The 144179-nt window shown below is 39.8% G+C and overlaps 5 protein-coding genes and 1 pseudogene across 5 annotated transcripts; 3 read left to right on the top strand and 3 right to left on the bottom strand.

Annotated features, from left to right (window-relative positions):
- Positions 1-18904: 18904 nt before the first annotated feature.
- On the top strand, positions 18905-21064 carry DEFB115 (defensin beta 115). Its single transcript, XM_047770339.1, has 2 exons — positions 18905-18998; positions 20751-21064. Exons 1-2 carry the CDS (start codon positions 18905-18907, stop codon positions 20978-20980), a joined length of 324 nt encoding a protein of 107 aa, XP_047626295.1. The 3' UTR covers positions 20981-21064.
- Positions 21065-33612: 12548 nt separating this feature from the next.
- On the bottom strand, positions 33613-43877 carry LOC125122083 (beta-defensin 29-like). The gene is made up of 2 exons (XM_047770338.1): positions 43820-43877; positions 33613-33839 (listed from the first exon to the last, which is right to left on the bottom strand). The coding sequence occupies exons 1-2, from the start codon at positions 43875-43877 to the stop codon at positions 33613-33615; spliced, it is 285 nt and encodes a 94-aa protein (XP_047626294.1).
- Positions 43878-61914: 18037 nt separating this feature from the next.
- Positions 61915-67451, bottom strand: LOC125122082 (beta-defensin 116-like). Its single transcript, XM_047770336.1, has 2 exons — positions 67367-67451; positions 61915-62321 (listed from the first exon to the last, which is right to left on the bottom strand). Exons 1-2 carry the CDS (start codon positions 67422-67424, stop codon positions 62116-62118), a joined length of 264 nt encoding a protein of 87 aa, XP_047626292.1. The 5' UTR covers positions 67425-67451; the 3' UTR covers positions 61915-62115.
- Positions 67452-78089: 10638 nt separating this feature from the next.
- On the top strand, positions 78090-79242 carry LOC125121868 (E3 ubiquitin-protein ligase RNF14-like; annotated as a pseudogene).
- A 23545-nt stretch (positions 79243-102787) lies between these two features.
- Positions 102788-109157, top strand: LOC125121867 (beta-defensin 118-like). Its single transcript, XM_047770182.1, has 2 exons — positions 102788-102845; positions 108928-109157. Exons 1-2 carry the CDS (start codon positions 102788-102790, stop codon positions 109155-109157), a joined length of 288 nt encoding a protein of 95 aa, XP_047626138.1.
- Positions 109158-132847: 23690 nt separating this feature from the next.
- Positions 132848-143166, bottom strand: LOC125122081 (beta-defensin 119-like). The gene is made up of 2 exons (XM_047770335.1): positions 143014-143166; positions 132848-133102 (listed from the first exon to the last, which is right to left on the bottom strand). The coding sequence occupies exons 1-2, from the start codon at positions 143069-143071 to the stop codon at positions 132909-132911; spliced, it is 252 nt and encodes an 83-aa protein (XP_047626291.1). The 5' UTR covers positions 143072-143166; the 3' UTR covers positions 132848-132908.
- Positions 143167-144179: the final 1013 nt, after the last annotated feature.

Here is a 144179-nt window from a genome sequence, read left to right as displayed (position 1 = left end):
AAGTAGACTATCCTATTGCCTGCAAACTGGGGATGGTTTTCTTTCTTCCTTCCCAATCTGCATATCTTCTATTTCCTCCTCTTATCTTATTGCACTGGGTACAATGCTCAGAATACTTTAAATAAGAGTGGTGGGAGTAAATATCTTTGCATTTTGTGGTAAGGTATTCATCCCTTTGCCACTAAGTATTCTGTAGAAGCTTTTTTGTTTTTTTTATGAAGGTGAGATGGTTTTCGCCCATTCTCAGTTTTCTGAGAGTTTTTGTCATGAACGCACAGGTAACTTGTTCATATGCCATTTATATATCGATCCCCATGATCATGTGATTTTTTTTTTCTCCTTTCCTCTGTTTATTTCATGGCCAATATTGCTGATTTTCAAATGTTTAAGTGCCTTTCATCCTACACCAGAACCCACGTGGTTATGGTCTTCATTCCTTTCATAAACTGCCAAATTCAATCTGCTGATAGATTTTCTACTGGAAATTTTAGTTAACATAATTGTAGATTCACATGTAGTTGTAAGAAGGAACTTAGAGCTGTCTTGTAGTTCCCCTCCCCCACCACCATGGGAACATCTTGCAAACTTACCAGAAAATATCAACAACCAGGACATTGATATTGATACATGCTACAAATCTCATCCTAACTCCCCAGTTTTACTAATAACTATGTGTGTGTGCTTGTATGTGTTGTGATAGCATTTTGTGTGTGTGTGTGTGTGTGTGTGTGTGTAGTACCATGTGATTTTACCAGATGTGTAGTTCTGCACATCCACCAGCACACTCCAGATATAGTACAGGTGTGTCACCACAAGGATCCCTTCTTTAATATGACTGTTGGAGTTGTCAAAACTCAGTTGAGCATGTCTGTATGGTCCATTTCTAGGTTCTCCAATTTGTATCATTGAAATGTCTTTGTCCTTCACAAATACCACCCTGCCTTTACCACTATGCCTAAGCGTGATATTGGCTAGATAGATACCTCCCACTGTCTTCTTCTCTGTCAAGATGGTTTTAGTTGCTTTAGGGTTGATGCCTTGGTATGTTAGTTTTCTAAGTAAATTTCTTTATGTCTACAGAAATCCTGTCCAGAATTGGATTCGAATTTCATTAAACCTATAGATCAGCATTTTAGGTCTGCCAATCCATGAACACTGTATGACTTGATTTAGATCGTCTTTGATTTCTTCCACCAGAACTTTTCCAATTTTCAGCACACGGATCCTAAGCATGCACTGCAAAGTGATTCTCTAAGGATTTCAGTTCCTCTGGGAATGATCGTAACCAGTCATCGTCCCTTCAAAATGCCAGTTTCCACACGTTCATTGCTAACATATGAAAGTGTGATGCAGTTTTGTGCCTTCGCCTTTTACTCTGTAACCCACCCGAGATCACCCGTGAGTTCTGCTGGGACTGGTTGATGAAAGGTCATTTAACAGTCAAGAAGAAAACAGAGAGTTTTACTCAAGCCACACTGAGGATCACGCCCCGGGAGACAGACTCTCAGAAGCTCTGAGAGCTGCTCTGCCTGTTGGAAGTCCAAGGCACAGTCGTGTGCATTTGGGAGACAAAGGCTCATCCGTCAAAACGACGGATTGACGTCTTGCATAAAGTTCCCCAGAGATACACAGTCCAGGTAAAGGCCAACAAAGCGAGCAGTGAGCCCTTGTGACTCCTTACAGCGCTGGGAAAGAATGCTAATCTCAGAAGTTGCATTCCTGGCATCAGAAGAAAGAGAAGAAACTGATCTTGATGGCTGGGCAGGCATTCCCATCTCTGAGGAGGTCTGGTTAATGTATGATGCAGACACACTTTGCAACTGACTGGGGAGGGAGGTGGCCCTAATGGACACACACAGAGAATTCTGTGTTTAAATTTCCTTGTCCTGCTTTCCAGTATACGTTTTATTTCCTCAGGCGGGCTTCTTTTGGAGGGGGTGGTTTTTCGCATAGATAGTAACCATGGCATCGGCAAACACAGACAGCTCTTTCTTCCTTTTCACTCCGTATGCCTTTCATTTCTTGCTTTCTTGCAACCACCACAGCTTCCAATGGTGTTAAGGCGAAAGCATTCAGTCTTTGACCATCACGTGTGATGGATTTGTTTGGTAGATGCCCTTAATCAAACGGAGGTAATTCCCTTGTATTTCCTGACTTGCTGAGGATTTGCATCAGGAACTGATGATGGATCTTGCAAACTGCCTTTTCTGCAACAGCTGTTGTGCTCACACTATTTTAATGATTTCCCTGTGGATATGGTGGGTTACAGTGACCACCTTTGGCCTATGAAGCCAGTCTTGCCTACTTGAAATAAATTTCCCATGGTCCTGGCATATAATTAGTTATATACACTGCTGGGTTCTATTTGCTAATATTTTGATGCGACATTTGCACATAAGTTCATGAGAGCTATAGTTTTCCTTTCTCATGATGTCTTTCGCTGGCTTTAGGCTTAGGCAGTGCTGACATCATGAAGTGAGTCAGAAAGTGCTCCCTCCTCTTCTACTTTCTGGAGGAAATTGTGTGATGTTGGCAATAAACCTTTTGAATTATGTGGTAGAATTCTCCAGTGAAATCCATCTGAGCCTGCAGATTTCTTTCTGGAGATTTTAAATTACGAATTTGATTTCTTTCATGGTCATAGAACTATTCAGCTTGTCTGCTGCATCTAGGTTGAGTTTAGGTAGATTTTGGTTCTCGAAGAACTGGTCTATTTCTTGCAGGTTGTAAAATTTGAGTGAAGATTTTCTTGGAGTATTCCCTCGTTTTCTTTCTTTCTTTTCTTTTTCTTTTTCTTTCTTTCTTTCTTTTTTTTTTTTTTTGTCCTTTTAGGGCCACACCCATGGTATATGGAGGTTCCCAGGTAGCGGCTGAATTGGAGCTACAGCTGCTGGCCTACATCAATGCCAGGTCTGAGCCACATCTATGACCTACACCACAGCTCACAGCAATGCCAGATCCTTAACCCAATGAGTGTGGCCAGGGATTGAACCTGTGTCCTCATGGATGCTAGTCAGATTAATTTCCACTGAGCCACAATAGGAACTCCGCTTGTTTTCTTTCGTAATGGCTCTAGGATCTTAATGCCCTCCACTGTTTCATCCCTGGTGCTGTTGATTTGGAAAGTCTTTCTTTTTATCAATTTTGAAATTAGGTTTAGCAATTTTATAGGGTTTTTTTTCTTTAAGAGACGTCTTTATGGTTTTTTCCTGCTCTAATCTTTATTCTTCCCTTTCTTCTGCTTGCTTCGGGTTTATTTTGCTCTTTGTTTTTTTTTCTAGTTTGGGGTAGGATCTTATATGATTGAAATGCAGCTCACATATTCATTATAACATCAGACACCAAGCAATATCTTTTCCAGTTTTCACACATTCCTGCATATGGTCTTGCCCCATGGTTATAAGAGAGATGCATTGCTTCTAGTAGTATGACCATGTTTCATGCAGAAGGAAGTGGCAGGGGAAAAGCTAATGGGTGTCTGTGACTTGAATCTTTGCCTCCTTCCTTTAAGGCATCTGACCAGATACTCCACCAAAAATATTGTTTAATATCAGTGGCCATAATTGCACCACATTCCACCACTGTGTATTTGCAAAATTTGGTAAAGTTGTTTATATGGATATATTGTTGTACATAAACTATCATTCAGATGCAGCATGATATAATAAAGACCAAATAAATGGATATGGCCAGAGCACACTCATCCCTCAGCAGATCTCAAGTAGGACACTGAGTTCTATAAGAGAGGTGGCACACCCTGCAGGGCCAGATTAATGATCCCTTTCTTCAAACATCAAGATGTAATTGAACTGACAGCTTGTAGGCATAACCCGAGTATTGTGTACTATCAGATAGTGTCGGGGAGGAACTGGGCATTCAAGCCATCATCCATGAAAGGAGCAGGCTAGAGATGTTGTAGATAAAAGAGCTCTGTTGACAGGTGACCAGTGCCAGTACTGTTGACCTAAGTTAGTGGAGAAAAGTTCCATAATTGAAGGTGTCCACTAAGAGTTTAATAGGAAAAAGCAAACCAAAAGTAGATAAATAAAATTGACTTCCAATTCCACCAAGGTGGAATATCCCATTCCTCCCAGGTCCTTCCTCTTTCATCCCAAAACTCTGGGCTTAATACAACAACCAGGCATCACAAGACTCAAAGGGGGAAGAATACAGATTGTCAATATTCATCAGGTCTTGAAAACCTACACCGGGTTGAGTTTCCTGGGTTTCCATAATGCCCCACAAGTACCTCACGTGGGTGCTACAAATATTCCAACCTAAAACAGAAAAAGGTGTGCCCTTTTGTGCATGTTGTTCCTTGGAACTTTAACAAAAGAGCCAATACTTAAATCATCAGAGTCAAGAAGGAGTAGAGTGAGAGGGAGTTGGGTTGAAAAAGTGGTTGGAGAAATACTTCCGAGTGTGGCAAAAGATATAAACCTGCAGATTCAGAAAGATGAGTAAACCTCAAATGGGTTAAACACAGAGAAATCCATGCTAAGATCCATCCCAGTTAAACTTCTGAAACCTGAAGACGACAACAACAAAAAATGTTTAAAGCAGGAGTAAAGTATTTAAAGAAAAGAGCAGTCCACTGCAAATTCTGCATCTGGTAAAAATATCCTGCAGGAATGAAGGGAAAGGAAAGACATTTTCACACAAAGGAAAACAAGGAAAATTTGTTGCTGGCAAATCTGCCTTTACAGGAAGCTCTCTAATTAGAAAGGTAATGATAAAGAGGTAGGTGTCTACCTTCAGAAAGGAAAGAAAACATCAGTATGGGTAAAATTAAGGTAACTATAATATGCTGGTCTTCTCATGCATTTATCTAATGATATTTGATGCTTGAAGCAAAAAATCATTACACCATCAACTGTGGTGTTCAGTGTGTGCAGAGGAAATATTTTAAACAATTGTATTTTAAAGGTAGAGAGGTCATAAAGACCTACATGGAAGCAGAATTCCTGCAGTTCACTTGAAGTGGCAAAATGTCTTTGTCAGTAGTTGATGTTAAGTTACGTATCTTGAAATTTCTAGGATGACTATACGAAGTGATGTTCTAAGTGCACTGTAAAATAAATCAAGATCGAATTCTTTAAAAAGCTCAATAAACCAGCAAATAGGCCAGAAAAGAAAAACAGGAATATAATAAAGGGAAAAAAGAAAACAAATAATAACATGGCAGACTCGAGGCTTTGCGATGCCAGCATTACCCTAATACTAAAACTACATAGTAAATAAACAATAATTACCCTAAACATATTGACCCGAATTCACCAATTTTAAGAAAGATATTGGCAGAATGGATAAATTATTTAAAAGAGGTACAAGAATATACTGCCTACAAAAAAATTCATTTAAAATGCCATGACATAGGTAGATTGAAAGTAAAAAGATAAAAGAAGTTTTCATGTTGACATTAATTTTTTAAAAACAGCATGAGTACAGGAGTTCCAGTTGTGGCGCAGTGGTTAGTGAATCCAACTAGGAACCATGAAGTTGCGGGTTCGATCCCTGGCCTTGCTCAGTGGGTTAAGGATCCGGCATTGCCGTGAGCTGTGGTGTGGGTCAAAGACGTGGCTCAGATACCACATTGCTGTAGCTCTGGCATAGGCCAGTGGCTACAGCTCCAACTAGACCCCTAGCCTGGGAACCTCCATATGCTGAGGGAAGAGGCCCTAAAAAAGGCAAAAAGGAGTTCCCGTCGTGGCGCAGTGGTTAACGAATCCGACTGGGAACCATGAGGTTGCAGGTTCGGTCCCTGCCCTTGCTCAGTGGGTTAAGGATCCGGTGTTGCCGTGAGCTGTGGTGTAGGTTGCAGATGAGGCTTGGATCCCATGTTGCTGTGGCTCTGGCGTAGGCTGGTGGCTACAGCTCCGATTCAACCCCTAGCCTGGGAACCTCCATATGCCGCGGGAGCTGCCCAAGAAATAGCAACAACAACAACAACAACAAAAAAAAAGAGACAAAAGACAAAAAAAGGCAAAAAGATAAATAAATAAATAAATATAGCATGAGTTGCTATATTAATATCAGATAAAGAAATTTCAGAGCAAAGAAAATAACTAGAGGTCAAGAGAGGCAGTCTGTAAGGATAAAAAATCCATCTAATGAAGGCATAATAATCCCAAAGGAGCAGTCCTCAAAACATATGAAATAAATATAGAGCTGGAAGTACAGACAGATACACAATTATAGTTAGGGACTTCAACCTCCTACTCTCAGCAAGTGATAGAGGTTCCATATACCAAATCAGCAAGAGTATAGAAGAATGGAACAATACCATAAATCCCAAATCTCCAAACTCTTGGAGAATCAGACAACACAGTTCTAAATATTCCATGGAAAAGGGGGGAATTCTGAAAGAAAATAAAATATGTTAGAATTGAATGAAAGATAAAACAATCAATCAAAATATGAGGCTGCATTTCAATCATATAAGATCCTACCCCAAACTAGAAAAAAAAAACAAAGAGCAAAATAAACCCGAAGCAAGCAGAAGAAAGGGAAGAATAAAGATTAGAGCAGGAAAAAACCATAAAGACATCTCTTAAAGAAAAAAAACCCTATAAAATTGCTAAACCTAATTTCAAAATTGATAAAAAGAAAGACTTTCCAAATCAACAGCACCAGGGATGAAACAGTGGAGGGCATTAAGATCCTAGAGCCATTACGAAAGAAAACAAGCGGAGTTCCTATTGTGGCTCAGTGGAAATTAATCTGACTAGCATCCATGAGGACACAGGTTCAATCCCTGGCCACACTCATTGGGTTAAGGATCTGGCATTGCTGTGAGCTGTGGTGTAGGTCATAGATGTGGCTCAGACCTGGCATTGATGTAGGCCAGCAGCTGTAGCTCCAATTCAGCCGCTACCTGGGAACCTCCATATACCATGGGTGTGGCCCTAAAAGGACAAAAAAAAAAAAAAGAAAGAAAGAAAGAAAGAAAAAGAAAAAGAAAAGAAAGAAAGAAAACGAGGGAATACTCCAAGAAAATCTTCACTCAAATTTTACAACCTGCAAGAAATAGACCAGTTCTTCGAGAACCAAAATCTACCTAAACTCAACCTAGATGCAGCAGACAAGCTGAATAGTTCTATGACCATGAAAGAAATCAAATTCGTAATTTAAAATCTCCAGAAAGAAATCTGCAGGCTCAGATGGATTTCACTGGAGAATTCTACCACATAATTCAAAAGGTTTATTGCCAACATCACACAATTTCCTCCAGAAAGTAGAAGAGGAGGGAGCACTTTCTGACTCACTTCATGATGTCAGCACTGCCTAAGCCTAAAGCCAGCGAAAGACATCATGAGAAAGGAAAACTATAGCTCTCATGAACTTATGTGCAAATGTCGCATCAAAATATTAGCAAATAGAACCCAGCAGTGTATATAACTAATTATATGCCAGGACCATGGGAAATTTATTTCAAGTAGGCAAGACTGGCTTCATAGGCCAAAGGTGGTCACTGTAACCCACCATATCCACAGGGAAATCATTAAAATAGTGTGAGCACAACAGCTGTTGCAGAAAAGGCAGTTTGCAAGATCCATCATCAGTTCCTGATGCAAATCCTCAGCAAGTCAGGAAATACAAGGGAATTACCTCCGTTTGATTAAGGGCATCTACCAAACAAATCCATCACACGTGATGGTCAAAGACTGAATGCTTTCGCCTTAACACCATTGGAAGCTGTGGTGGTTGCAAGAAAGCAAGAAATGAAAGGCATACGGAGTGAAAAGGAAGAAAGAGCTGTCTGTGTTTGCCGATGCCATGGTTACTATCTATGCGAAAAACCACCCCCTCCAAAAGAAGCCCGCCTGAGGAAATAAAACGTATACTGGAAAGCAGGACAAGGAAATTTAAACACAGAATTCTCTGTGTGTGTCCATTAGGGCCACCTCCCTCCCCGGTCAGTTGCAAAGTGTGTCTGCATCATACATTAACCAGACCTCCTCAGAGATGGGAATGCCTGCCCAGCCATCAAGATCAGTTTCTTCCCTTTCTTCTGATGCCAGGAATGCAACTTCTGAGATTAGCATTCTTTCCCAGCGCTGTAAGGAGTCACAAGGGCTCACTGCTCGCTTTGTTGGCCTTTACCTGGACTGTGTATCTCTGGGGAACTTCATGCAAGACGTCAATCCGTCGTTTTGACGGATGAGCCTTTGTCTCCCAAATGCACACGACTGTGCCTTGGACTTCCAACAGGCAGAGCAGCTCTCAGAGCTTCTGAGAGTCTGTCTCCCGGGGCGTAATCCTCAGTGTGGCTTGAGTAAAACTCTCTGTTTTCTTCTTGACTGTTAAATGACCTTTCATCAACCAGTCCCAGCAGAACTCACGGGTGATCTCGGGTGGGTTACAGAGTGAAAGGCGAAGGCACAAAACTGCATCGCACTTTCATATGTTAGCAATGAACGTGTGGAAACTGGCATTTTGAAGGGACGATGACTGGTTACGATCACTCCCAGAGGAACTGAAATCCTTAGAGAATCACTTCGCAGTGCATGCTTAGGATCCGTGTGCTGAAAATTGGAAAAGTTCTGGTGGAAGAAATCAAAGACGATCTAAATATGCAGTGAGTCAGGGAGTTCCCGTTGTGATGCATCACAAACAAATCCGACTAGTATCCATGAGGATTCGGGTTCAATCCCTGGCCTCATGCAGTGGGCCAGGGATCTGGTGTTGTGGTGAGCTGTGGTGTAGGTCTCTTACGTGGCTCGGATCCTGTGTTGCTGTGGCTGTGGTTGTAGGTCGGCAGCTATAGCTCAGATTCGACCCCTAGCCTGGGAACTCTCATATGCTGTGGGTGTGGCCCTAACTGGCAAAATAAATAAATAAATAATTAATTAAAGTGTTTAATATAGTTCCCTGTGCTATGCAGTAGGACTTTGTTTATTTTGTATATAGTAGTGTGAATTTTCTAATCTCAAACCCCTGATTTATCCTTCTTCTACTCCCCTTTCTCCTTGGTAACCGTAAGTTTGTTTTCTGTCTGTGAGTCTGTTTCTATTTTATATATAAGTTCCTTTGCATCATATTTTAGGTTCCACATATAAGTGATACCATATGCTATTTGTCTTTCTCTTCCTAACTTCCTTCACTTAGAATGATAATCTCTCAGTCCAGCCATGTTGCTGCAAATGGCATTGCTTCATTCTTTTTTTATGGCTGACTAGTATTTCATTGTATGTATACCACAACTTCTTTATCCATTCATTTGTGGATGGACATTTATGTTGCATCCAAGTATTGCCTATTGTAAACATTGCTGCTATGAACATTGGGGTGCATATATCTTTTCAAATGAGAGTTTTTCCCATATATATGGCTAGTCATGGGATTGTTGGATCATATGTTACCTTTATTTTTAGTTTCTTAAAGAACTTACATACTGGCTCCGTAGTGGCTGCACCAGTTCACATTCCCACAGCATAGGAGGGTTCCCTTTTCAACACACCCTCTCCAGCATTTATTGTTCATGGACTTTTTAATGATGACCATGAGCTAATATTTCATTGTGGTTTTGACTTAACTATCAACGTTGAGCATCTTTTCATGTGCGTGTTGGCGATCTGTATGTCATCTTTGCAGAAATGTCTTTTTAGGTCTTCCATCATTTTTGATTGCGTTGTTTGGCATTTTGTTATTGAGTTGTATGAGCTGTTTGTATATTTTGGAAATGAAGCCTTTGCCAGTTGCATTGTTTGCAAAAATTTCTCCTTTTCTGTAGATTTTTTTTTTGCCGAGCAAAAGCTTTTTAAGTTTGATTAGGTTCCATTTGTTTACTTTTGCTTTTAGTTCTTTTGCTTTGGGAGATTTACCTAAGAAAGCATTGCTATGATTTATGTCAGAGAATGTTTTGCCTATAAAACACTGTGGAAAGAAATCGTAGAAACAAGTAAATGGAAAGATATCCTGTGTTCATGGGTAGAGTATAATATTATTAAATCCTGTACAGAAATTATGGAAAACAGTATGGAGGGTCCTCAAAAAATTAAAAATAGAACTATCATATGATCCAGAAATGCCTTTTCTGGTTATATCTGAATGTAATCATATCACCATCCTGAAGGGATATTTTCAATCCCATGTTCATTTCAGTATTTATCACAATAGTCAAGACATAGAAACAATGTAATGTCTATCAGCAGATAATGGAAAGAAAAGAGAGATGTGTGTGTGTGTGTGTGTGGATGATGGAATATTAATCAGCATTTTAAAAAGAGGGAAATCTGTCATTTGTGAAAACATACATGAACCTGAAAAACATGATGTTAAGCCAGATGAAGGAAGAAAAACATTGCATGATTTCATTTATCTGTGGAATCTCAAGAGTAAACTCATAGATGCAGAGAGTGGCTAGTGGTTACAAGGACTTGTGGAGGGGGAGATGGGAAGATATTGGCCCATGGGTACAAAGTTTCAGATATACACGACAAATAAATGATGAAAATCTATGGTACATGATGCGACTATAGTTAACAATACTGTATTGTATACTTCAAATTTTCTAAGAGTAGATCTTGTTGTCACCATAAAAAAGAAAAAAAATGACTGTGTGAGGCAATGCATAAAAAACATGAAAAGGATTAAAAGAAAAACCACAGACTGAGAGATATTATTTGCAAGTAAATATCCAACAAAGAACTCATAGAGTTTACAAATTACCTCCAAATTCAACAATTAAAAACCAAAAATCCACTTGGAAAATAGGGAAATGAACAGACATTTCACTGAAGATGACACATGGATGGCGAATTAAGGACATGAAAAGATGTTCAGTATCACTAGCAATTGAGGAAATGCAATTTAAGATCAGGATGAGGTAGTATTCCATACTACATATCTCTTAGAACAACTAGAATTAAAAACCAGGACAATATCACATGCTGATAAGAAACTGAATCTCTCACACATTGCTGGTGAGACTGTTAAATGGTGCAGGCACTCTGAAAAACACTTAGCAGTTTTTTCAAAAGCTAAATTTATACAGATCATAGAATCCAGCGATCAAACCCCTAGGTGTTTATTCAGAAAAATGAAAACCCATGTTTACAAAATCCTGTATGCAAATGTTGTTAGCAACTTTATTTGTAATAACCCAAATCTGGAAATAACTAAAATGTTCTAAATATGTTAGTGGTTAAATAAACTACAGTAATCCATACCATGGAATTCTATGCAGCAATAAAAATTAGAGAAATGGAGAACAAACCTAGTTGCCAGGGGTTAGGGATGCTGAGGAAGTAGGGGGTTGAGTGTGATTATCACAGAGCAGCACAAAGAACATGTTTGTGGTGATTGGATAGTTCTGTATATTGATTTGCTTACACTAACAATACCTGTGGAAAAATGATATTGAAATGTACATACATATTACACCAATGTCAATTTTCTTACTTTGATATTGTGCTATAGTTGTTCAAAATGTAACATTTGGAGAAACTGGGTAAAAGGTACACAGGATTTCTTTACTATCTTTGCAGCTTCCTGTTAATCTATAAATATTCCAAAATAAAAAGTCAGTAAAGTAAACAAATACAGATATAGTTACAGCCAGAAGATTTATGTGTTTGGTAAGACAGTATTCTTTTGCATAAGGAGTAATGGATTTGGAGTCAGGTGGGTTTTAAAGTCCCATACGTGATGCCATGACTTCCCAGCTGTGTGGCCTTCAGAAAGTCGACTGACCTCTCTGAGCTTCAGTTTTCTATTACAAAGAATCATCTTTATCAGTTTTGTAGCCCAAATTTTAGCCATTTATACATCATCTTACAATGTCTTGCCTTATCTATAGACTGTAGTATTTTCACTTAATATTTTTTTTTCCTAATGGATTTTTTTAAATTTTATTTTCCCACTGTACAGCAAGGGGGTCAGGTTATCCTTACATGTATACATTACAATTACATTTTTCCCCCAGCCTTTCTTCTGTTGCAACATGAGTATCTAGACAAAGTTCTCAATGCTATTCAGCAGGATCTCCTTGTAAATCTATTCTAAGTTGTGTCTAATAAGCCCAAGCTCCCGATCCCTCCCACTCCCTCCCCCTCCCGCTCCCATCAGGCAGCCACAAGTCTCTTCTCCAAGTCCATGAGTTTCTTTTCTGAGGAGATGTTCATTTGTGCTGGATATTAGATTCCAGTTATGAGTGATATCATATGGTATTTGTCTTTGTCTTTCTGGCTCATTTCACTCAGTATGAGAGTCTCTAGTTCCATCCATGTTGCTGCAAATGGCATCATGTCATTCTTTTTGATGGCTGAATAGTATTCCATTGTGTATATATACCACCTCTTCCGAATCCAATCCTCTGTCGATGGACATTTGGGTTGTTTCCATGTCTTGGCTATTGTGAATAGCACTGCAATGAACACACGGGTGCACGTGTCTCTTTTAAGTAGAGTTTTGTCCGGATAGATGCCCAAGAGTGGGATTGCGGGGTCATATGGAAGTTCTATGTATAGATTTCTAAGGTATCTCCAGACTGTTCTCCATAGTGGCTGTACCAGTTTCCATTCCCACCAACAGTGCAGGAGGGTTCCCTTTTCTCCACAGCCCCTCCAGCACTTGTTATTTGTGGATTTATTAATGATGGCCATTCTGACTGGTGTGAGGTGATATCTCATGGTAGTTTTGATTTGCATTTCTCTTATAATCAGCGATGTTGAGCATTTTTTCATGTGTTTGTTGGCCATCTGTATATCTTCTTTGGAGAAATGTCTATTCAGGTCTCTTGCCCATTTTTCCATTGATTGATTGGCTTTTTTGCTGTTGGGTTGTATAAGTTGTTTATATATTCTAGAGATTAAGCCCTTGTCGGTTGCATCATTTGAAACTGTTTTCTCCCATTCTGTAAGTTGTCTTTTTGTTTTCTTTTGGGTTTCCTTTGCTGTGCAAAAGCTTTTCAGTTTGATGAGGTCCCATGGGTTTATTTTTGCTCTAATTTCGATTGCTTTGGGAGACTGACCTGAGAAAATATTCATGATGTTGATGTCAGAGAGTGTTTTGCCTATGTTTTCTTCTAGGAGTTTGATGGTGTCCTGTCGTATATTTAAGTCTTTCAGCCATTTGGGGTGTATTTTTGGGCATGGTGTGAGGGTGTGTTCTAGTTTCATTGCTTTGCATGCAGCTGTCCAGGTTTCCCAGCAATGCTTGCTGAATAGACTTTCTTTTTCCCATTTGATGTTCTTGCCTCCCTTGTCAAAGATTAATTGACCATAGGTGTCAGGGTTTATTTCCGGGTTCTCTATTCTGTTCCATTGGTCTGTCTGTCTGTTTTGATCCCAGTACCACACTGTTTTGATGACTGTGGCTTTGTAGTATTTCTTGAAGTCTGGGAGAGTGATGCCTCCTGCTTGGTTTTTGTTTCTCAGGATTGCTTTGGCGATTCTGGGTCTTTGGTTGTTCCATATAAATGTTTGGATTGCTTGTTCTAGTTCTGTGAAAAATATCATGGGGAATTTGATAGGGATTGCATTGAATCTGTAGATCGCTTTGGGTAGTATGGCCATTTTTACAATATTGATTTTTCCAATCCAGGAACATGGAATATCTTTCCATTTCTTTACTTCTTCTTTGATTTCTTTGATTAAAGTTGTATAGTTCTTGGCATATAGGTCCTTTACCTCCTTGGTCAGGTGTATTCCGAGGTATTTGATTTTGTGAGGTGCAATTTTAAAAGGTATCGTATTTTTGTATTCCTTTTCTAATATTTCATTGCTGGTATACAGAAATGCAACTGACTTCTGAATGTTAATCTTATATCCTGCTACTTTGCTGAATTTATTAATCAGTTCAAGTAGTTTTGGGGTTGAGTCCTTAGGGTTTTCTGTGTATAGTATTATGTCATCTGCATACAGTGACAGTTTGATTTCTTCTCTTCCTATATGGATGCCTTTTATTTCTTTGGTTTGTCTAATTGCTGTGGCTAGGACTTCCAAAACTATGTTGAAGAGCAGTGGTGAGAGTGGGCATCCCTGTCTTGTTCGAGATTTGAGTGAGAAGGCTTTCAGTTTTTCCCCATTGAGTATTATATTTGCTGTGGGTTTATCATAAATGGCTTTGATTATATTCAGGAATGTTCCCTCTATACTCACTTTGGCGAGGGTCTTGATCATGAATGGATGTTGGACTTTGTCAAATGCTTTTTCTGCGTCTACACTTAATATTTTAACAGAAACCATCAGACCATTTTCTTAAATCTTCTTGTCATCACATTTTTAAGTGACATTATCTGTAAAATCACCAGATCAAGATCTAGTGATTTTTTTTTCTCAAATGAGCACTCCAAACGTTACAAAAAACATATACTTCCAGTGACATGGGCAGGACACATTCCAGAAAACACTTTTTTCACCCAAATACTTTACTAACAGACGGAGAAAGTGATGTCTTTATAGACAAAGAGACAAAAAGTAACTTTCAGATTGGAATGCTCTCTTAGAATGTAAGTCACAAGTCCCTAGCACTTATGAAATAAATAACAAAGTCCTTAAGAGAGCCCTGTAAGATCTGACATACTACAGCTGTGCCTGCCTCTGTGATTTTAGTTTCTTTTCATTTCGTTTGCTCACTCCCTCTACTCCAGGCACATTTGACTTTTTGCATTTTCCAGGACATCTAGCACTTTCCTCCCTAAGAGCCTTTGCTCTTGCTGTTCTCTCTGCCTGGAAGATTCTAGATTTCCTTGTGGCTTACTTCCTCAGTACATGTAGTTTTCTATTAGATGTCCCTTCCCTGGAGAGTCTTTCCTTAAATAACTTGTTTTATATGTGTACACACACACATACACACACACACACACACACACACACACACCCCATATGTCATGTTATTCTCTCTCCCTTTTTTTTTTTTTTGGTCTTTTTAGGCCCGCACCCATGGCATGTGGAGGTTCCCAGGCTAGGAACTGAATCAGAGATGTAACCATGAGCCTATGCCACAGCCCACAGCAACTCAGGATCCAAGCCACATCTGTGACCTACACCACAGCTCACGACAACGACCTACACCACAGCTCATGGCAACGCTGGATCCTTAACCCAATGAGTGAAGCCAGGGATGGAACCCGTGTCCTTATGGATACTAGTCAGACTCATTTCCACTAAGCCACCACGGGAACTCCCTGTTTTATTCTTCTTTACAATGCTTGTCACCACCTAGCATTATAGTTTATCCCTCTTCCTATCAGAGTGGTAGAATGTCACTTTCTTCCCTTAGACCCAGTCCCTAGAACTGTGCCTAGTAAACAGACCCATATTCAGCCAATTCAGGAGTCCTCCCTGCTGAATCTGAGAGATGTTGCCATGTAGACTCAGTTTGCAGCATTTGGACACTGGGAGTCACCATGTCTCCCATTCTGTCCAACTGCTTCCAGATGGTTTCAATCATGAGATGTTGCCGGAGGCCAGCTCCGGCGGCCAGGGAGTGTACACTTTTTCCCGACTGGAGATGGATGGCATCAGCTTTTGCATCGGAGACAGCCTCTTTGTCCCTTCTTTCAGGGTGCTGGACTGCTCAAACTTTATTGGCAACAGTGGTTGATTATATAGACAGTTTTTCACTACAGATTATACCACAGTGTTAAAAGTACATTGGTTAACTATTACATGGTATAGCAGCTATGCCTCCTGCTTTAAGATCTCTATCTTAACTAAACTTAGTGAGTACTTTGAAGAGGCCATAGACACAAGATTTGGCATTCACCAACCTTGTTTGTAGACTGGTGCTTATCTTCAGAGCGTTATGGCAGGGAGATAGCGTAAGTAAATATAAACCAACTTAACTAAACTAGCTATCACTTAAAAGCTTTTAAAATCAAAACTCACAGCAAGGTTTTTTGGATAATATATGTCTAACTTTTACGAACCTCATTAAGATCCTAACTCTAAAGTTTACTATATAACTAGTTAATAGGTAAATACTATGTTTTAACTAAGTTGGATTTAAATAGGGAAAAGTCCTTCAGGATGAAATTCTTATTATATTATTGTTGTAACTTTGTTAAATCACAAATCACCACAGGAAAATAAGAATGGAAAATAAGAATAATAAGAAAATAATCAAGAAAGACTAAGGAAAACTGAATAACAAATAAAACAGCGGGAAAGACTAAGTCACCCGAGAAACAATCCATGTTCTCCAGTGCAAACATGGAAATTGCTTTCCCAGGAAAGCCCCAATTCTTCCCCATCAACATCAACGTGAGAGCTGTGTACCTGAGGCCTGCCCTCGGCTTGTACCATTCAGGCAGGCTTTCATCCTGATCAGAGGCCCGCCTTCGGCTTGAAACCTTCAGGTGAGCTCCCTTCCTTGGTTAGGAACCTGCCTTCAGGGTTTTTTTTTTTGCCATCAGGCAAGGTCCTTGTTTTGAGTCCCTGCATTTTCTCGGCTCCCCGCCATCAGGGGTCTTTCCAGTGAGCTTAAAACCACTTACCTGCAATTTCCAGCCAAGACTTCCAGTTCGGCCCTCTAGGCCTGCATGGAACATGGCTTTTCAGAAGAAAACAATGGTAACTCTCTGCAGCCCATTAGCTTTCGGTTTAAACAGGGATTTTCTTCCATCGTTACTCAGCCATCCATCCTCTGGCAGGATAGAAAGAACATGTGTGGTGAGAACAGGTAAACCAGAGCTAAAGTCACGCCTCACTCTAAGCACTGTGTAACCCTGAGCAAATCACATCCACCTGTCAGGAATCCTGTGAGGATCCTATGGAGCCAGGTATATAAAGTTCTTGTCATAGTCACTGACAGACAATGAGAGTTCGGTGGATGGCTTTATGCTCGCTGCTTTCCTGGAGAACAAGACAGCAAGGGCAAAATAGCCTCCTGAACCCCATCAAGCTGTACCTAAGACCTGGAGACTACATGGGGAGGAGTATAATAGGAGAACACTGGACCCATGATAAAGGGGTAAATAACCATAAGACAGAGCAAGAATCCAAAAAAGAAAATCCAGTGGACCCACAGACAGACTTCTTGATGGAGCCAAGGCAGGGTCCCCTTCTCTACCTGCTTTGTTGGTTTATTCTTTTTTCCTTTTTTTTTTTGTCTTTTTGCCTTTTCTAGGGCCGTGCCCGTGGCACATGGAGATTCCCAGGCTAGGGGTTTAATTGGAGCTGTGGCTGCCAGCCTACACCACAGCAATACAGGATCTGAGCTGCATCTGCAACCTACACCATAGCTCAGAGCAACACCAGATCCTCAATCCACTGAGCAAGGCCAGAGATCGAACCCGCAACCCCACGGTTCCTAGTCGGATTCGTTAACCACTGAGCCATGACGGGAACTCCTGTTGGTCTATCCTTCAGAGCCAGAGTCCAAGAAAGGCCCAGAAGCAGCTAATATCAAGGATTTGGGGAGGAAATGAGGAGAAAACGCAGAGTTAAAAAGAGCTGGACTGTGAGTTGGGTTATGAGGGCTCTCAGGATTTTCTTTCTTGCCTAGAGTGTGATCCTAGGTAATTTTCTTCTATTTTGTGGGCCTGTATTTTATTAGCTGAGAAAAACCAAATCTAAGGTCTATCAGGACATAAGCAAATGCCGTACGTGTGTTTATTCATTCATTCTTTCCAACAAATGTTCACTGCAACAGACTGGACACACAGAAATCACAGCCAGTCCCTACTTTTAGGGGTCTGACTTTCTGTTAAAAGTTGCCCCTGACCGTGTCAGTCCCATAAAGGAGATGAACTAGAAAAATGCTTAGTTCCAACTTATCCTGATGAACATTAAGACAGAAAAAAAGGAAGCAGAGAGGCTATAAGAATGTAAGGGAGGTGTGGCTGCAAAAAAAAAAAAAGAGAACTCTGCCTTAATGAGCTAATTATTTTTCTAAGGCTCCTGCCATTCCCAATTAAATAACACCTACTAATGTTGCTGTCCTTCAGTGGTGAAACCGTTTGTATAAAAGTTGGATTTTAGCATGGTATCATAAATTAAATTCTTGACCAGCTTTCTTTTTTTTTTTTTGTCTTTTTTGTTGTTGTTGTTGTTATTTCTTGGGCCGCTCCCGCGGCATATGGAGGTTCCCAGGCTAGGGGTCCAATTGGAGATGTAGCCACCGGCCCACGCCAGAGCCACAGCAACGCGGGATCCGAGCCGCGTCTGCAACCTACACCACAGCTCACGGCAACGCCGGATCGTTAACCCACTGAGCAAGGGCAGGGACCGAACCCGCAACCCCATGGTTCCTAGTCGGATTCGTTAACCACTGCGCCACAACGGGAACTCCGAGCTTTCTTATTGAAGACAACCTGATGTTTATTTCTTGGTTCAGTGGACTCATGGCTTCATCTAACAAAAATGTGGACTGGTATAATGAGTGACATAATGAAATTCTTGAATGTTTTATTCTTACCTTGAAAAACTCTAAGGAGAATAACTATTTGAATGCTTGACTATTTGAAATGCCTTTCAAAAATATGTATATTATGAGCATCTCTTTAAAACAGCAGCGGAGTAAGGTGCTAAAAAATTTATGGTGAGGTATAGGAATAGATGGATAAACTTTAAGATATCCTGTAGCCTATACATTGTAGAGGCAGGGAACAAGTGATTGGGACCTCCATCAGGAATAAAGGTCATTAAAAAAAAAAAAAAAAAGAATGGAAGGGAGGGGGCTAAACTACCCAAGGAGAGAAGTAGAAAGGCCTTCCTGGACAGTGCGTCTCTTCTCCATCATACTTTTGTAGGACCTATATGTCCTTTGCTAATGCCTTCCACCTTCCCAGATGATATCTAGAGAAGGACACCAGATGATCGATTTACACTTCTGACCTATAAGCTGATGTCCTGGGTGGTGGAACATTCTGCCCTTCTTTGATTTATTATCCATGACTCAGCCCTACCCAAGTTAATAAAACACAGGGTGAAAACCTACCTTCCTTAACACAATCAGTATGCTGCTGGATCACTCCCCACCCCTCTTGGGATACATCAAACTCTTGTTCCTGGCCTTAGCTGTCCTTGTGGTCCTCGCTCAGGCTTCCCCAGGTAACCAGACCATGGGGAGGAGGGCAAAGGGAGTAAGAATGGGGTCCAACTCATAGAATCATCGGAAAACTAAACACGTGTGGGAGTGAGGACAGCTCACGGGGAGGCTCAGCTCTTGTGAGAAGCCTTATAATGAATATGCCAGGGTTTCTTGTATGAAGCCCCTTCCTTACGCAAAAGCAGCTCTCAAATCCTTAGTTTCCTTAATATCATTGCCCCAAATGTCAAAAGGGTCTCATCTGTCACTTCTAGTCGATACCATTTCTCTACCACCTCTTGTAGTAACCAGTTCCTTTACTTTGCCTCTCCATTGTTGTTCGGCTTTGAATGTTCCTTTAAATCAATTGAGGAGGCATCTTGCTCTTGTCTTAGTATATATAGCGAAAATTTTGTAGGTTGATTTTAGATACCTAGAGGTTGTAAATAGGCTCAGGTGTGGAGCTGGGGCTAGGACAGAAGATATTGGATTCCAGATTGAACGTGACCAAAGTACTTTAACAACACAACAGGCTTCATAGTCAAGTGTTAAGTCATTTTATTTATTTATTTATTTATTTATTTATTTATTTATTTATTTATTTCGGTCTTTTTACCATTTCTTGGGCTGCTCCCGTGGCATATGGAGGTTCCCAGGCTAGGGGTTGAATCGGAGCTGTAGCCACCGGCCTACGCCAGAGCCACAGCAACATGGGATCCAAGCCTCATCTGCAACCTAAGCCACAGCTCATGGCAACGCTGGATCCTTAACCCACTGAGCAAGGCCAGGGATCGAACCTGCAACCTCATGATTCCTCGTCAGATTCGTTAACCACTGAGCCACGATGGGAACTCCAGTCAAGTGTTAAGTAATTTTCTAACAAAAATGTTTTCAACTTGGACTTCCCAGGGATTCTAAAAGTTTATGGCTTTTAATTCCATGATTTCCCCTTGGGCCACTGCTGATCTCTCTTGGATCAGCTTTTCAAACTGAAAGTATTTGTCAATCACTCAGTTGTTCTAAAAGCAAATGAAGGTAATTGTGGGCTAATCTTGAGTTGGTTTCAGCCTGCCTTAAACTCTGGTGAGGGCAACTGGAGCAGAAGAAGGAGTGCAGTCACCTTGACTCTGTTTTTCTCCTGTCCAAATGTCCTAGTGAGAAAGAAAGAATAGAGAATTATCTCCCAGAAGGGGATCTGGGGGTGGGAGGAGACAAGTAGAAGTCATCTGTAATTTAAACCAAGACACTATGATCTCTCCACTGAGGAAGCTGGGTCTATATTTTGTGTTCTATTGACCTATGTAGGGTTAAGAATATCTGCCTGCTGATAATCCATATAAATTAATCATCCAGTGTTCAAAGTCCTGCTCTATACACCATCTGGGGCAAGCACTAGAACAGTGCCTGGCACATAATCGGTGCTCAGCAAAACAGTGTTGAATGAATGATGAATGGAGAAGGAAAAAACCAGATAGTTGAAGGCATAGTCCCATTCCTTGGCAAGCATCTAGATCTGGGGACAAGGAGGAACCAGGAAGTGTCGATGGGACTGAGAAAAATGACGGAGATGAAAATAAATGGAGGCAGGACAATAACTACTCGTGTCGAGACCAGCAGTAAGAATTCGCTATGCACAACTTTACTTAATATACCCCAAAATGCCATTACATTTCAATAGTTCATCGGAACCATTTTACCATAATTACCAACATCTCTAGTTTAACGGTCTTTACTTTTTCACACATTTGTTTATTCATGTCTTTTTATTTTGATAGATGGATGGGCCAGAACGTGCGGTTATGGAACTGGGAGATGCAGGAAACATTGCAAAGAAAATGAGAAGAAGAAAGGAAAATGTGTGGCCAGAATGATTTGCTGCATCTCTGCAGTAAAGCATAAATCACTAGAATTCGCCAAGAAAGAAGAGACAGCATATAGGTTTGTGGCAAGTACAGCTAAGACTTGTGACAAGGGAATTTTGGCAGTTACCACAATGAGTCAGTGAGATAGCTGTGCAGGTCACCTGCATGGTCTCTGGGGCCTTAGTATCTAAGGATACCCAGGATACCTGGGTCCTCATTTGATCCATTAAAAAAATATACACTTATTCTGGCTATCATTCTTGTCTCTCTAGTTCTTTGTAGCCTAACATTCCTAGATTATCCCAGGATATAACTAGGATATCAGTTCTCATGGCGAAACAATTTTATGAAGTCTGAATCCTGAATTCCTAAGCCTCTAACTGGGTGCTTCTGGATCTCTAAAGATGGAAAATGTCCAAGCTAGTGGAAATTCCACCTCGGTCACACATTATTATCTAATGTTTCATCCTTGACTCTGGATGTAAGTCAGTGTTACCCCCCAAGTCATTTTTTGCTTCTTGAGCTCAAGCTTTAACTCAAGCAAGTCTCTGCCTCGACTGTCCCACTCTTGGAATTTATCCTTTATTCCAAACACTTAATCATACTTGGCTGTTGAAAGATTGGCATGCCCTCTGCCTAGGAGGCAATCATTCCTGCCCCAACCAAAGGGGAAAATAGTACAACAAACAAACTCAATAACAAAACAAAAACAAACAAAAAAAAGCCTTCAATTTTACCAAGAACTTACTGTGTCCCATGCCTCATTCTAAGCACTTGACATACATAACCCCATTTTGCCCCAACAATAGTTCCATGAGATAGGAAATAGTATTATGTCCTTTGGCCAGAAGAGGATACGAAGTCACAGAGAGTTTAAGCGACTTGCCCCAAACAGCACATATCTAGTTCAATGCCTGAGCTTAGACATTATGCTTCCTTAAGGTGGATCATGATTGTTGCAGGAAGAAAAGCATTCTTTTGCTCTTCCCATCCAGAACCTACTTTCTTTTCTTTTCTTTTTTTTTTTTTGTCTTTTTGTCTTTTTGTTGTTGTTGTTGTTGCTATTTCTTGGGCCGCTCCCACGGCATATGGAGGTTCCCAGGCTAGGGGTTGAATCGGAGATGTAGCCACCGGCCCACGCCAGAGCCACAGCAACTTGGGATCCGAGCCGCGTCTGCAACCTACACCACAGCTCATGGCAACGCCGGATCGTTAACCCACTGAGCAAGGGCAGGGACCGAGCCCGCAACCTCATGGTTCCTAGTCGGATTCGTTAACCACTGCGCCACGACGGGAACTCCCAGAACCTACTTTCTTAACGTGGAAAGTGTGGTGAATAGGAAAGCTTTGTAAAGCCTCTGTGTGGTTAAAGCCTGTAACAATGGCAGCCCTGAATGGTATATGGGGGCACAAATAGAAATTATCACCAGTTGCAGTTAAGGAGGAAGTCGTTCCTATTTAAGAGATGATCTTAGTTCAGAGGCCAACACCTGGTCTAAAAGTTGAAAAATTATCCTTAGCCTCTGTTGACATAATTATCTGGAGAACACAGTCTGAAGCAAAGTACATCATTACATAATGGGAGCTTCTAACCCTTTAACCCATTTCTCAGATACTTTCAATTCTATTCTTTCATTTTCCCATTGTAATAGTAGGAGGTAACTTTCATATCCCAAAACTTACAGGATGTCCTCGGGATATCTGGGGAGTGGCTTAGAGATTGGATCTCAGGTTACCTAGGCACAGGGATGCTAATCAACACTTCCATCCCAACCCAGATCACAACAATGGCTCAAGATAATACTAGAAGCTACCTGTTCTTGAACTAAAGTTTTTTGTTTTTTCCCTTTTTTAAGGCATATGGAAGTTCCCAGGTTAGGGGTTGAATTGGAGCTGTTGCTGCTGTCCTGTACCCCAGCCACAGCAATGCCAGATCCAAGCTGCCTCTGCGACCTATATCATAGCTCACAGCAACGCTGGATCCTTAACCCACTGAGCGAGGCCAGGGATTGAACCCACATCCTCATGGATACTAGTCGGGTTTGTAACTGCTGAGCCACTACGGGAACTCTGAACTAAATTTTTAATGTATTTTTAGTAAGAGAAATTACACCCACAAATAGACCCAGAAGTCTTAGAGAGTCACATAAACATGACTCCAGGTTCACAATCCCAAAGAAGTGAAAAGAGTCCTGGGTAAATAGAGATGTGCTAATAGGATGTGACTAAGTCAACTTACTACTCAGTTTGTCCATCCACAAAAGAAGTTGGGAAGAGGAACTGTCTAGGTTATAAACTCTATATGCTTTTCAACTCAAAGTCATCTTCACTCTTTAAATTATGGTGAAAATCAGAGTTCCAGTTTCGGCTCAGTGGGCTAAGAACATGACATAGTGTCCATGAGGATGAGGGTGCGATCCCTGGCCTTGCTCAGTAGGTTAAGTGTCTGGTGCTGCCATAAGCCATGGAGTAGGGTCACAGATGTGGCCTGATCCAGTGTTGCTGTGGCTGTGGTGTAGGCCAGCAGCTGCAGCTCTGATTCAGCCCCTAGCCCAGGAACTTCCATATGCTGCAGCTGTGACCATAAGAAGAAAAATAAATGAAGTAAAATAAAACAAATTATGGTGAAAATCCATTCTCTACCTATTACTTTAGAAGATGCTATTTTGGTGGGAAAAGACGTGGTGAATGAAAAGATACTGAGCAATAAAGAATTTCTCTCACATTAAGCACTCAAGCCATAATCTTAAAATACACCTTCTTCCTCACTGCTCCCCCGACCTACCTCCACTTACCATGTCAGCCACAAAGACCTTCCGTCTGCCTCCAACACCTATTCCCCACCTCTGCCTCTGCTATTCTAATTCAGACATCATCTTCCCTTGCCCATCGTTATGGGCTGAACTCTGTCCCCTTGAAATTCCCAAGTTACAGAATTCCCATTGTGGCACAGCAGAAACGAATTCCACTAGTATCCATGAGGATGCAAGTTTGATTCCTGGCTTTGCTCAGTGGGTTAGGGATCCTGTGTTGCTGTGGCTGTGGTGTAGGCCAGCAGCTGCAGCTCTAATTAGACCCCTAGCCTGGGAACTTCCATATGCCGTGATGCAGCCCTAAAAAGCAAAGCAAAACAAAACAAAACAAAACAAAACAAAACATCATATATTGAAGTCCTAATGCCCAGTACCTCAGCATGCAACTGCATTTGGAGATAGGATTAGGAGGCAATTAAAAAAGGTAATTGAGTTAAAATGAGGTCATTAGCGTGAGTGCTAATCCATTATTATGGCATTTTTATAAGGCGATTAGGAAACAGACACATTGCAGAGGAAAACTATGAGAAGATGCAGAGAGAAGATGGATGTCTACAAATCAAGGAGAGAGTTCTTAGAAGAAATCAACCCACCAACACCTTGATCTTGGACTTTCAGCTTCTGGAATTGTGAGAAAATAAATTTCTTTTGTTTAAACCACCCAGACTGTGGATCTTTGTTATGGCAGCCCTAGCAGCTTAATGCACACATCCTGTAACATTTCCATCTTATTGATTGTTTTCTCTCCTATTATGCTTTTGACTCACTCCAATTTTTCCATGTAGTTGCCAGGGCATAGTTTCTAAAACCCGAATCTGACATTTTTGTTTTTCTTTCCAAACCCTTCAAAAGCTGTATAGCGATTACAAGAATCAATTCTAAACTCCCTTTAGGACAATCCTCTACTCATCTTGGTAGTCCCCTTTCAATTCCCACTATGGGAGTTCCCGTCGTGGCGCAGTGGTTAACGAATCCGGCTAGGAATCATGAGGTTGTGGGTTCGATCCCTGCCCTTGCTCAGTGGGTTGGGGATCCGGCGTTGCAGTGAGCTGTGGCGTAGGCTGGCAGCTACAGCTCTGATTAGCCCCCTAGCCTGGGAACCTCCATATGCCGCGGGAGCAGCCCAAGAAATGGCAAAAAGACAAAAAAAAAAATCCCAGTATGGACCTCACAAGCCATTTGTGTTCTTAGGAATTAATCTGTTTCTTGCCCTTCTTATAGGCTTCCCTTTTGCTGAGAAGGTTATTCTTGCAAACTAGACTCATGCTTCTTTGTAAACAACACTTAAACAGTTCTTCTACCTTCCCAAAGATATATATTTATTCCTTTTTTCTCCAGAAGGCATTTTTTATTTACTTACTTTTTTAACAGATAAAAATTGTATATATTTAAGATGCAAACTGTTGCATTTGGAATGGATAAGCAATGAGATCCTGCTATATAGCACTGGGAACTTTAGTCACTTGTGATGGAGGATAATGTGAGAAAAAGGATGTATATATGTATGTGACTGGGTCACTTTGTTGTACAGTAGAAAATTGACAGAACACTGGAGACCAACTCTAATGGAAAAAATAAAAATCATTAAAAATCTTTAAAGAATTGCATATATTTAAGATAACATTGTGATGATTCAGTGCATGTATACATAATTAATTAGCACACCCATCATGCCATATAGTTTTCTTTTAAAACAATTTGAACTATAGTTGATTTTTTAAAAAATTTCTATTAAAGAAGATTTACAATGTTCTGTCAAATTCTGTGGTACAGCAAAGTGACACAGTTATACATATTACATGCATTTTTTTCTCATATTATTTTCCATCATTTCTATCACAAGTGATTAAACATGGTTCCCTGCGCTGTACAGCAGACCTCATTTCTTATCCATTTTAAATATAATTTGCATCTACCAACTTCAAACTCCCAGTCTATCCTACTCCTCCCCCTCCCCCTTGGCAACCACAAGTCCATTCTCCATGTCTGTGAGTCTGTTTCTGTTCTGCAGGTAGGTTCATTTGTACCATATTTTAGATTCCACTTATAAGTGATATCATATGGTATTTGTCTCTCTTTCTAACTTACTTGATTTAGTATGAGAATCTCTAGTTACATTCATGTTGCTGCAAATGGCATTGTTTTGTTCTTTTTTATGGCTGAGTAGTATTCCATTGTGTACATGTACCACATCTTCTTAATCTGTTCATCTGTTTTTGGACATTTAGGCTGCTTCCATGTCTTGGCTGTTGTGAATAGTTCTGCAATAAACCTAGGGGTGTATGTATATTTTTGAATTATAGATTTGTCCAGATATATGCCCAGGAGTGGGATTGCTGGGTCATATGATAGTTCTATTTTTAGTTTTGTGAGGAACCTTCATATTATTTTCCTTAGTGGTTGTACCAATTTACATTCCCACCAACAGTGTAGAAGGGTTCCCTTTTTTTCCTACACCCTCTCTATCATTTGCTATTTGTAGAATTATTAATGATTGCCTTTCAGACTTGTGTGAGGTGGTACCTCATGTAGTTTTGTTTTGCATTTCTCTAATAATGAGTGATGTTGAGCATTGTTTCATGTGCCTGTTGGCCATCTGCATGTCTTCTTTGGAGAAATGTCTATTTAGGTCTTCTGCCCATTTTTCAATGAGGTTATTTGGGGGTTTTTTTTGTTGTTGAGTTGTATGAGTTTTTTTGTATATTTTGGAGATTAAGCTGTTGTCAGTTGTATCATTTGCAACTATTTTTTCTCATTCTGTAGGTTGTCTTTTCATTTTAAAATTTTTATGGTTGCCTTTACTATGCAAAAGCTTGTCAGTTTGATTAGGTTCCATTGGTTTATACTTGTTTTTATTTCTATTACCTTGGGAGGCTGACCTAAGTAAACATTTGTACAGTTGATTTCAGAGATTGTTTTACCAATGTTCTCTTCTAGGAGTTTTATGGTGTCATGTCTTATATTTAAGTCCTTAAGCCATTTTGAATTCATTTTTGTGCATGGTATGAGAGTGTGTTCTGGTTTCATTGATTTACATGCAGCTGTCCAGTTTTCCCAGCATCAATTGCTGAAGAGACTGTCTTTTCCCCGTTTTATATTTTTGCCTCATTTGTTGAAGAGTGTCTGGGTTTATTCTGGGTTCTGCATTCTGTTCCATTGGTCTGTACATCTGTTTTTGTACAAGTACCACACCATCTTGAGTACTGTAAATTTGTAATATTGTCTGAAGTCTGGGAGAGTTTGGTTGTTTTTTTCCTCAGGATTGCTCTGGCAATTCTGGGTCTTTTATGGTCCCATATAAATTTTTGTTTAGTTTAGTGAAAAATGTCATGGGTAATTTGATAGGGATTGCATTACAATCTGTAGATTGCTTTGGGTAGTATGATCATTTTAACAGCATTAATTCTTACGATCCAGGAGCTTGGAATATATTTCCGCTTCTTTGAATCCTCTTTAATTTCCTTGTTTAATGTTTTATAGTTCTTGGCATATAAGTCTTTCATCTCTTTGGCCTGGTTTATTCCTAGGTATTTAATTTTGGGGGGTGCAATTTTAAAAGATGTTATATGTTTATATTCCTTTTCTAATATTTCATTGTTAGTATACAGAAATGCAACCAATTTCTGAATGTTAATCTTGTATCCTGCTACTTTGCTGAATTTGTTGATCAGTTTGAGTAGTTTTTGTGTGGAGTCCTTAGGGTTTTCTACATATAGTATCCTGTCATCTGTATAGAGTGAAAATTTTACCTCTTTCAATTTGGAAACATTTTTTTTCTTTTATTTGATTGCTGGGGCCAGGACATCCAATACAATGTTGAATAAAAGTGGTGAGAGTGGGCATACTTGTCTTGTTCCAGATTTTAGTGGGAAGGCTTTCAGCTTTTCTCCATTGAGTATTATATTGGCTGTGGGTTTGTCATAAATGGCTTTGATTATGTTAGGATATGTTCCCTCTATACCCACTTTGGTAAGAGTTTTTATCATGAATGCATGTTGGATTTTGTCAAATGCTTTTTCTGCATCTGTCGAGATGATCATGTGGATTTTTACTTCTCTTTTGTTAATGTGGTGTATGAGTATGACATTGATTGATTTGCATATGTTGAACCATCCTTGTGAACTTGGGATGAATCACTCTTGGTCACAGTATGTGATCTTTTTTATACATTGTTGGATTCAGTTGGCTAAAATTTTGTTGAGAATTTCTGCGTCTATATTCATCAAAGATATGGGCCTATAATTTTCTTTTTTTTGGTAGTATTTTTGTCTGGTTTTAGTATTAGGATGATGGTGGCTTCACAGAATGTCTTTGGGAGTATTTCTTCTTCTTCAATATTCTGCAAAAGCTTAAGAAGGATGGGTAAAAATTCTTCTTTGTATGTTCTGTAGAATTTGCCTGTGAAGCCATCTGATCTTGGACTTTTGTTTGTGTAGAGTGTTTTTTATTACATGTTAATTTCATTTCTAGCGATCAGTCTATTCAAATTATTTATTTCTTCTTGATTCAGTTTTGGCAGACATGTCTCTAGAAAGTTGTCCGTTTCTTCTAGGTTGTCAAGTTTTTTGGCATATAATTGTTCATAGTATTCTCTTATGGTTTTTTGCATTTCTGACGTGTCCATTGATATCTCTCCATTTTCATCTCATTTTTTAAATTTCGGTTCTCTTTATCTTCTTCTCGGTGTGTCTGGCCAGAGGTTTGTCAGTTTTGCTTACCTTTTCAAAGAACCAGCTCTTGGTTTTATTGATTTTTTTCCTGTTGTTTTTTGAGTCGCTATTTTATTGATTTCTTCTCTGATCTTTATGATTTCTTTCTTTCAGCTGGCTTTAGGTTTTGTTTGTTTTTCTTTTTCTAATTCCTTCAGGTGGTAGTTTAAGTTGTTGAATTGATATTTTTCTTCTTTTTGAGGAAGGTCCTTATGGCTATGAACTTCCCTCCAAGAACTGCTTTTGCAGCATCCCATAGATTTTGAATGGTGTTTTCATTGTCATATATCTCAAGATACTTTTGAATTTCCCTTTTGATTTTCTCATTGACCCACTGGTCTTTTAGTAGCATGCTGTTTAGTTTCCATGTAGTCAGTTTTTTCTCATTTGTTTCCTGTGGTTGATTTCTAGTTTTATGCCATTGTGGTCAGAGGAGATGCTTGAAATGATTTTTATACATTTGAATTTGTTGAGGTTAGTTTTGTGCCCCAGTATATGGTCAATCCTTGAAAACGTTTCATGTGAACTTGAAAAGAATGTATATTATGGTTTTTTTTTTAATGTAATGTCCTGGAAATATCAATTAAGTCTAACAGTTCTATTGTGTCTTTTAGGATCTCTGTTGCCTTATTGATTTTCTGTCTAGAGCATATGCCCATTTATGTGAATGGGGTTTTAAAATCTCCTACTCATTGTATTCCCATCATTTGCTCCTTTTATGCCTGTTAGTATTTGTTGTATGTATTTGGGTGCTCCTATATTAGGGGCATATATATTGACAACTATAATATCCTCTTCTTGAATTGATCCTTTTATCATTAAATAGTGTACTTTGTCTTTCTTTACGGCCTTTGTTTTAAGGTCTATTTTGTGATATGAGTATTGCAACTCCCACTTTCCTGTCATTTCCATTCACATGAAATATCTTTTTCCATCCCCTCACTTTCAATTTATATTTGTCCTTTGCTCTAGGATGAGTCTCCTGTAGGCAGCATATTGTAGGCTCTTTTTAACCCCTCCAGTCTGCCAGTCTATGTCTTTTGATTGGAGCATTCAGTCCATTGACATTTAAGGTAATTATTTATAAATACATATTTATTGCCATTTTAAATCTTGTTTTCCAGTTGATTCTATGTTTTTCCTTTGTTCCTCCCTTTTTTTGGTCGGATGCTTTCCTTTTATTTTTTGCTTTTGTCCTCTTCTTTTTTTGTGAATGTGTTATTTGGTTTTGATTTGTGGTTGCCCTGTTTTTCAAGTGTGTTAACCCTTTCCTATATCTGCTTGCTTTAGCCTGATAGTCATATAGGCCCAAACGCATTCTAAAAAAAGAGTCTAGATTTTCTTACTCTCTTTCCACACATTTTATGATTTTGATGTCCTTTTTTACATCTTCATGTTTATCCTTTCACTGTTTCTTGTGTTTATCATCACTTTTACCAACAGTTTTTTTTCCTTTTAGATCTGTATACTGGTTTATTTAAATGATTACTTTCCAATTGTGATTTTCTCCATCCTATATCTTCTTACTTCTTTCACATTCATAGGAGATCATTCAGTATTTCTTTTAGAATGGGTTTAATATAGCTGTATTCTTTTAGTTTTTGTTTGTTGGGGAATTTCTTTATTTCTTCTTCTGTTTTAAATGATAAACTTGCTAATTTAGAACTTTGAATATATCTTGCCACTCTCTTCTGGCCTATAGCTCTTCTGTAGAGAAATTAGCTTCTAGAGTTATTGGGGTTCAAACCCCTTATAATTAACTCTTTGCTTTTCTCTTGCTGCCTTTAGAACCGTCTCTTTATCTTTAACTTTTGCCATTTTTACCATATTATATCTTGGTGTGGGTCTTTTTGGTTTCAACTTGTTTGAGACCCTCTGTGCTTCCTGTGTCTTGATATCTTTTTCCTTCAGATTTGGTAAATTTTCAGCTGTAATTTTTCAAGTATATATTCAACCTCCTTTTATTTTTCTTCTCCTTCTGGAATTCCTATTATGCATAGATTGGCCTGCTATATATTATCCCACAGATCTCTTATATTGCTTTCATGTTTTTTTCATTTGGTTTTCTGTGTGCTGTTCTGATTGGGTGATTTCCATAATTCTATCTTCCAAGTCACTTATTCTTTCCTTTGCATGATTCATTCTTCTCTTCAATGCCTTTAACTCAGCTTGAATCTCTGCAAATAAATTTTCTAATTTTTCTTGGCTCTTATAGTTTCTACTTCCTTTCTAAAATAATCTGCATTACTGTTCATATCCACTCTTAATTCCTTCAGTATTTTCATTACCTCCTTTTTGAACTTGGCATCTGTTAGACTGCAGAGGTCTATTTCATTTTTTTTGCCTTCAAGGAAATTCTCCTGTTCTTTTAATTGGGAGTGGTTCCTGAGCGTCCTTGTTTTGCTTATATTTTTCTTATTCTGTGAGTTTAGAGAAAACGACTATCTTGTCTTGAAGGAGGGCTATTTATATGGGAGAGCACCTATAGGTAGCTTGTGAAGGCTTACCGTGTGTGTGTGTGTGTGTGTGTGTGTGTATAACTTTTTTTTTGGCATGAGGGTTACTTTTGGTTTGGATGCTTGCTGTCTCTTTCCTCAGTGTGTACAGACTGTTATCCCCTTGATAGGGGGTGTTCCAGTGTACTGCCTGCATGTGCTTCCAGAGAGATGGGGCAATGGGCAGGGCCTGTAGCCAGTGCTAGGTCCTTGGCAGTGGTGGTGTCCCTCAGGGATGTGGAGGCTGCACCCAGAGACTTTGGCAGCAACAACAGCAAGGTGTGGGTGTCCCCACGGAAGTGAGGGCAAAGTGTGGTGCTCAGTTGCAAGGCCCTCCTCAGGGGTAACCCATATTCTTAGGACCTTCAGTGGTAGAAGGCTGTGCTCACCTCAGGAGTCCAAAATGGCTGTAGCACTTTGCACCCACTGACCATAGCCGTGCATGCAGAGAAAGATATTCCTGTAGTGATCCTAGCCCTCGTCCTCTGATAGTCCCCCCAAAATGGTATTTTGCTTCTCCTGCAGGCCTGGACCTCCTCCTTTGCTGACCTGGTTGTGGTACTCCTCTCCCCAGCCCATGGTGCACTGCCTCCTAGCCCCTCAGATTGTCTCCACACAGCTAACCCTAGTCCTTTCCTTGGAACTGACCTCCAAAGGCTGAGTCTCAGAGCCCAGCCTCCACCAGAGTGTCTCAGGCCATGGCGTCCTGGGTGGTAGAACTGTGGAACCGATGATCTGTGCTGCTCTCTCTCTGCTTTGCCCTCCTCAATCCTGCTGAGCTTTTCTCCAAGGCGTTGAGGCTCCCTCTTTGTCCCAGCTGATCTCCCTATCAGTTAGGTGGCCTCCCAGAGTGTGGACTCCTTTCACAGCTCCCTCTCAGGAGAGCTGGTCCCATCCTGGCTCCTTTTTTTTTTTTTCCTCTTTTCTCTCTCTCTTTTGCCTTTTGTTCTACTCACTTATGTGGAAGGTTTCTTGCTCTTTGGGAAAGTCTGAGTGGTTCCGCTAGTGTTCAGTAGATGTTCTATGCGAATTGTTCTACATGTAAATTTTTTTTTATAATGAGATTGTGGGGAAGGTGAGTGCCACATCTTACTCCTCCACCGTCTTGATTCTGTACCCTCAATGCAGTGATTATAAATCTGTTCAAATACCTAAATAAACCATGTTTAAAAATCATTAAAATAAAATATGATGATGATACCTTGTCAAACTAGTTTATCTATTGAGAGGTTTCAGGATCATGAGTGCAGCAGTAGTTTGAGACTCAGTGCATAAGGACTTTTCAAGCCTATGCTTGTATTGTTTTTGTTAATACCCCATTGGCCCAAGTAACTCATCTAGCCAAGACCACAATCAAGGAGGTACCTCTAAATGAGAGGATATGCAAAATCTTATCACAAGGGCATGGCTTCTGGGAGGGGAAGAATTTGTAGCCTTCTTACAATCTTGGTTAGGGACAGAGAGTTTTGTTTATAGATCATCTTCATCTTAATAAATATACTATTTTTATTATTCACTCATTTTGAGGCCTTAATTTCTGAGTGAAAAATAAATATTTGATACATTAATACATTGAAATTTCAAAGTTTGTTACCTCTGCTTAACTGAAAAGATGTAGGATAAAGCCTTCCTCTCTTGGATAGATGTGTGACTAAATTGTGTACTAAGAAGTTTCAGAAAAAAGCCATGCCCTGAAATAATAGGGCCATACCAACTGGAAGTCAGCATGATGTGAATAGCTTTGCAGAGAATTCTGGGCATAACCCTAACTCTCTTCTTTAAATAATCATTTTAATTGAAGTATAACATGTCTATAAAACAGTGCACAAATCATAAGTATATAGTCTGATGAATTATCACAAAATTAGCAAGCCCATGTAACAAATGCCCAGGTCAAGAAATAGAACTACCAGCATTACTGAAGTTTATTTCATTTTCCTTTGCAGAGGTTATCACTATCCTGATTTCTAATGTGATATAACTATTTTTATTCATTTTAAACTCTATGTAAAAGGGAATCATGGTTTTCCTTATTCATCATTGTGTAATTGAGATTGACCCCTGTTATTGTGTTGAGAAATTGTCTATTAATTGTCATTTTAATGTAGTATATTTATTCTATTGTTGATGTGCTTTAGAGCTAAGATGATGCTTCTATGAACATTTTGCATATGCCTTTTGGTGAACATATGAACTCATTACTGTTATGCAATGCTTAAAATGGGTATGGCAAAGCATATGAAATATATATGTTCAATTTTTCATTTATATACCTATCGACGATATATGGGTATTCTGGTTCCTCCACATACTTAACAACATATGGAATTATTATGTGTTCAGCCTTTTGGTATATGCTAAGTAACATCTCACTAATGCTTTACTTGACTTTTACATGATAGCTAATAAGTTTTGACACCTTGCCATATGTTTAGTGCCCATTTAGAGACCCAAATTTGTGACATGCCTGCTCATTTCTTTTTCACACACTGTGGTCAGCAAGCAAGATATAATATCAAGATGTAATATAATATCCCTTCCTCTGTCCCTCTAAACCTACTGAACTATCCCAACGTTTTATTTGCTTTTTTTTTTTGACTGGAGCCTTTTACCAAATTCTATGGCTCTCACTCAATTTACCTCCTCTAATCATGAATCTTCATAGAGCAAAAGACAGACAGAGAAGGTTGGAATGAAATTTTATAGTGAAAAAAACTTGACAGGAAGATTTTAATAAGGGAGGAAAGGCTGACAATCTTCAGTAACTAGGTTGACTTGTGGTGCCCGAAAATGGCCAGTTAATCTTTTCTTCTACTACATTAGGAATAATGGTGGAATACGATTTCATGCAGCACTTTTTGCCATTTACACAGTAGTGTAATTCAACTTCCTCTGTTCTGCATTTCTTTCTGCATGATCCTTGGTCTTTCTCACATATATTTCCAAAATCTGTCTTCTGTTTCCCAAGTAAGTTCTTCATGCTTCCTGAGAAAGATATGACTATGGTTAGTATCTACAGTTCTGATAACAGAAGACTTAAAATGTTAAGTGCATGGGAGCTGTAAAAAAATCTTCTAGATTCAAACCGAGGCTCTGACATTTACTAGATCTTGGTCATTGGTCTTTGGAGAACTAACTTAAGCTCTTGGTCTCTCCATTGCTCTCATCTCTACAATGGTGATAATAACAGACTATTTCTTAAGGTTGTTGTGGCTATTAACTATGTTAAGGTTTGTAAAAATGCTTACAATAGTGACTGGTACTTACTAAGAAGTAATGAAACATTAGCCTTTGTTGTGGTTCCTATTATTATTATTATTATTATTAGATAAAGGTATTTTCCTGAGAGCTTAAGACTGCAAGTTTTGCTCATGTGAGCACTGTTGAGCAAGCTCCCATTTACCTGAACAAATATCTGCTCCTAATGCTCAACTCCTTGGGGATAGCCAGGGTCTACTTCAAGGCAGGACACTCACATATTGGTTCACATGTTTATCAGTGCCTCTCTGCTTTAAAACAACAAATGTACTACAAATAAAGCCTTTTGTGTGTTGAAATATTTGCATTATATCAACGGGCACATTGGCATATGTACATTTGTGCAACTCAATTTATTCACCAATCCACAATCACACACAAACCAAACCTGGACATAACAGCTTACTATGTACACCCATTGGTGTGCATTCACAACCATATATCAATGCACGTGCTGAATACAAGACCTTTGTCTGAAAATACTCTAGTGATACATTTCCTTACATATTCTATAAGCATTAATTATCAGAAATATTTGACTTTCTTGAAAGAAAAAGAGGACTTCAGAAAGAAAACAATGACTATTACTAAACAGTTAACACTACTTTTTTCCTTTTTTCCTTTTTTTTTTTTTTTTGCATTTTTAGGGCTGCACTTGTGGCATATGAAAGTTTCCAGGCTAGGGGTAGAATTGGATCTACAGCTGCTGGCCTACACCACAGCCACAGCAATGCAGGATCTGAGCCGCGTCTGCTGACTACACCACAGCTCACGGCAATGCTGGATCCCCAACGCACAGTGAGGCCAGAGATTGAACCTGCATCCTCATGGATACTCGTCAGATTTGTTTCCACTGCTCCACAACAGAAACTCCAGTTAACACAACTTTTGCTAAGAATTTCAGTGTTACTTCAATGAAAACTTAAAAACAACCTGTCATGGAGTTCCCGTCGTGGCTCAGTGGTTAATGAATCTGACTAGGAATCATAAGGTTTCAGGTTCGATCCCTGGCCTCACTCAGTGGGTTAACAATCTGGCATTGCTGTGAGCTGTGGTGTAGGTTGTAGATGCAGCTCAGATCCCGCATTGCTGTGGCTCTAGCGTAGGCCGGTGGCTACAGCTCCGATTAGACCCCTAGCCAGGGAACCTCCATATGCCACGGGAGTGGTCCAAGAAATGGCAAAAAAAGACCAAAAAAAACCACAAAAAAAACCTGTCATTATCTCCATTTTCCATTTTTCAAATAAGAAAACTGAAGCACAAAAAGACCACATTCCTGCCAAGGTCACTAAATTGGTAAGGGAGAGAGCCAAAAGTTAATTTCTGGTCTCAATGATTCAAAACTCTGGAGGAACATCAACAAGATGGTAGACTAGGAAATTTCAAGTTTCCACCTCACCTCCCAACAGAAACACCAAAGAAAAAACTTGTGGACCAAAATAGCTTTGTGGGAACTCTGGAAACAAGAAGCTGCATCAACCCAGTAAACACCTAAACCACGGAAAAGCCATATGCAGAACAGGATAGGAACATTTGTGGCATTTTTACTTATTCTTTCTCCACCCACTCCTTGGTGCTGCCTGGCATGATTAGAAGGAAGCTACCTAATTCTCATATCCTCCCTCAGGATGGAAGATAAAAAGTGGAACTTGCTTACAATATTTTGGCTCATGTGTGGGCTGGCTGAAGGACTAGTTTCTACCTTGCTTGACTGAGCATTGATGGAAAGGATGACATAGTTCAGATATCAGGTTGGAGGCTGTGGAAAGTAGTAATGTGCCCTGCAGCTTGGAAAGTTCCAGACGACTATAGTTCCATTGGAGCCTCATGATGATAGATTATGAAGAGAGGAATACAATAGAAAACTAAGGAATACAATAAAAAACAACTGAGAGTAAGGGAAATTAAAGCATTTAAAACTAGCTATATATATATAGGAAAACTGAGAAGGGGGAAGCAAGTCCCACAGGCTTTGGGAAAACACATCCTCAGAAAATGCCAGAGAGGACCTTAAGCTTTTTATTTTTAAAACCTTTTATATAATAATTTTTATTTATTTTTGTTATAGCTGGTTTACAGTGTTCTATCAATTTTCTGCTATACAGGATGGTGACCCAGTTACACATACATTCTTTTTTCTCACATTATCATTCTCCATCATAAAGGACTAAACATTGTTCCCAGTGCTACACAGCAGGATCTCATTGCCTATCTATCCCAAAGGCAGTAGTCTGCATCTATTAATTCCAAGCTCCCAATCCGTCCCACTCCCTCCCCCACCCCCTTGGCAACCACAAGTCTATTCTCCAAGTCCATGATTTTCTTTCCTGTAGAAAGGTTCATTTGTGCTATATATTAGATTCTAGATATATGATATCATACAGTATTTGTCTTTCTCTTTCTGACTTACTCTGCTCAATATGAGAGTCTCTAGTTCCATCTATGTTGCTGCAAATGACATTATTTTGTTCTTTTTTACTGGCTGAGTAGTATTCCATTATATATATATATATATATATATATATATATATACATACCACATCTTCCTAATCTAATCATCTGTCTATGGACATTTGGGTTGTTTCCATGTCTTGGCTATTATGAATAGTGCTGCAATGAACATGTGGGTGCATGTGTGTTTTTCAAGGAAGGTTTTGTCTGGATATATGCCCAAGAGTGGGATTGCGGGGTCATATGGTAGCTCTATGTATAGTTTTCTAAGGTACCTCCATACTGTTCTCCATAGTGGTTGTACTAGCTTACATTCCCACCAACAGTGCAGGAGGGTTCCCTTTTCGCCACACCCTGTCTAGCCTTTGTTATTTGTGGACTTATTAATGAAGTCTATTTTGACTGGTGTGAGGTGGTACCTCGTGGTAGTTTTGACTTGCATTTCTCTAATAATCAGGGATGTTGAGCATTTTTTCATGTGCTTACTGGCCATATGTATATCTTCTTTGGAGAAATGTCTATTCAGGTCTTTGCCCATTTTTCAATTGGGTTGTTGGCTTTTTTGCTGTTGAGTTGTATAAGTTGTTTGTATATTTTAGAGCTTAAGCTCATTTCGGTTGCATCATTTTAAACTATTTTCTCCCATTCTGTAAGTTGTCTTTTTGTTTTATTTTTGGTTTTCTTTGCTGTGCAAAATCTTGTCACTTTGATTAGGTCCCATTGGTTTATTTTTGCTTTTATTTCTGTTGCTTTGGGAGGAACTTGAGCTTTCACAATGGAATGATTAGTGAAGGTCTACCCCTAAATAGAGACCATATGTAAAGACTGGATGAGATACCTTTTTTTAAAAAAAAACCACACAATTTTCAATAAAATATCTCAAGGAATGTTAGGAATGGGAAACATGGCCTATTACAAGAAACAAAATAAATCTCCAGAAGCTTAACTCTAAAGAAGTACAGATCTCAGATTTACTTTATGGACTGAAAACAGCTATCTCAAATATGCTCAATGAGCTAACAGAGAACAAAGACAACTGATAAAATCAGGAAAATGAGATATGAACAAAATGAAAATATCAACAGAGATAAAAATTATTAAAAAGAATTAAAGAAAATCTGGACCTGAAAAATAATAACTAAAGTGAAAGTCAATAGAGAGGTCTAATGGCATACTCAAACAGGTAGATAGAAGAATCAGTGAACCTGAAGATGTGCATTTGAAATTATCAAGTTTGAGAAGCAAAAAGAAAAAAATGAAGAAAAATGAACAGGACCTAATGGACTTATGGACAATGTCAAGAACTAATAAATGTATATTGAGAGCTCTAGGAGAAGAGAGAAAGGGACAGAGAGTTTACTTGAAGAAATGATGGCTATAAATTTCCCAAATTTGAGTGAAGACATCAGTATGCAAATACAAGAAGCAAAAAGAAAATCCAAGTAGGATAAACTCAAAGAGATCCACTGAAACAGACTATAATTAAACTATAAAAGTCAGAAACAAAGAGAGAATCTTGACATAAACAAGAGAAATGCAAATTGCCATGTTCAGGGGTTCCTTGGTAAGAAAATTCTCAGATTTTCAAAGACTTTACAGGCCAAAAAGTGGTGATTTTTTTTCTTTTTTGGTCTTTTTGCCTTTTCTAGGGCCGCTTCCGCAGCTTATGGAGATTCCCAGGCTAGGGGTCTAATTGTAGCCATAGCCACCAGCCTACACCAGAGCCACAGCAACACCAGATCTGAACCGCGTCTGCCACCTACATCACAGCTCACGGCAACGCCAGATCCTTAACCCACTGAGCAAGGCCAGGGATCGAACCCTCAACCTCATGGTTCCTAGTCAGATTCATTAACCACTGCGCCACGATGGGAACTCCAAAAAGGGATGATATTTTAAAGGGATAAAAGAAAAAACTACCAAGGAGACTGTATCTGGCAAAAACATTCTCCAAAAGTGAGGGAGAAATTAAGAATGCATGTATAAACAAAAGCAGAGGGAGTTCATTACCACTAGACTTGCCCAATGAAAATGCTAAAGGGGGTCCTTTAAGATGAAAAGAAAGGATGCCAGAAAGTAATTTGAAAACCTGAAAAAGACAAAATTCTATGGTAAAGGTAAACATAGCAATGAATATAAAAACACGTATTATTATAATGTTGGTTTGTAACTCCAATTTTAAGCCTTTTATGGGATATAATTTTGGTTTGTAACTCCAATTTTAAGCCTTTTATGGGATGTATAAAAATAATAATAAATTTTTATATATATAGATGTGATTTGCTACATCAATAACATATCGTTGGGGGGCACCTATAAAGGAAAACAATTTTTGTATGCAATTGAAGCTAGTATCAGTTTAAAATAGACTGTTGTAAATTTAGAATGTTTAATGTAATCTCTACGGAAAATTCTATAAAATATACACAAAAAGAAATGATAAAAAAAATCAAACATGTCACAACTGAAAAAAAGAAAGAAAAACTGAGCCCAAGGGTTCCTGTTGTGGTGCTGTGGGTTAGTGATCTGGATTATCTCAGGGGAGGCACCAGTTTGATCCTAGGCCTGGGAACTTCCACATGCTGTGGGTGCGGTCAAAAACAAACAAACAAAACTAAGTACAAAAGAAGGCACAAAGGGGAAATGAGGGTTTTTAAAAAGCTATAAGATATATAGAAAACAAAAGAGTTACCAAAGTTAGTTGTCCCTAACAGTAATTACTTTAAATGTAAATGAATTAAAAGCCCCAATTAAGATATAAATGGGCAGAACAGATAAAGAAAACAAGATCCACCTATATGCTATCTATAAGAGACTTACTTTAAATCTTAGAACACACATATGTTGAAAGTGAAAAGATGGAAAAATATATTCTATATGAACAATAACCAAAAGAGAGCAAATATGACTATTCTAATACCAGACAGAATAGACTTTGTCAAAAACTGTAACGAGACAAAAAAAGGACATTATATAAGGAGAAAAATGTCAATTCATGTACAATATATAACAAGTATAAACATATGTGCAACAGTCGAGAGAGCTCTTAAATAAAGTAAACATTTACAGAATTGAGGGGAAGAATAGATAGCCCCACAATGATAGGAGATTTCACCATCCCTTTATCAATAATGGATGGAAAAATCAAGCTGGTGGCCAAGAAACAAATAGAGGATCTGAAGAACACTGTAGGTCAATTCAACCTAACAGAGATACAGAGAACACTCCACTCAACAACACAGTATACACAGGTTTTTTTTCCCCTAGATGAGCATGGAAAATTCTCCAGGATAGACGATATGTTAGGTGACAACTCAAATCTCAATAAATTTAAAAATATTTATATCAAATGGAACGTCTTTTATGATCAAATATATTTAATGAAACTATGGCTGAAAATTTCCCAAGCCTGAGAAAGAAAGATATCCAAGTATAGGAAATACAGAGGGTCCCAAACGAGATAACCCCAAAGAGACACACACCAGGACCTGTTATAATTTAAATGGCTAAAGTTAAAGATAAAGAGAGAATTATAAATACTGTGACTGAACCATAAAAAAAGAAAGAAAATTTGAACACACCAATGAGTAAGATGATTCAATTACTAATCAAAAATCTCCCGTCAAAGAAAAAGCTCAGGACCATATTGTGACAATATGGATAATTCTTTGAGGGTATTTTGCTAAGGGAAATTCAGACAGGGAATGATAAATACTGTATGTTCTCTTTTTTAAGTGGAATCTGAAAAGCTTAACTCAAAAAAAAAAAAAAAAAAAGCAAAGAGTAGAATTGAAATGATGGTTTCCAGAGATTAGAGTCAGGAGAGAAATGAGGGGATGTTTGTCAAAGGGTACAAAATTCCAACTCTGAGATGAATAAGTTCTGGGGATCTAAGGTAGAGCATTGTGACTATAATTAACAACGCTGAATTCTATAATTAAAATAGGTTGATAAAGTAAATCTTAAATGCTGTCATCACATGCCAAAAAAGGTAATTATGTGAAGGGAAGGAGGTGTTGACTAACCTTAATGTGGCAATCACTTTGCAATATATGCATGTATCAAATCATCACATGTATATCTTAAATTTACATGTTATGTGTCAATAATATCCCAATAAAGCTATGGAAAATAATAAATATAAAAACCTTTTTAAAAAATGAGATTAAGAGACAGAAAATGAAAGAACAATGAGAAGTGAATGGTTTTTGTGTGCTGGTGTCTATACAAACTGCTATAGAAATCCAGAGAAGAGGGGAGTTCCCGTCGTGGCGCAGTGGTTAACGAATCCGACTAGGAACCATGAGGTTGCAGGTTTGGTCCCTGCCCTTGCTCAGTGGGTTAAGGATCCGGCGTTGCCGTGAGCTGTGGTGTAGGTCACAGATGCGGTTCGGATCCTGCGTTGCTGTGGCTCTGGCATAGGCCGGTGGCTATGGCTCCCATTCGACCCCTAGCCTGGGAAACCTCCACATGCCGCAGGGGCGGCCTAAGAAATAGCAAAAAGACAAAAAAAAAAAAAAAAAAGAAATCCAGAAAAGAAAGTTGTTGCTACATTAGCCAGTATGCTGGTCAAATAGAGGAAGATTTTTAAATTGCACCTTTCAGCCATGCTTTAGCATCATGGTACCCCTGTGTTATCCATCTCGACCTTTGCCCTCATCATGTGACACACTATCTCTTCTGGCACCATCCTACTTACAGGAAGAGGAGAAACCTGCAGGGTGCTTCCCAAAAGTGATACTCACACTCTTCTGGCTAGTGACCTGGAGTATTTTCTTTTCTCCAAAACACTTTGGATGGAAGTTATGAGACCCTACCCCCCATCTGTAGTCACCAGAGGAATTGGTAGGAACATACATATCAAAAAAAAGTATCAGGAAGGATTCATTTTCTTCATTACTCATATGTAGAGCAGCCCAGAATCATGGGATTCTGCCTACAGTGGTAGCCAAAGAATACCCCCAAAAGTTTTGTTGAAAGACTTTGCTCTCCTCATTCCAGACCAGCTTCTCTGATTTCATGTTAACCTGAATCACTGTGCATTTTTGATACACAAATAAAGTTAATGTCATCTTTAAATTTTTTCCCGCTTCTGACTAGGAGACAGAGATTTGCTTTCAAATCCCAGCATGGCCTCTAACAATGATTTTAAGACTAAACTCTTTAAAACTAGTCTTTCCATCTTAGAAAAAGGGTTAGAGGAGTTTGACAGATATCAAGTGTGTATAGAAAGAGAAGCTGTAGAAGCATGACTACGCTAAAACAGTCTGGGGAATTTTTTAAAATTCTCATTCTAAATCATCTTCTCCAGAGATCCAGCAGGTCTGAGTAAGGTCCATAGGAAGGACACTGTGAAAGAATTCCCCCACCAATTATAACAAACCACAACTTGATGTGAAATTCTCAACTCTTCCTAATCCTGACCTTCTTACACTCACATTTAGATATTTCCTACGCCATGTCCCCTGGAGATGTATTTTAATACCTTTATTTTAAGATTAACTTAACAAATCATAAGTCAAGTAACAACTACATCAGAAAAAAAAAAATCCTGCAACATGCTCGTTGTAGGAGCTCCATCCAGAGCCTAAACATATCCAATATGTGATACACTCATATTCTGCACATGGGACACCCCCAAAATTATCCTCTATAAACTTTAAAAATCTTGATCACTAGTCTAAATTTCTTATTTTAATTTGTTTAGTCATAAGTCAATTCATATATTAATTCATTCACTATTCATTTACTAAGGAAGTAAATAAATCATTTAGCTTAACATGAGAGATAACAGAAATTTATTAGACAGTTTTGGCTTTCAAGTATATCAAGTAGGCTTTGATTTTCTTATTGGAGTAGATTGTTAAAAATAATTCCTGTGAAAGTAGTATTCCAGGTGGACATATTAAATAAAAATTAAGGAAATAGAATTCAGTATAATTCTTAAAGAAAAAAGTTCTGCTCTTTTTTTATTTGTAAACCCACTCTCAGTGACCATTACTTTTCCACTGTTTTACTGACCATGGAAAAAAATTACACCTCAATGGAAAAGGTAAAATAGGTTAAGATATAAGGGGGTAGGTAGGAGGATGGAGAATAAAAAGAACATGGTCATAAAGAGGAAGAAATATTGGAGCAGGAGAGTTAAAAGGAAGGGAAAGAAGAGAAAAGACAACATAGTAATTGAACTCAGGCCCAAGAAAAAATTAACAAATTTTGCTGTCTATAAAGACAGCTAAAGCTTCTTCTGTGTGTTTGTTGTCTTTTGTTATATTCTGGGGTGTGTTGGGGTTTAACTTGACATGCCAAAATTTGGAGGGATCTGGAAATGTTACATTCTCCTTGTTTTATTTATTTACACTGTCCTCTCCTACATCTAAAGCTATTTATAGTCAATTAGGGTCATATTTAAGGAAGCTTTTGAAGATGGGAAAAGAACATTGAATACATTTGATCTAGAGCTGATTGGTTTTCTTTTTAATAACAACCCTGCTGTGGTCAACTCAGAGGTCTTATTAAAATCCAACCAGCCCATACCCAGACTAACCCAAACTCTATCCATATCAAGCTCACATTCACCCTCCTTAAAACAAACACCTGAAAAAAACTAACTCCAAATCCAAGGTCTACCTCTATCCTATGCTCATCTAAAGCCCAAATTCAAGACAAACACAACATTAGTCAAGCCAACACCAATATCCAGCTTCAACTCAACAGCCAGCCAACATAGAAAACCCATCTACTTTCAGCTTTGCCATCTTCACTGAAAAGTCCACTAAACCAAAAATATAATTTCTAACCCAACCTATCTCAAACCACCAACTTAGCCTAATTCCATAAATACAATCCCTCACTTCCAATTAATCAATATTTTTCTACCATCACTCCAAACAAAAGCTCTTATCCTCTCTACAATGCAATTCATTTACCAATCTCCAAAGAAAACACCTTGATTGATCTTACAAATTCTCATCTTGAACTTAATTCCTCACACCTAACACATGTCTCAAGCTTTCATCTCAATGATATTGCTATCTTAATATACTCTGTGTCCAATTCTCCTCACCATTACTCCACCCAGGAGCACAAAACCCTTAAATAAATCATACCACTACAAAACCCTTAAATAAAACATACCACTAAGACTCTGGCATGATATGAACCTGGGGTTAACACCCTAAGCTGCCTGACCCAAAGTTACCAAAATTACAAAACCATATGCAGGACCTGAGAACCATTGAGAGAGCCTGAGTTACCTGAAGTCTTATGAACCAGGATCAGAAGAATGACAATGGTCATTAAATAAGGCTTCATAACTGAAAGGTCTTGAGAGAATATAGATCACACACAGAGGAGAGAATAGAGATTTTTGCAGCAGGAGAGTGTCCTGCTTTATTAATTTCAAAAGTAGGTCAAGGTTGTGGGAAGTAAACTAAAAAGGATGGGACATACTTGAAATCAGTGAGGCAGAAAGATAACACATATTGCATATTTTATCTGGACACTCTGTGTGAGAGCAGGAGCTTTGCCAACACTCATGATGAAGTGGGCCTTCCTTCCTGTTAAGAGGCAAAGTAAAACTAGAGCTGTGTAAGACAGTTCAATCAATCAGTCAACTAAACAATAAAATGAGGGAATAATTATAAGAATTAAATAAACTCTAATATATACTTCTTTTTACTCATGTCAGGTGTATATCATATTAATCAGTAGAACTTACTGATTATCCATCACTATACTAGCCATCTTTTAAGATAAAAGAAAAGAAAAAAGATAGGGGGAATTGAAAGAGGGAGGATGGCAAAGGGAGAAAAATATTGAAAGTAAAAAGCAAAAGTCAGGGAGTGATATCAGAAAGATGGCAAACTAAGAGATCCAAGTACTCACCCCTCAACAAAATACATTTAATAAGTGTCCACTGATGAAAATAGTGCTGAGGGAGCTCTAGGGTACAATAAAGAAGCTACAGGATTGATCTCATGTTTGTGCCAATACCACAATGTTTTGATTGTTGTAGCTTTGTAGTATAGTCTTAAGTCTGGTAGGGTTATATTTCCTGCTTTGTTCTTTTTCCTCAGAATTGCTTTGGCAATTATGGGTCTTTTATGGTTCCATATAAATTTTTGGATTACTTGTTCTAGCTCTGTGAAAAATATCATAAGTAATTTAATAGGGATCACATTAAATCTGTAGATTGCTTTGGGTAGTATGACCATTTTAACAATATTAATTCTTCCAATCCAGGAGCATGAGATAACTTTCCATTTCTTTGAATCATCTTCAGTTTCCTTCATGAATATTTTATAGTTCTCAGTATATGTCTTTCATCACCTTGGTCAGGTTTATTCCTAAGTATTTTTTATGTGATTTTTTAAAGGGATTTTTTTTAATATTCCCTTTCTGATATTTCATTGTTAGTGTAATGAAATGCAACTGATTTCTCTATGTTAGTCTTATATCCTGCTACCTTGCTTAATTTGTTTATCAGTTCTATTAGTTTTTGTCTGGAGCCTTTAGGGTTTTCAGTTTATTGTATCATATCATCTGCACATAGTGACCAATTTTACCTCTTCTCTTCTGATTTGGATAGCCTTTACTTATTTTTCTTGTCAGATTACTGTGGCTAGGGCTTCCAACACTATATCGAATAGAAGTGGTAAGAGTGGGCATTCTTGTCTTATTCCAGATATTGTAGGGAAGTCTTTCAGCTTTTCGCCATGGAGCATTATATTGGCTGTAGCATCAATCCACCTATGTAATAATACATATAAATAAACAGAATTAGGCAAAATGAGGAGACAGATGAATACATACAAAACAAAGGAATAGGACAACCCCCAGAAGAACTAAGTGAAGATAAACAATCTTCCTGATAAAGCAATTCTCCTGATAAAGAGTTCAAAGTAATGATCATAAAGATGCTCAGTGAACTTGGGAAAATGGATGAACATAGAAGTTTAACAAAGAATTAGAAAATATAATCAAAATAAAAAAGAGCTGAATAGTACAATGATTGTCATAAAAAATACACTAGAAGGAATCAACAGTATATTAGATGATACAAAGGAATGGACCTGTGAATTGGAAGACAGAGTAGTGGAAAACACCCAATTATAACAGAAAAAAAAAGGAGACTGACTGGTGATCAAGATGGTGGAATAGAAGGACATGAAGCTCACCTCCTCCTATAAATACAGTCAGAATATATCTACACATGGAACAATTCTCACAGAACACCCATGGTTTATATCAACTGGACACCCCATTCATATCAATGGACATATCTTCCAGAGAGAAAATCAGTTAAGGACTAGAGATCCTAAATGACACAGAAGAACAGTTAGACTTATTTGATATTTTCAGTATATTACTTCCAAATAACAATACAAATTATTTTCAAGCATGCATGGGACATTCTCTAGGATGTACTACATGCTAGAACATGAACAAGGCATCAACAAAATTTAGAAGATAGAAATTATTTCAAGCATCTTTTCTGACCAGAACAGCATGAAACTAGAAATTAACCACAGAAAGAGACATGAGAAAAAACCAATTACATGGAGACTAAACAATGTGCTACTGAAAAAAACCAATGGGTCAACAGTGAAAACAGTGAAATCAAAGATGAAATTTTAAAATACCTCAAGACAATGAAATAACAACCATAAAAAATCTATAGGATACAGCAAAAGCAGTCCTAAGAGGAAAGTATATAGTGATACAGATCTTCAAAAACAAGAAAAATATCAAATAAACAACCTATCTGCCACCTAAAAGAATTAGAAAAAGAAGAACAAACAAAATCTAAAGTCAGTAAAGGAAGAAAATTATAGAGATTAGAGTGGAAGTAAGTAAAGGAGATTAAAAACAATAGAAAGTCAATAAAACCAAGAGATGATTTTGTGAAAGGATAAACAAAATCCACAAACCTCTGGACAGGCTCACCAAGAAGAAAAGAGAGAGGACCTAAATAAACCAAATAAGAAACGAGAGACAAGAAATAACAACCAATACCATAGAAATACAAAAACAAACAAACAAAAAGCAAACAAAAACAAAAACAAAAACCAAAGGAGATTACTATAAACAATGAAGAAATGGACAAGTTTCTAGAAACTTAGAGCCCACCAAAACTGAATCAAGAACAGATATATAACTCAAACAGACTGATCACTAGAAATGAAATAGAATCTGTAATTTAAAAAAAAATCCCTGCAAACAAAATCCAGGACTAAAAGTCTTCACTGGGGGAATTCTACCCAGCATGCAAAGAATTTATACCTATCCTCAAACTCTTCCAAAATACTGAAGAGAACATCTTTCCTTCCTTCCTTCCTTCCTTCCTTTCACTTTTTAGGGCTACACCCTTAGCATGTGGAGGTTCCCAGGCTAGGGGTCTAATCGGAGCTATAGCTGCAGGCCTGTGCCACAGCCACAGCAACACCAGATCCAAGCCACATCTGTGACCTACACCACAGCTCACAGCAATGCTGGATCCTTAACCTACTGAGCAAGGCCAGGGATCAAACCCACAAACTCATGGTTCCTAGTCAGATTTGTTTCTGCTGTGCTGCAATGGCAACTCCTCAAAGTCATTCTATTAAGCCACCATCACCCTGATGCCAAAACCAAAGATACCGCCAAAAAAGAAAATTACAGGACAGTATCTTTGAAGACTATAGATGCAAAAATCCTCAACAAAATATTAGCAAACTGAATCCAACAATATATAAAAAGAGTCATACACCATGATCAGGTTGGGTTCATCCCAGGGTCACAAGGATGGCTCAACATACACAAACCAATCAATGCGATACACCACATCAATAAAAGAAAAGACTGAAACCACATAACCATCTCAATAAATGGATAAAATGCTTTTGACAAAATTCAATTTCCATTCATCTTAAAAACCCTTGGGAGTTCCTGTCATGGCTAAGCCATTAATGGACCACCGAGTATCCATGAGAACATGGGTTCAATCCCAGGCCTTGCTCAGTGGGTTAAGGATCTGGCATTTCTGTGAGCTGTGGTGTAGGTTGCAGAGGCAGCTTGGATCTGGCATTGCTGTGGTTGTGGTATAGGCTGGCAGCTATAGCTCCAACTCGACCCCTAGCCTGGGAACCTCCATATGCAGCAGATACGGCCCTAAAAAGATGAAAGGAAGAAAGAGAGAAAGAAAGAAAGAAAGAAAGAAAGAAAGAAAGAAAGAAAGAAAGAAAGAAAGAGAGAGAGAGAGAGAGAAAGAAAAGAAGAGAGAGAAAAGAAAGAAAGAAAAAGAAAAGAAAGAAAGAAGGAAAGATAGAAAGAAAGAAGAGAGAAGGAAAGAGAAAGAAAGAAAGAGAGAAGGAGAGAAAGAAAGAAAGAAGAAAGAGAAAGAAAAGGAAGGAAGTAAGTGGAAATTGATAGCAACAAACAAATAGTTGGGTTCTTCAAAACTCCACTTACCATAATGTATAGAAAGTTCAGACAGAAAATCAATAAGTTAATAGCTGAATTAAACAATACTCTAGACCAACTGGATCTAACAGACATATATAGATCTTTCTATCCAACAGCAGAAGAGTAGATATTCTTCTCAAGTGCACAGAGTACAGTCACCAGAACAGACTTCATATTATGTCACAAAAGAAGTCTTAACTAATTTAAGAATATCAGAATAACTTCAAATGTCTTTTCCAAAACAATGGAATAAAATGAGAAATCGAAAGAGCAAGAATACTGCATCAAAAATTCACTAATAACTGGAAACTTAACTACACACTCTTAAACAAACATTGCATAAAATAAGAAATCAAAGAGGAATTTTTAAAGTATTTTGAGACAAAGAAAAACAAAATACAACATATCAAAATTATAGCATTATAGCATTTAGCAAAGCAGTACTAAAGAAAGAAGTTTATAGCAATCAACTTTTTTTTGGTCTTTTTAGGGCTGTACCAGTGGCATATGGAAGTTCCCATATGCATATGCCATGATGGGAACTCCTATAGTAATAAACTTCTAAAAAATAAGAAAGACCTCATGTAAACTGCCTAACAATATAACTCAAAAAACTAGAAGAAAAAAAAAAAAAACTAAACCCAAACTCAATGGAAGGAAGGAAATAATAAAAATTAGAAGTGAAGTACCTCAAATCAGAAAAGAAAAAAATATAAACACAAATAATACACAAACTAAGATTTATAAAACTAAATCAACAAACTCTTAGCTAGATTAACTTAAAAATAGATAAAATTCAAATCAAACCAGAAATGAAGAAAGAAACACTGTATCACGTGTCTCAAAATAAAAAGAATTATAAGGGGATTATTATAAAAATTATATACCAACAAATCAGATAACTCAGCAGAAATGGATAAAATATAAGAAATATACAACCTACTGAAGAAGAAATAGAAAGACTTAACCAACAAAAAATAAGGAGATTGAATCAGTAATTCAAAACCTCCCAATAATGAAAGTCCTGATTCTAGACGGCTCCATGGTAAATTCTACCAAACAGTCAAAGAAAATTAAATGCCAATCCTACTTAAATACTTTCAAAATAGAGAAAGAGGGAATACTTCTGAACTCATTTTATGAGGCCAGAATACACTGATACCAAAACCAGATAAGGATGCTACAAGAAAAGAATACTATAGGCTAATATCCCTAGGTGCATATATGCAAAATCCTTAATAAAATTTGAGGAAACTAAATTTGACAACACATTAAAAAGATCATATAACATGACAAAGTGGAATTTATCTCAGGGATGTTAGAATCATTCAACATACACAAATAAATATATTTAGGATATATAGTACATTAAAAAAAATAGAAGGAAAAAACACATGATCATCTCAAATACATAGAAAAGGCATGTGACGAAGTTCGATCCATGAATTAAACTCTCAAAAAATTGGTATATGAGAAACTTGCCTCAATACACAAAAAGTAATATATATGAAAAGCATACACCTAACACTATATAAAATGGTAAAAAAAAAACCTGAAAACTTTTACTCTAAAATCAAGAACACAAGGGAAACACAAAAGACCTTGAGTAGCCAAAATAATCTTGAAAAAGAACAGAGCTAGAGAAATCATGCCCCCTGACTTCAGATTATACTACAAAGCTGTAGTGATCAAAACAGTATGGTACTGGCACAAAAATAGACACATAGATAAATGGAACAGGATAGTGAGCCCAGTAATAAACCTATACACTTATGGTCAATTAATCTATGACAAAAGAGGCAAGAACACAGATTAGAGAAAAGAAAATCTCTTCAAAAGGCTGCACAGTGAAACTTGGACAACTATATGTAAAAGAATGATATTAGTACATTCTCTAACATCATATACAAAAATAAACTCAAGATGAATTAAAGACCTAAATGTAGCTTCAGAAACCATAAAAGTCCTATAATAAAACATAGGCAGAATAGCCATTGACATAAATTGTAGCAATATTTTTTTGGATTTGTCTCCTAAAGCAAACGAAAAATAAATAAATAAATACATAAATAGGACCTAATTAAATTTAAAAGCTTTTGCACAGCAAAGGAAATCACTGACAAAACAGAATACGACCTACTGAATGGGAGAAAACAATTTCAAATAAAATGGCCAAAAGTGGGTTTACATCCAAACTATAAGAATACAGTAACTGAACTGAAAAATACACTAGAGGTGTTCAACAGCAGACTAAATGAAGAAAAGAGAGGATCGGTGAACTCGGGGCAGAGGAACTCATCCAATCACAGCAGCGAAAAAAAAAAATTTTTTTTAAATGAACGTAACTTAAGGGACTTATGGAACAACATCAAGTGAAATAACATTTAGATTATAGTGGACCAAGAGGGTAGGAACCATGAAGTTGTGTGTTGGATCCCTGGCCTCGCTCAGTGGGTGAAGGATCTGGTGAGCTGTGGTGTGTAGGCTGCAGACGCAGACCGAGTTGCTGTGGCTCTGGTGTAGGCCGGCGGCTACTGCTCCTATCGGACCCCTAGCCTGGGAACTTCCATATGCCACAGATGAGGCCCTAATGAGACAAACACACACACACACACACACATAAAAAAATTTCCCAAGTGTTGAAATGTGCAAGAAAATATGTGTCTGAGATACAAAGAAATAGGTATATACAAGGCTTGGGCCTAGATGTCTTAACATATAATCGTATTTATTGCCTACGGCTGTCAAGTTTACACATCCTTCTTTACACTTATTATTACATTATTACATTTACCGTTATGATTATATCATCGACAACTTTGAATCAATCTGGTTTTCCTTTTATTTTCAAGGCATTAGGAACGGAAAACTAGCTGGAACAGATATGAAGGCTGCAGGAAATATTGAAAGTTTATGAACCTGACTAGTATCCATGAGGACACAAGTTCGATCCCTGGCCCTGCTTGGTGGGTTAAGGATCCAGCATTGTTGTGCACTGTATTGTAGGTCACAGATGAGGCTCGGATTCCTCGTTGCTGTGGCTGTGGCATAGCCGGCAGCTAAGCTCCGATTGGATACCTGGTCTGGAAACTTCCATATGCCTCAGGTGAGGCCCTAAAGAGACCAAAAAAAAAAAAAAAAAAGAAAAGAAAAGAAACTAAATGAAAATCCTCTAACACATTAATTAGAACGTGCTGATAAATGGAAATGGAACACCAGTAAGCTAGAATGGACCAGGTTATGGCAGAAGAATTTCTCTGTCCTAACTGGGATGCTTAGAATCTCCTCCACTGGCCATTTAAAGTACATGGATTAGGATGGTTAATACTAACAAAAAACAGTTGCTACAACAAAAAACATTCCCCCCCCCAAATCTCACTGGTTCAAGAAAACAGAAGTTTGTTTCTTGCTCACATCACACTCCATTGTTGGTCATCTGACTCTCTTGGAAGACTTAGGCTGGTGTTTCAGTGGTGACTCAGGTATCTTCATCCTTCCCACTTGTGGCTATACAATCTTTAAGTCCTTTCTTCCAGTTGCAGGATATGGCGGGATGGGGAAAGCTGATGACTCACCAGAGCTTTTTAGGAGCAAGGCCTTAAAGTGGAGTATATTATTTTTTTAATCCATATTCCATTGGCAGAATTATTTATATGACCCCTAGCGAACAATGAAGGAGGCTGGATTGTATAGTCTTCAGGAAGAAGAAACGGAATTCAAGATTACCTAGTCTCTCTCTGCCATCATCTAGCAAATTGACATTTCACTCCTCTTTCCCTGCATCGAACACTGCCCCTCCCCAGGGGGGACAATCCAGTCTTCTTCAGTCACTACATCCAGCTGAAAAATCCAGGATCCTTAGGTAATCAATCAGTCTTCACAATTTCTTCTTGGTCCACTTCCTCACAATCACTTCCTTAGTCCAATGACCTACAGACCAAAATACAAGTTCTTTGCTCCTTCCCCTGATATACACACTCAATTTAAAATCATAAAGTAGATACAAAACAATGGCAACAAAGACTCCAATTTAAGGAACAGAAGAAGACACAGCAGTCACTGTGTCCAAGGCAATCCGAATTCTGAATGCAAATCGTTCAGGCCTGGGAAAGGCCACCACGATGAATATGGAGAAGTTTTTCTTACGAGGCACAATTCTCTGGGGGTGAAATCTTCCTGGTATTGTTCTCTATGGCCCCTGGTTCCACACTTTAGAAGGTTTTCCCTTGTCCATTGTTTTTCCTGGCCAAATCTGAAGTGAGGGATTTAGGCTCCCTTTGAAGTGGCATAGTTTTTTGTTTTTGTTTTTGTTTTGCCATTTCTTGGGCCGCTCCCGCAGCATATGGAGATTCCTCGGCTAGGGGTCTAATCGGAGCTGCAGTCGCCGGCCTACACCAGAGCCACAGCAACACAGGATCCGAGCTGTGTCTGCGACTTACACCATAGCTCATGGCAACGCCGGATCCTTAACCCACTGAGGAGGACCAGGGATTGAACCCACAACCTCATGGTTCCTAGTCAGATTCATTAACCACTGTGCCACGATGGGAACTCCTGAAGTGGCATAGTCTTTAAAGCCTGCCTCCTGCTAAAAGATGAGGACTGTTAGTTGTTCTAATTTTCAGAAAGTCAAGGAAATTTCAGTAAAGTTTTGTAGTTTCTTGGCAATGCAATTCTAACCAAAGATATGAGAAAAGAAATGCCATAAGTCACTTCCAAGCTTGACCATTAATGGCCCTACCATTATTGAGCTTGGCAAACTTTTGAAACTTAATTTACAATATTGTATTAGTTTCAAGTGTACAGCAAAGTGTTTCAGTTATATATATATATGTATGTGTTCAGTTACACACATTCTTTTTCGTATTCTTTTCCATTATATGTTATTATAAGATACTGAATATAGGCGTTCCTGCCATGGCTCAGTGGTTAACGAATCTGACTAGGAACCATGAGGTTGCAGGTTCGATCCCTGGCCTCGCTCAGTGGGTTAAGGATCTGGCGTTGCCTCAAGCTGTGGTGTAGTAGCAGACTCGGCTTGGATCCTGCATTGCTGTGGCTCTAGTGTAGGCTGGTAGCTGCAGCTCTGATTAGACCCCTAGCCTGGGAACCTCCATATGCTGTGGGAGCAGCCCCAGAAAAGGCAAAAAGACAGAAAAAAAAAAAAGATACTGAATATAGTTCCTTATGCTGTACAGTAGGTCCTATTGTTTACCTGTTTTATATATTGTAGTGTGTATATGGTAATCCCAAACTCCCAATTTATGTCTCCTCTCCCACTATCCCCTTTGGTAATCACAAATTTGTTTTCTACATCTGTTAGTCAATTTCTGCTTTATAAATAAGTTCATTTGTATCATTTTTTTAGATTCCATATGTAAGTGATATAATATTTGTCTTTCTCTGACTTACTTCATAAGTAAAGTAAATATGATAATCCCTAGTTCCATCTATGTTGCTTCAAATGGCATTATTTTATTTTTTATAGCTGAGTAATGTTCCATTGTGTATATATATACCACATCTTCTTCATCCATACCTCTGTTGATGGGCATTTAGGTTGCTTCCATGTCTTGGCTGTGGTAAATAATGCTACTATGAACATTTGGATGCATGTATCTTTTTTTTTTTTTTTTGTCTTTTTAGGGTTGCACTTGGGGCATATGGAATATTCCCAGGCTAGGGGTCAAATCAGAGCTGTAGCCTCTGGCCTTCACCACAGCCATAGCAATGCCAGATCCAAGCCATGTCTGTGACCTACACCACTGCTCACGGTAATGCTGGACTCTTAACCCCCACTGAGCAAGGCCAGGGGTCGAACCTGTATCCTCATGGATCCTAGTCAGGTTCGTTTCCGTTGAGCCACGATGGGAACTCCTGGATGCATATATCTTTTTGAATTAGAGTTTTCTCTGGATATATACCCAGAAGTAGAATTGCAGGATCAAACTTAGAAGTTAAGTCTTGAGTTGGGCTTCCCCTGGGAGTCATTAAAAGATAGTGTGAAATAGGAGTTCCCATCGTGGCGCAGTGGTTAACGAATCTGACTAGGAACCATGAGGTTGCGGGTTCGGTCCCTGCCCTTGCTCAGTGGGTTAACGATCCGGCGTTGCCGTGAGCTGTGATGTAGGTTGCAGACGCGGCTTGGATCCCGCGTTGCTGTGGCTCTGGCGTAGGCCGGTGGCTACAGCTCCGATTTGACCCCTAGCCTGGGAACCTCCATATGCTGCGGGAGCGGCCCAAGAAATGGCAAAAAAAAAAAAAAAAAAAAAAAGACAAAAAAAAAGAATAGTGTGAAATAGTCCATGATTATAAATATAGACATAATTTTGTAAAGATATTACTGCTTCCCAAATTGGTCTACATATGTGATGTAATGTCAATCAAAATCCCAACACATTTTTATAAAATTTGGGGAAAAAAGACTAACAAACTACATAGAAGCTAACAGGTCAAAATATTGCCAAAGAAGCTTCTGAAGAAAAATAATCAAGATGGTGACTTAACCTAACATATATTAGAGCTATTTATATGACTACAGTTGTCAAGACAGAAATATGGATGCAGAGATAAACATAACAACCAGGGGTACAAAATAGGGAGCCCAGGAACAGATATATAATATGTAGATAAATTTTGATATACGATTGACATAGGTGGGAAACTGGTAAAGAGAGACTCGTCAATGAGTGAAGCTGTAAAATTTGGTCATGCTTAGGAAAATGCAGTTATAGTCCTGCCTCTCATAAAAAATAAGAAAAACATGCCCCTGTTAAAAAAATTGAGTATAAAAAGTAAATTTTAGAAACTTTGTAGGTGATGAAAGCAAGGCTGAAACTTGTTAATTTCTTTCATTTATCTGCAAATAGTTACTGAATACCAACTGTATTCCAGACTCTCTGGGAATAGCCAGAGCTACAAGGATAAATAACACAAATTTAAGTATTCAGAAAATACTGGTTAATATTTTTTTAATTTGCTGTGGCTTTTCTTTTTAAAAACCCAGAAAATGGAGTTCCCATTGTGGGTCAGTGGTAATGAACCTGACTAGTACCCATGAGGATGTGGATTCAATCCCTGGCCTTGCTCAGTGGGTTAAGGATCCAGCATTACCATGAGCTGTAAAGATAAAAACCTGATACACATAAATATAAAATGAACAAGCGTAAATGATTTTATCTAGTAAGATGTTAAGACTGGTTTAGAGGAAGAGTAATGAATACAATCAATCAAAAGAATTCTGAAATAAATTTGCAAGTAGACAGAGACTTGTTTTATATTCTGAAGAGCAATGAAGTATAACATTCAGTATTAATTTTCCCACCAAACAGAAATCGAGTGCATCCAATTGCATTTTATCTCTTTACATTATTATGTACGGAAATAGTTGGCATGACTCAAAAAATTTTTTCAGGGAGTTCCTGTCATGGCTCAGTGGTTAACGAATCCGACTAGGAACAATGAGGTTGCAGGTTCGATCCCTGGCCTTGCTCAGTGGGTTAACAATCTGGTGTTGCTGTGAGCTGTGGTGTAGGTCGCAGACATAGCTGGGATCCCACATTGCTGTGGCTCTGGTGTAGGCCGGTGGCTACAGCTCCGATTAGACCCCTAGCCTGGGAACCTCCCTATGCCGCAGGAGCGGCCCAAAAAATGGCAAAAAAACAAAACAACAAAAAAATTTTTTTTTCAATATCAATTTTTTACAAATTAACCTTTATCCACACAAATTTTTGGAATAGCCTAGTCATTGGAAAAATTGTTCAAAGGTACAGACTCTAAATAGAATTATAATTCCGAAGGGATTTACAAAATCCTCTGGCTTGCCATTGAAAGGACACCCAGTAATCTCTTTCACTTATTTCCAAACTTTGGATATTTTTTCTTAAAATTTTTTTGATATATTTCAAATGATGCAACCGACAAGTGCTTAATCTCTAGAATATATAAACAACTTATACAACCCAACAGCAAAAAAGCCAATCAATCAATGGAAAAATGGGCAAAAGACCTGAATAGACATTTCTCTAAAGAAGATATACAGATGGCCAACAAACACATGAAAAAATGCTCAACATCGCTGATTATAAGAGAAATGCAAATCAAAACTACCATGAGATATCACCTCACACCAGTCAGAATGGCCATCATTAATAAATCCACAAATAACAAGTGCTGGAGGGGCTGTGGAGAAAAGGGAACCCTCCTGCACTGTTGGTGGGAATGGAAACTGGTACAGCCACTATGGAGAACAGTCTGGAGATACCTTAGAAATCTATACATAGAACTTCCATATGACCCCGCAATCCCACTCTTGGGCATCTATCTGGACAAAACTCTACTTAAAAGAGACACGCGCACCCGCGTGTTCATTGCAGCGCTATTCACAATAGCCAGGACATGGAAACAACCCAAATGTCCATCGACAGAGGATTGGATTCGAAAGAGGTGGTATATATACACAATGGAATACTATTCAGCCATCAAAAAGAATGACATAATGCCATTTGCAGCAACATGGATGGAACTAGAGACTCTCATACTGAGTGAAATGAGCCAGAAAGACAAAGACAAATACCATATGATATCACTTATAACTGGAATCTAATATCCAGCACAAATGAACATCTCCTCAGAAAAGAAAATCATGGACTTGGAGAAGAGACTTGTGGCTGCCTGATGGGAGGGGGAGGGAGTGGGAGGGATCGGGAGCTTGGGCTTATCAGACACAACTTAGAATAGATTTACAAGGAGATCCTGCTGAATAGCATTGAGAACTTTGTCTAGATACTCATGTTACAACAGAAGAAAGGCTGGGGGAAAAATGTAATTGTAATGTGTACATGTAAGGATAACCTGACCCCCTTGCTGTACAGTGGGAAAAAAATAAAATAAAATAAAAAGCAGCAGAGTTGAAAAAAAAAAAGAAATGAAAAAAAATTTTTTGATATAATTTCTAAATATAATTTTATTTTCCTTTATAAATTATCATTTTAAAATTTACAATGCATGTGTAATGCTCTGAAATGCTTTTGTTTGGGGGTGATGTTTTGTTTTGTTTCATCTTTGAAGGGAATAAATCATTTTATCTATAAATTAGTGATTACCTTGCATGTCAGCATCCAGGCTTATTACCTGTATTTAATGTTGGCATCTACTCAATGTCTCCTTCTAGATTCAATTTTGTTATTTAAAATACAATCAATTTGGTATTTGTACACCTTATGTACAAAGGTCTATGCCTTTGTAATCTTAAATATACTCTGAGAAGAGAGTTCTCTCTCACTCACCTTTTTTTTTTTTTCGGGCTGCACTCGGAGCCTATGGAGGTTCCCAGGCTATGGATGGAATCAGAGCTACAGCTGCAGGCCTACTCCACAGCCACAGCAACGCTGGATCCGAGCCTTGTCTACTATACACCTACAGCTCAGAGCAATGCGGGACCCTTAACCCGCTGAGCAAGGCCAGGGATTGAACCCCTGTCTTCATGGATGCCAGTCAGATTCGTTTCCGCTGAGCCACAACAGGAACTCCCAAGAGTTCGTTCATTTGATCTATTAGGTTTTGAACAGCAGGAAAGTCAATTTCCCTAAAATTGGGTGAAGCTGATGAAAAGTCTTTGGTGTGTTTGATCTAAGCGGAATAAGATCTATTTACTGCTATTTCTGGGGTGTATTCTTTTAAGCACTAAGAAATTATAGTAGTAATGCTTTGAGGATTTAATCTTATAGTGAGGCAATTTCATAGGGTTTCTGAAATCCTTCTGTAGAAAACCTGGAAGCATATGGAGTCTCTGGTAATGGGCTGTTTTTTAATCCAACAATACAAATGCGTTATTTTGGAGGGGGGAGGTTGATCGGTGGGTATCTGAAAAGGCTTTTTTCCCCGCTATAGGTTTCATTAATGATGTTTTTCAACCTCTCATAGACGTATCTGTAAAGGAGGGAATTTTGGTTTCTTTTTGCAAGCCTCTTCTTCCCACAAATATCATGACTACTTTCTGCCAAAAATGGGAGGTTTTCAGAGTTTTCTCTTAGATATTTTGAAACATCTTGCCTTCAGAATAAAGCAGGAAAATAACACTGGTTTTGGAGTTCCCGTTGTGGCGCAATGGAAACAAATCTGACTAGGAACCATGAGGTTGTAGGTTCGATCCCTGGCCTTGCTCAGTGGTTGAGGATGTGGCGTTGCTGTGAGTTGTGGTGTAGGTTACAGACACGGCTTGGATCCCGGGTTGCTGTGGCTCTGGTGTAGGCCGGCAGCTACAGCTGCAATTGGACTCCTAGCCTGAGAACCTCCATATATGGTGGGTGAGGCCCTAAAAAACAAACAAAAAAATACAACCCCCATACACTGGTTTGGAGGCACTCTCTAATCACTAATTTCAAAGAAAACTAGGCAGTACTATAGCAGTTTAAAATAAGCTAAATAGGAGTTCCTGTCATGGTGCAGCAGAAAAGAATCCAACTAGGAACCATGAGCTTGCATGTTCGATCCCTGGCCTCGGTCAGTGGGTTAAGGATCCGGCATTGCCATGAGCTGTGGTCCACGCTCAGATCTGGCATTCCTGTGGCTGTGGTGTAGGCCGGCAGCTGTAGCTCCAATTAGACCCCTAACCTGGAACCTCCATATGCTGCAGGTGCGGCCCCAAAAAGCAAAAATAAAATAAAATAAAATAAGCTAAACAGAGATGGAACTTTCTTCTTGACCATTTGACTAAGAGCCACACAGAATGGAGCCTACCCTGAAAAACAATAGACACGATTTTTCTCAGGTATAGACAATAAGGGTTAACAGACAGGCAAAAAAATATTGTCGAACTCAGTTTGTAGTTCCTACCTGAAATACAAAGCATTTCTGAGCTCAGGTGTGGAACCGTGGACTCTCCAGACCACAGAAGGGAGATACGGAGGAGGATCTGAAAGTAAAACTGTATGGGAATTCAGTCCACAGTCTGAACTCCACCTCCACTTTCCTTAGGATCTTACAAACTATGCCAAATGGTTACACAAGAACAAGCAGATTCAAAAATTTCAAATGAGTGCTTGCCATTTATTAGAAAAGCTTTTCAGGAAGGAAGGAGGAATATGCCCATCAGCCAGAGGCTGAAAAATCACTTCATGCCCATTGCTTAACACATCAAAATTACAGGCTTTCACCTATCACTTAATATAGCTAAAATCCATGCTGATGAGCAGAGGAGAAAGTGAACTTTGAGAAGGAAAAATGATAGAAACTGATGCTATGCTGGAGAGAATGAGGTGGACATTATAAAAATGGCAAACTTCAAAGACATCATTTGATGGGAGTCCTGATAGTAACCAAAATAAAGATGGATAAATACACATTTGAAAACAGAGGAAAATACATTACTTTTGAGAAGACAAAGGGAAAGATGACATTGAAGATCCCTAAATAAGTCCAAATGTATAGTTGAGGGAAATAAACATTAAGGATTTATTAGTTAGCTGTGATTTGCCACATTAAAAATAGTGAACACTTCACATTTGATTATGCAAATACAAATTTCATCATTAACGTGAGACCAGTTTGAGAATTGGAATGAAAAATGCATTTTACAAAAAAAAAAAAAAGTGGGAGTTCCCGTCGTGGCGCAGTGGTTAATGAATCCGACTAGGAACCATGCATGAGGTTGCGGGTTCGGTCCCTGCCCTTGCTCAGTGGGTTAAGGATCCGGCGTTGCCGTGAGCTGTGGTGTAGGTTGCAGACTCGGCTCGGATCCCGCGTTGCTGTGGCTCTGGCGTAGGCCGGTGGCTACAGCTCCGATTCAACCCCTAGCCTGGGAACCTCCATATGCCGCGGGAGCGGCCCAAGAAATAGCAACAACAACAACAACAACAAAGACAAAAGACAAAAAAAAAAAATGCATTTTAATGGTCTGGACATGGTGACTTGAGGTGAATTGGGGGAGGATCAAGAATGACACTCAAGCTTCTGAACCCGAGCAACAGGAGGAATTGTTGACGCCAATTACTGGAAAGGAAACGCCAGGCGAACAGATTTGGAATTCAGTTTAGGACATTGTGAGTCTGAGATGACTGAGAAATCCAAGAGGACGAAACAAATGAGTAATTTAACATGTAAGTAAGTCTAGGCTTCAAGGATGTGGTCTGGGTTGAACGTATCCGTCCAGAACTTGTCCGAGATCCCACAGCTTTCAAGCAGTGATGGGGAGCAGGACACGTCCTTCTGACTTTGTATTCTAAGACATGTAGAAACCCGGGAAATGGGAATCTCTGCTTTACACCTAGAATTCCACAATAATTTCCCCTCTGCAAATACTGTAGAAAATATGGTATTTCGACTATAATGATGAATACAAGATCAACACTGCTTCCAAATACTAAAATTTGTGTCTATTCACGCTACTTATGCCAGAAACTTTCTGCATCCCTTCTTGAAACCAGGTCCTGTCAAGCCTCCATCCCCTGTCTAACAAACATATCTGAATGTCAGTGAATTTCAAAGGTGTAGACATTATTGAATTTTTCTGTCAGACTTCTAAGTCCCATAAAAATTAAAATACACCTGTATAAATCGGTCATTTTGTGAGTGCATGGACTTTGATTCATTGGGTTGGGCTGGGATTGTAATTTGTCTAATAATGACAAATGCAGATAAAGTGTTTATGGTGAAAAAGGAGAAACTGAGGAGGATGGCAAAGAAATATGCAAGACGGCAGAAGAAGAAACTCAACAGCAACAGCAAAAGGTTAAGAAAGAACACCCAGAGACCAGAAGCCAAGGCAGACAATAATTTCAAGGAATGATTAAGAGTAATGAGTGAAAGGGTAGCTAGAGGCAAATAGAACTTTTTAAATGCTAGAGTTTTTCAGTAAGGAAGGCATTGGTGAACAAAACCAGTGCCATTTCAGTGGCAGGATAAGCACCAAAGCCAGGTTTCTCTTAGTTGAGGTAAAATTAGGCGTCTAGAACTTAGAGAAATTAGTTGAGAAGACGAATTCTGGAAGTTTTGGTTTCAAAAAAGGAAAGAGATGAGACAGCCATGGAAGTATACATAACCCAATGAAAATTCCATAGCATGTCAAATATTAGTTGTGACGAAGTTTGGAGTGGGAAAACAATATTCCTCAGTTCTCAAGAATGAAAGGCTCTTAAAGGTCACCAAATAAAACGTTTGTTCCAAATCCCTCTCTGATACTATAACCACATCGTCTCTACCCCATGGCCAGAATTTTCCTCCAGCCTCTAAACTGGAAAATTGCCCAGGGACAAGCCTGCTTATTCCACCTTCCAACAGCTCTACCACTAAGACTTAGAAAAATTTGTCCTGCAGTTCCCGTTGTGGCTCAGTGGTTAACGAATCCGACGAGGAACCATGAGGTTGCGGGTTCGATCCCTGGCATTTCTCAGTGGGTTAAGGATCCAGCGTTGCCATCAGCTGTGGTGTAGGTCTCAGACATGGCTCAGATCCCATGTTGCTGTGGCTCTGGCGTAGGCCGGCGGCTACAGCTCCAATTAGACCTCCAGCCTGGGAACCTACATATGCTGCAGCAGCAGCCCAAGAAATGGCAAAAACAAACAAACAAACAAACAAACAAAAAAACCCCAAAAAACGAAAGAAAAATGTGTCCTAATTTGTTCAACGGATTCCTACACTCAGTTCTAGCCATCCATCTGTCCGGTTCTGGTTCTTCCTAAACACATCATGGTTGTCTGAATATAAAAAGCCAACTCTGTTGTCCCTATTCTGATCCGACCACGTTTACTCAGGGGACTTAAAAACCTCTGCTTGTTCACTGAATCACCCAGACTCAATTCAGTTTTCACCTCCCCTCTGCAGCCTCCAGAACAAATTATAACCGTCTTCGTGTACCAAAGCAGAGCAGAAACGTGGTCTCCTCCCTTTCTTCAACATCTACTGAGCTACCCTCATATCTTATTTGCTTTTTTGCCCTTGTCTATACTCAGTGGCCCCCCAGCTCCCAGCCTAACCTTCCTTTTTCTGTCCAATAACGGCTGCTCACAGATGAAAGACACACACTTGAGAAGGAATGCATTTTTATGGGAGGGGTGGGTAAGGTTGCTGATATTCAAATCCGAGAGTAGCTTGAAGGGTTCGTAAAAGACTAGTTGGAGTCGGAGTCTGAATCCTCCTTCTCATTAGCACTGGCTATTTTCTTAGAAAATTTCAGGCAACACTTTTGATCATTTAGACAGGTTAAGTATAGAATTTCATGTTTTCTGCAGGCATTTCGGCACATGCCATGGTACAGCTGGCATGGATTCCAAGGCTCTTCCTGTTTCTTGCCATAAGAGGATCTGAACAGACCACCTGGAAAAAACATAGCCATATTCAGTGTCTATGCAGCAGTGGTAACAGGAGTAGGAAGGCATGATTTAAAGACAAGCCCTAAGAGGAGTTCCTGTCATGGCTCAGTGGTTAACGAATCTGACTAGGAACCATGAGGTTGCGGGTTTGATCCCTGGTCTTGCTCAGCGGGTTAAGGATCTGGTGCTGCTGTGAGCTGTGGTGTAGGTTGCAGGCATGGCTCGGATCCCGCATTGCTGTGGCTCTGGCGTAGGCTGGTGGCTACAGCTCCGATTAGACCCCTAGCCTGGGAACCTCCATATGCCGCAGGAGCGGCCCTAGAAAAGGCAAAAAGACAAAAAACAAACAAACAAACATGATAAAGACAAGCCCTAAGAATGTTAATAGCTCAGGATCTGGAGTCAAAACCATCTCAATTCAAACAGGGCTCTGTCAGTATAGCTTTTCATCCTTAAGCAAGCTATTTCAGTTGCTGCATCACTGCTGCATCATCTTCACAGTAGGCATAAGAGAACCAACTTCTGAATTTTGTGATGCCTTGATTAGTAGATATATGCTCCGAATAGTGTCTGGCCCATAATAAGAAGTAACTACTAGGCAATGTGGCTGACATGAAAGACTTTTCCTGAGGGTTCAGGGCTTCAAGGGCTGCCATTGGGAACATATATTGGATATGTTTGCAATGCCCTTCCAGATGTGTGCTCCTCACACACAGCTCTCATTGGAGATAGTTGGGGTCTACTCTGAGGGGGGCACACTTACATGAACATCTGCATGCCTCTGTAGCTTGAAACATTTGAGCAAATATATAGCATACATGCCTCTCTTTGTACATTGGCCCCACAGAAACAGATACTGTACATACATGGGCAGCTTGGTGGCAGACACACGCAGGCACATATGCACAACTCATTTTATTCATACATGCACATTCACACATAAATTGAGCACACATATGTACTCACTGTACAAATCTCTACCACACACTTTCCACATATGGCTAAAGTCCATTCGTGAATATTGATAACTGTGTATCAATTATAGAGATATGTGTATATATGCAGGCTCCTCAGCTGAAAATACCCTGTGAAAAAGTTCTTAATACTTCGTCAGCATTCTAGAAATATTCGTCATCAGTAGTATTGGTTACCTATTGGATCTTCCAAAGACAATGGAACTGTTAGAAAGGAAATAATATTTTTTAAAAGGGGAGTTCCTTGATGGCTCAGTAGGTTAATGATCCTGTGTTGTCACTGCTGTGGCTTGGGTCACTGCTGTGGTGTGGATTCCATCCCAGGCCTGGGAACCTCTACGTGCCTTGGATGTGGCAAAAGAAAAAAATATATACTAATAATCACTACCATATGCTCAGCATCTACTATATACCAGGCATTTTGCAAATGATATTGCATTAAACCCCATAAAAGCCTTCTGTTATCTCCATCCTTTAGATGAAGACATTGAGGCTCAGAGAGGATCTTTATTCTGTCCACATTCCTAGAGCTTGCACTTGACCAACCTAAAGTCCAATTTCTGGTCTACATAATAGACCATGCTCTTTCTCTTCTATGTCATATTGCCTCTGACTGTGTGACAGGATTTCTGGGAGAGAGTGGCATCATCCTGCATGATGTCTACAGGCATAGAGCCTTCTATAGCTTTCAACAGATGGTTCAAAATCCATTGTTCAGCATTCAAGGGCCTTTTCTACCATCCACCCATCCCCTTATTCCACATTGACCCATCAGCACTCCCTCTGGGTCAGGCCATGTATTCAGTGATATGTGTAGATGTCTCCAATGCCCACCCACATTAATAAAAATTGGAAAAAGCAAGTTTGATATTATTTCCTACGTGGCAAAAAAAAAAGAACATTTTATTAATTTTCGACTAGAGAAAGTAAACATTTCCAAGTTTAGGTGAAGTTGAAGAATGGGAGGGGAAAGAAAGAAGAAAAAAAAAAATGCCTCAGTGGCAGACATCCCATAGAATTTGGGTGTTGGCATATGTATAACCTGCCCCGGAAATTGGCACTCCAATCCACAGAAGGCATTCAGTTGCTGCTACATTAGCCAGCTTGCTGTTAACCAGAAGAAGGAGGTTAAAAAAAAATGACACCCCTTCATCATGGTGCCACTACTTTTCCTGCATTGGTCCTCACCCTCAACATGAAATCCATCTCTTTGGGCACCATCCTATTCACAGAAGGAGGGGAGCTTGGGGGGCCTTCCCAGAGTTCTAGCCACACTCTTCTGACTAACATCTGAGATGAAGGATTTCCCTTTTCTCCCCAACACACTGGATGGAAGCCAGAACACCCAGACTCTCCTCTTCGTAGTCACCAGAGGATGGATAGAACATAGATATCAAGAATGAGGATCAAGCAAACTGATGTTTCCTCTCTACACGGAGAGGAGGTCAAGGTAGCCCCAGGAGAATTCTGCTAACAGTGACTAAATAAATAAAGTCTTTGTCATAGACATTTATAGCTTCTCACTTCTTCAGCTGTTCTGATGCTATATTGCCCTGTGTCCTACATTGTAGCACCTACCTCAAGTTAATGTCACCTTTGATGATCCTTCCATCTTCAAAACTGAAGTCAGAAGAGACCTGGTCTTGAATCCCAGCATTGCCCCTGACCCCTGGACCTCTGGACCCTGTCTCCCCATGAGAGAAATGAGAATGGGAGAGTCTGCTCCAGACCTGAAAATCTCAAATGTGTTTGTGAAGGAGGCTAATAAGATGTGTCATACTCTGTAATACCCTGGGACATTTTTAAGCATATTCACATCAAATCTCTAGAAATTCTGATTTGATCTGTCTGGGGAGAGGCCAGAGCAAGTGAACTTTGCAAGATTTTCCCAAAACATGCTTATGGGCACTTGCTTGACCTCACATTCACCCATAGATATTGCCCAGCTCATTTCCCCCACGTTGGACTTGTTTTACAAACAAATGAAAACATCATAAATCAAAAAAACAAAACACATGGAGTTCCCGTTGTGGCTCAGTGGTTAACAAATCCAACTAGGAAACATGAGGTTGCAGGTTCGATCCCTGGCCTTGCTCTGTGGGTTAAGAATCATTGCCGTGAACTGTGGTGTAGGTTGCAGATGCGGCTCGGATCTGGCATTGCTGTGGCCCTGGTGTAGGCCGGTGGCTACAGCTCCGATTGGACCCCTAGCCTGGGAACCTCCATATGCCATGGGAGCAGCATTAGAAAAGGAAAAAGGACAAACAAACAAACAAACAAAAAACAAAACACATGTCTTTGATTCTTTCTAAGAGCTCCATCCAGAGTGAAAATCAATATGACATATGATTTTTCAGCCACGTGTGAAACCCAAACATGATTCTCCTCCATTCACCTTCTAATGTTTTTCTTACTCATATATATTTATGTCATTTATATAAACAAATACATTATTTATAGTTTCATTCATTCAATAAACATTTACCAAAGTCACACTGTACCAAGCACTCAGCTCAATATCAGTAATACATATATTTAAAAGACAGAGTCTTGACTTTCAAAAAGTTTAATTTCATATGTATATGTTTGGGATGATGAAAGGAAAAAATGACTTTGATTGTCCTGGAAAAGTTTGTTCAGAACTGTTCCTGCCCATAAATTCTGCCAGGTAAAAGTATTACATAGTCATTAAGGACGCAACACTATGTGCAACTTTTGAAGCATAGAGTCCATCTTGCTCTTTTGCTTTTGTTTTCTGCAAACCCACCTGTGGTTTCCGCTATTCCAGCATGGGAACTGAGCTTTACTGAACATGAGAACAAGTGTATCTCTAGGAAATAGAATGAAGCAAGGTGAGAAATAAGGAGTAGGTGAATGTGAAGTAGAAAGAAGATGGAGAAGGGAAGGAGAGAGGAAATAGAAAAAAAGAGAGGGAGGAGAGAGAAGAAGAGAAGAAAGTGCCAGACATGGTAATTAGGAACTCAATCCCAAGAAAGGAGAAACAACCTTCATTTTCTGTAGGGTTGGGATGAGACTCGCATGTCTCTCTGTACTTTCCAAGGTTTTATAGGAGACACTTGAGGACCTTCCATCCTCCTGATTTCATTTATCCTCACTGCCTTAAGTTCCATCTATTGTTCTTCAGGGTCCCTGAAAATCACAATCAAGAAACTTTTTTTTTAAGAATTAAAATATGACTGGATATTTTTCATCCAGAATCTGTTCTCCCCATCTCAACAGAAACAGGTCTGCTCTGATAGATTTGACAATCTTACTCAAGTTTATTCACCTCCAAACTCAGTCTAAGCTAACACCCTGCCTAGGTAAACTCCACATATGCCCTGGTTGAATGACCACCTATGTGAACCAAACACTTATCTAAATCCAGGCCCTATCTCTTCTGATAGCCACCAAAGGCTCAATTATGAAACTTAACACAAACATCACACTAGCCAAGCCACCCAATCCCAGTTCAGAGCATCAACCCAAAATACAGCCCAATTACAATTCACTCTTCCCTAACCCCCAGTTCTGCCCAACCCCACCCCCAGATCAGTTCAACAAAAAATATCATTCCCTCTCCAGAATACAATTAAACATTAGTCCAGCCCAATTCTATAAATAGAATTGCTCACCCCCCCCACCCCGAGCCCCACTCACTTTTTGATATCACTCTATCTCCAAGGTCACATACCACCCCTACCACAACTCACCCTCCAAACTCCAAACTCCCATTGATTCCTCCTATAGCTCCCCCACTCTGATCTAACCTCTTACACCTCATCCATGAATCAAGCTTCCATCCCAATTAGAGCATTATCTAAAAGTGCTTCATGCTTCCATACTCCACCATCCCAGGAAAAATAAGAACATCAATCTCTTAAATTTGTCTTGGCAGAGAAAAACCAGGGACGATCTTGACATGAGATGGACTTTGGGGGTAACATTCAAAGTCTGAGACCAGAAAAGTCTTTGGGTAGTGCCTGCTACATGTGAGTAGGAGTCATCTCAGAGGTTACCAAGATACCAATATCACAAGCAAGACCCCAGAACCTTTGAGAGAGGCCTGAGTTACCTGGAGTCTTATGAACCAGGATCAGAAGGATGGAAATGGTCATTAAATAAGGCTTCATGACTGACACGTCCAGAGAGAATGGAGGGCTCTGTTGCAGGGGACAGAATAGTTATCACTGCAGCACTTTAATAAACTCCCTTTATTAGTTCTGGAAATGGGCCAGGGTTGTGTTCAGTCAACTAAAAGGGATGAGACATACTTGGAGTCAGCCAGGCAGAAGGATAACAGGTATCACATATCTAAGCTGGGCACTCTATAAATGTGGAAGATTTGCCAGCAGCACCCATGTGAAGGTGGGCTTTTGTTCCCAGTAAGAAACAAAGGCAAATGAGAGCCAGCTGGCATTTTGCATTAGGCAAATTGAGATGAATGGACGAGTCAATCAAGCAATCAAGCAATGAGAACACTCATACATAATTATAAGAAATAAAGAATCCTTTTTAAAAATTTTGTCTTTGTCCTCCTGACAGTAGACTGTTCCCATTTATTGGCTGTACTTACTGTATATCCAATCCTGTACGAGGCATCATGGACAAAGCAAGTGGACGGGGTGGGGAGTGGTAAGGGGGAGAGGGAAAAGGAGAAAGAATGAAGGAAGGGAGGGAAAGAGGGAGGGAGGAAAGAAAGAAAGAGAAAGGAAGGAAAGAAAGAAAGGAAGAAGGGGCTACCACAGGGAAGCCTTGAGGGGAAGGGATAAATTAAGAGGATGGCAATAGCATATACACACTACTGTATATAAAAGAGATAATTAATAAAGCACCTACGGTATAGCACAGGGAAATCTACTCGATAATCTGTGATAACCTATATGGGAAAAAGGAATGGCTATATGTATATGTAAAATGGATTCATTTTGCTGTGCACCTGAAACTAATACAACACTGCAAGTCAACTATATTCCAATAAAATTTATTTAATTAAAAAAAAAAGAGGAGTTCCTGTTGTGGTACAGTGGAAACAAATCTGACTAGGAAACATGAGGTTGCGGGTTTGATTCCTGGTCGCGCTCAGTGGGTTAAGGACCTGGTGTTGCAGTGAGTTGTGGTGTAGGTTGCAAATGCAGCTCAGATCCCACATTGCTGAGGCTGTGGCATAGGCTGGCAGCCAATTCAACCCTTTGCCTGGGAATTTCCACATGCTGCAGGTGTGGCTGAGATCGATGCCTAAACACATAATAAAGCTTCTGAAAACACTGGAAAAAAGCTTGAAAACTGCTAGGGGTACATGATTTACTACTTATAGGAGACCACAGATTTGAAAGATAAATAATTTCTCATCTGAAACTGTGGAGGCCAGTAGTAGGTGATATAACATTTTTCAAGTACTGAAAGGAAAAAATGTAAACTGTGAATTCTTTAAATGGTTAAAAATATTCTTCAGAAATAAAGAGTAAATAGGAGTTCTCATTGTGGCACAGTGGGAGCAAATCCAACTAGGAACCATGAGGTTATGGGTTTGATCCCTGGCCTCGCTCAGTGGGTTAAGGATCTGGTGTTGCCATAAGCTGTGGTGTAGGTCGAAGATGTGGCTCAGATCTGGTGTTGCTGTGGCTGTGGTATAGACCAGCGGCTACAGCTCCAATTAGACCCCTAGCTTGGGAACCTCCACATGCTGCTGGTGCGGCCCTAAAAAGACAAAAGACAAAAAAAAAAAAAAAGAAAGAGTAAATAAGAACATTATCAGACACAGGGAAGCTAAGAAAATGTGTTCCTAGCACACCAACCCTGAAAGAAGGGAAATGAAAGAAAATTACAGGAAGGCTTAAAACTTAAGAAAGGAAAAGAGAACATTGAAATCGGTAAAAAGAGAGGTAAATATAAAAATATTTAAAACAAAAAATAAAAATAGATAAATTTTTAAAATAAAAATACTTTAAATAAAAAATAGATAATAGTAAAAATAGATTATTCTAATTCTCATTAATTTCATAAATCATTTGATATATTGAAACAAAAATTATAATGCCATGACATAATTTCATAATAATTATATTTTATAAGATAATATTAATTAACAATACGATTATTTTGTCTATGTTAATTAATAATATAATTAGTAAATATTAATAAGATAATTAATACTTTAAGTGAGGGTACTAAAGAAACCCAAATGGAAGTAAGATTACTGCACTTTGCTCGAAGTGGTATAATATCCATACCAGTAGATTATGATAAGTTACATGTGTATGCAATTAACACTAGTAAAACTGTATAAAGCAATATACTTTAAAGATACTATAAGCAAAACAAAACCCTAAATATCATTCAAATAACTCACAGGAAGTTTAAAAAAGAGAAAGAGTGGGAACAAACAGAAAACAAGCAATAAAGTGGTAAACTTAAGCCCATGTAAAAGGTATAGAGTAACATCAGTAAAAACGGTGGAGTAAGGAATGCCAAAATTTTCTCTCTTCATGAGTGTAATGAAAACACTGGCAAAATTGTCGGAATCAACTTTGTTGGGATATTGGAAAATAACGTAAGTCTTATAGCTGGACGACAGCACTTACTCAAGAACAAAAGGCTGGTTCTCAGTAAAACAGTGCGTTTTCTAACATTATACCTTATTCTAGTAACAACTCCCACTCCCAAGACACCTTGAAAATAATAGCTCACTTTCTCAATCCTGGAAAGAACAGAACAGACCTCCTTCACAAAGAACTGTCATTATTTGACCTCCCTGAAAGGCTAACTCAAAAAGACTTGACTTATTTCATTTGACTTAGAACTCACCCAGTGCTTAAAGGCCCTCTTAGGGGGCATTTTTTCAAAAAGAGTTACAGATATATTTGAGTCAGAGCCGCCCGAGGAGATAAATGACTGCTGAAGAAAACAATAGATTAACCAAAAGCCTTGAGAAGAAAGCCTGGGGAATACGATGTTCGTGTGGGCTTTGAAAAACTCACCTTCATGCACGCAAAGAAACAAGAAAAGTATGACTCCTACGGGGAGTCGGGGGATAACCTCGAAAAAGTGTTCCGGGGAAGTCCGCACAGCGGACCTTCTAGACATTGACTTTAAATAACCTACTTTAAATACGTCCAAACAGGAAAAGGAAACCATGTCTAAAGAACTGAAGAAGTCACAAATAAGTGGGAAAACATCCTGTGATCATGAATTGGAATACTTTCTATTTATAAGATGTCGATACTACCCAAAGTGACCTACAGATTCAATGCAATCTCCATCAAAATTCCAGCAAATTTTTTGTGCAAAAATAGAAAAATCCATCCTAAAGTTCATATGGAATCTCAAGGGACCCTGAACAGCCAAAATAACCTCAAAAAAGAACAACGTTAGAAGGCTCATGCTTTCTACTATGATAAACTGCAATCATCAAAGCTTGCGGTACAAGCATAAAGAGACATATATACCAATCAAATTGAATGGAGAGCCCAGAAACATATCCTCACATATATGTCCAAATGATTTTTTAAAACACCGTCAAGACCATTCAATGGGTAAAGAACAGTCTTTTCAATGAAGAGCACTGGGAAAACTAGATATCCACATGCCAAAATAATAATAATAATAAGTTGGACCCCTACCTTATACCATACACAAAAATTAACCAAAAATTGATGAAATACTTAAATCTAAGAGCAAAAACTATAAAATTCTTAGAGGAAAACATAGGGAGACGGCTTCATGACATTAGATTTTGTGATGATTTTTGGGATATAACCCCAAAAGCATTGACAACAAAAGAAAAAAAGATAACTTGGACTTGATCAAAAGTTCAAACTTTTATGCACCAAAGAATATTATTGAGAGTGAAAAAGCAACCATGAATTGGGAGAAAATATTTGCAAATCATATATCTGATAAGGGATTAATATTCAGAATATATCCAGAACTCTTTCTTACCCAACAATAGGAAAAGAACAGCAAATTAAAAAGCAGGCAGGAGTTCCCATTGTGGTTCAGCAGAAACAAATCCGACTAGTATCCATGAGGATGCAGGTTTGATATCTGGCCTTGCTCAGTGGGTTAAGGATCTGGTGTTGCTGTGAGCTGTGGTGTAGGTCACAGACGCGGCTCAGATCTGGCATTGCTGTGGCTATGGCATAGACTGGAGGCTAAGGCACTGATATGACCCCTAGCCTGAGAACCTCCATGTGCCACAGGTGCGGCCCTAAAAAGACAATAAATAAATAAATAAATAAATAAATAAATAAGGCAAAGAACTTGAATAGACATTTCTCCAAAAATGTCCAAGAGTACATGAAAAGATGGTCAAAATTATCAGTCACTAGGGAAATAAAAATCAAAACCACAGGATTTCTGTTGTGGCTCAGCAAGTTAGGAACCTGACTAGTATCCATGAGGATGCTGGTTTGATCCCTGGACTTGCTCAGTGGCTTAAGGATTTGGCATTGCCATGAGCTGCAACATAGCTTGTGGATGTGGCTTGGATTTGGCATTGCTGTGGCTGTGGTGTGGGCCAGCAGCTGCAGCTCCACTTTTGACCCCTAGCTCAGGAACGTCCATATGCCACAAGTGCAGCCCTAAAAAGGAAAAAAAATTAATCGTACAAATACTGTATGATTCAGCAATTACACTTCGGGATATATACTCAAAAAATATGAAAACAAGAATTCAAACAGGTATTTGTACATTCACGGTCATAGCAGCATTATTCACAATAGCCAAAAGGTGGGATAAACAAAATTTGGTGTGCACGTAGAGTGGAATATAACTTAGCCTTTAAAAGGAAGGAAATTCTTTTTTTTTTTTTAGGGCCTTACCTACGGCATGTGGAAGTTCCCAGGCTAGGGGATGAATCAGGGCTGCAGCTGCCGGCCTACACCGCAGCCATAGCAACGCCAGATCTGAGCCGTGCCTGAGACCTACAGAGCAGCTCACGACAACTCCAGATCAGTAACACACTGAGCAGGGCCAGGAATCAAACCCACGTCCTCATGGATACTAGTTGAGTTTGTTACTGCTGAGTCACAACAGGAACGTCAAAAAGGAAGGAAATTCTGACACATACTGCAATATGGATGCATCTTGACAATATTATGGTAAGTGAAATAAGCCAATCATGAGAATACAGTACTGTATGCTCCCATTTACCTGAGTTACCTAGAGTAGTCCTAAGTGTCCATCAACAGATGAATGGATAAAGAAGATATAATGGAAAAATACTCAGCCACAGAAAAGCCAGAGGCATTGCATTTGCAGCAGCGATACAGATGGACCTAGAGATTACGATGCTAAGTGAAGTAAGTCAGGCAAAGACAAATACCGTTGATATTTGTTTATGTGGAATTTAAATAAAAAGATACAAATGAACTTATTTCAAAACAGAAACAGTCTCACAGAGGCAGAAAATAAACTACTTATGGCTACCAAAGGGGAAAGGAGGTAGAATAAGGATAAATTAAGAGTTTGGGATAAGCAGATACATACTATATATAAAACTGGTAAACAACAAGGTCGTACTGTGTAGCACAGGGAACTATGTTCAGTATCTTGTAATAAACTATAATGGAGAAGACTGAAAAATTATATATGTACACACACACGTGTATAACTGAATCGCAATCACTTAGCTGTGCACCAGAAATGAACACAACATTGTAAATCAACTATACTTCAATTAAAACACAGTTACATCTGATTAGAATAACATTAGCGTTAGACAAGCTCTGAATACATTAAACACTAATGCTGCATTCTCCCCTTCTCCCCAGCCCCTAGAAGATACTCAAACTCAGTCTGCTGCTATAGCTGATATTTCTATTCCCAAGCTGGCTTAATATAGTTCACTAATGAGTCTTGAGAAAGAGACACACAGGAAACTATAAAAGTGCATATATAATAGTCAGTCCTCATGAGGCTTTAGAGGCTTATATTCTCATAAACAAAAAATCAGCCAAGCAGTAGCACTCATGGCTATTATGAGAGATTTTAAATTAGCCACCCATCTTAGAATGAATATCTATACTCATAGTAAATATATTTGTGGGCCTGCAAACTAAAGACAAAATTTGGAAAAATAAAGACTTTCTAATAGCAGTGAGAGCTAAAATATCATATGGGACCTAATTGCTGATTTATTAGAGTCATTGAAATTTCCCATACAGATTTATGTAATTCATTGTACAACTCACACTGGACAACAAGATGAAATATCTAAAGGGATATGAATTTGCACAAAAATGTCTACTAAGGTTTGGACTGGGGAATTTGAAACTCCATTTCTTCTTTCTCTTTTTGTAGCCATACCTATGGCACATGGAAGTTCCCAGGCTAGGAGCTGAATCAGAGCTGCCGCTGCATGCCTATGCCACAGCTGCAGGGCAGCCTATGCCACAGCCACAGCAACACTGGATCTGAGCAGCATCTCTGACCAACTCTGGACCCTTAACCCACTGAGCAGGCCAGGGATTGAACCCACATTCTCAAGGAGATTGTGTCAGTTCTTAACCCACAATAGGAGCCCCAGAAGCTCCATTACTTCCATCCAGGGACCCCTATTCATAGTTTCAGAATTATGCAACTCCTCCCAAATTGGAAAATCGGAATTCAAGAGAAGCTAAAAAGAGCATCATAGAAATATGGGCTTACCTGATGGTATTATTTCTCTGTGCCCCAATTGTATGCACCCATGGCTTTTTATGTAATCTAAGAAGCAGTATCACTCAAATGAAATGAAAATAATGAAAATCTTGGAATTACACCACTCTTATATAAGCACCATATAATTCAGTAAATAATACAAGGAGGTACGCTTTGCTAGAAAATTTCTTTACAGGGAAATTGAAGCACACATCACCTGGGACCTGGTGGCAAATGAACAATGCAGATCTTCTGCCATCAGAAGGTAAAAAGTACTGTTCAGTAATGATATACATGGTGTCTGGATGGTCCAAAGTGTTTTCATTGGTTAAAGTAGATCCTCAAACAATGATCAAAGACCTACTGATTTACCTCATCCTGTCTTTGGAATTCCTGAACATCTAGAATCTGATGGAGGATTTGTTTCTATGATAAATCAGGGGCTCTACAAAATCGTATACAAATAGCAATAATTTATCTTACTCTTTATCATCCCCAGTTTTCTAACTAACGAGTAGAATGAATGGATCTTACCCTAAAGAATTCTTTGGCCAAATTATACAACTGACTTATGGTGACCAAGAGAGCCTTACCTTGATTCTATGAAAACTAATATTATCTCCCTTTAGCAAGCATGGTATTTCTCCCATTGAGTTAATATTTGGAAGCTTTATGAATGTAGAAGTCTTGCCCCTTAGCTGATAATGGAAAATACCCCTGATCAGATAGAAAGGGTTTGCTTGTTTCCCTAGGCTCATTCCGCCATCGTGTGGCCAGATGATAGAAGAATCCCTCTGAGAAGATCGCGTCAATCTTGACTAGGAGGCAAAGTCTAAAGCTTTCTAATGCAGGCTGGATTGCCATGATGCTGGGGAGATGCTGGGTGTTGTTGATAGCTCACACCACTGTCAGAGTGGAACCAAATCACTTTGCTGTACAGCAGAAATTATCACGACGTTGTAAATCAACTGTACTTCAGTAAAATTTTTTAAATGGGGGGAGATGTTAAATTTGAAAGAAGAAGAAGGAGAAGGATAAAAAGAAGCACAGCTGGACACGTGCGTCACATATGAGACCAGCAAAAAGGACCAAGGGTATATGCTCCAGACAATAACTCACAATAATATACAAGATGAAAGGAAAGAGTCTCTAATGGACTTAACAGTAAAAGAGATTCTGGTGTTACTTTCCTTTTAGTTATCTTGACCATTATAATTTTAATATTTTATTTTGTACCAGTTAAACAGGAGCTTAGAGTTTTCTTCCTCCTTATTTTAAAAATAAGTACCTCAACCTCATGGAATTTTGTACCAACTAAAAATTGTCCTGAATATGGAGTAAAAGCTCAAGAAATCCTTTAATTTGTCTATAACCCTTTGGACCCACTGACCAAGTGGTTTAAATTGAAAGGAGATGGAAAATTTAATCATCTAACACAGGATTTAGCAGTAGGAGCAAAATTAGAATGAAATTGAGGAAGAGTTTGGAATTTGACAGCTTGAAATGAAGTCCTGTTGTGATAAAATATGGCTAAAGAATTTGCCATGAGCCCTCACCTGTATATCCACAAAACAAGCCGTTCAATAATTAAGGGATATACTTACTAGTCCTGAGCTATCTTGGATTGTACCTACTTATGGGAAAAATTAGGTATTGGGCGTGGTACTATCTATGGAAAGGATTAAAGGAAGGTGTAAAATAATTGATCCTATCATAGACCGAAATCTTAAAGTTGGTATTTATAGATTGAAATTACTTAAAACTGAGCCAATATCATATAGTTTTCTCCTATATGACATGGAACAAATATGTTAGATGAGTGCCTATCATTCAAGGACACAGGCCCACAGACAGGTACTATAAGTGTATGTTACTATTGATAGTGACAGATGTTAGAAATAACAGATTGGATATGTTTGCCCCCTAGATTTGGGACAAACTGAGCCCACTTCCTTGCAATCTAATCATTTTTTTTATGTTCCCTCCAATGGGCACCTCATAGTGGAAGTGTAATAATCAGTTATATAATGCATTGGGTCTGATATTGAAAACATTACTTGAGAAGATGAGACTATTTCCATAGGCAGTAGTTTAAGAATAATGCAACTTGCAAAACTGATGGATATTCACAAGAAATATGTTGGCCCATGGAAGACTACCAAGACCTACATGCTGCTTATACATTAGGTATCAGTTGGGTTAAGCTAAGAGGAAAAATGAAGAATAACTCTCAAATTGTCATGCATTTAGAAAACAAGTTTCTAAAACTAATCAGCCATTTGTAAAGCTGTTATATGATAACGGACAATTCTCATGTGTAGCCAATCAAAAATCTACTCTAATATCATTAATATGATATTTTCAAAGGCAAGTCCTCTAGCACCAATTTTCTTTTAAATTTTAAAAATCATCCTCTTGTAATATTTATCACTGTTTTACCATGTATCATTCTTAGGGCTTGTTGGATATACAGAATATTAACATCAGATCCAAGAGAAACCAATACCACAAAGCGAGTTTTACGAGAATCTGCTGCTACAAAACAGTATCCAAAGAAGAAATGATTGGGAAGTGTAACTTAATCTAAATTAATCTGACGAATGAACTTAACCTTATTAATGAACTTAATTCCTGGGGCAAGTGGAAGGACATGACTAATCTCACGTGCTACTTACACTGTAGGGAGCAACCACAGGAGGTTCTGATTACAAAGAACAGAACATCAAATGAAGCCTGATAAGGAATTATAAAAAAAAAAAAACAGGATATGAGAGCAAGATCAATGTAACTACTGATGCAAATCAGATATATGCTGACATTTACTAAACGTAAACCATATTTTTGCTTAAGTACTTTTATTATTCCATTTACCCCTCTATTTCACTGTCAATAAAAATTATTTCATTACTTTCTTAGCCATATCAGCAGGATTTACAGTATATACACCTTTGACATTAAAGTATAATATAAATGAGTAAGTGTACCACTTCTTGGACAATGTGAGAGCTTTAAACAATTCAACTTGGAGGTCCCATTGTGGCTCAGTGGAACCCAACTAGTGTCCATGAGGATGCAGGTTCAATCCCTGACCTCGCTCAGTGGGTTAAGTATCTGGCATTGTAATGAGCTGTGGTGTAGGCTGCAGACATGGCTCGGATCTGGCATTGCTGTGGCTGTGGTTTAGACCAGCAGCTGCAGCTCCAACTTGACCCCTAGGCTGGGAACTTCCATATGCCGCAGGTGCAGCCTGGAAAAAAAAAAAAAAAGACAAAAAACCAATTTAACCCATAAATTCCTCCTTTAAATTATATACAGTTATGTATTTCAAAATGATTACCACTGTAGTGTTTGCTAATGCCTCCATCATATTACATAGTTACTATTTCTTTTTGTGGTGAGAACACTCACAATCTCCCCCTTAGCAATTTTCAAGGATATAATATTAACTATAGTCACCACTCTGTACTTTCGATACCCAGAACTTAAAACTGGAAGTTTGTACTCTTAACCACATCTCTTTATTTCCTCGTACCCACCCTCAGGCCCTGGAAACCACTATTCTCTCTACTTGCCCTGTATGATCTACCTTCTTTTTCTGATTGCTGTTGACTTGATATCCAGAAAAGTTAATAAACTTTCTTATTAATTCTAATGGTTTACTTGTAGATTCTTTTAAATTTTCTGCAAAGACATGTAGGTAGGAGTTAATTCCTGCATCCTGGAGTTTTTGTAAGGATAACAAGGATGATGATGATGATTGCTAAGAATTAATGAGCACCGACTATGTTTCAAGAGTGTTTGTTCTTTCAGAAGAACAGCTTTCAAAAGTGAACTAAGGAGTTCCCGTCGTGGCTCAGTGGTTAACGAATCCGACTAGGAACCATGAGGTTGTAGGTTCGATCCCTGGCCTTGCTCAGTGGGTTAAGGATCTGGCGTTGCCGTGAGCTGTGGTGTAGGTTGCAGATGCGGCTCGGATCCCGCGTTGCTGTGGCTCTGGCGTAGGCTGGCAGCAACAGCTCCGATTAGACCCCTAGCCTGGGAACCTCCCTATGCCGCGGGAGCGGCCCAAGAAATGGCAAAAAGACAAAAAGACAAAAAAAAAAAGAACTAAAACATAGACTGCAGTATTGGATTTTCTCTGCTTTTCAGAAAATTAAATGTAGTCAGAAGACCAAGAAGTTCAGGAAGATGAATTGCTGGCCCAGGTGAGTATGATGGAGGTGTTTTAGAAAAGCAGAGCCTTCCCAAGTGGAGAAACCATGATTTATTTGGACTTTCCACAACATTTCAAGATATTTGTGAGTACTACTATCTGCACCCACAAGCACTTAGACATCCTCTGGGTAGAATACTAGGGCAGCATGATCCCACTGGCCTGGATGCTGCTTGAATATTGTGTCTCCTTTTGAGCTCAAGATGGATCCTCAGGGGAAAAGGCGCAGGACAGCGCAAGCCTCTTTCAACACAGGACTAGATTTTGGAGGAGCTGCTAGATCGGATGTAACCCAAGAGGAAGTTGTAGATGAAAGAGCCAGGTAGGGGGTGGGATCAATTGTTCTGTCAAATTCAGGAAATCTCGGACTTTGATCAAGCTCAGCAGATAAAAGGCTTTAATAGTAAATTGTTCCTGTGCAATTATCTGTTTCTGTGAGAAGCTAGGTAGTGACGCCTGTACTTCTTAGAGTGCAAGTACAGGTTTTGCAAAGCCCGTCTGAAGAACTACTTTGAAATCCAGATCAGAGCTGGCCAAGTTCAATGCCTCAGCTACCCAGGACTCAAGTGCTCTTTGGTGGCCACTCCTGGCCAGGTCAAAGGACTAGTGAAAGCAAATATTTGCTCATTATGACCCCCTTCTCCTCCAGTCCCCTTTGGCCTGAAGCAGATGTGAGCTACTGCCCATGCTCAGGCTGCCAGCAGGCACCCTGGCTGTACCATGCGCATCTGCTCCAGCTGCACTTTTGCCTTCTGTACCTTGTACAAATTGACTTACCATGGTGTCTTTCCATGAAAGGTGCCTGCAGGCTTATGAAATGCATACTTGCAAATAGATAAGGCCAAAAGACTTTGGGAACTGAGATATGATAAAAGAGTGATTCAGAAGGCACTGAAGTTGGCATGTCCTGACTTTATGCAATATTTCTACTGGATTGGTTTCTCTTCCTAGAGCAAACCCTTATAAACATTTCACCCATTCTGCCTCCCTCTGTTGTAATTGGTTTTTTCCATTTTGTGGATGTTAATGGAGAGATTTGGGAAGATGAGATTGAAGACTCGTTAACTCCCACTGCTCAAGATGTGGACATGGAGTAGTGTATACAGACGTAGAATTAGAATGCTGTACACCTGAAACTTAAATAATAATTTTTAAAAATATGTGGAAGTGAAGTGGTTCGCCCTAATCTTTTGTCAAGTACACAAAGTAATTTTGCTGGATGTTTAAGCTACCATTTATCCACTCTTCTTATGCAGAAGATATGGAAGAACTAGTTTATATTTTCATATGCTAAGGCACAATTATATGTTTTTCAATATAACATAATTGAGAAATGCATAAGCCAAAGGTTCAGCATATGAAAACTAGGTATTAAATATTAAGATGCGTCTGAAGCTCTGAGTCGTTAAAAATTATTTATTTTCTTCACAAGCTTTAGATAAGGAAAGAAATGAAGATTAACTCTTTTATCTCTGAGAACATCCCTCTAAGATCTTCTCTGGGAGTCTCCTCAGTATACTATTCCTTAAAATTGAGGCAGATGGAACTCCTATTAAAACTGTCCTGAGGAGTTCCCGATGTGGCGCAGTGGAAACAAATCTGACTAATATCAATGCTGCAGGCATGGCTCTAAAAAGGCAAAGAATAAAAAATTAAAAAATAACTGGGATTATGCATGAGTGCCTGTGCAGCTGTTAGCATTGAGCACATGAAGGGTTGGTAGTCAGCTGGCACTCATTAATTTGGCCACATCAATTGTTAAAATATTTAGATATTTCAGTTCCAAGTAGTGAAAAGTATTTCTCTAGCTATTGAGATATCATCGTGCAAATCAGTAGAAACTAGTTATAGCACAAACACAGGTATAGGGTCAGATGGGTATCCAGCAAATACTGGGAGTATTTAGGTGGTGAATATAACTGGCCCCAACTGCTCCAAGAAGACCCTAGTTTGGGGGAGCTGTAGAAGAGGATGCTCACCATGCAATGTGGGCAATGATAGTTTCGTCAGGAGCCTGATGCAGGCTCTCAAGTCTGTGCCCTACAGCAAATGTTTGTACCTAGGGACCAGCAATGCACATACCCAACACCCCATGGTTTAAGTAAAATAAAACACCAGGGTCATTATAACTATCATTTTTATAAGGGGCCTTTTAAGAAGAGATGGATGCACTTTCTTATTCGAAACCATGGTTCAATCCATTCCAAACCATGGTTAAAACCAAATCAACATTTATCCAGTAACAGCCACATGAAATATGACTTTATCAATATTTTATAAAAATTAACTGTTGATTTGGAAGTCATTGGAATGATTAGATGAGAAAATTGTACTTCCTTTTGAACACTACATGGTTTATCTAGAGATTAGAAGGGAACATATTTAAAATATTTAACCCATATACTGATTTATACACTACCATATCACAAGTGTACTTTTGAACACTATATGGTTTATCTAGAGATTAGAAGGGAACATATTTAAGATATTTAATCCAGGAGTTCCCGTCGTGGAGCAGTGGTTAACGAATCCGACTAGGAACCATGAGGTTTCGGGTTCAGTCCCTGCCCTTGCTCAGTGGGTTAACGATCCGGCGTTGCCGTGAGCTGTGGTGTAGGTTGCAGACGCGGCTCGGATCCCGCGTTGCTGTGGCTCTGGTGTAGGCCGGTGGCTACAGCTCCGATTCGACCCCTAGCCTGGGAACCTCCATATGCCGCGGGAGCGGCCCAAGAAATAGCAACAACAACAACAACAAAAAAAGACCAAAAAAAAAAAGATATTTAATCCATATACTGATTTATACATTAACTTATATTACTATACTTATTAAATATTTATACTATCACACCTTGGTACAGATCTTGATAATACCTGTAATACAATACAAAGAGAAGAATACATATATTCTTACTGTGTACATATATACATACAGATATATGCGTATATGTATGTGTGTGTATATATATCCGTGTATACTATGTATATACACATACAAATATCACAAATTTATGTATATGTGTAAAATGTATGTGCTTGAGGGGCAACACTCATTAGGGAAAACCTCATCTTTCCTCTTCTCATCTGTCCTATTCCAACAAATCTTAGAGAAAACTTACTGAGTTCACCCAGAAAAGTTAACAGGAATTTTTATTAGGAATGAATTGAATTCAGATTATTTGGGGGCGATGGATGTTTTGAGTCATCTTATCCAGGAGTGCAAATGTCTCAACTCCTATGTCCTTTATTAGTATTTTAACATTTTCTCCATAGAAGTCTTACTTATGATCAAAATAAAGTCTACAGACTTTATAGATTTTTCTGCTATTGAAAACTATATTTCATTTTACATTGCATTCTTCACTTGATTATTGGTAACATGGAGAAATGCTATTGATTTTTGCAAGTTTATCTTACATCTAGCAAACCTATGCAACTCTCTTTTTAATTCCACTAGATCGTCTTTTGATTCTGAGGTGTTTTGTTTTGTTTTGTTTTTTCAGGTAAGTAATTGTATCACCTGCAAGCAATGGCAGAAACCTCCACCTCTTCAATCCTTGCACTTGTTTCTTATTTTTCCTAATAGCATTCACCAGGCTCTCCACCATCACAATAAACATTTGCAATATTAGTGAGAATCCTTGTTTTCTTCCACTTTTAAAGGGAATGTATCTAAAATTCCTTGAATAAATATAACATTTGCCCCAAGAATTTGGCATTTAATTTTTAACATATTTAGTGGGTTCTCTTTTCCTCCTAATTTCTCAAGATATTCTACTACCATTGGTTTTTGAAATTTATAAAATGCTTTCTCTGGATCATCCGAGGTGACTCTATAGTGCTTCTCTTTCGACTCTTTAACATAGAGAATTCCATTGCTAGAGTTTCTGATATTATATCATCCTCCTAGTTTTAGATATATCCTAATTTCTCATTGTATACTTTTGACACATTATTAAATTTTGTTTATCTACAATTTTATTTGGAATTTTGGCACATACATACATACAATTGTTTTCTGTTCTTTATGGTTCCTACCTGGTTTTGAAATCAAGATCATACGAACCTCCTAAAATCATCTGAGCGAATTCTACATTTCCTCTATTTTCTGGAACAACTTGTGTAAGACAGGAATTAACTGTTCCCTCAAAATTCCCTAGATCTGAGGTGACCATATAATTCATCTATAATTGATGTAAACAGGACACATTCAGAAATAAAGGAGAATATTATTAATAACTATGCCAGGGCAAAGGAGGATGAACAAAGACTATTCTAAGCAAAACAAAGCAGAACTCAATGTTAATACTTTATGAGTATGGGACTTAGTGGGAGGTGAGGCCTCTTAGTACCTTGTCAATGTCTTCACGCTTGGTGGATCTAGTCAGGTTTGCATTTCTTCCAGTACTACTTTGATGGATTGCTTTTCTTTGAAGTAGTTTTCATTTCATGATGGAGCAAAATGTTCTGTAAAGCTGCCATGCCCAAAGCACAGAATGTGAGTTTTATGTCCCTTCAATCTCTTGCAACCCTGCACAGTCCCCGTTTTGTCACACACTGATTTGCTGAAGACATTGGGTCAGGTGTTCTAACAGCGAACCACCTTCTTTTTTATCTACTTTTCTTTAGCTTGTTCTCAATGGGAACTCCCTCTTTATGGTTTTCACACAAATTTTAATCCTTAACTGATCAATAAATTCTTTGCAAGATTTGCAAGACTCAACTCAGTAGAATAGAACTTTCCCTTGGGAACTAGAGATATTTAGTACTAGGAATACAACTCCTACTAGTGAGGCAGGATAAATATTTAATTTGTTCAAATGAGTTACCAGTTTCCAAGTTAAAAATTTTGCTTAGTGGGTGCCTCAAATGGTGACCTGAGTTTTTCTGCTTGTATCCATCTCTGGGAAATCATGTCTTTTCATTGATTCAATGTATTTCAATCCATTATATTTGGTTTATAGTTATTCTCTCTCAGTACATTGAAGATATAGCACCGCTATCTTTAGACTTTTATTGTTGGTGTTGAAAATGTTGCTGTCAGTCTAATTTTTGACCACACTGCCCTTCCCTCACCACCACCGTCCTTACCATGAGAGCCTCCCAGACCTATAGTTTCTCCAGTGAGAAGATAAGAGCCTAGCTGAAAGGTAGACATCTAGCTTCCCCTATGGTGTAGGACACTTACAAGGGGTTCACTGGAGTCTCATCTCCTGGGGATCATTGGTGGAAGCTATGGAGCTCAATAGTGGGAATCGGATAGAGATGGAAAAGGGGGAAGGACATCCAGAAACCAGCACTCAGATCTTGGATGGCATTCCTTCTTGCGGTGGTGCCCAAGCAAGGTCCTCGCCAGCAGCCCTGTCCATCTAGAGAGTCAACCCAGTGTCTCCATCTGGCCAGGAAGCTCAGTTCACAGTTCTACCTGATTTGGATTCCCAGCCAACAAGCTGTATGGGTTCGGAGCTCATTATATAGCCCCACTCAAGCCAGGAACAAATTTCCAGCATAGTCTCAAACAAGCTATATGGGTTTGGAGCTCATTCTAGGGCCCAATGCATGCAAGAAACAAATTTCCAGCATAGCCTCAGCATAGTCTAAAGTCCCACCCATCTGAGAAGTGTAGCTGCATTTGCCAGATAGCCACAAAGAATATCCTATATCCTGCCTGGTCAGGGGAGTAAATGTACACTCTTGTCCAAGTGGTCAGAATAGCCTCAGTGTCACTCATCCAGGAAGCATGTCCACAGACTCCCAGCATCCACAGAGCACATCCTATAGCCCACCCAGGTAAGGAGCTAAGCCAGCAGCCCTGCGCAAATGGTAGACATAGTCTCTGGCACCACATAACCAGATCATCCTGAGTAGGGACCCTGAGCAGTCTAGGAGTCCAGCTATGGTACTTCCCAGCCATGGAGTCCAACCTACATCCCCCCTTCCCTCAATAGCAGAGCCCAGTATACAGCCTGGCCCAGTTGCTAAGCACGACATACAGCCTCTCTCAGACAGGGAGCCAGTTGGTGACCTTGCCCAATCACAGAGCTTAGGCTATAGCTCAACACAACTAAGAAGCTCACATGCAACATTGCCCAATTGCAGAATACAGTTTCCAGCTTCACTCAACAATGGGGTACAGCTGGAGGCCCCATTCAACCGGAGAGAACAGCCAGCAACCTCACTCAACAATGGAGCATAGTCCACGGCCACCCTAATCACAAAGCCCAGCCTGCGGCCTCACTTGAACATGGAGTCCAGCCAGCAGCACCTTCCAATGAGGAAGCATGGTCTGAGGCCCCACTCATCCAAGAGCAATGGCAGAGCACAGCCCTGCCCAGTTGTGCAAGCCAATCCTGGCATGGCCCTGCTACCTACCCTACCAGAGGTGACTGCAAAACTGTGCTGGCAGCCCCACCTGAATGCAGTCCTGGCCACGGAAGCCACATAGAGGCCTTGTGTGAACACAGAGTCTGTACAGCAGGCATACCCAGCTTCAGAGCCCAGGCAGTGGAACCCCCACCCACATCAGAACAAGAGCAGTTGCCTCACCCAACTAGAGACCCTGACAACCCCACCTGCCCAGGGACATGACCAGCTTGATCCCTCCAGTATCCCCAGCTGAGCTGACTGGTAAAAGCCTTTCCCTGCTGAAATGAACCTGGATTGTCTGGAGAAGAGACAACTTCCTCAAAGCACAGATACCAACACAGGAAACAAAAATCATAATCATGTAAACATGTCAATGGAAACTAACAAAGATCCAATAACAACAACAACAAAATGGACAAAAAGTCTTGACACATTTGTAAGTAGTTTAAAAAGCAGTCTTTGGAGTTCCCATTATGGCTCAGAGGAAACGAACCTGGCTAGTATCCATGAGGACACGGGTTTGATTCCTGGTCTAGTTCAGTGAGTTAAGGATCCAGCAATGCTATCAGCTGTGGTGTGGGTCGCAGATGTGGCTCAAATCTGGTGTTGCTGTGGCTTTGGGGTAGGCCAGCAGCTGTAGCTCTGATTCGACCCCTAGCCTGGGAACTTCCACCCTTAAAAAGCAAAAAGTAAATAAATAAAAATAAAAATAAAAATAAAAAGCAGTCTTTCTTCATTATTTCCATCCAGACAGAGAGACACAGCTGCATCCTCCAATGCCAGTGTCAGTGACTTTTTTCAGCCTTTCATTACCACGTCTTTTTGAGTCCCATGTTGCCTAGGCACCAAGTTTTGTGTCCCCAACATCAACACGTTGTCACTTTTAATGTTTCTTCCTTTCTCAGCCTCATAAGCAGAAGAAATCTGATTTCTAGTTTCAGCATCTCTCTGAAGGCCTTTTGGAGGCTCACTGTCCTCTCTGGGGTTCAGGTTCACCCTGGCTTCATCATCGTCACAAAACAAGCTGTAGAGTGTGACAGTATTGGTGGGCATTAAAAAAAAAAAAAATCACTGAGTGGTGGTTGGTTCCCATAAGTAGAGAAGGTTGAGGAGGAGTTTAGGAAAGAAGAAGGGCTGAAGAAAGGACGTGAGAACAGGAGAAGGATGACTGCGCTGCCTCCCAAATCATGGAAGGCTCTGAGAAACCTCTCTCAAGCTATTCTTTTGGAAATACTCAGGCTTTAAGAGGAGACTTCTGGGAATATGCCAGTCCTATTTCTTCCTCCAGATTCTTAGGCTTGAACCATTTCGTGCTTGTGAAGATCCTCCCCCAGGAATTTGGGGAATTTGGGGGAAAGGCCACTAGATACTTTTGGTTCTAAGGAGGTAACTGAATTCCCTTTCAATAGACCCAGATCCAGCCTGATTAAATGGATCCCATTAAGGCAAAGCCCAACCAAGACCCAAGTTCAACCCAGCTACAAACCCGTCCTCAGTCCTGATCATTCGCCGCATCCCTCAAATTGAAACCACACTCGAACTCAACCCTACCTCCAACCCTCCTCTACCCAGGGTCTATTCAAGCTTAACCCTAAGCCAACAACTCCTTACTACTAGCCCCAGTGTAGCCCATTACCCTGCCTCATCCCTACACCTAGATTCATTTGTCCTGAAATTTCATCCTTTCCCCACCCCAAACCAATCCTAACCTCCCTAATATAACTCCCTACCTAAGAGTCTTCCTGAAACAACTTCCCAATATCTCCCTAACTGGAAGCTCCTCTCGCTGTCCACGCCAATTCATCCCTCAATATATAATATCATCTCTCAGGTGATACTGAGATCCCTCCCCTTCCCAAACTGGACTCAATCACTTGCCTCTAATTCTACACCTAATTGCATGTTATATCAGCCAGAGTCCTATCAGTTATTTTGACAGAGGAAATTTAATACTTCACTGTAATGTTGTTAATATTAACTAATTTAATTTTAAATAATAATTGCTAACTAGGCATTTGAGAATTGAAAATAAATTTAAATAGATAAAATTTTGCAGAGATAGCAACTGCAGGAATCAACTACCACTCCCAGGGCTGGGGTATCAAGAAAGGAGATTGGGAAGTTCCTGTTGTGGCTCAGCAGTAACAGACCTGACTAGTATCTGTGAGGACATGTGTTCGGTCCCTGGTCTCGCTCAGTGGCTTAAGGATCCTGCATTGCTGTGAGCTTTGGTGTAGGTCACAGACGCACCTTGGATCCCACGTTGCTCTGGCTCTGGTGTAGGCTGGCAGCTCTGATTCAACCCCTGGCCTGGGAACTTCCATAGGATGCGGGTGCAGCCCTAAAAAGACAAAAGAAAAAAGAAAAAAAGAAAGAAAGTAAGTAAAGAAAAAGAAAAGGAAAGAAAGAAAAGAAAAAAAAATGTAATTGGAATTATTAAAGCTTAGAAACTTGGAGGAAGGGACCTGCAGAACTGAAATGCAATCCTCTAAGGAAACACTCTGCTTTCTTAGAGTTGGTATCACTGTGCAGCATAATAAAGTTGGCTCTGTAAATGTTGGAAATTACAAACTGGGTTCAACTGCCGCTGAGAGAATGCCCTATCAATGTTGAGGTGAAGAAGCAAGGTTAGGGTAATGCTGATGCCTACAGGAAATAGACAGGAAACCCCAAGGAAGTAAATACGATGGAGCAAGTCCTTCTTCCTCCTCCAGCCTTGTAGTGTCCCTCTAGCAACCCCTTCTGGCAGAGCTTAATGAAGGGACTGGCAAAGGGGAACAGTGGTTTGCAGAGTGGTCAGCAGTGCAAAGCAATGCAAAGCAGAGTATAGGTTGGATTTGGAGCTGAGGGACAAGAAGCAATGGCATAAGAAGTGGCATACATATCAGGGCCAGCCTTGATTCTAAGTGACACATGCCTGAGCATTCTCCCTTTCCACCACTGCAGCAATACCAGTCTCTTCTCGTTGTTGTTGTTGTTGTTTTGTCTTTTTAGGGCCGCACCTGCAGCATATGGAGGCCAGGGATCGAACCTGCATCCTCATGGATACTAGTCAGATTCATTTCTGCTGAGCCATGATGAGAACTCCCAACACAAATCTGATTTGGCAGAAAAGATCCAGAAAAAGATACTAACATGAAATAATCATGGGGTTACCCCCATTCACCAAGATGCCTGCAATTGGGCTTCAGTTGCTTACCACCCCAATACAAGATTAGTATCCTAAAACAGGATTGGGGCTGCAGTACTACTGAGAATCTCCTATATTATTTGAGTTTCATGGGCCATTTGCCATGGAACTTTATCCCATGGAAATTTTCCGTGACAAAAAAAAAATCTGGACATGAAATTCCTTGACTGCAGGGTCCCAGGAGAAAAGCAGGTAAATTCATATAGCAGAGAAAATTGTTTTTGCAGCAAGGCTGAACTCTAATATTATTTACTGCTGAGACCAGATAGTTTTTGTTCAGTGAAGTATAGCGAGAGGGAGGAAACATCTGAAGTTGACCTATCAGACAGAAAACATTTAACATATGTCCTCGCAAGATACTCTTCTTCGGGAGCATTGGCCACTGGCCAACACCCATAACAAAAGTAGGGTGTCCCTCCTAGGAAGGCAAACAGGCAAATGGAAACCATCCTTCCTTTGTGTGAGACACAAATACTAATGGAAATATTTTTTAAGAGAAGAATTTTCAATAATAAATCATCTTTGGCCACCTGCCAGGCAAGAGTTATGGAGTGCTTCATGCATTTAGGCTTGAACTAAGCACGGTAGGAGCAAGAGGGTAGAGGAATGGGAATTAAAATTGAGGGAAAAAGGAAAAGAGGGAAGGTGAGCAGGTCAATTAATATGCATCAAGCAACAATTTTGCGTCAGATTCTGTTCTAAATAACAATATGTGCACTGGACACAGATAAGGCGTTAATTTTCCCAAGGTCCTTAGCTCTTGAGAAGAAGGATGAGAAAACAAATTAATCTGAAGTCTTGAACAAAGAACATCTTCTTCACAGAGATAGGGTGGGGTGGAGGCAGTGAAAGAGATATTCATAAAATGATACTGTTGAATCAATAGTTCCCTAATAGTCCTTATTAATTCAAATATATCTCACATTCGGTTTCGATGAGAAACCTGTGGGGTCATTTTACTTGTTTGTTTCATTGTACGAGAGGAGCTGGTAGGTCCAGGGATCCCTTCTGACTTTTTATCTTTAAGGAAAGATAAAATGTGACACATATAATAAATACCACAACCAGTTGGAATTACAGACCTTGTGGAGGTTGAGGTTAATTTCATAAGATGTAGCAACAAACTTTGAAGTCTGGGTAGTTTACAAAATGCTCCTTTGTTAGCATTAATCTTCATACAAATAGCTTTATCAAACTGGATATTATCTGCTTTTCTAGCAGATTACATGGGAGGAAAGAACATTTTCTTCTTGTGGAAATTTATTTCACCAGCAGAGAGCAGGATTTACAGTTGCCGGAACGAGTGCTGGAATCTCAATGATTACTAAGAAGGGGAAGAAAAAGCAAGTTAAAAACTTATAGACAGAGAACACAGAGGGTTTTTAACACGTAGAAGATGGAGCATATAATGTTTTACATTCATGATTCTCCTCTCTGTTGTCAATACAATTTACCTTAGCCTTGGATTTATAGAAACTGCCTTCGCTCCTTTCTATTGGGTTTCTTTTCCAGAATGCACTAGAATCCGTGTGAGAACATTTATCCATTAGTTAAGGCTGCAAATTATGCAACATTCCCTAAGTGTCACTGCTTAATATAAACTGTTTCTTCCAGCACCATTATTATACTGAAAGTGTTGGATTTTTTTTTTTTTTTTAAGGAATTACCTTCTTTATACCTTTCTTTTTACGAGAACTCCAGACCTCCTCAGGGCCCCTTCGCACTTCTTTTCCTCCTCCATTCTCCTTTTTATAAACTTAAAATTTTCTGAAAACTTTTTCTTTGTCTCTTAATCCAATAACAGTCACTGCATATCTCTCATTTATATGTGATTTGTACAAGACATCAAGTAATGGCAAGCTCCACTTCTCCTTCGAGACATCCATTTTGGGTGAGGATTTATAAACTGGGGCTTCCAAGCTGTCATCTAGGGAATTGATACCTCCTCAGTCCAGCCAATAAATCATTGCTTAATAAATCACTACATGCATTTGAAAAGAAAATAGAGTCTAATCATTAATAATCAGCTTCTGCGCTTCATCTTTTTCCAGGCTCCTGGACAGCACAAGTATTGACCACTCTGGTTACCCAAGGTTTTTCCAGGGTGTGCACTAGGTTTAACTGATCAACATCCAGAAGTATCCAGAAAGGTCTCAAAGTGGACATCTCATAGTGTATACTACAGTGTACCACCTAGACTCCCCATCAGGACTGAAGCCTTCTTTCCCCTGGCTGCCAAGAATGCTGGCTGCCAAAAGCTCATAGCTCAGTCTCTGTGTGTTGCCCTCTATTAAAAGAAGCTACCACACCCAAGGCAATGTTATATGCCAATTATACCCCCATAAAATTAATTGATTGATTGATTAATGGGGAGGGGGCGAGAAAGTGGTTCTAATAAAGAGACTTTTGTCCAATTAAAACAAAAAAGTGTTTAGAAGTTCCTGTTGTGGCTCAGCGGGTTAAGAACTCAAATAGTATCCATGAGGACTCGGTTTCGATCCCTGGCCTTGCTCAGTGGGTTAAGGATCAGGTGTTACTGCAAGCTGTGGTGTAGATCACAGATGCTGTTTGGATCTTTTGTTGCTGTGGCTGTGGCATAGGCCAGCGGCTATTGCTATTTGACCCCTAGCCTGAGAACTTCCATTTGCCACAGGTGCAGCCCTAAAAGACCAAAAAAAACTTTAAACAAAAAAATTTTTGAATATTTATCTGGACTATTCTTCATGTGTATTAAAAAACTATCTAAATATTATAAAAGACCTTCAAATGTAGGTATGAACTGCTTTCTTTACCTGGACATCATAAAAATAAAATCTCTTTTATTTTATTTTATTTTTTTGCCATTTCTAGGGCCGCTCCCACGGCATATGGAGGTTCCCAGGCTAGGGGTTGAATCGGAGCTGTAGCCACCGGCCTACGCCAGAGCCACAGCAACGCAGGATCCGAGCCGCGTCTGCAACCCCCACCACAGCTCATGGCAACGCCGGATCGTTAACCCACTGAGTAAGGGCAGGGATCAAACACGCACCCTCATGGTTCCTAGTCGGATTTGTTAACCACTGCGCCACGACGGGAACTCCCTAAAATCTCTTTTATAATACTGTTGAGTGGCGTTCCTGTTGTGGCTCAGTGATAATAAACCCAACATAGTATACATGAGGACAAGGAATCGATTCCTAGCCCCACTCAGTAGGTTAAGGATCTGGCATTGCTGTGAGGTGGGGTGTGGGTCGCAGATGGCACTCAGATTTGGTGTTGCTGTGGCTGTGGTGTAGGCCAGCAGCTGCAGCTCCAATTCAACCCCAGGCCTGGGAACTTCCATATGCTGCTGCTGGCGTGGCCCTAAAAAGACAAAAGAATAATAATAATAATAATAATAATAATAATAATAATAATAATAATACTGTTGAGCAATTCTGAAAGAATCCAAAACATACTAATCAAGCCTAACTAGTTCTAAAATGTTCTTTCTTTCTCTATGTGTATCATGTGCTAGATGACATAAGCAAAGGAAGAGAGTAAATCTTTGGTGCCAACAGTAAATTACGAACACCAATGCTAGTCTGAATACGATGCTTGTCCATCACTAAGGTCTCAATTTTTTTTTTTTTAAATGAGAGTTGCGATGTTTATTTCAGGTTCTCTCTTGTTTTTTTGTTTTTTGTTTTTCACACCTTCGGCATGTGGAAGTTCCCAGGCCAGGGATCGAACCAGTGCCACAGCCGCAGCCAGAGTACAATGGTGAAAATGCAGGAGGCTTAACCTGCTAGGCCATCAGAGGACTCCCTCCCAGGTCTCAATTTGAGTCTTGATTTGGGTAAGGGCACTATCTGTGAATGCTGTCACAGGCGGTTTGTCAGTTTTGCTTGAGATCAGAAGGCCACGGTCTCACCCGTGTGAATAATTGAGGTCATAATATTTTATAATCACCATTGTAGATGCTAAGAGAAGGATCTTTTGAAATTTCAGCTACTCCAAAATGACGGAATCTTTATTAGTTTTACAATTTTCCAAGTCATAAAATACCCTAAATATGTAAGGAGTCAATGCTCTTTTGAGATCTGAGAAAGCACAGGTGATGAAGGGAGAAAGGCCGCCTTCAAAACAAAACACCCGCAAAGCAGAAAATATTTGCTAACTCAGGAGTTCCCGTGGTGGCGCAGTGGTTAACGAATCCGACTAGGAACCATGAGGTTGCGGGTTCAGTCCCTGCCCTTGCTCAGTGGGTTAACGATCCGGCGTTGCCGTGAGCTGTGGTGTAGGCTGCAGACGCGGCTCGGATCCCGTGTTGCTGTGGCTCTGGTGTAGGCCGGTGGCTACAGCTCTGATTCGACCCCTAGCCTGGGAACCTCCATATGCCGCGAGAGGGGCCCTAGAAATGGCAAAAAGACAAAAAAAAATTGCTAACTCATATTGAGAACAGACTACATTTTTATCCTCTATTTCATTCACATTTCTTTTTTTCATTAGTTTTAATATATCTTGATGTGTACTTAAGTGTATACATATAGTGTATACTTAACTAAACAATGATTAAATGACAATGTAGGCGCTAATGTTAAAAACATAAAATATCTTAACAAGTTTATTTTAAGACAATGTAATTAAAAAAAATCTTGTTTGAAAAAGAAATTCTTAACAGAAGTTTTCACAGCTGTTAAGCTACAACCACATTATCCTTTCAGAAAAATGTCACTTCATGATACCTGTAGCAGAAAATCTATACAATTTGATCTAATACTTTTAATAAAATTGGATTAACTTTTCAAAAAAAAAAAAAGACAATGTATATAACTCTTGCATCATGACACCCACCCTAACTTGGGTGGTTTGAAGAACCAATTCATTTATATTAATAAGAATATATAAGTTTTAAAAATTTGGGAAGTTCCCATCATGGCTCAGCAGTTAACAAACCTGACTGGTATCCATGAGGATGCAGGTTCGATTCCTGGCCTCAATCAGTGAGTTAAGGATCTAATGTTGCCATGAGCTGTGGTGCAGGTTACAGAGGCGGCTCAGATCCCGCATTGCTGTGGCTGTGGTGTGGGCCGGCAGCTGTAGCTCTGATTCCCTAGCCTGGGGACCTCCATGTGCCACAGGTGCAGCCCAAAAAGACAAAAAAAAAAAATTAGAACTATGTGGTAACTATAGACTTTATTTTCTATCTTTCCAAATGTTAATTTTCTTAAAGTATTAAAATAAGGATTTCTACCCAACTGTCATAATATTGAGTTGTTCTAAAAATCCTAATTCAATGACAGATTTTGGAAAACATATCTAAGTTAACTTTAAAAGGACAATGAAATCATTGTTCATCATAACAATTTGACAGAGAAATGACATCATAAAACTGTATCTAGATAATCTAAGTGGTGAAACTATCAATTCATAAATGGAACATTAGCTGAAGTGTACAAGAAACAAATTTACAAACACTCTATGTATAAGTTATGGCTTATTTAAATGAAGACCTAGGTTTACCTTTCATCTCCTTAAATATTATAATGAACAAAAACTGATCTGCAGAGTGTAAGGAATTTAGGTATTTATTTTAACCATTTTGTAAAATAATAAAAAGTCTTGGATCAACTAAAAATTTCATGTTTGTATTTTTTATTTTCCACTGAGACAATTCAGAGAGAATAATTAAAGAGTTCTCTTAACCCAACTTTACAATAAATAAATAAATAAAAATATTTCCTTGCTTGAGAGGGAACTGGATGTAACTATAAAATCTCTCTCTCTCAACAAAGGGGTGTTAAAAACTTTACAGAAGGTTTCATAATATCTTTTTATGGTTACTTGTTATTAGCCTAAAGTCAATTTGCATATCTTTTGTTCCTAATATTGCACTCCGCAGGAACACTTAGATCATTTAACTAAAATTAGATTTTCCCTTTTCTCATTCAAAAACACTGTTAAGTGAAAGTATTTATATTAGAACACAGGAACACCATTTAAATCACTTTTTTTTTGTCTTTTTGTTGTTGTTGTTGTTGTTGCTATTTCTTGGGCCGCTCCCGCGGCATATGGATGTTCCCAGGCTAGGGGTCGAATCGGAGCTGTAGCCACCGGCCTACACCAGAGCCACAGCAACTCGGGATCCGAGCCGCGTCTGCAGCCTACACCACAGCTCACGGCAACGCCGGATCGTTAACCCACTGAGCAAAGGCAGGGACCGAACCTGCAACCTCATGGTTCCTAGTTGGATTCATTAACCATTGCGCCACAACAGGAACTCCCTAAATCACTTTTAAGTTCTTTGTGAATTGGGAGGTTTTCTTTTATACATTTTTATTTGTATATTGTTTTTATCTTATTCCTAAAAAAGTTTATTATTCTTTTTGGACAAAAGATTTTAAACACTTCAGTACTTTAATTTCTTCCCTTGCAACATTTTCTGGTAGGAAACCATTGTAAGACTCAGTCCTCAAAGATAGATTTCTTTAAACTATTTAAGGTATTTGCACATGTTACAAGATTCTTTCTTTTTTTTATTATTTAAAATTTTTTTATTTTCCCACTGTACAGCAAGGGGGTCAGGTTATCCTTACATGTATACATTACAATTACATTTTTCCCCCCACCCTTAGTTCTGTTGCAACATGAGTATCTAGACAAAGTTACATGTTACAAGATTAAACTGATGGTTCAATTTCTCAAGAACTTGCCACTTTCTCCTTGGTTTGAGAGTTTTCTTCTTGAAGTGCTCTCAGATTTAAAGCATTGTGAATTTGGGGTTGATTATTTTTTCCCCTTGGGTATTTTGTTTGTTTGTTTCATTTTTGGCCACAACTGCAGCATGCAGAAGTTCTCAGGCCAGGGATTGAATCCAAGCCACAGCAGTGATAATGCCGAGTCCTTAACCACTAGGCAACCAGGGAACTCCTCCCTTGGATATTAATAAAAACCTTCATACCCATTCCAATAACCTACTTGGGCAGCCTGACCTATCTAATGCAGAGATACATTTTAAAAGAAACTCCTTTCTTTTTTCAGTCATATCATTTTTACATCAACATTCAAAGGTATGTGGCTTCTGCAACTATATGTACTAAGGCAGCATCAGAAAGCATAGAAAGACTTAGATTGTAGAATCTTCTTGGAGTCTCTACTCCTGGTCTCTCGATTCACATGGTCTCCCATACAGGAAAAAATCTCACGACAGAAGAGAAGACGAAGTTACAAATTCTTGAGCAAGCTGGAGATTGTAAAGCAACCCTTACTTTTCAAGGAAAAGGAAGACAAAGTAATATCTATTCTAGAAAGAAAACACACCAAGCTGCTTTGAGCTTCCTGTGAATTAAAACTTGACCTCTGGGAATGTATATGTATGACTGGGTCACTTTGCTGTACAGCAGAAATCAGCACAACACTGTAAATCTACTATAATGAAAGAGAGAGAGAGGAAGACAGAAAGAAAGACAGAAAGAAAGACAGAAAGAAAGACAGAAAGAAAGAAAGAAAGAAAGAAAGAAAGAAAGAAAGAAAGAAAGAAAGAAAGAAAGAAAGAAAGAAAGAAAGAAAGAAAGAAAAGAAAGAAAGAAAGAAAAAGAGAGAAAAAGAGAAAAGGAAGGAAGGAAGGAAGGAAGGAAGGAAGGAAGGAAAAAACTTGACCTCTAGGGGGCAGCAGTTCCCTGACACTGAGGACAGGTAATATTTCAGGCTAAGGCTTTGTACGCCAATCCTCGCTCACGAACATAGAAGCACACTCTGACAAAGTAAGAAAACTCATTTGTCTGGAAGCAGATCAAATTCTACACTAATCGACAATCAAGGAGTTCCCTTTGTGGCTCAGTGGGTTAAGAACCTGACATAGTGTCTGAGGATGCAAGTTTGATCCCTGGCCTCACTCAGTGGGTTAGGGATCTGGCACTGCTGCAAGCTGCAGTGTAGGTCATAGATGAGGCTCAAATCCAGTATTTCTGTGGTGTGACATAGGCTGGCAGCTGCAGCTCCAATTCAACTTTCAGCCTGGGAACTTTCATATGCTGCAAGTGTGGCGGTAAAAAGGGGAAAAGAAATCAAACCTACACATATTCATTGCAGGAGGACAGCAACTAGGTCTCTTCTGAGACCATTGCTGATGGCTTCTCAAGTAAAACTCTACCTATATTTCATGACCATACAGGGGCAAAAGTTATAAATCCACAATCAGGAACAACCACATCTTAAAAAATTTCCCAATGACTTTATAGATTCTTGGAAAATGGTTCTTCACAGAGTTTTTAAGACCCAAATGGAAATAAATCTTACTTCTTCTTTGACAGTTTATAACTAGCTCCCAATTCTCTACTTGGTTTAGCTAACCTACTGCATAGATAAATTTTGGTGGTTGAAGTCTCTCAAAACTCTGTTGAAATAACAAACAGAGAAATCATTTTATGTATTTCCACAACTCAAATGGAAAATAAGGAGATGCCAATAACTTCTTTCCAGTATGACAAAGAAAAATCATGGTATTTATAGTGTTTGAGAAAACAGAATGGTCGTTTTAGGTATTATGAAAGAAGATGTCAAAATTTAAAGAGGTCAAAATAAAAGGACCCAAGAATCAGCTTGAAGGATGCACACTGGCCAAAGTGATGATAATTTGAACAAAAAAGGAGACAGAGGCTTTTTGTACTAACCAGCTGGAGTGAGTTCACTACACTGATTAAAACATAACTCTGGGAGTTTGTGGTGGCGCAGTGGTTAACGAATCCGACTAGGAACCATGAGGTTGCGGGTTCGGTCCCTGCCCTTGCTCAGTGGGTTAAGGATCCAGCGTTGCCATGAGCTGTGGTGTAGGTCGCAGACGTGGCTCAGATCCTGCGTTGCTGTGGCTCTGGCATAGGCCGGTGGCTACAGCTCGGATTCGACCCCTAGCCTGGGAACCTCCATGTGCCGCAGGAGCGGCCCAAGAAATGGCAAAAAGACACACACACAAAAAAAAAACACGTAACTCTGGACAAAATCCAAGAAGCAACAAAATAAGAGGTAGACTGGAGATGAGAATCAACATCTAAGGAATGACACATAGTGGGGTGACTTTCTCAAGCACTTTTTTTCCCCTGTTATATCCCAGGCTTGACCTAAAGACAGTCTCAGTGAGGAATTGGATAGCAGCTGCAGGCAGCAAAAACCTTTGAAAGCTGCTGCCTTCGGGGCCAGAGGACGAGAGAAATGGGTCCCTGGGAACCAGAGAATGAGTGTATATAGATTGAGAATCTCCACTTTATTTTATCTTTGTCTTTCTCTAGTCATCCCTGAGGACAGTGCAGTTGCAGAGCTGCAGCACAGCCATGGTAACAAAGGTATGTAGACCTAAAAAATGAGATTTTAAAAACATCTTTCTGGGAAAAAACAACAACAACAACAACATAGAAGAGGGTTTCCTGTGGCGCAATAAGTGTGAAAGAAATCTCCATTCTATTTTTCCCGTACCATTTTGCCCCAAAAGTGGCTTAAGTGGCACATAACTGTGCAGTAGTATGGATAGCTAAAACTCCAGTGGCAACTTACCTTCAAGCCTATCAGAAAGGACTATCAGAAGGACTAGAAGACTATCAGAAAGGACCTTGGGACCCAGACAGGTAAAGGGGAAATCTGACAGAGGAGAGTTGAACAAGAGGACTAACACATACGGAGAGTTTCCATTGTGGCTCAGCAGCTTAAGAATCTGACTAGTATTCATGAGGATGCAGGTTCGATCCCCAGCCTCATTCAGTGGGTTAAGGATCTGGCATTGGTGCAAGCTGCAGATGTGACTCAGATCTGGCATTGCTGTGGCTGTGGCATAGGCTGGCAGCTGCAGCTCTGATTCAGCCCTTAGCCCAGGAACTTCCATATGCCACCAGTGGGGCCCTAAAACAGAAGGGGAAAAAAAGGAGGATAAACATACTCTATCTGAATTGGCCGAATTGGTACAAGTCCTAGGCTTGCCCCTTTTCTGAGCATGTGGAGAAGACACCCAAAGTAGGATACCAATTACTTTCAAATCAATTATGGAGTTCCCATCATGGCTCAGCAGTAACGAACCCGACTAATATCCATGAAGATGTGGGTACGATCTCTGGCCTCGCTCAGTGGGTTAAGGATATAGAGTTGCCATGAGCCGTGGTGTAGGTCACAGACATGGTTAGGATCCTGCATTGCTGTCTGTGGCTGTGGTGTAGACCAGCAGCTACAGCTCTGATTGCACCCCTAGCCTGGGAACTGCTATATGCTGCAGGTGCAGCCCTAAAAAGACAAAATAAATTAAAATAAAAATTCAATTATGATACAAAACACTACCCAATTCCTGGATTAACCCATGAGAGGCGCATGTGCAGGACAGATGCAAAGCAAGATAACAAAGTCTTTGAAAATGGAGCTGACATTGAGGCTACCACCCATAGAAGGTAAAACAGAGTGAACAACTTGAATCTAACCAAGCTGACTGACTATTAAAAATAAAAGAAGATCAATATTCTCTGGGGAATTGTAATAAGACCCTCAATCTTACAACATAATATTTAAATGCGTATGACATAATCCAAAATTACCCTAAATGCAATGAACCAAGAAAATGTGATCTATTTTCAAGGGGAAAAATGATCAGCAGGTGCCAGTCCTAAATTACCTCGATGTTAAAATTCTCAGTCAAATACTTTAAAGCAGATATTATAACCATGCCTCATGAATTAAAGGTAAATACTTTTGAAATGTATAGAAAGACATAAGTTCTCAGCAGAGAAATAAAAACTACCTTTAAAAAATGAAAAATTTTGAGTTCCCCTTGTGGCACAGCAGGTTAAGGACCTGAAATTGTCTCTATGAGGATGCGAGTTCAATCCCTGGCCTCCCTTGGTGGGTTAAAGATCTGGCATTACTGTAAGCTGCAGCATAGTTCGCAGATGCAGCTTGGATCCAGTGTTACCGTGGCTGTGGCGGAGGCCTCAGTTGCAGCCAGTTTGACCCCTAGCCTGGGAATTTCCATATGTTGTAGGTGTGGCCATAAAAATAGAAGGAAAAAAAGTTAAAAAATATATTTATAAAGATGTAATTGTGACATCAAAAATGGAAAACTTATGTATGGTTACCAAAGAGGATAGGTTGGGGGTGGGGAGAAGGGAAGGACTGGGGATTTGGGATTGGCATATGCACACTGCAGTATATGGAATGACTGGCCAACTGGGACCTGCTGTATAGAATAGGGAACTCTATCCAATATTCTGTGATAAGCTATATGGGAAAGGAATCTGAAACATTACGGATGTATGTACAGGTATAACTGAATCACTGCTGTACAGCAGAAATTATCACAACGTTGTAAATCAACTTTACCTCAATGAAACTTTAAAAAATGGAAAAAAGATAAAATAAAATGATGGAGGAGTAAAAGAGCATAGTTTTTGTATGCTGTTAAAGTTGTTATCAGCTTAATGTAGACTGTTTTTTCTGTAGGATGTTTTATGTTAACCTCATGGTAACCCACAAAGCATAAAACCTCAAGTAGGTACATAAAAGATATAAAAGGAAGAGAATCAAAGCATACCACTAAAGGCAGTTATTAATTCACAAAGACGACAGCTAGAGAGGAAGGAAAGACCAAAGGAACTTTAAAACGGCAGAAAATAATTAATATTGAGTTCTTACCTAGCAATAATTACTTTAAATGAAAGTGGATTAAGTCATCCAATTCAAAGTCATAGAATGACTGATTTAACCAAAGCAGTAAAAGATCTCAACTCTGGAAATTATGACACTGATAAAAAAAACTGAAAAAGACACAAATCAACAGAAAGATAGGCCATGTTCATGGACTGGAAGAATTAATATTATTAAAATGTCCATATTAGGAGTTCCCATTATGGCTCAGTGGGTTAAGAATCCAGCATTGTCACAAGCTATGGTGTAGGCTGCCGATGCTGCTCGGATCTGGCATTGCTGTGGCTATGGCTTAGGCTGGCAGCTGCAGCTCTGATTCAACCTCAAGCCTGGGAACTTTCAATGCCGCAGGTGAAGCCCTAAAAAGAAAAAAAAGTCCATTTTATCCAAAATTACCTATGGAGTCAGTTCAATGCCTATAAATATTCCAATGTCATTTTAAAAAAATAGACAAACCTAAAATTCATATGGAACCCCCCAAAAAATGAATAGCCAAACAATCTTCACAAAGAAGGACAAAGCTGAAGGCATCACACTTCCTGATTTCAAACTATATTACAAAGTGATAGTAATCAAAACAGTATGATACTGGCATAAAAACAGACACATAGACCAAGGGAACCAAACTGAGAGCCCAGAAATAAACCTGCATATACACTATCAATTAATAAAATCGATTCACCCATTACAGCTCATTTGCTGTAAGAACAATCAACAGTGAAAACACAGACTCTTCAATAAATGGTCCCGGAAAAATTCACATGCAAAAAAATGCAACTAGACCCTATCTTACAATACTTGCAAAAATTAACTCAAAATGAATTAAAGATTGAAATATAAAATCTGAAAACATAAAACTCCTAAAAAAAAAAAAAAAGCACATAGGGGAAGCTCCTTGACATTGCTGTTGACAATGATTTTTGGAATTGTCCCCCAAAACTACCGGCAACAAAAGCAAAAATAAATAAATAGGTCTACATCAAAACTAAAAGGCCTCTGCCCTGAAGAGGACATTCTCTTTTTACAGGGATGAGTGTTTCACAGCAAGAATATCATGGTGACTGAGACCCAAAACTCTGATGTCAGACAGACTTGGGTCTGACACTAACGACTTGAGGAGCAGTTGTGGCCATTCATCTGTTTGAGCTGTCCTAAATCTGCATTGACTTATATTTGAGTAATTCCCTACCATACGAGACAAGGTGGGAGAACACATCTTTCTTTCTGCAGCTAAGGCCACAGTTTTGCTTCCTAGTCCCTCCAGGGTGAAGATATGTGACCTCTAGGTCAGTGTTCTCTTTGCTGGAGATCCTAATTCCACATAGAAAATTGATTCACCCATTACAGCTCATTTGCCCTTATCAGCAGTTACGGGGTTATGGTTCTGTGATTAAGAGGTCACCGAGAGGCAGTTACTCAAAGGGACATTCTGTGCAGACAAAAAACAGTTTACTCCTACCTGTCCAAAGAATGAGCTCAAGAATTAGAAGGGGAACCTGTAGACATTATAATTAGAAATTTATCAAAACGGAAGAGAAGTATGAATTTTACATTGGAAATATCCACCGTATCCAGGCATATCCATGAGAGAAAGCACTTACCTAGCCATAAACTGGTAGAAAAACAACAACAACAAATCTGCATTCCCAGGATAGGAAGGCAAAAGATATAAGATTCCAGCAAGGGAAAGAGAATCAAACTAATATCAGACGTTTCATCTGCAATTCTGGAAATTGGAAATGCATTATTATAATAATTTTTATAAATTTGAAGGAAATTGAAATGCTAAATCAGATTCACAGCCAGAATACATTTCCTATGTTAACACAAAAATTAAAATGGAATTTCAAGGGCCAAAGTAAAGTTGTATGAAAAGGAAATGTCACATCTATAGAGAAGCTATGACAGTAGTAAAAGCTGATTCAACATAAAATAAAGGAACAAAATTAATTTGCAGTGTAATCTAGTGTAAAAAACTGATTAAATGCTTAATCACACTTGGGAGGTTTTAATGTAATTATGTATTTCATAGTTCATATAGATAGAAATTAAGTAAGAATATTGGAAATCAATTGAGTGCAAAAGTTTAATTTAATAGGGAACATGGTCTTAGATTATATCAAAGCAATAACAACAACAACAATTCATTAGCAAAAAAAAAAAAAAAAGCTACATTCCCCAAATTAAAGAATAGCAGGAATTTGTTTCTGATCATGGTCCACTAAGACCAGAAGTAAACTACCAACAAAAATGACTAAAAGAGGAGTTTCTGTCATGGCTCAGGGGAAACAAATCTGACTAGCATCCATGAGGGCGCAGGTTTGATCCCCGGCCTTGCTCAATGGGTTAAGGATCAGGTGTTGCCCTGAGCTGTGGTGCAGGTTGCAAGATGCGGCTCGGATCTCCCATTGCTGTGGTTGTGGTGTAGGCCTGCAGCTGCAGCTCCAATTCAGCCTCTAGCCTGGGAACCTCCATATGCCACAGATGCAGCCCTAAAAAGACCAAAAAAAAAAAATAGGTCAAAAGAAATAAACCACCTGGAAACATCCAGAACAAAAATATTAGGCACTTTCTCTGAAGACTTATTACTAATTCTATGGCCAAGCAGGCATGTGGGCATAAAGTCATATGACTTGTTCCTGAAAGGGCTGACACAGGGCAAAAACGAATTCTAAACGAGCTAAGACTGAGCTGGATCCAGTGTGTGCGCTGGGTCCAAAGTCAGCTCTTTGCATCAAGGTGGTCAGAGAAATTACTGTCTCTTTCCCAGGATGCTATGTCACAAGTAATATCCCCAATACCATTCCTTCATCCACCCTGAGAATAGCGAATTTCTGATTATATGCTGTAGGAACCTTCTCCCCAGCTCTCCTCTCTTGACCTCAGTTTTCCATCTATAAAATAAGGAATTCTGACCTACTTGATTTCAAGATATTGATTGTAAGAGTCTCTAGGATGTTATGCATTGTATTAAAAATGTGCTTATATGCTTCATTAAACTATTGTTGTCGGAGTCCCTCTTAATTTAAGTCCATGGCCCTGGAAATGCACAGTGGAGACAGGCAGTTTCTGCCCATGATACCTTGTCAGCTGCTTTAATGCAGTGAAATGAGGACCTGAGCAATAGGGGGTCTTTGAACAGAAATTATAACACTCCCCTAAGTAGGGTGGAGTGGGAGCAAGAAGACTTCCTGATGTGTGGATCCTCTCTTTAGACACTTCTTTTCTACTCTTCTGCCTTCCCTCAGAGTACCTAGGATAAAGCTTTGAGTTAGAAATACTCAGTTACTTCTATTGGCCAAAGGATCAGTGTTCTTTTTTTACTTCTCCTTGTTTCATTGCCAATACCCCAGCACCCTGAGCCCCGCCCCATGGAGGCAAATAAAAATCTGAGTGCAGACCTCCGTTGCAGAATGTTCTGGACTCTTGGATCTACCACATCCTTCTCAAAGACCATGAAATTCTTGCTCCTGACCCTTACTGTATTTTTGATCCTGTTCCAGATGTTGCCAGGTAACCAGAACCAGGAAAGAAGGAAAAGAGAACTAGGGTGGGAAACTGCCCATGGAAAGTTTAATGTCTTTCTGTCCGTTCAGACAGGATTTTCAGGGGCTCCTGAAATCTCCCTGACCTTATCAGAATATACTCTTCTTGGGACAAACCTGAGGTCCCATATTAGGAATGTGTGTCTGGCCAGGATCCCTAGAACCATGGAGTAGGGCAGGGTGTCTCCCAAAAAGTCCTTCAATGCTCAGGTGTAACCTCAGCCTGCAAAACTGCCTTTGGTACCCTTTACACCAACCGTGTCCCAAGGATCTAAGAGAGTCGCTGTCTGATTTCAACTGTCTTTCCATTCTCTACCAGATCACGAGTCCTGAAGCATATCTTAGACATTAAGTTCTATTTTCCTCTCATATGAAATCCCTGCTCTCCTCGTCTGTGATGATAATATATGCAGAGCACTCATGTGGAAGGGAGCACAGATCCTTTTTGCTCCTTTCCAACTATTATAATCTGATTTTGCTCATGATTTATAATAAGATTACACAAACATGTGACCAGTTAAAATGACTGTTTATGAAGGTCTGAATAATTTTCAAACAAGGTTCCATTCCTTTCATCTAACATTTGAAACCTTTTTCTCTGCACTTATAAATGCATATAAAATGTGTATGTACTGGTAGGTCTTTTTTAACCAAAAAAAGTAGCTATTACTCTTTTTTTTTTGTCTTTTGTCTTTTTAGGGCCGCACCTGCTGCATGTGGCGGTTCCCAGGCTAGGGGCCTAATTGGAGCTACAGCTACCGAACTACACCACAGCCACAGCAACACCAGATCCGAGCTGCGTCCATGACCTACACCACAGCTCATGGCAACGCCAGATCCTCAACCCACTGGGTGAGGCCAGGGATCGAACCTGCAACCTCATGGTTCCTAGTCAGATTCGTTTCTGCTGAGCCACGTGGGAACTCCATCTTGCTCTGAAACTTTTTTATTCTGCAATATATGGTGAACATCCTCCTTGTCAGCACATGAAAAATGACCCCATTGATTCTAGAAGTAACATGCTAGTCCATCATATGGATAGATTGTAATTTGTACATCTAACCCCTATGGAGGGTAAAATGTGATTTTTCCAGATCTTTGATAAGGCAAACAAAACTGACTTCTTGTACATATATTTTTACTTGGACAAAAATTTCTAAATAAATACCTAGAGATTCACGTGCCAGGTAGAGTAAGTTTATAACCTTGTTTTATATGAGCCCTTTTTCTATGTCTCCTTTTTATCAGACAAAGCCAGAAGAAATCACTTGCCTTCCAGGGCAAAAGAGCCTTAGAAAACACAAATTAACATTCTTCACATAAACCCAGAAAAATTAGGGCTGTGACAAGTTCTCAACTGTAGCACTGGAAGGAAAATAGTACTTCAATAATGAAGGAAAGGAAGCGTAAACCTAGAATCTTATATCCATTTACAGTGTTATCTAAACATAGGAGTATAACAGTAATATTCTCAAGCATAGAGGGCCTTGGAATGTTTGCCAAACAAAGACACACTTTGAAAACACTCTTGGAGAAAGAACTCTAATAAAAAGAGAAATAAATCCCAGAAGAATGTTGGAAATGTGAGGTAAGAATTATCAATTTATTTATAATTTTGTAGTTGACCTTAAAAAAAAACTAGACTGCATGGGAAGGAAAGATAAGAGAAAATGTAACCCATAAGTCCCATAAATTTTAGATAATCAACATGATTAGAAAGGGAATGGCCAAGACTCAGTGGAGAGAAGGTCAAGGAATATGAGAGCACTACTGAGGTGATTGCCTTGAGAAAGAATAAGATATAATTACAGGTAAGTTTCAAAAATCAATAAAGATATATTATCATGGACATGGGCTTTATGTTATTGCTAATAGCATAAGAATAAAAATAAAAGGAATACATTTTAAGCCAGCCGAAAAAAGAAATTTAATCCATCTAATTGAAAATCACAAATAAGACAAAAAACCTGCAATAAATGGAAAATATAAAGATAGAAATCAGTCCAAATATAATTTAATTACAATAAATGTTAAATGGATTAACTCGCTAAATATCAATGGATTAACTCACTAAAGAAAGGCTCCCAAATAAGAAAGATCAAACATGTTGTCTAAAAGACACGATCTTTTTTTTAAGCCAACGTATCATTGATTTAAAACATTGGGTTAGTTTCAGGAGTACAGTAAAATGAATCAGTTACATACATTGTTCATATTATTTTCCACAATAGCTTGTTATAAGATAGTGAATATAGTTCAATATCTGTATACTGTACAGTGCTATATGGTAAATCCTTGTGGCTTATCTATTTTGTGTATAGTAGTTTGTACCTGTTAATCCAATACTCCTAATTTATCCTTCTCCTACTCCCTTTCCCCGTTGGAAAACATAAATTTGTTTTATGTCTGTAAGTCTGTTTCTGTTTTGTATATAGATTTGTATTATATTTTAGATTCTGCATGTAAGTGATATATGATATTTGTCTTTCTCTGACTTACTTCACTAAGTAATATCCTCTAGGTCCATCCATGTTGCTGCAAATGGCAATATTTCATTCTTTTTTATGATTGAGTAATATCCCACTGTATATGTATTACCATATCTTCTTAAGCCAATCGTCTGTTGATGGACATTTGGGTTGTTTGTATGTCTTGGCTACTGTAAGTAGTGCTGCTGTGAACATTGGGGTGTTTGTATCTTTTTGAATTAGATTTTTTGTCTTTTCCAGATATGTACCCATGAGTGGGATTGCAGGATCATGTGGTAGCTCAATTTTAACTTTTTTATTAACCTCCATACTGTTCTCCATAGTGGCTGCACCAATTTACATCCCTACCAATAGTATAGAATGGTTCCCTTTTCTCCATACCCTCTCCAGCATTTATTATTTGTAGACATTTTGATGATAACCATTCCATCTGGTTTGAGGGGATATCTGATCATGGTTTTGATTTGCATTTCTCTAATAGTGATGTTGGAACATCTTTTCGTGTGACTGTTGGCCATCTTTATGTTTTCTTTGGAGAAATGTCTATTTAGATTATCTGCCCATCTTTGGCTTGAGCTGTTTCTTTCTTTGATATTGAGTTCAATAAACTGCATATTTCAGATGTTATCCCCTTGTTGGTTGCATTGTTTGTAAATATTTTCTCCCATTCTGCAGATTATCTTTTTATTTGGTTAATGATTTCTTTTGCTGTGCAAAAGCATTTAAATTTTATTAAAAGGTCCCATTTGCTTATTATTTGCTTTTCTTTCTTTTGCCTTGGGAAACTGATCTAAGAAAATACTGCTATGATTTCTGTCAGGGGATGTTTTGCTTATGTTCTCTTCTAGGAGTTTTATGGTGTCATATCTTACACTTAGGTCTCTAAACCCTTTTGAGTTTATTTTTACATGTTGCGTGAGGAAGTGTTCTAATTTCATCGATTAACATGTAGTTGTGCAGCTTTCTCAAACCACTCACTGAAGAGACTGTCTTTTCTCTATTGGATATTCTTGCCTCCTTTGTAAAAGATTAAATGACCACAGGTGCATAGGTTTATTTCTGGGATCTCTATTCCATTGATCTATATGTCTGTTTTTGTCCCACTCCCACACTATTTTGGTTACTGCACCTTTGCAGTATTGTCTGAAGTCTGGAGGAGTTTTATATTTGTCTTTCTTTATGGCCTTTATTTTAAAGTCTATTTTGCCTGGTATAAGTATTGCTACTCACGCTTTCTTGTCTTTTTCCAACCCCTCACTTTCAGTCAGCACATTCTGGATATAAAAATATATAAAAACAGGAGTTTCTTGGTGGCTCAGTGGGTTAAGGATCTGGCATTGTCACTGCTGTGGTTTGGGTCACTACTCTGGCTCCAGCTCAATCCCTGGTCTGGGAAATTCTGCATGACCTGTCATGGTGAAAATAAAGATATAAAAACATTAAAATAATAAAATGCCTTACGTTGCAAAAATAACTAAAAGAAGCTGAAGCGGTAATCCTAATGTGTGATAAGAACCACTCAAGGCAAAACGTATAATAATTGACAAAGAGGTGGGTGATATACTGGTGAAAGAAATAATTGAGCTACAAAAGTATGTTAACACCTACTATTCCAGATTCCAAATTTGAAAGACAACAAATGACAGTTCTTCACAGAAAAATAGTTAAAGCGATACAGTATTTGGAAACCTTAATTCAATTTTAATACTTGATTAATAACAACATACTGTCATTAATAATAACAATAATAATAATAACACTCAAGTTCTGACCAACGAACTGAATAAGCTTAAGCTCTTGGATATAGCATATATGTATATGAGGCTATTTCTAAACCCAACATAGAGTAACCATTCTTTTAAAATTTACAAATGTATCCCACCCATAAGACCACAAAGAAAGCTATATTAAAGGAAATGATCTTATAAAGGTCATAAAGAACATAATCAATGAAATTGGAAATGAATAATGAAAGAATAGCAAAGAACTCATATATTTGGAAACTAAATAATGCATTGCTAAATAAATTTTGACCTAAAAGTCACGTTTACTAATAAATAAGTCACATGGGGAGTTTGTGGCTCTGTGGGAACGAACATGACTAGCATGCATGAGGATGCAAGTTCAATCCCTGGCCTCACTCAGTGGGTTAAGGATTGAGCGTTGCCATGAGCTGTGTTGTAGTTCTCAGACGTGGCTTGGATCTGATGTTATGGCTGTGGTGAAGGTGGCAGCTGCAGCTCCAATTCAACCCCTAGCCTGGGAACCTCCATATGCTGCAAGTGCAGCACTAAAAAAGCAAAAAAAAAAAAAAGGTCACTTGGATATGTCCAGAGTCAAGTGGTGGGGCATTTCACCTCATCCGTAATAGAAAACCATTATAAAATTATACAGCAAAGGGTGGGATCCAAGAAAGGGTGAAAAATTTGAACCTTTTTTATAGTCAGCCTACCACATGGTGTTAAAGGTCAGGGTGATATTACCTGGAAGGGGAGGAAGGATGTTTACATGAGGCCCAATTTTATTCTTCTGCCTATGGTTGTCTATTTTTTCCAACACCATTTATTGAAGAAACTATCCTTTCCCCAGTGAGTATTCATGACTCCCTCATGAAATATTAGTTGATCATATATGAGAGGGATTATTTGGGGGCTCTCAATTCTCTTCCATTTTTTTATGTTTCTGTTTTTATGCCATACCATACTGTTTTAATTACTACAGCATTGCTACTGATTACTATCATTTGAAATTAGGAAGTGTGATGCCTCCAGCTTTGTTCTTCTTTCTCAGGATTGTGTTGGCTATTTGGGGTCTTTGATAGTTTCATATAAGTTTTAGGATGGCTTTTCTATTTCTGTGAAAAATATCATGGGAATTTTGATTGGGATCGCATAGCTGGTTTGGGATAATGTGGATATTTTACCAATGTTAATTCTTCCAATCTCTGAACAGGGGTATCTTTCCATTTGTGTTGTCTTCAATTTCTTTCATCAAAGTCTTATAGTTTCCTAGAAATGCAATTTTATAAGCCCCATCCCGGACATACTGAATCAGAAACTGTGGGTGGGCCCAGCAATCTTTGTCTTAACAAGCCTTCTGGGGAATTCTGATGCATGTTAAAGTGTGAGAATCTGCTATAATCTACTATAGCTGTGTTTTCTGAGATTGCCAACTAAAACACAAATTTTGTTTTATTGTTGCTTCTTAGAGCAATCATTTTTGTGACATTTATGGATTCAGTTCAAGTTGAAATTCCTATACCTGTGGTATGACAAATGTAGATAATTCAGCTGAGGTGGAATTAAATTAGCCCACTCTGCTCAGTTCATTTCACGTAACCACACAACTTCTTACCAAATAACTTCAGTTCCTGCTAGCTATTAAGTTCCTTTGACATTGGTAATAAGATGCTTAGAAAGATAGCACGCACCAAACCTTGCTTTGCTTACATAATCTCCCTTAATAAACACAGCGTTACTGTGAAGACTACAGATACGGTCACTCTGTTATGACTCTGAGCCTCAATATCTTGAGATAATTGCCTTTCTTTACTCTTTTCAGTCTGCAGGGGCCGAAAATCTTGCTGGATCATGAAAGGACACTGCAGAAAAGAATGCAAGTCTGGTGAACAGATTAAAAAGCCATGTAGAAACGGTGACTATTGCTGTATTCCAAACAAGACAGATTCTCAACCTCATAGGCCAATCCAAGCACCTACCAGGAAATCTCAAACTTTTAATAATAATTTGAAAGAAAATGCCCTTTTGGAGAATGTACCAGTAGTCATTTAAGAGCCAGTAAGAATTTAGAGTGAAGCAGAGAAATTTAGGGACTTCTCAAACCAGGGATTTTTAACTTTGTTCTCTCTTCCATGGGCCCATTAAAGCACGTGAAAAATTCTCTGCTGTCATTGATCTCTGTCTCACAAGGCTAGATTAAGACGTTGAGATGTCCAAAGCACTGAAAATACCATGGTGTCCTGTCCCCCCATCAATGTATAATTCTAGGAGTTCCCGTTGTGGCTCAGCGGTTAACAAACCTGACTAGTATCCATGAGGACGTAGGCTCAATCCCTGGCGTCACTCAACGGGCCAAGGATCCAGTGTTGCTGTGAGCTGTGGTGTAGGTGACAGATGTGGCTTGAATCCAGCATTGCTGCGGCTGTGGTATTGTCCGGCAGCTACAACTCCGATTTCGACCCCTAGCCTCCATATGCCACAGCCACAGCCCCCAAAAGACCATATATATATATATATAATTCTAAACAAAACAGTGATAAATTAAATAGTTAGAAGGAAATCCAGGAAACTTTCAGTATTTCCCATGAAAATTTCTTCAAATAATTTCTTCGAAACTTCACACATCAAATTACTTTACACAGGAAATACACTTTCTGAGTTCCCATCGTGGCCCAGTGGTTAACTAATCCGACTAGGAACCATGAGGTTGCGGGTTTGATCCCTGCCCTTGCTCAGTGGGTTAACGATCTGGCGTTGCCGTGAGCTGTGGTGTAGGTTGCAGACACGGCTCGGATCCCGAGTTGCTGTGGCTCTGGCGTAGGCTGGTGGCTACAGCTCCGATTAGACCACTAGCCTGGGAATGGCCACATGCCGTGGGAGTGGCCCTAGAAAAGGCAAAAAGACAAAAGAAAGAAAGAAAGAAAGAAAGAAAGAAAGAAAGAAAGAAAGAAAGAAAGAAAGAAAGAAAGAAAGAAAGAAAGAAAGAAAGAAAGAAAGAAAGAAAGTACACTTTCCATTTCTTTGCACAGCTTTGATAATGTCCCATGTCAGTGGCACTATTCTCTACATTTGGGCCTCTGCCTTTCCAAAAAGAGTTTGGGAAGCCTCAGGGAAATTCTTTGTTTTATACTTGGCTTCTGGTTCAACACAAGTAGCTCCTTGATTTGTTTATTTGTTTGTTTGTGAAGATTACTAAGAGTTTTCTTTATAAATTAAAAGACACATCAAATAAATGCATCCGATTTATTAGTAACTCACCGACATAGGCTAATAGAACAAAAGACAGCGCCCAGAATTACCCCCCCCCCCATATATGGTGAACTAGTGTTCCACCAGAGAGCCAAGAATACTCAATGGAGAAAGGATAAGTCTCTTCAATGAATAATGTTGGGGAAACTGGATAACCACAGGCAGAAGAATGAATTGGACCTCTATCTTACACTATTCACAAAAATTACCTCAAAATGAATTAAAGAGTTAACTTTAAGATCTGAAACTGTAAAACTCCTAGAGGAAAACTGACAGAAAAACTTCTTAACATTGGTCTTGGCAATGAGCTTTTAGATATGATCCCAAAAGCCCAAACAACAAAAGAAGAATAAGCAAGTGAGAATATATTCAATTAAAATCTTCTGCACTGCCAAAGAAACTACCAACAAAATGAAAAGGCAGCCTATAGAATGGGAGAAAATATTTGCAAATCATATATTTCATAAGGGGTTTTAAAAAGCCATACATTAAAAGGTGGTTGACATCACTAATTATCAGAGAAATTCAAACCAAAACCACAATGAGGAGTTCTCTTGTGGTGCAGCGGGTTAAGAATCCAGGGTTATCACTGCAGCAGCTTTGGTTGCAGCTGTAGCATGGGTTTGATCCCTGTCCTGGGAACTTCAGCGTGCCATGGGTGTGGCCAAAAAACAAACAAACCAACCACACAATAAGATATCACCTCACACCTACTAGGATGGCTATCATCAAGAAGATAAGGGATAACAAGAGTTGATAAGACTGTAGAGAAAAGTGAATCCTTGTGAACTGATGTGGGAATGTAAATTGGTTCAGCCACTATGGAAAACAATATGGAGGGTCTTCAAAAAATTAAAAATAGAGCTCCCATACGGTCCGTCAATTCTGCTTCTGGATATGTACCCAAAGGAAATGAAAACAGGACATCAAAGCGATATCTGCATTCTTACGGTTATTGCAGCCTTATCTGCAATAGCCAAGATATGGAAACAACCTAAGTGTCCCTCAGTGGATAAACGGGTAAAGAAGATGTGATTTACATGTACAATGGAATATTATTCAATCATGAGAAAGAAGGAAGTCCTGCCATTTGCAACAACGTGGATGGACCTCAAGGACATTATGCCAAGTAGATAAGTCAGAGAAAGACAAATACTGAAGGATAGCACCTAAGTGTGGAATCTTAAAAAAAGCCAAACTCATTCAAAACAAAACAAAACAAAACAAAACCCAATAAAATGGCAGTTACCAGAAGTTAGGGGGTTGGAAGAATAAGAGATGTTGTTTGAGGGTGCACTAGCAGCTAGTAAGACAAATAAGTCCTAGACATGTAATGCGCGGTATAGTTAATGTAGACAATGATATTGTAACTTGGTAATACCTAGATCTTAAATGTCCTCACTAAAAAAAAGAAATGATAACTATGGGACATGACAGAGGTTCTATCACTATAATGGCAGTCCTATTACAATTTATAAATGCATCAAGTCAACGTGTTGTTCACACTCAATTTACACGATTTTATACGTCAAATACAATTCAATTAAAAAATAAACACTTCTCTAAATAAAAAACTTCCGTCCGCTGTCCTATGCTCAAAAGAGGTTGGGCCAGAGGTATGCTCTGAGGAATCCTCTGTCTCCTCTGCCTAAGGACTGGACAAGCTTGTTGATTTGCAGGCTCCGTGGACTTCTTCTTCTTTTTTTTTTTTTTTTTTTTTTTTTTTGCTTTTTAGGGCTGCACCATGGCATATGGAAGTTTCCAGGCTATGCCACAGCAATGCAGGACCCAAGCCACGTCTGCAACCTATACCGTGGTCATGGCAATGCCAGATCCTTAACCCACTGAGTAAGGCCAGGGATTGAACCCAGGTCCTCATGGATCCTAGTCGGGTTTGTTTCCACTGATGCACAACGGGAACACCCTCTTTTTTTTTTTTAATTATAGTTGATTTACAATGTTCCGTCGATTTCTGCTGTACAGCAAAGTGATCCAGTTTTACACACACACACACACACATATATATATACACATTCTTTTTCTCATATTTCTTTTTTATTTTTAAATTTTATTTATTTATTTATTTACTTATTGGCTTTTTAGGACCGCACCCATGATATATGGAAGTACCCAGGCTTGGGGTCAAGAATCAGAGCTGTGGCTGCTGGCCTACACCACAGCCACAGCAATGTGGGATCTGAGCCTCACCTGCAACCTACACCACAGCTCACAGCAATGCCAGATCCCCAACCCACTGAGAAAGTCCAGGGATTGAACCTGCATCCTCATGGCTACTAGTCAGATTTGTTACTCCTGAGCCATGATGGGAACTCTTCTCATATTTCTTCTGTCATATCTATCACAAGTGATTGGACATAGCTCCCTGTGCTACACAGCAGGACGTCCTTGCTTACCCATTCCAAATGTAATAGTTTATATCTATTAACTCCAAACTCCCAGTCCATCCCATTCCCTCCTCCTCCACCTTGGCCACCACAAGTCTGCTCTCTATGTCTGTGAGATTATTTCTGTTCTGGAGATATGCTCATCTGTGCCATATTTTAGATTCTACATAGGTGATATCATATGGTTTTTGTCTTTCTCTTTCTGACTTACTTCACTTAGTATGAGAATCTCTAGTTCCATCCATGTTGCTGCAAACGGCATTATTTTGTTCTTTTTATGGCTGAACACACAGTATTCCATTGTGTGTATGTACCACATCTTCGTAATCCGTTCTTCTATCATGGACATCGAGGTTGTTTCCATGTCTTGGCTATTGCAATGAACATAGGGGTGCAGGTATCTTTTTGAATGAAAGTTCTCTCCGGATATACACCCAAGAGTGGGATTGCTGGATCATATGGTAGCTCTATATTTAGTTTTCTGAGCTACTGCCATACTGGTTGCATCAATTTACATTCCCACCAACAGTGAAAGAGGGTTTCTTTTTCTCCAGACCCTCTCCAGCATTTGTTATTTGTAGCCTTATTAATGATAGCCATTCGGACTGGTGTGAGGTGGAAACCTCATTGCAGTTTTGATTTGCATTTCTCTAATAATTAGTGATGTTCAGCATTTTACCATGTGCCTATTGGCCACCTGTATGTCTTCTTTGGAGAACTGTCTGTTTAGATCTTCTGCCCATTTTTCAATTATGGTTGCTTGGTTTTTTTGCTGTTGAGTTGTATGAGTTGTTTGCATATTTTGGAGATTAAGCCCTTGTCAGTTGCATCATTTGCAACTATTTTCTCCCATTCCATATGTTGTCTTTTTTTTTTTTTATGGTTTCCTTTGCTGTGCAAAAGCTTGTCAGTTTGATTAGGTCCCAATGGTTTATTTTTGTTTTTATTTCTATTGTCTTGGGAGACTGACCTAAGAAAACATTTGTACGGTTGACGTCAGAGTATGTTCTCTTGTAGGAGTTTTATGGTGTTTTATCTTATGTTTAAGTCTATAACCCCCCCTTTTTTTTTTTGGTCTTTTTAGGGCCACATCAGAGGCATATGGAAGTTCCCAGGCTAGGGGTGGAAGAATCGGAGCTGTAGCCACTGACCTATACCACAGCCACAACAACGCCACATATGAGCTGCGTCTGCAGCCTACACCACAGCTCACAGCAATGCCAGATCCTTAACCCAATGAGCCAGGCCAGGGATTGAATCTGCATCCTCATGAATACTAGTCAGATTCGCTTCCACTGAGCCACAACAGGAACTCCTTTAAGCCATTTTGAGTTTCTTTTTGTGCATGGTGTGAGACTGTGTTCTAGTTTCATTGATTTACGTGCAGCTGTCCCATTTTCCCAGCACCAATTGCTAAAAAGCCCATGGGCTTATTTTTTTCTTGACAGAAACTCTGACCATATTTGGCAATCTAGGAAGTAGCTTAATTATGGATGATAATACTTATCTTCATGTGGATATATGGGTTAGAGGAGGAGGACCCAGAAAAGAACCGTCAAAAATCTCCATAAATGTTCCGGCATAAGCACCAAAGGGAGGAGAGAGCTCAATATCAGTCTCATTGTACTGCTCTTGTTACCTCCATTAAAAGGTCCATTCCCAAGAATCACTTAGGAGTACTCGGGGACTCCGTGTTTGTTTTCATCTCTATACATCTCCATCTTCTTGGACACTGGACAAGGTGAGAAGACTTGAGCCCCCATTTATGGTTTGAATATGTGATGATCGCACATTATGGGAACTTGGTGAGAAAATCGTGTCCTGAATAGGAAGTGCTTACAGCAGCAATGTTAAACCCAGGTAAACTGGCCATAGTCTTGCAGAGATTTCCTAGCCCAGGAGTCCTCATCTAACCAGCTTTTTGTTACTAAATAATTACAAACTCCCTGCTGATGTGATGGTCTCTAAACTTCAGATGTTAGACTATCAGGAGCTCTATTTCCCTTTGGAGGAATTTAACAACAATTAAATTTGAATTCTGAGCATAAATCATTACTCAAACATAGCAGCCGAAAAAAGATTTGTTTTTAAACTGTGACATTGAGACTTAGTACTATCACACTTTATAGATGAGAAAACTGAGGCCCAAAAAGGTCCATTTCACGAATTTATTCAATAAATATTTTCCAAATACTTACATTATTGAAAGACAATATAGTTGACACTCGAGCTCCAATATTGAAGGTGCCAGGCTTGTTGCCTGATCTGATGAAGTTTATTATCTAGCAAATAAAAAAAAGTGGCAAATAAGTGAAAAATAATTTGTCATTGCTATAATAAATGAAACAAGAAAGGGACTCAGACCAAATAACAACTTAAATAGGAGTACCTGCTCTGGATGAAGTATTCAGAGAAATCCCTTCTGAGAACGTAACATTCAAGCTAAAGCCTGAAGCAAATAGCCTTGAAAAACCTCATAGGGAAAATGTTCCAAAAAAAAGAGAACACAAAGAAAACATATATACTCAAGATAGGATAGATTATATTGCAAGAGCAAATAAACCATGAAATCTCAGTATCTTAGAAATAACAATTCCCACATTATTATTGAGGGGAAATTGACAGGGGACTTGATTCTAGAAGGGTACCAAAATGGCAATCTAAAATATTCAGGATTTTCTTGAAAAGATAAACGTGGCTGATTTGTTGTTCTCTCTGCCAGGGATGCCTGTTATCATGGAAGGTTAAGAAAGCACAGTGTGCCATTTTGGTTCTAGAGATACTCATTTTCACACTCTTGCCAATTTGTACAAGTAAACCAATAATAAGTAGGGAGAAGAATTAAGAAAAAGGAATTAGTTAACATATAAGAAGATAGATGAAAAAAAGATAGATAGATAGATAGATAGATAGATAGATAGATAGATAGATAGATAGAGACATAAATAAATAATGGGCAAATAATATAATATGCCCAGTTGCTAAAAGTCTGACTTCTGTAATTTGTCATGAGACAATAGTTTATATTCATAACTTCTCTCTTACCCTACACATGCTTATTTTTGTCCTTAGCTAATACCTAAGCTAGCTAGAGTTTGTTACCTGGTAAAGTGACCCAAAACATTTAGGAATAAAGTTTTGAGTCTTCGGCCATACTGCATTACTTGGCTTACTGAAGTTTAGAATAAGACACGGAAGTCCTGAAAGGCACTCCAGAGAATTCCCAAGCACAGCAGTCTCTCCCACGTCGAATGGCAGAAGAACGTCCCCCTTGGTAGTCAGGCTTAATCGCTTTAGCCAACAAAGTAATCCACTCTTTGCCTGTTAGCTCAGCAGTGTGGAAAACTCAGAATGGCCAGGCAGCAATCTCAAATTCTAATTCAATAAAAACCATTGCTCAGTCTAACAGAGCTCTGTCTCACTTCCTTTAGAAGTGAGATCTGGGGAGTTCCCGTGGTGCAGTGGAAATTAATCTGACTAGGAACCATGAGGTTGCAGGTTTGATCCCTGGCCTCACTCAGTGGGTTAAGGATCCAGCATTGCCATGAGCTGTGGTGTAGGTCGCAGATGTGGCTTGGATCCCGAGTTGCTGTGGCTGTGGTGTAGGCTGGCAGCAACAGCTCTGATTAGACCCCTAGCCTGGGAACTTCCATATGCAGTGGGTGCAGCCCCAAAAGGACAAAAGACCGAAAAAAAAAAGAAGAAGAAGAAGTAAGATCTGTAAACCAGCCAAGGCATGAGGACCTAAGACAAAATTCTCTGGATAGGGTATTAGGCATAATAGAAAGAGGAACCACTTTCATTCCCATGTCTTGATTCCAAGACCCTGTTTTTAGACTATAGGAGAAAACATTAGAATCCAACCGCATACATGTTCTTCAAGCTATATTTATAGAAATTGGCAATATTGTCCAGTTCTTTGGAAGTGTAAGTTAGGTCTTTCTGAGTTAGACTCTGCAGTTGTCACTCTGGAGTATGTTGAGCCCAGACTCCAGCTTAATTTAGCAGTTCCATTAGGTGTTGGAGTGGGTCCTAAGAGAATGATCTTTCATTTGCAAGGTAGCTGACTTGGGTAAGGTTATTACAGGGTCTGCAAATAAGAGGAAAGTTAGTCAGTCCACGGAATCAGAGACAATAGAGTTTCAGATTTTTCAGCTTCCTCTTATTCTACACATTTGTCAATTTTCAGGATGACATAATCCTCTATGTAAAAAGTCCCACTGAATCTACCAAAAAGCTACAAGAACAAATAAGTGAGATTAGCAGAGTTGCAGACTATGAATTCAATATACCAAAATCAACAAATATTGCTATATACTGAGAAAAATCAAATTGAAAAATTTAAATTACCATGTATAATATGAAATACTTCAGAGTAGATCCGACAAAAAATGTATAAGACCTGCTTATTAAAAATATTGGAGTTCTCGTTGTGGCTCAGTGGGTTAAGAACCCCACATAGTATCCATGAGGGATGTGGGTTCGATCCCTGGCCTTGCTCAGTGGGTTAATGATCTAGCACTGCCATGAGCTGCAGTGTAAGTCACAGATGTGCTTTGATCCAGTGTTGCCATGGCTGTGACTTAGGCTGGCAGTTGCAGCTCTGATTCAACCCCTAGCCTGGGAACCACAGGTGTGGCCATAAAAAGAAAAAAAAAAAAAGCTATAAACATTATGAAATGCAGTTCAGGAAAACCTAAGTAGTGGAAAGAATATTGTGTTTATGGGTCAGAAAACTCAATAACTGTTAGATGTCAAGTCTCTCCAAACAGATGCAATCATAATTAAACTATGAATAGGATTTTTAATGAAATTAAATCAAACCGATTTTGAAGTTCACATGGAAATATGAAGGATCTAGAATGGCCCAAACAACTTCCCAGGTGGAAAGATCTTCACTTACGTAGAGAGTTACAGATTAAGATGACAATACGATACCACCGCACACCCACTAAAAGACTGACCATAACAAGTGTTGGTGAGGATGTGGAAGAACTAAAATCCTCATACACTGCTGGTGCAAATGCAAGATGTTACAACCACTTTGGAAAGCAGAGTGGCAATTTCCTAATAAGTTAGGCTGACACCAAGTTATCCAGCCATTCTACTCCCAGATATTTACCTAAAAGAACAGAAAGTATACGTTCCTGCAAACACTTGCACATGAATGTTCATGGTATATTTATTTATAGCAGTCAAACCTAGAAATAATCCAAATATCTGAATGGATAAACTCTAATATTCATACAGTGGAATACTACTTAGTAGTAAAAAGGAGTAAACTATTGAAACTCGTTACAACAAAGATGAGTCTCAAAATAATTACACTGAATTATAGAAGCCAGATTTTAATTTTTTTAATTTTTTTGTCTTTTTATGGCTGCACCCGTGGCATATGGAGGTTCCCAGGCTAGGGGTCCAATTGGAACTGTAGCCGCCAGCCTACGCCACAGCCACAGCAATGCCAGATTCAAGCCGCCTCCACGAGCTACATCACAGCTCATGGCAATGCAGGATCTGTAACCCACTGAGCGAGGCCAGGGATCAAACCTGCAACTTCATGGTTCCTAGTCGGATTCGTTTCCGCTGTGCCACGACGGGAATTCCCAGAAGCCAGATTTTTAAAACTATATACTGTATGATGGCATTTATGTAAAATTCAGGAAAATGCATACTAACGTGTGGTTGCAAAATCTCTTATCTGCAACATATAGTTGCAGATTAGAGAGTTCCTCTGGGTAAAGTGGGAGAGCCAGGAGAAGGAAGAGGAAGGGATTCCAAAGAGGCATGAAGAATCTTTGGGGAGTAGCCAATGTTAATTATCTTGACTGTGCTGAAGATTTCCTGAGAATATACATGTCAAAATTATCAATTGTGGAGTTCCCTGGGGCCTTGTGCGTTAAAGCTCTGGCATTTTCACTACTGTGGCTTGGGTCACTGACGTGGTATGGGTTCAATCCCTGGCCCAGGGACTTCTTCATGCCAAAGATGCATCCAAAAAAAAATTTATCAAATTGTATACTTTAAATGTGTGCAATTTATCATTTGCTAATTATACCTCAATAAAACCTCCACAGGTAACTGCTAGGGCCTCCAGGGTACCACTGTCAAAAGCACCATCCCAAGTTGCCATGGAGCTACGTTGGGTAGGGAGCATTTCTGACACTGGGTAACATCTCCCCGTGATCCCTGTTATGAACTATCTCCCCAAATTCTGCAGCCATTCAGCTCTGTTATCTTGGGCAAGTCACTTCCCCCTGGTGGGCACATGTGTAGTTGAGGGATTAGAGATCCGCATGAGTTTACTACTTTTGATTTCCACACATCTTCACTAAGAATATGATTTGTGCTTTGGGGGTTCAAAAATGAGAGACAGTCCTTCTTCTCAGGAATCTCCCAATCCAGGGGTGGGGTGGCGGGGAGAGACACAGGAGTAAATAGCTCAAAAGCAGGCTTATGCTAGAGCGAGAGGGACCGCGAACGAAGAAGTCAGGACCCTGACGAGAGGCCTGCGAGAGCCAGGGAAGACGTCCTGGTGTGGGAACCCTCTGTCTCCGTATCTCCAAACACTTCCTAATAGTCTGCGACTTATAAAACCTCCGCGTGCCCTCCCAGTGCCTGTATCAGATGCTAGCTCGATGTCCCAGCCAACAGACTGATGTTCTGCATGGATTGGCATTTACAGATCTGTCCAGTTCAGTGCCCCATCCCTCTGCCCCCACCCCAGAGAGGCCAATAAAACTCTAGTTCAGATTCATGCTGCACAAAGTGTTCCGGACTCCTGGACCCACCACCTCCTACTTCCCAAGGACCATGCGACTCCTGCTCCTGACTTTTATTGTCCTTCTGTTCCTACCACAAGTGATCCCAGGTAACCAGCACCCAGAGAAGCTGAATGGAAGTAAAATAGGAAGTAGGATAGGCTCTGGCTCATGTAAATTCCACAGTGTCACTCTACCCCCCAACCTGAGCAGCTCCATGGCCCCCACACCGGGGTCATGTCCCTGACAAGGGTAGAAACTAGGGTAGGACAAATCGTCCCCAAAAGGGGAAACCCCAACATGCAGATCTGTCCGTGATACTGTGTTCCAAGTTGTCACTTAAGGAACCAGATGACCTAGCTTCCCTCACTCCAGTTCTCTTTCCAGTTTGTGCCACCTCTTGAAAATGACTCTCAAAGCCCACTTTCCTATGTTTTCCTGAGCCTAAAATTCCTGTTATAGTTTTCCATGAGTTACTTTCTGTTTTCTCATAGTCCTTCTGGCAGACAGGTCAGAAAATATCTACAGAACTATCATGCAAAAAATAGAACAGACTTTCCTTCTCTTTTCTACAATAAAATCTAGGTTTTTAATAATCGCTGGGTTTTCTTTAAGTATATCTAAAGTCATGATCAGAATTTTGAAATTGCTACTGAAGAGGACCCGAATGGGTTTTTACTCAAAGTCATGACCTTGCTTTCTCCTTTGTATCTCTCAAGACACCTTTCAATGTATGGACAAAGTCATACGAAAGTTAATCTATGTATTTTTTACAAAAAAAATTAACACATCATATGTATGGTTATGCAGTGTTCTTCTTTCACTTAATAATATTGAGTGACCATCTCTCCAAGTCACACCTAAAGATCTGCCTCATTCTTTGTGAAGTTGTATAAATCCCACTGTGGAATAAGCCATAATTTATTAGCAGTCACTTGGGAATTTCCTAATTTTCTAACGACACATCAGTGAACATACTTGTACAAACATCTTTACATATCTGAACAAGAGTTTATACAAAATAGATTCCTTGAAGTCAAATGACCTGGAAGACAAAAGGTAAGTGTAAAATATTTTGTTCTATTAATTCCTCCCTTACAATGCCTTTCAAGACACTGCCAGTAGAAATTACTAGTTCTCAACATTTGAGTGATTCTCCAGTTGCAATTCCAGACACAATAAGGGACAATTCCATATGGACCAGATGGGATAATTGTGTGTGTGATTTGAGTTTGGGTAGGAGTGTGGAGACTAGGAAAGAGACAGATATGAACGATTTTGTAAAAGCGATCTATAAATCATGAAAACTTAGAGCATATGGGGCGTGAGGGAAATATTACATGTTCTAAAGTTTTAAGTTTGAGTGTTCCAGTACTAGTATAAATTTGGCACCATCCCCTTAGAGTTGAGATGATGAAGAAAGCCTAAGGTCTTCCTGTTTTATCTTGGCTAGCCCCTATGTTTTAGAATGAAGAATAGGAGTTCCCTGGTGGCACAGTGGGTTAAGGATCTGGCTTCATCACTGCTGTGACCTGGGTTGCTGCTATGACCTAGTTTCAGTCCCTGCCTGGGGAACTGCCACAGGTGCAGCCAATAAATAAATAAATAAATAAACCAATAAATAAAAGTCTCATGTTGAATGGCTTGATTATAAAGGAAGGAAGGGGAAGAGAAGAGAAGAAAGGAAAAGGAAAAAAAAGGAAAGGAAGGAAAGAATCAGTGACATTTATAGGGACAGGGAAATCTCCATACCTCTCACCAGCAGGGTCACCATATCTGCATAATCCCTCCAGCACTCAGCATTACTTTTATCTGTCTGATGGGTATAAAGTAATATCACACTATTGCTTTCTTTTGCACTTCTCTTATCCTATGATCAAAATACAAGAAGGGGAGTTCCCGTCGTGGTGCAGTGGTTAACGAATCCGACTAGGAACCATGAGGTTGCAGGTTCGATCCCTGGGCTTGCTCAGTGGGTTAACGATCCGGCGTTGCCGTGAGCTGTGGTGTAGGTTGCAGACGAGGCTCGGATCCCGAGTTGCTGTGGCTCTGGTGTAGGCCGGTGGGTACAGCTCCGATTCAACCCCTAGCCTGGGAACCTCCATATGCCGCGGGAGCGGCCCAAGAAATAGCAACAACAGTAACAACAACAAAAGACAAAAAAAAAAATACAAGAAGGGTTTACTTTCAAGGACCTGCAAGACCCAGTGAGCACTCAGCCTCCATTGCATTTCTCCAATGACTCTCCACCTGGCTTACTCTACAGTCATCATAGCAACCTTATTGTTTTCCAAAAACCTTAGGATCAATCCTACCTCTGGGCCTTTGCACTTTGCCCTTGCTCCTTCCTCTGCCTGGTACACTCTCCCATTTGCCCCCGCCCCCAGTTAGCATCATTTCTCACTTTCTCACTTCCAGTGAGGTATTTTACTCCTTCTCTTCCAGTTATACTTTTCCTACTCTTCTTCTCCTGCTTCACTACTCTCCAGAATTCTTATCATCTATATCTAACAGCATCTGACATAAAACATTTTTTACTTTCTTCTTTTACTTACAGTCTCATTTATGGATTCCTGAAAAGACAAAATCTCCATGAGAGTAGAAAGTTTAGTTTGTTTTGCTAATGGAAGTACCTCCTGGATCTTGAACAGTGCCTTCAACATTCATTGAATGAATAAACAAGCGACTTTCCACTTCTGTTAATTGCCTATTTATATCCTTTGCCTTTTGTTTCTACCAGTAGAAAGGTGATGCTTTCTTGTTGATAGGCAAGAGATTGTTATCTGCTTTTTATTATTCCCTAGCCAGATTTAGTCCCTGGGCATGACCCCCCAATCTGCCATGTATTTTTCTATGTACTCTGCCCATGAGATGTCCTTCAGTTGAACAGAAATACTTAATTATGGTATCTGCTCAAAATCAACGAGATTTTGCCTTGGGGGTTATGCTTGGTGATTTTGTTACAGAAGTCCTTCCCATTCTTATGTCTCAAAAGCAATCTCTGACATTATCTTCTAATAAACTTTCTCTTTGCCTTTCATAGGTAGCTCTTTTAGCCACCATATGAAATGTGTAAATCCGCTTTTGTTTTTCTCGCGGTAACTAGTGTTCCCAACCTGTGCTAAATAATCTATTCCTTGCCATTGTTGCATGGTATCATTGCTATTGTGTATTAAGTTCCCAATGAAGCATGGATTTATTTCAAGCTGCCCATTCTGTTCTATTGGTCTATTTGTTCTGTGACAATCTATTATATTCTTTCAGCCATGGCATATGGAGGTTCCCAGGCCGGGGGTCAAACTGGAGCTGTAGCCGCTGGCCTACACCACAGCCACAGCAACGCAGAATCCGAACTGCCCCTGCGACCAACACCACTGCTCATGGCAACACTGGATCCTTAACCTACTGAGCGAGACCAAGGATCAAACCCGAGTCCTCACGGATACTAGTTGGGTTTGTTAGCCACTGAGCCATGACAGGAACTCCTTATTATATTCTTTTCATTACCATGGATTGATAGGTTGCCAGTGTCTAGAGAGCCAAGCTTTTTGTATTGCTTTTTTTTTTTTTTGAGTAATCTTACCAATTGATGACTTTTAGTCCTCCTTGTAAATTTTGAAGTAAAATGATCAAGTTCTTAAAAATTCCAATTTTGATTAGAATTGCATTGAATTGTGGATTAATTTACAGGACATTGACTGTATAATAAAGTCATCTCATTCAAGACCACATCTTCTCCTACGGTTTTAAAACATATACCATAAAGGTCTTAGATATTCTCAGCTTAAAACACAATACTTCATAGCTGTGCTTTATATTTTATTATACTTTCTAGTTATTTACAACTGGTGTAGAAAAGTGCTATTGAGTCTTTTGATATGGCATCTGACATAATTACTGAACCCCTATGAATTATAAATTTGTTGGTTCTTTTTTTAATATTATAATCTCGACTGCTAGAATGAACAATGATTTTATATTTTTCCTTCCAATCTTTATTCTCTTGCTTTGTTTGGTTTTGATTTTCTCCTTTAAGCATTCGCCAGGTCCATTACTATTATTTCAAACAATAGTAATAATACAGAGTATCATTGTTTTCCTGACCTTTATGGGAATTAATTTCTCCATTAGATAATGTTAGTTCTAGAAGTTGATACATAATCTTTACCAAATTAAAGTCCCACTATTTTTTTTTTTTAATGGCTGCACCCACAGCATATGGAAGTTCCCAGGCTAGGGGTCAAATTGGAGCTGCCAGCCTACAACCACAGCCACAGCAACACAGCATCTGAGCCATATCTGTGACCTATACTACAGCTCACTGCAATGCCAGATCCTTAACCCACTGAGTGAGGCCAGGGGTCGAACCTGCATCCTCATGGATACTAGTCAGGTTCATAACCCACCGAGTCACAGTGGGAATCCTTTTTTTTTTTTTTGATGGCGGCACCCACAGCATGTGGAAGTTTCTAGGCCAGGGACTGAATCTGAGCCACAGCTATGGCATGGGTCGCAGCTGCAGCTCAGATCCTTTAACCCACTATGCCAGCAGGGATTGAATCCAAACCTCCACAGTGACCCGAGCTGCTTCAGTTGGATTCTTAACCCATTTTATCACAAGGGGAACTCCAAGTCTTACTCTTCTTACTTTGCCTTGAATTTTCATCATAAGTAAACATTGAACTTTATCAAGTCATTTTTCTATATGAAATAATATAAGAATTATTCATCTCCTTAATTCTATAAAGGTAGTGATTTTTACTGAAGGATTTTTTAATGTTGAATGATAATTTTACACTTGGAGTTAAGCTCTACTTGATCATGATTTTTTTTTTTTACAAAGAAGTTGCTGTCCTTTTATCATTGACCTGGCCCACTTATAATAAGCAGAATTAACATTCAAAGTTCATTTTATTTGAAAACACAGAAGCTGTTTTTCTCAGTGTCATTACCACTATCAAAAAGAAAAGCAGGAGTTCCCATTGTGGGTCAGTGGTTAACGAATCCAACTAGGAGCCATGAGGTTTCAGATTTGATCCCTGGCCTTGCTCGGTGGGTTGGAGATCCAGCGTCGCCGGGAGCTGTGGTGTAGACTGCAGACGCGGCTCGGATCCTGCGTTGCTGTGGCTCTGGCATAGGCTGGTGGCTACAGCTCCGATTAGACCCCTAGCCTGGGAACCTCCATATGCTGCGGGAGCAGCCCAAGAAATGGCAAAAAGACAAAAAAAAAAAGAAAACCAAAGACATAACAGGTTTTTCCTAAATCATTGAGATTAATGTAACTTCATCACATCCAACTTATATTCTAGATTAACCAAATAATATTAAATAATTTTTCTTTGAAATTTTCAAGTATAATCTGTGTGTGCATACATGATTTTAAGAATAATTTCATTTTATATTTAATAATATTATAATGTCATTATTTTTAAATGTAAAGACATGAATACTTGCAAGACCAAAATAACCCACAGGCCATAAGAGGTTTGCCTTTTCTTTGTTTTTTGTTTAAACAAATGTGCACCACCATAGTTCAACAAATAAGGCAAATGCCCTGAATATGAAAGCTGTGGTTTGCAATACACCACATCTAGAACCTAGGGAAGGCGAATAAGACAGAAATGGTAGTCATCCTAAGTAAACAATCTGAAACCATCATAACAAGTCAGTTATTCTTGCTACATCCAAGAATCCATTTAAGCGTCCTTTTTTTGCCACACCCGTGGCCTACATAAGTTCCTGAGCCAGGGCTCCAACCCGGGTCACAGCAGGGACCACTTTGAATCCCTGACAACACTGGGCCTTTAAGGAACTCCTAAGGGTCTTTTTTCTTAATGATCCGAGGTCCCACGTGGCCTTCAATTCCTTCATTATGTTTTGTGTAAGATCCAACACAGAGTGGGAACTTTTAGGACCCCCAACAATGGCAATACACAGCTCATCTCCCCAATCCTCCATGTCAAAAGCATGTACTCCCTTGGGGTTGTCATTCTGGATGTGAGGGTTTACCATAGCTTCGTTGCAATGATCTTTAACATAAAATCTTTGGTGAGCTCGATAATCAATTGCAGCTGTCCCGGCAGCCATGGTAACCACTGTGATCCATTCAGCTCATACCCTGAAGTCATAAATATGGTGCCGCCCCTTGCAAGGGTGTGCATAGACCCCTGAGCACCAATTGGCTGGCACAGGCAGCATCCGTTCTAAGGACACCAGTTCCAGGCTCAAACTTGATGTACTTTAATACATGGTTGAATTCAGTTGGCCAATACTTTGTTTAGGATTTGTAAAATCTATAATTTATAAAGAAAATGGGCCTATTATTTTCTAGTTCTAGAAACAAGATTACAGTTGTCTCATCAAATGACCCAGGCATCTTTCCTTTCCTCCCTCACCCCTACTCCCTGGAACATTTTGTGTAAGATTAATTGTTGGATATTCTGTGAAATTAGCAGACCTCATCTTTAAAGTTATCTAAGATAACAGCATCATTCACAATAACTAAAAGGTGGAAGCAATCCAAATATCCATTAATTGATGAACAGTTAAAATGTGGTATAGACATGTTGGAGTTCCCATCGTGGCTCAGTGATTAACGAACCTGACTAGTATCCATGAGGACACAGGTTCCATCCCTGCCCTCGCTCAGTGGGTTAAGGATCCGGCATTGCAGTGAGCTGTGGTGTAGGTTGCAGACGCAGCTTGGATTCCGAGGTGCTGTGGCAGTAGTGTAGCCTGGTAGCTACGTCTCCGATTCGACCCCTAGCCTGGCAATGTCTATATGCTGCATGTGCAGCCTTCAAAAGCAAAAAAAAAAAAAAAAGGTGGTATATACATGCAATGTAATGTTTTCAGCTTTAAAAAGTAAGGAAATTCTGACATTTGCTACAGTGTGGATGAACTTTGAAGTCATAGTGCTGAGTGAGTAAGCTAGTCACAAAATGACAAATATTGTATGATTCCATTCATATGAGGAATCTGACTTAGAGTAGTCAGATTCATAGAGACAAAACAAAGCAGAATGAGTTGCCAGGGGAATAGGCCAAGGTTACTTTTAATGCATACAAACTTTCCAAAGATGAAAAGACTTCTGTGAGTGGATGGTGGTGATGGCTGCCCAATACAATGAATTTTAAGTGCATGCACTTAAAAATGGTTAAGATGGTAAGTTTCATGTTGTATATAGTTTACCAAAATTTTAAAAGTCACCTAAGGGAGTTCCTGCTGTGGCACAGCAGAAACAAATCCGACTAGGAACCATGAAGTTGCAGGTTCGATCCCAGGCCTCGTTCAGTGGGTAAAGGATCCAGAGTTGCCGTGAGCTGTGGTGTAGGTCATAGATACAGCTCAGATTCTGTGTTGTTGTGGCTGTGGTGTAGGCCAGCAGCTGTAGCTCCAATTTGACCTCTAGCCTGGGAACCTCCATATGCCGCAGGTACGGCCCTAAAAAGCAAAATAATAATAATAATAATAGCAATAATAAAGAAAAAGTCACCTAGGACTGAAGCTTTGGAGAAGAGTTTTTTCACTACCATTTCGATTTCCAAATACTCATTGATTTATTGAGGCTCGTATTTTCTTCCTAAGCCATCACTGCAAGAATTTTGGGAATTTACATATTTTATCTAGGTTTTCAATCTACGAGTGTAGAGTTTTTGATAATTCTTTTCTGTTATTTTGAATACATTTATCTGTTTTTAGTTCACCATTTCACTAGAGGGGGTCATTTTTATCTTTCCCCCTTTTTTTCCTACTCAGTCTTTTCAGAAGTTTTCTGATTTCATTACTTCTAACGTCATTATTTCTGACTTTATTCCTACCCTTCTAATTTTTTTTTATCATGGTGTTTCATTTTCAAATACATGGGATTTTTATTTCTAATTTTATTGCATTTGGTTAGAAAACATAGAATGTATGATATTAAACAAATGCAACTTAGTAAAGTTTTTGAATGGCCTGAAACCTTACTACATAAAATGTAGTCCATGGACTAGCAGAACTAGCACTTAGAGAATTGTCAGAAAAGCAGGGCGTTCCCTTTTTGTGCAGCGGAAACGAATCCGAGGATGTCTCCATGAGAATGCAGGTTCGATCCCGGGCTTCCTTCAGTGGGTTAAGGATCTGATGTGCTGTGGCTGTGATGTCAGCTGGCAGCTACAGCTCCTATTCAAACCCAGACCTTTTCCCACCTACTAAAACAGAATTTGTATTTTAACCAGACTCCTACGTGATTCATGTGCAAATTACAAAGTTTAAGAAGCACGGGCTGAATACCTGAGCAAACAAAGCATGTCTCCTAGGAATACCTAACACTAGTCTATGATTCTAGTAATGTCCTATTTCTTAATCAGAATGCAGGTACATAGGTATTTATGTTATTGATTTTTTAAAACTACAGAGACACATTTTATATACCTTTTCAAATGTATTCAAAGAAATTTAGCCACATGGGGTATGAGCAATGCAAATAATTCAGTCACAGTGACAGCAAGATGAACTTTCTTTATGTGGCTAGCTTCCCACAGGCCCAGGTAGCGTCGTGATACCTAGTTTCAATTCCTTGTGACTCTCGAGTTTCTTTTCGTTCATGGGAAGATGCATCTCATTTTCAGAAAAGTTTTTTTTTTACTGGGCAGATGAAAAGTTGATAACAAATATTTTTAGAAACATGGTATTTACCAGGCCTGATCGGGGAGTCTTGCAGCCACAGTCTCATTATGATCCACGATGTTGTGACAAGATGCCAGATACACAGGCGTGCTTATAAAATTGAAAGCCTCAGTAACCTAACATCAGTGGCTCTCCTTTTATTTTTCAGCCTACAGTGGTGGGAAAAAATGCTGGCACAACACAGGGAACTGCAGGAAAAACTGCGACGTTGGAGAGATGATCAAAGCAGTATGCACTAATCATCGATCCTGCTGTGTCCCAAGGAGAAGACAAAAGCCCAAGATCAAGGATACTGTCACTTCTCGCACAACCCCAAATGGTTTGAGAGAAAATTATATGGATGAAACTGTAACACTAGATCCCGCTACAACCAACTGGAAATAAACAACAGGAATGAAGAAAGTGAAAAGTCTGACCCAGCCCTGAAAACCAGATCTCTCTCTCATCAAAGCTCATGACTTCCCCTTGGCTGTCACTCTCCCCATCTTCCAAGTAATACATTGTCATATATATTAATTCACTGAAAATACCACAATGACCCATCCTTACCCTCCATCCATGGGTAATTCTAGATTAAAAAGGCTGTGCAAAAATTCCAAAAATTTCCAGTATTTACAATGATGGATAACCCCTCAGTGCTTTTCTTGATATTTCAAATTATTTCCTTAAGTTTTAATCCATTCTTAGTGTCCCTAGTTTGCAGGTTACCTGTGCACAGCCTTAATTACTTAAAGTATTCCGACACTGTTCTCTCCATTTGTCCTTCTGTCTTCTCAGCAAGTGTTTTGGGGACACCAGAGACATCCATTGCGTTAGCCCTGCCTCTTGATGGCAGCATAAATGGCCACAATCAAAATTCCAAACCCTTGTGTTTAGGAGAGTAACTTCTAGGATACCAAATGCTGTCTTTGTAACAGGTGCCTTAGGCGGAAGCATCCATTCTACTGCTATCTCTGACCCTAATGCCCTAAGTTATCACTCGCTGTAGGAAATCAGCTGCCCCCGGTGTGAGCTATGAGGATTCCTCTTTACCGCAGTTGCTTTAAGGTTGGAATAGAAGTTGTTGAAAAGCTGGCTTCATAGGCCCATTCCCTTACCCCAAGCCTTGATAACATATGGACATCCGAGGATAGGAGTGGCCCCTTAATTGCCATTAAAGATGGAAAGATGGGTCATTTTGTCTACCTTATTATTGAAAGCTTTATTTATCTCCCTCTGCTGGCACAAAAATATATTCACACCCTGTCTCCTTACAGAGAGAGGTCCATCCAAAAAACTCTACCACATACCTCATTGTTTTGTGTGTGTGTGTGTGTGTGTGTGTGTGTGTGTGTGTGTGTGCACGCCATGTCTTGAGCTGCTCCCTCGGCATATGGAGGTTCCCAGGCTAGGGGTCGAATCGGAGCTGTAGCCACCAGCCTACACCAGAGCCACAGCAACACGGGATCCAGGCCGTGTCTGCAACCTTCACCACAGCTCACGGCAATGCCAGATCCTTAACCCACTGAGCAAGGGCAGGGACCGAACCCACAACCTCATGGTTCCTAGTCAGATTCGTTAACCACGGAGCCACAACGGGAACGCCAACCACATACCTCATCGTTACTCAGCTACTACCCTTGCTCTTTCCGAGGCCCTGTCAACTTTATATCACTGTCCCTGGATTACTATAGATCCATCCCCTAGACCATGCCTCTTCCTACTGAAAACATTCCCTTACTCACTGTCTATTTCAGAGCTGCCTCTAAATCAGGCCATAATGCAGCACTCCTGGTTGGAGTTAGCATATCTTGTAAACCACTCCACAGACCCAGCCTTATTTTTTCCTCCTTTGTTAGCTAACCATAGGAATTGATACCATTCGTGATACTATTACTATGTCATAAAGGAAAGGCAATAAAGCGAATACCATAGGCATCTGAGCCACTGGCTCCTGCAGTTTATTTATGCTTTGCATGCTAGTAAGAGTTTCATGCTCTGCCAGCTGAGCCTAGCTGGGTGATTTCCAAGGCTAGTAAGTCTCAGTTTTCTTTCTTGTTTTGTTTTGTTTTTTGTCCTTTTGCCTTTTCTAGGGCCGCTCCCACGGCATGTGGAGGTTCCCAGGCTAGGGGTCTAATCAGAGCTATGGCCGCTGGCCTACACCAGAGCCACAGCAACGTGGGATCCGAGCTGCATCTGTGACCTATACCAAGGCTCACAACAACGCCAGATCCTTAACCCACTAAGCAAGGCCAGGGATCGAATCCACAACCTCATGGTTCCTAGTCGGATTCGTTAACCACTGCGCCACAACAGGAACTGCTAGTAAGTCTCAGTTTTGAACATACCATTTCCACCTAACATTGGAGTGCTTTCTAATGCCTCTAGGGTGGTCAGACAATAACCAATCTACTCCAATCTCATTAATTCATTTTTTCAAATTATTGTTAAAATTATTATTCCTGGTAAGTCTAATATTTTAAGTCCTTGAAAGTCTGGGTCTCTGGTTTGTGGTTTCTGCTGGTCTAAATTCATGGTGCCTTGTTTCCTTGTGTGTTTTACAATTTGGGGCTCTAATCTTTGCATTTTCTTTGAAAATTTATCTGAGTAAATTAGTTGAGTCCTGACCTAAAAGGCTACCCTTTCATTGGCTTCTATCAAATATCTTTGTCACTATTCCTTTGCGACAACTTAAAGTCATCAACTTAATTTTTTTTTCCAAACCATCTATATACTAGGAGTTCAGGTTAAGAGACTATGTAAGATCCAGCTTGAGGTTGTAAATTCTCAGTGGAGGTTTTTTTCTATATACTGAGTTCAAGACCAAGCAATTTTCCTTGAAAACATCTGGCGAAGGAGTAGGAAGGATGTATCTGTTTTATCCTCACACAACACATGCAGCACTTTCAGGACCGAGATTTATGTAGGAGTCTCCTCTTTGACTCATACTTTTTCAGACCCTGGGCACTGTCTCTCCTTCCCTGCCCACTGCCACACTGGCCAAAGTCATGGAAACCAAAGGTCAAGTTCACCTGATACAGCAAATATTTTCAAGAAAAAAGCAATTTGCTTTCAGAAAAGCATCTGGTTTCACTTGGCCTTCCTGTTTTTCACCTTTTTTTTTTTTTTTTTGCAAGATCAAGGATGCTTAAGTTTCTTTGTGTATCTTTAAGTTATTTTAGATATTTTCAATAGGAGGGTTAATCTGGGTTCTCAGACTGTTATTCTGCCAGAAAGAGAGGACCAGAACCAATACTTTTCTCCAGACTGTGAGCTTTGCAGTTGCAAGAAGATGTGGGGCAGCACAGAAAGATGAAAAGAATTGTCAAAGGATGCAACCATCACTGAATGTCTGAAACCAAAAGGCTGGAATGCTACTTTCCTCAATAAAATAGAGCCATCCTGGTCAGGCATAGGCTCAATAAGAAGAGCAAAACGCTGAACGTGTATAGCACTGGGAGGAGGCCTTTGGGGGAGTAGTGTGTGTTACAGATATGAGGTGAGTCGATGAAAACCTAGAAATGTATACATCAAAGTGAATCCAGCCTTGATTGACTCACTTTCAAAGAGTAGCACTGTCACGAAAATTTGACTTTCAGAGGTGCATTCATTGAAGCAAGTTGTCACTAATCAATGAGAAAGGTTTAAAACCTTTCCAAGTATTGACTTATTATCATGCCTAGAGAATGGTCAGCCTTCTCCCAGGAATGTGGAGAGTTTGTGTTCTCACGAAAGACCAGAAACCTCAAAGGAATGGAGTGAGGCAAATGACAGAAAAGGGAACTCCAAAAGATTGATGGGAAGGAGCCCAAGAATTAGGAGGAAGACAAAGAAAGAGTAAAGTCTCAGAAACCAACCCACGTAAGATTTCCAAGGAGGGAATGAACTAGGCTTGAGAAGCAACATAAACTGAGCAACATCCTTGAAACTTTTAAAAACAAGGTCCACTGGTGACTTGGCTGGAGTTGGTTCAATAGCATAGTAACCGCAAAAGCAAACTTTAATGAGTTGAGAAGAAACAGAGAAATAGAGAAGGAGAGTTGGCAGGCATAGCTACTCTCCTTTTGACACAATGTGGAACTAAAGATGGAGAAAGAAATAAGTTACTAGTAGAGGCAAAACATAAAAAGCAAAACTGGAATTTTACATTTAAAAGCCTAGTGTTGGTTGCAATGGAGGGCACAGCCCTCTTAGATTTTCAAGAAGTAAAAGACCTTAACCCATCATCAAAAAGAACTGCAGAAATATTCCAGTTCCTTTCATAATAACCACCAAAACAGAGCTTCAGCATCACGACTTGAAACCTTGACAGGACAACTTATTCTACATGACAACAGCTGGTTAGGAAGTTCTTCCATGAACTAAGATGTATTTGTCTACAAGACCTCTGCTTTCTGCTCTCGGTATCATTCCTGCTACTTCTGGTCCCGCTCTGAGCCTGACGTAGCACAGAGTAAGTCATGGCCCTGCCTAAACCCTTCAACCCTTCCTTAGTGGACTCAAGCACATGCTCTCCTCATCATCACTGATCTGTCTAGATTCCCTCTCTTCTTGTCACTCCAGTTTTTTTCCAGCTTTCTCTCTCACAGGTCTGGATCCAGAAGGGGACAGATATCTCACCATTCGAAACCCAGTCTCTCACTGTGATTTCCAATGGATGAAAGACACACAAGGATGGCAGGTGCATGAATTTTAATGAGGAGTATTGACAGCGGGTTGAGGATGCTGATCACTAGCACTCAGGATATTTTTGGCCAGCGGTTCTCCCGGCTCCAGTCATTTTTTCCCTCTTTGCCAAAAATGTCTATCCTTACATAGGACTGGAGGCAGCATGGTTGATAATTTCTGCAACTGAGGTAGGCCTGTTCATTCTTTTTGCAAGAGGCTCTGCAGATTCCCAGGTTTCCCATGCATCGAAGTGGGGAATGTCTACCTGCCAAAAAAAAAAAAAAAAAGTTAATTTCTAAAGGCAGTAACATAGATCTGATGAGCCAGCATGCAGAGTGAAAACATAAAGACTAAAACAAAGAGATACCATGGCACATCTTTTTTTTTTAATAGCTGAATCCACAGCACATGGAAGTTTCCAGGCCAGGGATTGAATGTGAGCTGCAGCTTCATCCTACATCACAGCTGCAGCAACGCCGGATCCTTTAACCCACTCTACCAGGCCAGGGATTGAACCTACAGCTTTACAGTGACCCAGGGCGCTATAGTTGGATTCTTAACCCACTGCGCCATGGCAGAAACTCCACATCTTTTTAAATGACCCAAGCCTGGAACACTGAAAACATTAAATGCTGGCAAGGAAGTGGAGCCACAGGAACTCTCATTCATTGATGGTGAGAATGAAAAATGGTATAGCCATTCTGGAAGACAGTTTGGAGGTTCCTTATAAAACGTAAGCATATTCTGACCATATGCCCCTACAATTGAACACCTTGGTGTTTACCCAAAGGACTTGAAACTTTATGTCTAGACAAAAATCTGCACACACATGTTTATAGCAGCTTTATTCATAAATGTCAAAATTTAAAAGCAACCAAAAGGCCCTTCAGTGGATGAGAAGATAAATAGTGATACATCCAGGCAATGGAATATTATTCAGCCCTAAAAAAGAAATGAGCTATCAATCTATGAACAGACACAGAGGGTGAAACTCTAATGGTGGATTCATGTCCGTATACGTTTTCTTCCAATTCATAGAAGATACAACACCAAGAGTGAATACAATGTAAACTATGGACTTTGGGTGGTTACGATGAGGCAATGTAGGTTCATCAATTGTTAACAAATATACCGCTCTGGTCGGAGATGTTGCTAATAGCGGAGGGTGTGCATGAGTGGGGACAGAGAGTATATAGGAAATCTCTGTCCCTTCTCAATTTTGCTTTGAAACTAAAACTGGTCAACAAAATTGTCCCTTTTTTTAATGAATCCCATTAAAAAATAAAGTAAGAACATTTGTCTACAGGGTGTTTTTGGAACTAAATTTTCATTTCTCTGGTATGAAAGCCCAAGCATGCATTGCTAGTAGTATGGTCATTGCACATGTAGTTTAGATTATTTTAAAAACAGAAACTGCCAAACTATTTTCCAGAGTGTGGTTGTACCATTTAACATATTTAACATTCACACCAGCAGTATATAAAATATCCAGTTTCACTGCTTCCTTGCCAGTACTTGGTATTGTCACTATTTTAAATTTTAGCGGTTCTAATAGGTATGTAAGGAGTCTCATCATGGTCTTCATCTGCATTTTCCTAAGTTCTAATGATGTTGAATATCTTTTTTGTGTGTGTCTTTTTGCCATTTCTTGGGCCGCTCCCATGGCATATGGAGGTTCCCAGGCCAGGGGTCCAATCGGAGCTGTAGCCACCGGCCTACGCCAGAGCCACAGCAACGCGGGATCTGAGCCGCATCTGCGACCTACACCACAGCTCACGGCAACGCCGGATCCTTAACCCACTGAGCGAGGCCAGGGATCGAACCGGCAACCTCCTGGTTCCTAGTCGGATTCATTAACCACTGCGCCACAACGGGAACCCCTTGAATATCTTTTCATATGCTTAGTTGCCATCTGCATATCCTCTTCAGCTAAATATCTTTTCATGTTTTTCTTCTAATTGGGTTGTTTTGTTTTTTACTGTTGAGTTTTGAGTTGTTTCTGTTTTCTAGATACAAGTCCTTTGCCAGGTATATGGTTTGCAAATATTTCTCCCAGTCTGTAATTTATCTTTTCATCTATCCTTTCACAGAGTCTTACACAGCAAACATTTTAAATGTTAGGTCCAACTTGCTGATTTTTTTCCGTATGGATTGTGCTCTTCATATCTAAGAACTTTTCACCTAACCCTAGATCTGAAAGTTTTCCCTATATTTTCTTCTATAAGTTTGCATTTTAATGTTTAAATCTTATGATCAATTTTGAGTTAACTTTTGTGTAACTTTTGAGGTTTAGATGGAGCTTTTTTTTTTTTTTGCTTACTAATGTCCAATTGTTCCAGCAACATATGTTGAAAAGGATATCTTTCTTCCACTGAATTGCTTTTGCACATTTTTGAAAAATCAGTTGGTTTTATGTGTATAGGGCTATTTCTAAGTTTCCTCTTCTGTTCCATTGATCTGTGCATCTCTCTCGCCACCAAGACCACACGGTCTTGTTTTCTTTAACTACACAGGCTTGAAATCTGGTAGAATGATTCCTCCAACTTTATGCATTGTTTTAGCTAGCCCTTTGCAGATTTCTGTCTGATGAAATATAGACACAACAATCTTGTCGATATCACAAAGATCCTTGCTTGGATTTTTGTAGAAACTGTGTTAAATATGTCTATCAATTTAAGGAGAATTGACATCTTTACTAGCTGAATCTTATGATCTATAATTACAGTGTCTCCTCATTGACTTATATCTGCTTTGATTGTTTTTACCGTCATTCTAGTTTTCAGCCCATGATTTCTGTGCATGTGTTTTTACATACTTAAGCATTTTAATTTTGGAATGACTATGAGAAGTAGTGTGTTTTTAATTCAGTGTTCACATGTTCAGTGATAGAATACAGAAATATCATTGGGCGTTCCCGTCATGGCGCAGTGGTTAATGAATCCGACTAGGAACCATGAGGTGGCAGGTTCGATCCCTGACCTTGCTCAGTGGGTTAAGAATCCGGCGTTGCCGTGAGCTGTGGTGTAAGTCGAAGACGCGGCTCGGATCCCACGTTGCTGTGGCTCTGGCGTAGGCCGGTGGCTACAGCTCCGATTGGACCCCTAGCCTGGGAACCTCCATATGCCGCGCGGCCCAAGAAATGGCAAAAAGACAAAAAAAAAAATCATTGATTTCTGTATGTTTATCTAGTAATCCTGTGATCTTGCTAAACTTATTAGGTCTTATTAGATGTTTCTTTGTAGATTCATTTGTATTTTCTACATAAACCATTATGACATCTCCGAATACAGTTTTATTCCTTCCTTTCTAATCTGTATGCTTTTTATTTCCTTTTCTTACCTTAATGCACTGACTGGCACTCCCCAGAATTAAAAGGAATGATCTATTGATCCACACAACTTGGATGGACCTCAAGAACATAATGCTGAGTGAAAAAAGCTGATCTCAAGAGATCAACTATGATTCCATTTATGTAACAGTCTTAAAATGACAAAATTATAGAGCTGAGAAACAGATTCATGGTTGTCAGGGGTTACGGATAGTGACGGGGGGGGAGGTTGAGAGGAGGAGCAGGAAGGAGATCTTGATGGTGACAGATCGGCTCTATATCTTGCTCATAATGGTGGTTACCCTACACTTGCGATAAAATGCCATGGAAGTATGCACGTGTGTTGCACCAGTGTCAGTTGTACTTCTGTACAAGCAGAAGCTGACTTGAGCTTAAGCTACACCAGCAGGTCTGTGTATCAGTCCCAGGTGAGGTCTAAGACAGGCACCCAATCTTCCCTGCTTTGGGGTCACGATATTTCTACCATAGCAAGATAAACCCCCCATCCCAGGAGGGTCTGCTCTCCACTGCCAAAGGTTCTACGCACGTTTTTACCCCCTCAGACTACAAGGAAGAAAAGAGAGATTCAAGGAAGCCTTACAAGAGCAAAAACAACACTTTTTCTATCCAAACTTTCCCCCTGGAGAGAAGCCATGGCACCCCAGAAAGGGGTTTCAAAGGTGTTCAGACTAACCCTAAAGCTTTCATCAGGGTCTTTGCAGCTCTTAACACCTGCCCTCCTATCAGCCCCTGTCACTGTGGCCACCACTCACTGTATCCCCCACAGTGACTTAACATCACCTTCAGGGCTCCAGCAGTCCTCTCACCAGAAGTCAGAGGAAACCTGCTTCTTAATCCCAGAATTGTTTGAATCTGCTAATGAACACAGGCCACTTTTCCTCCTTGAGCTTCAGTTCCCACATCTGGGAAATGGGAAGACAGGGGAAAGTTGCCTAGATCCCAGATTCTCATAGATCGAAGGTTATTTGGAATCAAGTTTGACAGGGGTGGGGGATGGGGTCCAGCCCCCAAAAGAATAACCTAAGGGAATTTTCAAAATTTCCCATGCCCAGACCCCAAGTTCAGAGATTCAGACAATGGGGTTCAGTGTCTTCTGAAAACTTAACCGTGGCTGAAAACTTACGGTGAGTTCCAAGCCCTTTTGGCACCTATCACTCCCCACGGTTGTCTCTACCAAAGCACAGAGGAAGTGCTCTGTGTTTTTTGGTGGTTTTGGTTTTGGTTTTGGTTTTGTTATTGTTGTTGTTGCTTTTTAGGGCCGAATCCGCAGCATATGGAGTTTCCCAGCCGGGGGTCAATTGGAGCTACAGCAGCCAACTTACACCACAGCTCATGGCAACGCCATATCCTTAACCCACTGAGTGAGGCCAGGGATCGAACCCGAAACCTCATGGTTCCTAGTCAGATTTGTTTCCACTGTGCCACAGTGGGAACTCCATCCCGGGAGGTTCTTAATAAATGCTATTGGCCAAGTGAATTGGTAAAGCCTCATAATGAATTAATTTGGTGGGGGCATGATCGGCTGTGTGTGAACCCTGGGCCCCAGATGTTGGGGAATCCGTAGACTCTTCCCTCACACTCTGAATCCTATGTGTTTTAAGAACAAACTAATGGGAGTTCCTTTGTGACACAGTGGCTTAAGGATCTGGTATTGTCACTGCAGCTGCTTGGATCACTGCTATGGCTCGATGGGTTCGATTCCTGCCTTGGGAATTTTCATATGCCATGGGGACAGCAGAAAGAAAAATAAACTGATGAATGAATCTTAAGAATCCACTTGCACAAGGCCCAGGAGCTGCTCTGCATCCTTCCTAACACTGCTAGCCAGAGCCAAATATATCGAAGGCCGTGGTCCTCTGACCCCTCTAGTCTAGAAAGGATCCCACCTGATGCACCAGCCATTTGGATCTCCTGCCAAAATCCATTCGCACTTTCACACATGACCTCATCATTCATCTATTCATTCACTCACAAAACACTGAATAAGTCCCATCAGAGCGGAGCACTGAGCTTAACACCAGGCAGCATCATGCAAATAAGATATTGGCTCAACCCCGAAGGCGCTCCATCTGGAATGTGTGTGTTTGGGGATTGGTGGGAAGGCGACAGTGACTTACACAATAATATGGCATGTGCCATACCTTCTTAAGAGTGATAATTTTGTGAAGCCACTCAGCACTTAGTTTGAATCCCAGCTCTATCTTAGTGTTGTGTGACCTTGTCTAATTACACCACCTCTCTTCGACCTCAGTTTCCTCATCAGTAAGATGGGGACAATAACAGGGTTGTAAGACTAGAATGATTTCAGGCCTATAAACACAAGCACTGTGCCTGGCACATACGACGTGTCAATGGTAATTCTCATATAGCTGTTATCACTACAATTATTAAGAAACAGCGGAGTTCCCGTCGTGGCGCAGTGGTTAACGAATCCGACTAGGAACCATGAGGTTGCAGGTTCGGTCCCTGCCCTTGCTCAGTGGGTTAACAATCCGGTGTTGCCATGAGCTGTGGTGTAGGTTGCAGACGCGGCTCGGATCCCGCGTTACTGTGGCTCTGGTGTAGGCTGGTGGCTACATCTCCGATTCGACCCCTAGCCTGGGAACCTCCATATGCCACGGGAGCGGCCCAAAGAAATAGCAAAAAGACAAAAAGAAAAGAAAAGAAAAGAAACAGTGAGACAGGGTTTATGTGACGGCTTCATAGGTACAGGCATTAACTAGGCTCTGAAGTGTGGGAAGGACTTCATCACAGAGATTAGCCTGATGCTGCAGACAAGGCAGAGGGGAACCATGGACCAAAGCAGTGCAAGGGGCAGGGGAGGATGTTGAGCTGAAGAGAAAGTCCGATAAGAGCCCTCGCGGGACATGAAGTGGAGCCACCACATCAAGATCTTGAATGCTCAATCCTGGGCCGTGAGGACCAAAGGAAAATATCTAAGCAGCAGAAGAGTGACATAGACAAATTTCCTAGAAAGAATCCTTCCGACAACAGAAAATAAAAGCAAAGAAAATCTGGGGGCCGGGAGGCCAGTGAGGAAGTATTTAGGATGGTCTTATCCAAGCCCCAGATCACAGACAGGCATCAAGACTGTGAAAGCACAGGTTACGCAGTTCCTGCCTCTGAATCGGACTCTGAGATGGGTTGTGAGCCAGAGCAGGATCTGAATTCCAGGCACAGCCCTAACAGTTGTGGGTCTGGGACAAGAATATAAATGGATGAAATTCCCGCGGTGGTACAATGGGATTGGTGTCTCTGGAGTGCCGGGATACAGGTTTGATCCCTGGCCCAGCAGAGTGGGTTAAGGATCTGGCATTGCCACAGGTGCAGCGTTAGGTTGCAAGTGTGGCTTAGATCTGATCCCTGGCCTGAGGAACTCCATATGCCTTGGAGTAGCTGAAAAAGAAAAAAAAAAAAAAAAGGATTACAAAAGGAGGTTCCTGTCTCATATGTCTGAATATGTATCAGTCATGAATCAAGCTGAGAGATGGGATAAATAAAATATATCCTATTGCCTTTTATGAACTATCCCTTCATAATGAAAAATCAGGTCTGAATTTATCATTCTTGCCTTCTTCCGTGCAGCCCAAGGGGACCTGGTTCAGCTCCTAGCCCAGATCTTTTCTTGCCCCTCCCCAGCTCCCCCCACTTCTGTGAGGAGTCTCATGCACAGAAATGGACACTCCAGCCAGAACATCCAAGGTCTGCCCAAAGCCCCTGCAAAGGGGCCATTGCCTCGGCACTCCTCCTGCCTAGGGGTGCACGCAGAGTGGATCCCATCCTCCAGGAGTCAACCTGGAGGGGAAGCCCATGCAGTCCCTGAAAGCAGGCATAGGATTTTTTGGACAGGGAGCTCCAGGCTCTAGCTACTCAAAGCATGATCCTTCCCCTGGAGGGCAGGGTGGGCAGGCTTTACTTCCAGGGGTTATTACCCCCTGACCCCCAATAATGCCTCATCCCAAAAGGAGTGACTTAACCAGAGGAAGCCCAGAGTAGGGCCAGGATCGGGGCAGGGGATGCAAGGTTCTCTCTCTCTCCAGAGTCTAATGGCAGAAATATTGAATTGAGAGAATAATCGGCATGGATCAGAGTGAACTCCCTCCATCTGTCTCTGTGTCATGCACCACGCCTCACAGAGCCCTCCCCTCTCTGACTTCACTGCAAAGGACAGAGTATAAGGGCAAACAACAGTGCTGGATAAATGAGACCCAGAGAATATGATCGGAGATAACAAAGCCTGGGAAGTCACCCAGGTCCTGTAGATTTCCAGCCAGAATTCATTGTTCCCCCGGACAAGACTTCGCCAAGGCCAAATTCTTAATTCAAATGAGGCAGTTGTCTGTTTTCCTCAGAGTCTAACACAGCGGGAAGGCGCACAGCACATCTCCTCCAGTGTATGAATAACTCAGTGGGCAATGGCAACAGCTAACATTTATTGAGTGTTTACTATGTACTGGGCCCCTCCGCCCTTCATTATCTCATTGCATTCTTACCACAATCCTGAAAGAGATTCTATGGCTCCAATTTTACAGATGGGGAAGCCGAAGTTCTGAGAGGCGTATATGCACCAGACAGTGGAAAGAGGCATAGGTGAGGCGAATGAAAGAATAAATGAATGCACAAGCATGTAAAAAAAAAAAAAAAGTATGATGAACAAATTCAATTACAAATGAGTCGATTTAAGGGCTTTATCTTTTTTTAGTACTTGGAAACCTTCTGATACTTGGGGTTATGTGCTCTCAAGCATCAAAATGCAGCTCAGCCAACCTCCCTAGAAATCCAAGGATTTGGACTCTACTCAGTCCCTGTCCATGCCAGCTCCAAGACAGACCAACTCTCCCAGCCCAAGGCTCCTCCCGTGCTCTAGGTGTCAGCTTCTTCTTTGCATGTCTTGGCTTCCCTCCTGTGCCCCTCAGTCTACTCCTGATCCAACAGACTTTCCTGCAGCTGGTAGATGAAGAACTTTGTTCAAGACTCTAATTATCACTGCATTGTCCAGCCCCAGCAGTGTCTCTGCCAATGCCCATCCTGCCATCCCCCTACTCTCAAGGCACCTGGAGTTTCAGTCCTCATGATTGACAGGCGCAAGAAACAGATTTGCGAGTTTTAATAGCATGTAGGAACTAAGGAACCTGAAGCAATGGCATTTCTATCCACGACTTCCATGTATCTTCACTGCATTGTCAGGTTGGCCCTTGTTCATTTGCTTGTTCGGTTGGGTGAGGAGTGGTCCAGGGAAGCATTCAATCAATTGTCACTGGTTGGATTGTCAAATAACGACTAAGGACACAGCATTGTTTACGGTTTGAGCAGCATGTGACACTGTCTTCACCATTTTTGCACACCAACCGGCATTGTCCATTCAGCCAACAGTCTGTTACTGGGCATAGGAACAACCAGCAATTGAGTAGAGGTTAGTATCCCTCAAATGGAGAGACAAGAGGATGCAGAGGAGGAGCAGGAGGTCAGAGGAGAAGGGGTGAGAGAGAGATGAGTAGGGAATGCTAGATCCAGTCCCAGGAAAGGAGAGAAAAGATCTTGCAAGGGGAGAGAATGGAGACAATTGTATTCAAGGTTTTTAGGAAAGGCTTTTTCAGAATCCCACCTGTCTGTCTTGCCATCCCCCAACCTCCTACTCCTAACTTTAAGATCAAATGATTCCAATGAAGTTCCACCTGATGGAGCTTGGGAATGATGGGAAAAGGGCAATAAACACCTATCATATTAGGGAATGGAGGACATTCACCCATGTTTCAACAGACTCAGCTCTTTATCAATTGCCTAGCTTGAACCCAACAAGTCCCAACTCCAGCCACAACCCAATCTCTAATCCTCTTTGACCCCACATTCACCCAACTCAAACTCAAATACCAGTCCAATCTTTTTTTTAATGTATTTCATTATTTATTTATTTATTTATTTATTTATTTATTTATTGCTTTTGAGGGCCACACCCACGGCATGTGGAGGTTCCCAGGCTGGGTATAAAACCGGAGCTATAGCTGCCGGCCTACACCACAGCCACAGCAACACCAGATCCGAGCCGCCATCTGCAAGCTACACCATAGCTCACGGCAACACCGGATCCTTAACCCACTGAGCAAGGCCAGGGATCAAACCCACAATCTCATGGTTCCTAGTCAGATTCATTTCCGCTGCACCACGAGGGGAACTCCCCAGTCCAATCTTAATTAGAACTCCCAGCCTTACCCGCCTCAGTGTCCCTGGACCCTCAACTCCAAACCCAACCCAAATTTAATCAAGTCACCAACCTCAATCCTGAGCAGCTGCCCATGACCAATCTGAACCTCTAACACCCTGCACCAACCAATACCAACCCCCAACCTCAGCCCAAGCCCCTGTCTAATCCCCAAAACCAGCTCCACTCAACCCCAAATGCCATGCCCCCCACCAGCCAACTCCAAACCATCAAGGAAGCCCACCTCCTCATCTCTAGCTCATCCTCATCTTCCCTCTATCACTACAACCCCAAAGTCTTTCCACCCCATCACAACTTACCCTCAGTCCTCAATGTCATCTCCCAAAGCCCCCAAAGCTCCAAGCATACATCAAACCCTTCCCCCTTAAGCCCCCTTCCAAGATTCCACCAGAATACCAGCCTGCCCTTAAGTATCAGGGGCTCCAGACATCCCACCACCTCAGCAAAAAAGAATCAAGGAGCGATGTGGACATGAGATGATTGTGAGAAAACCCCCCAAAGCCATACGAAATGAGGAATGTTTCAGATGCTGCTCACAGTGAGGGAGAAGGGGAAGTAGAGAAGTTTATGACCAGAATCCCAGACATTTGAGAGACACCCAAGTTACCTGATACCACTGGTTCCATGGCCAGAAGGATGGCAAGAAACAGGAAAAAAGACTTCATGGCTTGGAAGTTCACAAAAGGAGAAGGTGGTTGTTCTGCAGGGTATGGAAACAGAGTTCTCTGCAGCAAGGATGAGCTTTGCTTTTATTGGCAGGTCTGTGGGCAGTGAATTATAGCAGAAGAGGATTTATATCAGATCAGCCAGGCCAAAGGACAATGTGTAGCAGATGTCAGAGCAAAGCACAAGATGAGAATGTGGGAAACTGGCCAGCATCCATGCCAAAAGTGCCTTCCCCTCCTGGTAAGGAGACAGGCAAATTAAATGACAGGCTTTAATCAAATTAAAGCCATTTGATCTTTTGAGATCCACAAAGGAATTGATTAATGCATAAATACATATCAAGAAACAATTTTTTTTAATCCTTATTCTTTTTTTTTTTGTCTTTTTGCCTTTTCTAGGGCCGATCCCATGGCACATGGACGTTCCCAGGCTAGGATTTGAATCGGAGCTGTAGCCACTGACCTACACCACAGCCACAGCAACTCGGGATCCGAGCCACGTCTTCGACCTACACCACAGCTCACGGCAACACCGGATCGTTAACCCACTGAGCAAGGCCAGGGATCGAACCTGCAACCTCATGGTTCCTAGTCAGATTCGTTAACCACTGAGCCATGACAGGAACTCCAAAAAATCCTTATTCTTAACTTTCTAACAGCAATATATACACAAGCATGTCTTTCTGAACCTTGAATTTGCCTATCTCTTTCCCAGTTCAAATGCTTAGCATTTGCCCTTTGTTCTTCCTGTAAATCTTCCTTCAGAGCTTCCCCTGGCTGGCTTCTATTCATCATTCAGTTTCATCTTAAATGTCACCTTTCTGGAGAGGTCACCTTAGATAACAGTACCCTCACACACAGTCACTCTGTATGATATTAACTTGTTTTGTGACCTTCATCTGGTCATCTGTTCTTTTTAAATTTATTTTACATATTTGATCTTTGCCTTTCCCACCCAAAATGTGAGAAATTTGCCTTGTAACCCCACTGCCCATACATCAATTGTATTAATGAAGATATTAATTCAACTCTTTTAAAATTATTATTCCCCAAAAATGATTCCTAAAGACAGACATTGATTTCTTTCTTATGTAAAAAACTTCATGAT

Source organism: Phacochoerus africanus, chromosome 3, assembly GCF_016906955.1.
Source record: "Phacochoerus africanus isolate WHEZ1 chromosome 3, ROS_Pafr_v1, whole genome shotgun sequence".
In the NCBI taxonomy this organism is placed as follows: Eukaryota; Metazoa; Chordata; class Mammalia; order Artiodactyla; family Suidae; genus Phacochoerus; species Phacochoerus africanus.
Note: the sequence above shows the minus strand (reverse complement) of the source record. Positions and strands in the feature narration are given on the sequence as shown.

What these genes read in the sequence shown, in the direction of transcription:
- LOC125122082 (XM_047770336.1), bottom strand. Translation starts at nt 67,424, where the DNA reads ATGAAGCCTTATTTAATGACCATTTCCATCCTTCTGATCCTGGTTCAT. An exon ending in CCTGGTTCATAAGACTCCAG is followed by an intron (nt 62,322 to 67,366) that starts GTAACTCAGGCC and finishes TGTTTTTTCCAG; the next exon opens with GTGGTCTGTTCAGATCCTCT.
- LOC125121867 (XM_047770182.1), top strand. Translation starts at nt 102,788, where the DNA reads ATGAAATTCTTGCTCCTGACCCTTACTGTATTTTTGATCCTGTTCCAG. An exon ending in CCTGTTCCAGATGTTGCCAG is followed by an intron (nt 102,846 to 108,927) that starts GTAACCAGAACC and finishes TACTCTTTTCAG; the next exon opens with TCTGCAGGGGCCGAAAATCT.
- DEFB115 (XM_047770339.1), top strand. Translation starts at nt 18,905, where the DNA reads ATGCTGCTGGATCACTCCCCACCCCTCTTGGGATACATCAAACTCTTG. An exon ending in CCTCGCTCAGGCTTCCCCAG is followed by an intron (nt 18,999 to 20,750) that starts GTAACCAGACCA and finishes TTATTTTGATAG; the next exon opens with ATGGATGGGCCAGAACGTGC.
- LOC125122083 (XM_047770338.1), bottom strand. Translation starts at nt 43,877, where the DNA reads ATGAAGCCTTATTTAATGACCATTGTCATTCTTCTGATCCTGGTTCAT. An exon ending in CCTGGTTCATAAGACTTCAG is followed by an intron (nt 33,840 to 43,819) that starts GTAACTCAGGCT and finishes TATCTTTCTCAG; the next exon opens with GAAGCATGAAGAACTTACTT.
- LOC125122081 (XM_047770335.1), bottom strand. Translation starts at nt 143,071, where the DNA reads ATGAAGTCTTTTTTCCTGTTTCTTGCCATCCTTCTGGCCATGGAACCA. An exon ending in CATGGAACCAGTGGTATCAG is followed by an intron (nt 133,103 to 143,013) that starts GTAACTTGGGTG and finishes TTTTTTTGGCAG; the next exon opens with GTAGACATTCCCCACTTCGA.